General features: G+C 49.8%; 3 protein-coding genes across 11 annotated transcripts; 2 read left to right on the top strand and 1 right to left on the bottom strand.

Moving 5' to 3' along the window:
* The first annotated feature begins 38,668 nt into the window (after positions 1 to 38,668).
* Positions 38,669 to 96,858, top strand: SYNPO (synaptopodin). Of its 6 annotated transcripts, XM_032250186.1 has the most exons (4): positions 38,669 to 38,758; positions 55,678 to 56,342; positions 85,632 to 87,991; positions 94,138 to 96,858. In XM_032250186.1, the coding sequence occupies exons 2-4, from the start codon at positions 55,943 to 55,945 to the stop codon at positions 94,813 to 94,815; spliced, it is 3,438 nt and encodes a 1,145-aa protein (XP_032106077.1). In that variant the 5' UTR covers positions 38,669 to 38,758; positions 55,678 to 55,942; the 3' UTR covers positions 94,816 to 96,858. The 6 variants fall into 6 exon arrangements, with proteins under 6 accessions (XP_032106077.1, XP_032106079.1, XP_032106082.1 ...); XM_032250188.1 differs by lacking the exons at positions 38,669 to 38,758; positions 55,678 to 56,342 and adding an exon at positions 62,300 to 62,499; XM_032250191.1 differs by lacking the exons at positions 38,669 to 38,758; positions 55,678 to 56,342 and adding an exon at positions 66,908 to 69,631.
* Positions 92,092 to 119,465, top strand: MYOZ3 (myozenin 3). Of its 4 annotated transcripts, none has more exons than XM_032250194.1 (8): positions 92,092 to 92,102; positions 98,726 to 98,787; positions 100,660 to 100,721; positions 108,927 to 109,081; positions 110,419 to 110,472; positions 110,577 to 110,730; positions 111,152 to 111,314; positions 114,922 to 117,745. In XM_032250194.1, the coding sequence occupies exons 3-8, from the start codon at positions 100,661 to 100,663 to the stop codon at positions 115,088 to 115,090; spliced, it is 756 nt and encodes a 251-aa protein (XP_032106085.1). In that variant the 5' UTR covers positions 92,092 to 92,102; positions 98,726 to 98,787; position 100,660; the 3' UTR covers positions 115,091 to 117,745. The 4 variants fall into 4 exon arrangements, with proteins under 4 accessions (XP_032106085.1, XP_032106084.1, XP_032106087.1 ...); XM_032250196.1 differs by lacking the exons at positions 92,092 to 92,102; positions 114,922 to 117,745 and adding exons at positions 98,923 to 99,133; positions 118,833 to 119,465 and having other exon boundaries at positions 98,611 to 98,787; XM_032250192.1 differs by lacking the exon at positions 92,092 to 92,102 and adding an exon at positions 98,923 to 99,133 and having other exon boundaries at positions 98,611 to 98,787.
* Positions 119,466 to 128,698: 9,233 nt separating this feature from the next.
* Positions 128,699 to 139,313, bottom strand: RBM22 (RNA binding motif protein 22). The gene is made up of 11 exons (XM_032250184.1): positions 139,131 to 139,313; positions 138,644 to 138,697; positions 137,129 to 137,158; positions 136,365 to 136,497; positions 134,664 to 134,764; positions 134,406 to 134,578; positions 133,380 to 133,580; positions 131,954 to 132,118; positions 131,111 to 131,199; positions 130,787 to 130,918; positions 128,699 to 129,780 (listed from the first exon to the last, which is right to left on the bottom strand). The coding sequence occupies exons 1-11, from the start codon at positions 139,182 to 139,184 to the stop codon at positions 129,650 to 129,652; spliced, it is 1,263 nt and encodes a 420-aa protein (XP_032106075.1). The 5' UTR covers positions 139,185 to 139,313; the 3' UTR covers positions 128,699 to 129,649.
* Positions 139,314 to 141,616: the final 2,303 nt, after the last annotated feature.

Raw genomic sequence — 141,616 nt, 5'->3', positions numbered from 1 at the left:
TAGAGACACCTGGCAGAATGTCAAGGTGAACCGTGTGTATTTGATAATACTATTTGATCGATGTTCAATTTTCTGATTTTGATTTTACTGTTATGTAAGAGTTTCTAATTGTTCTCCAGAAGTACATGTGAGATATTAGTTTTTTGAAATTACTTTTGCACCAACCTAATATTTAGGAGTAAAAAGGAAGAAATGGAACTGAATTTTGATTCCTGTTCTTTCTCTGGTGGTACTAGATGGTAGGCACTCATCAGATGCAGTCCAAAAGGTATCCACCAGGGGGCACTGTCACCCCAGCGTCTCACAGTGTAGTCAGTGTGAATGCCTCCCTGGAAGACTGGGAGGGTGGTTAATGGTAGTGGGGGCAATAATATTATAATATTAATATCAACGAATTAAATAATATAAATAATAAAAAGTATTTCTCATTCTGTGTCAGGCAGGCCCTCTGCTTATCAAGAGCTATCTTTAAAGTTTTTAATTTATTTTTGAGACAGCTCTGTCACCCACGCTGGAGTGCAGTGGGGTGATCTTGGCCCACTGCAGCCTCAAGCTCCTGGGCTCAAGCCGTCTGCCCACGTCAGCCTTCTGAGTAGCTGGGATTACAGCATACGCCACGATGCCTGGCTAATTTTTGTATTTTTTGTAAAAATGGGGTTTTGCCATGTGGCCCAGGCTGGTCTTGAACTCCTGGCCTCAAGTGATCCTCCTGCCTCAGCCTCCTGAACTGCAGGGATTACAGGCATGAGCCACCTCACCTGGCCTCTTAATCCTCATAACAGTCCTCTGAGGTAGGTGTTATCACTCCCATTGTATATTTGAGGAATTTGAGTTCAGAGAGGTTTAGTAACTGCCAGGATCACAGAGCTGGTAGTCATTGGTCCATGAGACTCCACAGCCTGGAGTCCACTAGGCTGGCCTGCCTCCTGGGCCTGAGGCTGGGAATGTGTCCTGGCACGGAGAAGTGCCATGACCGTGAGGCAGAGTGGGACAACTCACCTGCCTGGCCCTGCCCTTTTCAGGGCTGGGGACTGAGTGGTCCTGGGCAGCCGTTAAAGGTGCTGAAAATATGTGTACCTACAAATCTAAAAGAAAAGTACAAACAGGGAATGCTGTCACATGCGTCTCCTTCCACTCTCTTTCTTTTGTCCTCAACTCCCTTCAGAGGAAACCACCATTAGCAGTTTCTGTGGCTCTTTCTAGAAACTGTTTTACATATAAAAAGAGTTGAGTGCACATGCATGCCCTGCTGGTGTGTACCCTCATGCTCTTCTGCACTGTACTTCATGGGCACCTCTGGGCAGTGGGTGGAGGGTATTTACTGCTCTGCATGGCAGCAGAGGGCTCCTCTGCATGGGTACTTGGATGGAGGGTATCTGTTGCTTTGCATGGCAGCAGATGGAGGGCCCCTCTGCATGGGTACTTAGAGCTCTGCTCTATTACACATTCCAGGGAGTGGGGGTAGAAACTGGAGCTTGAATTCCTTGGCCTTTGCCCCATTCTGGGATGTTCCCCCTTGGGAAGGAATAGGCTGCACAGCACAGTAGTCAAAATATGCACAGCTGGGTAGATCTGGTTTCAAATTCAGACTCAGCATTGGCTGTGTGATCTTGGTCAAGTACTTCATGTCTCTGAACCTCACTCTCTGCTTTTGTGAAATGGGAATAATCACAGGACCAAGGTGGCAGGGATGTTGTGAGGAGTGAAGAGACAGTGTCTGGAAAGCCCTCAGCAGGAGCCTGCTACACAGTGAGTGCTCACTACAGTCTTCGTCCGTTCCTGGTATCACATACATGCAGACCCCATTTTGGAGCCTGAGCCTGGGGGTGGCACTGCCACGTTTGTCCTCAGGCTGATCAGGATGGGCTGATGAGTCAAGTGGCCCACCCAGTTCGGAAACTCATTACATTTGATTGTTCTTCCTGGGACCTTGAAGTGGAAGTGGTGGGTGATCTGGGGGCACCGAGAATGACACTTCAAAACACACACACACAACTACCAACTTCACAGGAAAACAAGCAACATGAGAGACTGCTATAAGCAGCTCCACGTTAACAAATCACATGCTCTAGATGCAATGGACACATTCCTAGAGGCACACACTTTACCAAAGCTGACTCAAGAGGAAATAGAAAATCTGCCTATAACAAGTCAGGAGATTGAATCAGTAATCAAAAACTCCCAACAAAGAAAAGCCTACCACCAGATGGCATCATCAGTGAATTCTACAAAACATTTAAAGGATAATTAACGTCAATTCTTAAACGCTTAGAAAAAATCTAGAGGAGAGAACGATTCCCAACTCATTCTATGAGGCCAAGCTTTACCTTGATACTGAAGCTAGACTAAGAGTCTACAAGAAAAGAAACTTGCAAACCAATATCCTTTATGAATGCAGAAGTCTTCAACAAAATACTAGAAAACCAAATTCAGCAGCATACTAAAAAAATTAGGCCAGTTGAGGTGGCCAACGCCTGTAATCTCAGCCCTTTGAAAAGCCGAGGCGGTTGGATCACCTGAGGTCAGGAGTTCAAGACTAGCCTGGCCAAAATGGCGAAACCTCGTCTCTACAAAAAATACAAAAATTATGCTGGGCGCAGTGGCTAACACCTAGAATCGCAGCACTTATGGGAGGCCGAGGTGGGTGGATCACGAGCCAAGAGATCGAGACCCTCCTGGCTAACACAGTGAAACCCCATCTCTACTAAAAATACAAAAAATTAGCTGGGTGTGGTGGCACGCGGCTGTAGTCTCAGCTACTGGGGAGGCTGAGGCAGGAGAATCTCTTGAACCTGGGAGGTGGAGGTTGCAGTGAGCCGAGATTTTGCCACTGCACTCCAGCCTGGCAACAGAGCGAGACTCCTTCTCAGAAAAACAAAAAACAAAAACAAAAAATACAAAAATTAGCTGGGCATGGCGGCATGCTCCTGTAATCCCAGCTGCTTGGGAGGCTGAAGCAGGAGAATCACTGAACCCAGGAGGCAGAGATTGCAGTGAGCCAAGACTGAGACAATGCACTCCAGCCTGGGTGATAGAGCAAGACTCCATCTCTCTCTTTCTCTTTTTTTTTAATTAAAACAATTAATTCAACACTCCATCTCAAACAAACAAAACAAAACAACAACAACAAAAAACAAATGAAAAAATTATATGCCATGATAGTGAGTTTTATCGCAGGAATGCAAGGGTGGTTCTATATGTGAAAATCAATCACACACCATATGCAAAGACTAAGTGAAAATGGATAAGAGACTTAAATTTAAGAGCTAAACTTAGAACTATTAGAAACATAGGTGCAAATATCTATGACTTTGAATTTGGTAATGATTTCTTAAATACGACATGAAAAGCACAGGCAACAAAGAAAAAAAGACACATTTGTCTTCATTAAAATGTATAAAAACTTTTGTGTATCATATGGCACCATTAAAGCCGGGCACCATGGCCCACACCTGTAATCCTGGCACTTCGGGAGACCTAGGCACATCACTTGAGCCCAGGAGTTCAAGACCAGCCTGGGCATCATGGTGAGACCCCATCTCTACAAAAAGTACAAAAATTAGCTGGGTGTGGTGGCGAGCCTATGGTCCCAGCTACTCGGGAGGCTGAGGTGGGATGATCCCTTCAGCTTGGAAGGCAGAGGTTGCAGTGAACCAGGATTGCATCCTTGCACTTCAGCCTGGGTGACAGAGTGAGACCTTGTCTCAAAAAAGAAAGAAAAAAAGGACACTATGAAGGGAGTTAAGAGACAATCCACAGAATGGGAGATAATATTTCCAGATTATATGTCTCATAAGGGCCTAATATCTAAAAAATATAGTTCCTTTATATTAAGGAACACCTCAAGAACAAAAAGACAAACGACCCAATTAAAAATGGGAAAAGGACTTGAATGGACGTTTCTCCCAAGAAGACACGCAATGGCCTACACACGAATGCTCAACACATTAGTCTTTATGGAAATGCAAATCAAAACCACTTCTCACCCATCAGGATGGCTGTAATTGTTTTTATTTGTTTTTCCTTTTTTGAGACAGAGTGTCGCTCTGTTGCCCAGGCTGGAGTTCAGTGGCATGATCTTGGCTCACTGCAACCTCCACCTTCTGGGTTCAAGCAGTTCTCTTGCCTCAGGCTCCAGAGCAGCTGAGATTACTGGCATGCACCACCATCAGGCCTGGCTAATTTTTGTAATTTTAGTAGAGATGGATTTCACCATGTTGGCCAGGCTGGTCTGGAACCCCTGACCTCAGGTGATCTGCCTGACTGGGCCTCCCAAAGTGCTGGTGTGAGCCACCGTACCTGGCCAGGTATTTTATGTGTGTGTGTGTGTGTGCGTGTGTGTGTGTGTGTGTGTGTGTGTATACATATAAACACACACACACACACACATATATATATACATATATATACATACACACACACACACATATATATATATACGCATATATATATATAAAAGGAAAATACGTTTTGATGAGGATGTGGAGAAATTGGAACCCTTCTACATTGCTGGTGGGAATGTGAAATGGTACAGCTACTGTGGAAAATAGTTTAATGTTTCATCAAAAAGTTAAACACTATTCACAACGACCAAAAGCTGAAAAGAACACAGGTGTCCATCAATAGATGAATGAGCAAATAAAATGTGGTACATAATACAACGCAATATTGTTCCACCACAAAGAGGAAGAAATTCTGATACATGGCACAACATAAATTAGCTTTGAAAACATTATGCTAAATGAAATAAGCCGGGCATACCAAAAGACAAATATTATCTGGCTTCCTTTATACTGAATATCTAGAATAGGCAAATTCATAGAGATAGGAAGTAGATTAGAGGTTACCATGGCTGAGGGGAGAGGGAGGATGGGAGTTATTACCTAAGGGGCACAGATTTTCTCCTTGGGTGATGGAGAATGTTGAAAATAGTTAGTAGTGAGGTTTGTGTAACATTGTGAATGTATTAATGCTGCTGAATTGTGCACTTTAAAATGGTGAAAACGGCAAATTTTATGTTAGATGTACTTCACCACAATAAAAATACACATACAGCACTCCAGGCAGCTGTTTTTTTTAAATTGAAATATAATTTACATACACAAAATAATGCTTTAAAGTGTATAATTCAGTGGTTTTTAGCAAGTTGTGCAACCATCACCACTATCTAATTCCAGAACATATCATCACTCCAAGAAGAAACCTAATACCAGTAAGCGGTCATCCCTCATTCTTCCCTCAGGCCCTGGCAGACACTGAACCATTTTCTGTTTCAGTGAATTGCATATTCCAAACATTTCCCATAAATGGAATCCTTCTTCCATATGTGGTCTTTTGTGCCTGGTTTCTTTCACTCAGTGTGCTTTCAAGGTTAATCCGTGTTGTGGCTTGTATTAATACTTCGTTTTTAATGGCTGGCTACGATTCCATTATTGGTATGTTTGTTTATCCATTCATTAGTTGATGGACATTTGGGTTGTTTCCCCTTTTTGGCTGTGGTGAATAGTGCTGCAGTGAACACTCATGTACAAGCATCTGTTCGAAATTCCTTTAGGCATACACGTAGGAGGGAAATGCTGGGTCATAAGGTAATTCTACATTTAACTTTTTCAGGAACCACCAAACTTTTTCCTCAGCTGTTGAATCATTTTGCATCTCCACCAGCAATATACAGGGTTCCAGTTTCTCCACATCCTCACCAAAACTTGTTTTTTTCCCCATTTTATTTTATTTAGTTTTGAGACAGAGTCTCGTTCTGTTGCCCAGGCGAGAGTGCAGTGGCAGGATCATGGCTCACTGCAACCTCCTCCTCCCAGGCTGAAGGGATCCTCCCACCTCAGCCTGCTGACTAGCTGGGACTACTTTTGTATTTTTTGTAGACACTGTGTTTCACCATATTGCCCAGGCTGGTCTCAAACTCCTGGGCTCAAGATCTGCCCACTTCAGCCTCCCAAAGTGCTGGCGTTACAGGCATGAGCCAACATGACTGGCCTTATTATTTTTTTAAGAGATAGTGTTTTGCTCTGTTGCCCAGTCTGGAGTGCGGTGGTGTGATCATTGCTCACTGCAGCCTCTAACTCCTGGGGTCAAGTGATCCTCCCTGTCAACCTCCCAAGTAGCTGGGATTACAGGCATGAGCCACTAGTTTCCTTTCTTTTGAGACAAAGTCAGGTCGCCCAGGCTGGAATGCAGTGGCTGATCTCAGCTCACTGAAACTTCCACCCCTCAGGTTCAAGTGATTCTCCAGCCTCAGCCTCCTGAGCAGCTGGGATTACAGATATGTGCCACCTTGCCCGGCTAATTTTTGCACTTTTAGTAAAGACGGGTTTTCACCATGTTGGCCAGGCTGGTCTGGAACTCCTGACCTCAGGTGATCCACCTGCCTCAGCCTCTGAAAGTGCTGGGATTACAGGCGTGAGCCACCGCGCCCGGCCCAACTCTACTATTTTTATAATCACATAGAAAATGTTTAGAGTGTGAAGAAGGGATATGGGTAGAGATGGCAACTGTGACTGAGTTGGCTTGGAAAGATGTGACCTGGATTAGGGTTGATTTGGCCCTCAGGGGCCCCTCTGGAAAAGGGGGTTCTGATCTTAGGGTCAGAGTTGGAATTTGCCACTCTTCCCTGTCCATGCCTGCCCCATGTGATCTCAGATGAGGGAACTGAGAAAGTCACATGGCTAGGCCTGGTGGAGAGGGAGAGTCTCCCCCAGGTAGGTGGGGGGAGTCCCAGGCTTGGGCTTTTCCTGTGGGACCTTGGGCCAGCTGCCTATGACATGGGAGGTGTGCTTCCTGGTCCCCTCGCGTGGCTGTGTAGCACACTGCCTTTTCACAGTGCCCAACAGGGAGAGAGAGCCTGATAAACCACATGGCCAGAAAATGGTCCCCACATATTTTTTCCCTCAGCTGCATCTGCACTTTTCACTTTTGCTTCCATCATCCCCTCCACCTAGCCTGTTTGTTCCTTTCCTGTTCCATCACCTACATCCTCTGCATCCTCCCCATCCTTCAGGGTATCTTCTCTAGAAAGCCTCCTGTGGTCCCCTTATAGTCCTGTTTTCAGGGGTTTGCTTTCTTTCCTCTGGGCTGCTCCAGCATCCACCCTTTGGGCTGTGCCACCTGAGAAGATTCCAACCTCCAGCACTGAGCTCAGATGGCTGATGTGGGGGTCTGGACCCCTCACTAGGTGATGAGCTTCTCAAGAGTCCCCAGTTCCATCAGGCCCCAAGCATAGGGTGGAACCAGCTGCCTGGCAATGACTATGCCCTGTGTGTGCTGATCAGACACAGGACAGGAAGTGAAAATCATGGGTGACCCTCCTACCCTACATCCAATCCACAGACACGGGGAACTCTGGGCCAGAGGTTCCCTGATGCCCACCTGTACCAGACTTCTAGCCTCAGAATCCACCAGGCAATTATTAAAAATTCAAATATTCAGACACTACTGTCCTAGATTCTGATTCAGGAGCCCTGGGAAGGCCCCCGGAGTGTGTGTTTTACTAAGTTCCCCAGTAGTCCTGTTACGTAACCAGGTTTGGGAGCTTCTGGGGCTGGGAAATCTTAGTCACTTCAGCCCAGTGTGCTTTCTCCCTGACCTCTCCCATGCCAGAAGGTTTGTTTCTAGGGTGGAAGATGGGCATGGATCCCTTCCCTGAATGACCCGCAACAGCCCTATAAATCCTCTCACACTCAAATCCCTCCCTTCTCCTCCCTTATAACCTTTTTGGAGGCTCATTCCTCTTCCCTGTTGAATTCGTAGCCTTTAAGTCTCACTTCCCCCAAGAGGTCTTCCTGGCTCGCCTCCACATACTCTCTGATCACAGACATCAGAGAATGGTCATTAAACATTTAGCAACATAATATTAAAGAGGCTGATATAAAATATATAATATGCAGCCGGGTGCGGTGGCTCACGCCTGTAATCTCAGCACTTTGGGAGGCTGAGGCAGGCAGATCATGAGGTCAGGAGTTTGAAACCAGCTTGGCCAACATGGGGAAACCCCATCTCTACTAAAAATACAAAAAATTAGCCAGGCAGTGTGTCACATACCTGTAATCCCAGCTCTTTGGGAGACTGAGGCAGGAGAATTGCTGGAACCCGGGAGGCGGAGGTTGCAGTGAGCTGAGATAGCACCATTGCACTCCAGCCTGGGCGACAAAGGTGGAACTCCATCTTAAAAAAAAAAAAACTATATATATATATATATATATTACATGGGTTATATTTATAGTGCAGATGATTTAATTACATTTGTTTATATTATCACGTAATATATATTTTTATTGTATTACAGATAGATACATTACAGGCATTTAGGCCTAGTGCATAGATTTATGGGTGGGTCATGATACAGTAAAGCTAAGAAAGCCCATCTAGTCTGTTACTTCTTTTCTTCTCCATTTTCAGATAGGTAAACTGAGGCCCAGGTACACAGGTAATGGGGCTCAGGTACCTGAGAATCCTTGGCCCCCAGACCTCTGCTCATTTGCATGTAAGCTCACTCAGGTTTGTGCAGACCCTCCACCCTCCAGTTCTCTAGCTAGTGGTGCCCACCGGGCTCCTGGTAGCTCGTGGCCTAAGGAGGAGAGGCAGAGGGCAGTTCCTCCGTGGCCAGCCCAGCCCCCATCAGGCCTCCAGTGTGGCCAGGGCCCATCTTCACAGCTGGAGTTGGTTACCCAGCTGTTTATGGGTCTCTGCCTCTGGTGTTTATAGTTCTGCCTTTGGGTCTGCTTTGCATCCCCACTAATGAGAACAATGCCCCAGGAGGTGGCGGGGGGCGGCTGGGGGACCACTGGACGGGGAGCGGTGGGCTGGGGCTGTGTCCTGGCTTCTGCCTTGCCTGGTTCTAACAAGGATTTTAGGCCCTTTACAAGGACACAGGAAGGACAGCAAGGTAGCCCATATGAAAGCGAGTGGGACACAGACACACCTGGGTGAGGAGCGAGGAGGCTAGAAGGCTAAAAATGAGTCTGCAGTGACTTAGACACTCAGGGCAGTCAAAAGCTGGGGCCAGCTCTTTCCTTTTAAGAAAATGCGTTTTTTTTCTTTCATCACAAGAGTTGTAAATGTCCACTGTGGAAACTTTAGAACATACAGACAAGTAAGAAGACAGTTTCTTTCTTTTTTTTTTTTTTTTTGAGACGGAGTTTCACTCATGTTACCCAGGCTGGAGTGCAATGGCGCGATCTCGGCTCACCGCAACCTCCGCCTCCTGGGTTCAGGCAATTCTCCTGCCTCAGCCTCCTGAGTGGCTGGGATTACAGGCACGCGCCACCATGCCCAGCTAATTTTTTGTATTTTTAGTAGAGACGGGGTTTCACCATGTTGACCAGGATGGTCTCGATCTCTTGACCTCGTGATCCACCCGCCTCGGCCTCCCAAAGTGCTGGGATTACAGGCTTGAGCCACCGCGCCCGGCCTAAGAAGACAGTTTCAATGTCTGTATCCTACCACCCTGGATAACCATGGTTCATATTTTAGGACATTTCCTTTCTGTATGGTATAGAAAGTTATTTTTGCAGAAAGGACAATATGCATAATACTATATTTTACAAACCCCCTTTATTTTTATTTTTGTTTTTTGAGATAGTCATGCTCTGTTACACAGGCTGGAGGGCAGCATTGCCATCCTGGCTCACTGCAACCTCTGCCTCCTGGGTTCAAGTGATTCAATTCTCATGCCCCATCTTCCCTTGTAGCTGGGACTATAGGTGTGTGCTTCCATGCTTGGATAATTTTTGTATTTTCAGTAAAGAGGGGGTTTCACGGCCAGGTGCCGTGACTCACTCCAGTAGTCCCAGCACTTTGGGAGGCCAAGGTGGGTGGATCATGAGGTCAGGAATTTTAGACCAGCCAGGCCAACATAGTGAAACTCCGTCTCTAATAAAAATACAAAACACTAGCCGAGCATGGTGACAGTCACCTGTAATCTTAGCTACTCAGGAGGCTGAGGCAGGAGAATCGCTTGAACCCAGGAGGCGGAGGTTGCAGTGAATCGAGATCACGTCATTGCACTCCAGCCTGGGCGACAGTGCAAGACTCTATCTCAAAAAAAAAAAAAAAAAAAAAAGAGGCGGTTTCACCATATTGACCAGGCTGATCTCAAACTCCTGGCCTCAAGTGATCTACCCATCTTAGCTTCCCAAAATGCTGGGGTTACAGGCATGAGCCACTGCGCCTGGCCTACAAACCTCTTTTAAATCATAATAAATTGTCAACATCTTTATGTGTTATTAAATATTTTTCTACTACATCAAAATGTGTTGTTTCTGTTTTGACTATAATACAAGATTACTGTGAATGAATTGCAATCATTACTGAAATACACAAAATTTAAAGCACAAGCGTCCCCCTCTTTCCTGTCTGTCACCCAGTAATACTTCTAACCCTTTGGTGGAAATCTCTCAGACATTTCTCCTGTGTACATTACAAACCGATGTACATGGTAGAGCTGTGTCATAGTTTTCTTAAATGATCCTGTCACACTGGGCATTGAGGTTAGGTGCACAGCTGCTTGAAGCTCACAGGTAGCCAGTGTAGCCGAGGAAGCCTCCTGGTTCCAAGAGCAGATCATAGTTTCTCCCAGAAAATCTTACTGGGGCAGCAATAATAAGCAATGTTCTCAACAACGTGCTGGCCATAAAAAACGGAATAACTCCCACTGGGCTGCTTCCTGGTATGGGCATGTTTGCTTTTCCTTTTTTAACTTAATTTAAATTTTTTTTTTTTTTTTTTTGAGACGGAGTTTTGCTCTTGTTACCCAGGCTGGAGTGCAATGGGGCGATCTCGGCTCACCGCAACCTCCGCCTCCCGGGTTCAGGCAATTCTCCTGCCTCAGCCTCCTGAGTCGCTGGGATTACAGGCACGAGCCACCATGCCCAGCTGATTTTTTGTAGTTTTAGTAGAGACGGGGTTTCACCATGTTGACCAGGATGGTCTCGATCTCTTGACCTCGTGATCCACCGGCCTTGGCCTCCCAAAGTGCTGGGATTACAGGCGTGAGCCACCGTACCCGGCCAAAAATTATTTATTTATTTATTTTTTTGAGATGGAGTCTCGCTTTGTCGCCCAGGCTGGAGTGCAGTGGTGCGCTCTCGGCTCACAGCAACCTACACCTCCCGGGTTCAAGCCATTCTCCTGCCTCAACCTCCCAAGTAGTTGGGATTACAGGTGTGCGCCACCACACCCGGTGAATTTTTGCATTTTTAAGTAGAGACGGGGTTTCACCATGTTGGTCAGGCTGGTCTGGAACCCCGACCCTGTGATCTGCCCACCTCAGCCTCCCAAAGTGCTGGGATTACAGGTGTGAACCACTGCTCCCGGCTTGCTTTTACTTTTCAGGTTAATACAAGTAATAACATTCATTGCAGAAAAATTTAAAAATACAAATAGGCATATGTAAGAAAATGAAAAACGCCCATAATATGGAAATAAGGCCATGCGTGATGTTTATAATGTCTGTTGCACACTTCGTTGGTCACGTCTGTTGCAGGCTGCGCACGGTGAGCCAAGTGGCTGGTATGTCTGTAGCTACAGTATTACCCCAGGTGTACAGATGGCCACCTCCGGCTTTCTAGGTTTGGTGAAAAGCCCAGTCTTTTGGCTGCAAGATGGCAGAGGCCGCTGGAGGACCCCAGCCTCCAGCTCCCGAGTCTGTACCCCAAAGCACCCCTCGTTATAGAATAGAGCCCCTTGGTTTCGTTCACAGAACTGCCTGGAGGTTTTTCTCTTCCAACATAAGATGTTATAATCTGCTTTTTTTCACTTACAGATAAATTGTGACCATCTCTCAGTGTTGTTAAATAACCCCCTTTATGGAATAAAACCCGTTTTATGAATGTATCACACTTTATTTAATTGTTGACTATGTGGGTTATTCTAGATTTTTTTTTTAGTATCATAAACAAAGCTATGCTGAACATTTTTGTGGCTTAACCCTTGAGCATGTTTATATATTTCCACAGGGCTATTTCCCTAATGACCCTCGCTGTCCCATCATACCAAAGGGCAGAGGGGTCCGTGAGACTCTGGGTGGGGAGAGCACCCAATAAGCTGTGCCCACCCGGTTCTTAGCTGGGCCAAGTCAGCTTGAGGGAGACATCCTCATCTATGTGAAAGACAGCAGGATGCCTTGTTCTTTAAACAGTCCCCTAGAAATGGCCTCAGCTGAGTTCAGAGAACCACTGAAAGGCTGGGAGCTTAGCTTGGCAAGTGACATCCATGTGGGCATGTGAGGGCAGCCCCCACAGCTCTGCAGATCGTTGAGTTTGAAGAGGAACAAGAGAAAACCAGCCTGCAAAGGTGACATCCCCGTCTCCAACAGAGGAAAGGGGATGCGGCTCCTTCCTCTGCAGAGATGATTTCTGAAATTGGAACAACTCCCAGAGGGCCCAGAGCTCTGCTCCCAGAAGGACTCCAGGGGCTGTTCTTGGAGGGTGGGTGAGGCACGGAGGGGCTTCACACAGTCATTCTAGTGCATGGGGCTTGGCGGAGTCTCGGGCCACGAGTTAGCCAGGGTGGAAAAGGAGAGGGTCCTAGGCAGCGAATAGATGAGCACAGCCTGGAGATGAGAGGCAGGGCCAGTGCTGCGGACGACCTGAAAGCTTTCGTCTGTAGAGTGGAGGTCAGGGGCAGGGCTGCGGCAGGGGTGACAGGAATCGGCACTTTATTGCACATGACAGGACTGCCACGATGGTTCAGTGAGGAGAGGTGTGGCCAGGCTTGGGCCTCGCCCTCGTTTTCTTCCTCCCTCCCATAATTTCTCAGACACCCAGGAGCCAGGCTGGGTAGGTGCTGGGAGACAGGCAGGGAGGAGGACACCAGTCCTGGGCCCTTGGGCTGGGGCCTTCGGAGGCTGTGCGGGAGGGAAGGGAGGCTGAGCAGGGTTGCCAGTGAGGGAGGCAGCTCCGTCCACTGGAGGTCCAAGGAGAAGGCACTTTCCGCTCATCCAGGCAGCCTGCCCGGTGCCGGCCACCCCTGTGGGAAATGGTGCTCCCTCAACAGGACACAGGGTGGGTGGAGTTGATACAAGAGCAGAAGCAGGGCTCTGCGGCGTCACATCTCAGCCCTGCCTCTCCCCGACTGTGTCGCCGTGGCCCGGTTGCCCATGTAGAAGACTTTTTCTGAGTCATAGTTTTGTTATACATAAATGAAAACAACCCTAAAAGGAGGATTAAATGAGATGATGCATGAAATGCCCGGGCGCAGCACCTAGTAAGTGCTCAATAAACATTAATTATTACTGTCTGAAGCTTTGTCTGCCATGGAGAGAGGCAAGGTGGCCCTTCGTGGAGCTGAGGTCTGCCCCTCCAGCTCTCTTTGTGAGGCCCTTTGAAAGGTGGAGGGGGCAGCAGAGGCCCAGGCCCTGGAGCTGAGGAAATCAGAGTCAGTCGTAGTCCCCTGCTTCACAGATACCACTCCTAGACTCTTTGGAAGCCCCCCACCTTGCTCCAAGGTGAGTTCGCTCCAGTTCCCCATTGAATCTAATTGTGAGTCCCCTGCCCCTGGCCCTTGGGCTGACCTCAAGGTACAAAGTGCATACTATGTGTCAGGCCCACGCTATGCACCAAGCACCCTCAAATGAAATCCTCACAGCCCCCTGTAAGGGGCTACATTTATAATCAGGGTAGAGTCCAGGCTCAGAGAGGCTCTGTGAGTTTCCCGGGCACAGACTGTGGGTGGTAGAGCCGGGCCCCTGCTCTCTGTCTGACCACAGACCCTGGCTCATGACTGCTGTGCTGTGCTGCCCCCACGCCATGCCCCCCGCCCCTAGCCTGACCCCCACATGGGGTCCCTTCACACTCCTCCGTCCCCGAGGCTGCCCCACCTGGCCCGTCCGGCCTGCGGTGCTCTCACAAGGCGCCATTCATCCAGGCAGGCTGCTGATTAAAACCATGTGTGGTGTGGCCAGCCAAGGTGGCGGCAGCTCCGGAAGCCAGGCCTGGCCCGGGGCTTGTGGGCCTTAGAGGGTTGGGGGAGGGGTCTGGCTGACCCACAGGCCTGCCAGGCTGGGGGTGCTCTGGGGCGAGACTGACCTCCCCAAGACATGTACATACACCAAGGGGACTGTAAGCTGTGATTCTGACTCCTGGGCCCAGGCTGGGGATGCGGGAGGCAGAGAAGCCCTCTCCAGGTGAAGGTGGGGACCGGGCTTGGAATGTCTCAGACTCTGGGAAGGGCAGGCCCCATCTACAGGGTTTGGTTACCAAGGAAGGCGAGTGTGTGTGTGTGTGTGTGTGTGTGTGTGTGCGCGCGCGCGCGCGCGCGCATGCGTGCATGTGGGCGTATGCGTGCATGGGTATGTGCTGAAATCCATGCCAGGTACCCTGAACTCTTGCACTCATGATCACTTCAGGGTTTCCTAAAGGCAGTTTTGTGCAGTGGTTAAGACCGTGGGCTCTGGGGGCATAAGACCTGGGTTTGAGTTCCACTTCTGCTGCTCCTGAGCTATGTGACCAGAGGCAAGCTGCTCAGCCTCTCTGAGCCCCTTTCCTCATTCACCAAATGATGAAAGAGGCCTGATTCGCCAATGTGGTTGAGAAAAGGTGGGGCTACATTGGCTGGGTAGGCTTTTTGCTCATGGTGGCCTTGAGGATGTGCCACCCCCCAGCCCCAGGACCCCTAAGTCATTTGGCTGTCACTTCTGACCTCTGAGTTGTGGCTTGTTGGGGAGCTGGGAGGTTGCTAAGCCTGGAGCATCTGGGTTTCCTCTGAGGCCAGTTGGTGGGGGTAGGCAGGGGATAGGAGGGGTGAGTGGGGGAGAGCAGGGGAGAGCAGGGGAGTGTGGAATCCTCAGCCCGGTGTGAGGTGTGGCTGAATTAGCTGCCCCTGCTCAGGCCAAGAACAGAGTGAGGCATTGTTCAGGGGGCTGCCTTCCCTGGCACCAAGGCCTTCACAGGAAAGGGCAGGCGGGCAGATGGGCCGGGCCATGGCCGGGACTGACCACAGGCTTGGCTATGCTGGGACCCTTCGGGGGCCTGTCTCTCAGGAGGCACCCTGGATTCCCGAGGAACACACGTTCTACTGGGCAGTGCATGCCCTCTGGGAGAGAGGCATTTGAGAGCATTTGGTCCTAACTGAGTAGACCCCATGAGATACCCTCAGCACCTTCTCCAAAGTGTGAGACTAGTCCCAAAATAGGAGCTCCCTGGAGCCAGGGGTCCTGAGATTCTACCAAGGCCAGAGCCGCCGACCTCAAACCTAGAAGATCCCTGCCCCTCCTTACACTAGGCGATGCTCAAGCCCGGAGGGAGGGGCGCTTGTATCACCAGAGAGCTCCTGGGCAGAAGCTCAGCCTTGCCCTTTGGGGTGGACTGCTTAGGGAGGAAGCGGGCTGTCATGAGGAGGGGCATAGAGCTGATGTGGAACAGCCTCCACCTCCGAGCCACGTGACTGTGGCAACCACCTACCCTCTCAGAGCCTCCGTGTCCTCCAAAAGCAGAGAAGAGAGTCCCACCACAGAGGCCTCTAGGGAGGCTGAGAAGGTGGGTTAGGGGTTCAGAGCCTCAGAGTGGCTCAGGCTGTGCTCTGGAGGCAACCTGGCTTCTAACCCCAGTGTTCCCCCTGGCCAGCTGTGTTTCCTCTAGAAACAAGAAGTTTAAAAACATCTTCCTCATGGGAATTTTTTTTTTTTTTGACGGAGTTTCACTCTTGTTGCCTAGGCTGCAGTGTAGTGGCGCGATCTTGGCTCACCGCAACCTCTGCCTCCCAGGTTCAAGCAATTCTGCCTCAGCCTCCCGAGTAGCTGGGATTACAGGCATGCACCACCATGCCTGGGTAATTTTTTGTATTTTTAGTAGAGACGGGGTTTCTCCATGTTGGTCAGGCTGGTCTTGAGCTCCTGACCTCAAGTGATCTCTCCGCCTGGGCCCCCCAAAGTGCTGGGATTACAGGCATGAGCCGCCGCGTCCGGCCTTCCTCATGGGATTTTTCGGGAAACGACTCAGCTGCTATGCAGTCATGGGGTCGCCATCACACTTGGCAGGCTCTGCAATCATCAGTGGCCAGGCTATGGTCACCAGATATTCAGTCAGACACTGATCTAGGTGTTCTGTGAAGGTATCTCATATATGTGATTAAAGTTCGTGATCAGTTGACTCTTACGTAAGGGAGACTATCTGAGATGATTTGGATGGGTCTGATTTAACTGGTGTGAGGCCTTAAAAGCAGAGCTGAAGTTTCCCTGAAGAAGAGAAGCTGTGGACGCCAGCTTCAGTGCGTGCTGTGCCTGAGGGCTCCAGCCTGCCTTTTTGGACAACCTGCCCTGCTGTGTTCTCCTGAGAAACAGACCCAATAGAAGGTATGTGCATATGTGTGTGTGTGCATATGTGTGTGTATGTGCATGTGTGGGGGTGCGTGTGCATATGTACTTGTGCATTTGTGTGTGCATGCTTGTGTATGTGCATATGTGCATGTGCGTGCATGCGTGTGTATCTGTGTGTATGCACACATGTATTTATATAGATAGATTTGTTATAAGGAATTGGCTTTCCTTATTTTGGAGCCTGACCCATCGCAAGAACAGCAGTTGGCAAGCCGGAACCCCAGGAGAACTGAGGATGTAATTCTTGTCTGAGTCTGAAGGCCTGAGAAGCAAGAGAGCTATTTCAGTTCAAACCCGAAGGTAGAAAAAGCTAATGTCTCAGTTCCAAGGCCAGCAGGCAAAAATAATTCTCCCTTACTGGAGGGAGGATCAGCCTTTTTGTTCTCTTCAACTGACAAGATGAGGCCCACCCACATTATCAAGGGCCATCTGCTGTGCCTCAGTTCAGTGATTCCCTGTCAATCTCACCCAGAAATATCCTCATAGGAACATCCAGAATGTTTGACCAAATATCTGGGCACCGCATGGCCTAGTCAAGTTGACACATAAAATTCACCATCACACTTATGCATTTCAGACTCACCTAGCCAGACCCTACAATCATGTAAACCAAGTCTTTGCAATAAATCTCTTACTATACGTCTCTTACTAGTTGTGTGTCTCCGCCTGAACCCTGCCTGACACGCATAGTAAGCTGTGATAAAAATAACAATCATAGGCCAGGCGCGGTGGCTCACACCTGTAATCCCAGCACTTTGGGAGGCCGAGGCGGGTGGATCACGAGGTCAAGAGATCGAGACCATCCTGGTCAACATGGTGAAACCCCGTCTCTACTAAAAAAAGTACAAAAAATTAGCTGGGCATGGTGGCACGTGCCTGTAATCCCAGCTACTCAGGAGGCTGAGGCAGGAGAATTGCCTGAACCCAGGAGGTGGAGGTTGCGGTGAGCCGAGATCACGCCATTGCACTCCAGCCTGGGTAACAAGAGCGAAACTCCATCTCAAAAAAAAAAAAGAATAACAATCATAATTATTGCCTTGTCTGAGCAGCAGTAGGTCTGTATGCTGTAGGTCCTTGGCAAGTGCCAAGAAGTCCCATTTTTTTAAGGGGAACAGAAGTCATGGTAGTTTCTTCGTGACTCCCAAGGGCTCTAGGTGGCAAGGACAAGTCCCGTCCAAAGCCCCCAGCACAAACAGCCTCATGGCCCCACCTACGCTCCACAGCACAACAAGACTGGCTTCTCTGGGTGCCATGCATGCCAAAGAGGGGCCATTCACATAGCTCCATTGCATGCCAGGCCCTTTGCCACAAACTTCACCTGTTAACCAGTCATCTAATCCTCACGATAGCACTCCGAGGTGGTTACTGATGGCGGCAGCGGCCAGTCTGGGGCAGCCACGGCAGGGACATCAGCTGTAGCGGGGGAGGCACTGCCAGGACTGCGTGTTCTGCAGAGCCAGAGGGTGCCAAGAAGGGGCAGGAGACATGCCCCATACCAAGTTGGCAGGGTAGGAGCCCCATGTTGCCAGGCACAGCCACAGCTCTGGACCAGGGCATCCCTGTGTGCTCAGGGGCCTGGGAAGCCCCCAGCCCCAACAAGTTCCTGTGTGTCTGCTCCCACTCTCTGGCCTCTTCCTGCTCCAGTTTTAGAGCAAAGTTGTGGCTGAGCCCAGGTGCTATCACAACCCAGCCAGGTGTGACAGCCACACTCGAGGTGGCACAGACACAGCAGCACCCCCACTACCTTGACCGTCTCTGGACTCTGGGCACTGATGAGTGTGGGAGGAAGGTCAGGGAGGGCTAAGGGCAGCTTGGCAGTGGCCTGCAGGCAGTCCTTGGCATGAACAGCCTGGACGCCGTGGACAGCGTGTTGATGGCAGGAGGCAGACAGGTCCCTGGGCGGAAAGGGGCAGGTCCCTGGTGAAACCCCACCTTCGAGCCTGGGATGGCCTGAAGCCTGGGGATGGGGCTGCCAGTTCTGGGTGAAGTCCACAGCCCAGCCCAGAAGAAGAACTTGTGCTTTTCTCGGGCCCGCCTATGGCTGCCCATGGACCATTCAGCACGCACTTTCTCTCTTCTGAGCCCATAAAAACCCAGACTCAGCCAGACTCACACATATGTCTGGACTACCAGCTGCGGGGAGGAGCTACCCATTGTGGGTCTCCTCTCCGTTGAGACCTAAACACTTGTCAGGATGACCTGCCTGCAAGAAGGAGCTGCCCACTGCGGGTCTCCTCTTTGCTGAAAGGCGGACATATCGGGACAACCTGACTGCAGGAAGGAGCCACCCACTCCGGGTCTCTTGAAAGTTGTCCTGTCACGCAGTGAAGCTCCTCTTTGCTTTGTCAATCCTACGGTTGTCCACATGCCTCATGCTTCCTGGACACAGGACGAGAACTCCAGACGTACTGAATGGCAGGACTGAAGGAGCTGTAACACAAACAGGCCGAAACATTGCCATGTTGCAGGTGATGAGGAGAGAAGAGCTGTGGGCCTTCAGGGAGCCCAGACCTACGGGCTCCCTGAGCCGGGGCTGTGACACCCTCTTTAGGACCCTGGTTTCTGGTGTCTCCAAGCTTCCAGGCACCACCATGTTTCCCGGTACCTGCAGTGGAAGCTGCTTGTGGCATGTCTGGTTCAACTGCAGCCACGCACGGAGCCGGCGCCTATGCCGGTGCCTGGAGCTGCGCACCCTGCCACAGCTGGCACAGCTGGCTGTGTGCAGTGACTAGACCCCGTGCTCACTCTCACACCCCTCACTGCTCTGCGCCTGGCTCACCCTTGGCAGGTATGGGATCTGGGCTGGTAGTGTGAGCTGAGTGCGGCCTGCTAGGCAAAGTGCGTGGAACAAGCCCAGTGGGCCCAAGCAAAACTCGGGCAAAGGCGCCACTGGCCACAGAGGTTTCCAGCTGTAAAAGCGACACACTAAAAATCCTGTGACACTACTATAATTCTTTCTATTTCAGCCAGGCACTGTGACTCACACCTGTAATCCCGGCACTTTGGGAGGCCAAGGCAAGTGGATCACCTGAAGTCAGAAGTTTGAGATCAGCCTGACCAACACGGTGAAACCCCATCTCTACTAAAAATACAAAATTACCCAGGTGTGGTGGTGCACACTTGTAATTCCAGCTTCTTGGGAGGTTGAGACAGGAGAATCGCTTGAACCTGGGAGATGGAGGTTGAGCCACTGCACTCCAGCCTGGGCAACAAGAGTGAAACTCAGCCTCAAAAAAAAAAAAAAGAAAAAAAAAATTCTTCCCATTTCACAGAAGGGGAAACCAAGACTCAGGGAAACTTATTATGTACCAAGATGCTATAGTTAGGAGGTGGAGGATCAAGGGCCCAGCCTGAATCAGACACCCCCTGCCACCCTCCTGACAGCTCTGGGCCTGCCACTTCTAGACACTGGAAGAGGGCTAGGAGCAACAGTGAAGGATTTCTTTTATGTTTCCCTCCTTTCCAAGATGGTAGTGTGGGTCTACTTTGATCCTAGTTGAATTTCAGCTTTCAACCTGGAATTTCTGATTCATCTTTGGCAGAGGAGCATGGTGGGAATCTGCTAGTGACTGTTAGGGTCGCTCCTTCCAGGTCCCCCCAGGAACCCCCTTCCCCAGGAACAGGCAGGGTTGGTGGGGCTTGAGTGTGCAGACGGGACTTGGCGGGGTTCTGTGGGTTGGTAATAAATGAACAGGAAAGGAGATTCCATTATGCAGGAATGTCTGGGGAGGGGGTAGGGAAGGAGCCGGCTCCTCTCCCAGCACCAGCCAGCCATGCGGTCTTGATTGATGTGCCTTGCACTGCGGCAGCGGCGGGCCTGGTGGAAAGAGGCCCCTTCACTCACCCCTCCTGGAGCTAGGCCAGCAGCCAGATGTTCCTGGCCTTTGGGGAGCTGGGGTGGGGGCAGGGGAGGCCAGCCGCGGGCCAGAGGGCAGCTGCCCAGACGGCGAGCCTGTCTACCTCCTTCTAAGCAGCTGGGCTCAGGTGGCGTTGACTGTACTGCTGACCTTTGGCCAGTGGCCGTGTCTCCCAGGCTTTGGCTCCGTTCAGAATTGGGGGTGGGGTTCTCACCGACCCTGTCCTGCTGGGTGAGGCACACAGCTGCCCTGGAAAGGGCTTTCAGCCCCAAGAAGGAAAACGTCCCACCTGCCCAAGGTTCTTGTGTTACCCTGGCCAGAGACACAGGGAGAGGTGTGACTGGTGCCTGAACCATCCATGGAGGAGGAAAATCCAGGTGAGGCCCCTGGACTGTGGTTTGGGGAGAGGGTCTGAAAGCAGATTCTGGACTTCTCAGAGAAGGTCCCTCCAGCAGGTGCTCACATGAACCCGAGGCACACTCCCTTGTGGGCTCCCCTCAAGTGCTGTGATTGCAGCAGAGAGAGGCAGGGCACCACCTCCAGCCCTTTCAGTGGTTTTTATTACTATCGTTGAGACAGGGTCTCAAACTCCTGGTCTCAAGAAATCCTCCTGCCTCAACCTCCCAAAGCACTGGGATTCCAGGTATGAGCCACGGCCCCAGATTCACCATGTAAAATGACTAATTGCTAATATGCTGGTGTCATTTCTTCTGAGGTTTTCTTTGTGTTTATTTTTTTTTCTTTTTTGAGATGGAGTCTCACTCTGTCGCCCAGGCTGGAGTGCAGTGGCGCAATCTCGGCTCACTGCAACCTCCGCCTACTAGATTCAAGCGATTCTCCTGCCTCAGATTCTCGAATAGCTGGGACTACAGGCGCCTGCCACCGCAGCTTGCTAACTCTTGTATTTTTAGTAGATACGGGGTTTCACCGTATTGGTCAGGCCGGTCTCAAACTCCTGACCTCAGGTTATCGACCCGCCTCTGCCTCCCAAAGTGCTGGGATTGTAGGTGTGAGCCACTGTGCCCAGCCCGTTTCTCCTATGATTTATATCCTGGGTCTGTGCAGTATTTATGTACGTTTACTTTTCAGAAAAGTGGACTTATCATACCCATCCAGCTCTGTGACGTTCCTTCTTCTACTCAGCACCAGCGGTGCACACCTGGCCATATTAGGAAATCCAGATCCACACTGACATTTTAGGGCCCTGCTATCATATAGCTGCCTGATATTGTTGGGCTTTTAGGGGATTTTCAAAATTTCCCTTGTATGGACAATGCAACATTGAATCTCTTTGTACCTGCGCCTTCGTGCACATTTCTTTGGGATAAATGACAAGAAGTAAAACTGCTGAAAGGGTAAGTCTAGGAACCAGCTGAGCTTGCACATGCAGGCCCTCATTCTTCCCCTCTGCTTATGTCCTTCCCTCAGAGCTGCCCGTGATGTCCTCTGTGCCCTGACCCCACCTTGGAAGGTGGTTAGTGGCACTGCAAGGCCCTTCACCTGTGGCTGGGGTGGCACTCTGGCCAGACAGGGTTGGCCGGTGAGACCAGAAATGTCTCGCTCCATTGTTCTCTCTCTAGAGGACATCGCATGGTGGGGAAGGCCTGGACTGGAATGAGGAGGACCTTGGCTGGGTCCTGTCTGGTCCACACTTTACCCATTGGGAGTGATGGGGCGGCCAGTACCACATTGTCCCTCAGTTTATAGTCTGTGAATGACAGCACGTCCTTTACAATCTGCCCACGGCAAGGACTTCTGCGACTCACATGGGGACTGCGAGAGCACAAGGGCAGGATGTTCATGTCATGGGCACTGCTCCAGGCAGCCCGGCTTCCCACCAGCAGACGCGAGGAAACCCTGGCCAGGGTGACAGCAGCTAAGCCCTGCTGTGAGCGGCTAAGGAAGACTCAGCTGCTTCTCTTTGAGGACAGGGATATGTGACAAAGCAGCATGAGCTGTGACTGCTCAGAGAAGGCTGGAGGAGTAGAAGGGACTTGGAGATGACCTCTCAAGCCTTCCTGGAACTCAAGAATCCCAACTGCACGGAACTGAAATCTTTCTTGACATTCTTATGCAGACGCTCATTTACCTTTGCCCGTAAAGTCAACTACTGCCAGCAGCATTCTCCACACACACACACACACACACACACACACACACACACTATAACTAAAGACAGACCTTCATTACCGCACACGTGCAGATCACACTCAGACACACAATAATAATAATGTAGTAATAACTCCTTTTTTTGAGACGGAGTTTCACCCTTGTTGCCCAGGCTAGAGTGCAATGGTGCAATCTTGGCTCACTGCAACCTCCGCCTTCCAGGTCCAAGTGATTCTCGTGCGTCAGCCTTCCAAGTAGCTGAGATTACAGGCATGCACCACCACACCCAGCTAATTTTTAAAATATTTTTAGTAGTGATGGCTTTTCTCCATGTTGGTCAGGATGGTCTTGAACTCCTGACCTCAGGTGATCCACCCGCTTTGGACTCCCAAAGTGATGGGATTACAGGTGTGAGCTACCAGACCCGGCCTATAGTGTAGTAATTATTCTAATAACACCTACTGAGCCTTTACTATGTGCCAGGCCCTTCCCAGGCATTGCCTAATTCTCCTATTGTTAGCTTCATTGCAAGGCTGTGGGAAAGTCACTTGCCTAAGGTCACAGAGATGTTGAGCAGAGGAGCCCAGCCCTGGGCACGCACTGTCCTCCCACCACTCGGACACACCCTGGCCCCCCAGCTCCCTGCACGCTGCCTTCCTGCCCCGGCTGCGGTAGCCAAGTGCTTACCACATGAACCCCCCATGCCTCACTCAGCCCTTGGTACACAGTGGAACAGTCCTGGCTTGTTCAGATTCAGGCAGCTGGAGACACAGTAAGTATAATAAACACAGGCTGTGAACTGCCTTCTTGGCTAGCTGTAGAGACACAGAGTTTTCCCCAGACCTGTGCTTCTGGACTGGATTGGGGGCAGCCTCTGGTCCCTGTCTCTGAATCCTTGTTCTGTCCCTCCCTTTCCCTGTCTGCCTCTCCCCACTCTCTCCTCCTTTGCCACTTGAGGACCTACCTACTGTGTGCCTGGCACTGAGGTGGCCACGGAGGCTGTGGTGGGGTGGGTAGACCAGGTTCCAATTCTTTGGGAAACTGAGAGCTCATCCCATCAGGTGAGGCTTAGAAGGAGGGGGCTTGCTCAGGTCACGTGAGGAGGGAGCGCAGATCCAGGCCTCATAGCCGAGGCTCCCTGTGCCTAGGCCAGGGCTTTTATGTGGGGAGACAGCACAGGCCACCGGGAGCACTAGTGATCCAAATACATTGCTCAGACATGGAATCCTAAGGGAGTTCAGAGAGGCTTTAACATAGGCTGTGTCTCCTATGTGCTGGCTGCTTGTGTGCACCAGGCCCATTTGCATACATTCTCTTATTTAGTCTTCCTGATAACAAGTAGTTACTATGATTATCATCTTTCCCCCATTCTACAGACAAGGAAACCAAGGCTCACAGTCATTAAGACTCAAACCTAGGTTTGTTTTCTCCAAAACCTCAGCTCTCCCAGCAGGCTGCCGTGCCTTGGATGAGGAAGGCACTGGGACACGCAATAGATAAAGGCTTTGGCAAGGAGTTGGGGTTTCAACAGACCTTGAAAAGGATGGGAGGAAAGAGGGGGACATCCTGGGAACTGGGCACTGTTTGAGCCAAGGTATGGAAGCCAAACATACCCAGTGAGCCCTGGGACCAGCAAGGTGGCAGCACGATCAGAGGGGAGGCTTTTGGCTGAGGGAGCCATTTGAGTTCTTGGCATCCTACAGTTTCTACCTTGGAGGAAGGGCTGACAGGTGAGCCTGGCCCAGGTACCCAAGTCTGGGAAGCTCTTAAACGCTCTGCCAAGTTGGCCCCAGAGGAGGTTGGGAGGCCCTGAGCTGGGCAAAGTTCTCCTTGGCGTCATAAACCAGGCCCCATGGAAGGAGGAGCCAAGAGGCCCCTAGTGGCTGTGCCACCCCCAGCGAAGGATGCTGCCAGGGGCCGGCACAGGTACCAGGCTCTGAAGGTCCTCAGGATGCATGGGCATCATGTTTTCTGCTGTCTGGGGCAGCCACAGGCCTGCATGCAGGACTGGCAGAGGTGAGTGCCAGGCAGAGGCTGCCCTCTGCCTTGGCAGATCTGGTGGGGCTGGAAAATCGGGAAGGGAGAAGGGAAAGCCCATGCTTGACAGCTGTCTCTCTAGGGTGAGGCAGCTGAGCCCACTACTGTGATAGGCTCTGAAACCACAAATAGCAGAGGTCAGAATCAATCACGCTGCAGCGGAACTTCTCAGAGCATAGCCCATGGGCTCACCGGCCACTTCAGTCTCCCTCCCCTTGTTAAACGCCTCCTCATCTTTCGGGTCTCAGCTCCAGGTACTCTTCCTCAGGGAAACCCACCCTGATATCTAACCCCTACCCCCCACCCCAAGCTGGAGATATGGTCAAACTCCAGAATAGCACTTTTAAAACTGAGGCTTTTCCTGTCATAGTTGTTATTATATATTCATTTGTGGAATTATTTGATTGATATTGTGCACCTCCTAATTGCAGGTTCTGAAACGATAGTAGTTGTGTCTTTCATGTTCACCAGACTATCCTCAGGCCCTGGAATATAGTAAAAACCTGAGAAATATTAGTTGAACAAATGGATGCTTGAGTGGGTGTGGATGGGTAGATGTACACATGGATGCATGGATGTATATGTGGTTACATGGATGGATATGTGGATGCATGGATGAATATACAGATACAGGGATGAATATATGGGTGCATGGATGGATATATGAATGCATGGATGGATATGTGGATGCATATATGTGGATTCATGGATGTATATATGGATACAAGGTTGTATATATGGATGCATGGATGAATATGTGGATGTATGGATGGATATATGGGTTCATAGGTGGATATACAGATGGATATGTGGATGGATGGATGAATGGATGGATGGATGGATGGATATGTATATACATGGATGGATAAGGGATGCCAGGATGGGATGTGTATGTGAATGCTGCATGTAGGTATATGTGGATACATGGGTGAATATGTGGATGTATGGATAGATATGTGGATTCATGGATGGATACGTGGATACATGGAAGGATGGGTTAGTGGCAGGATACATGAGTGGAAGAATGTATAGAAGAATGGATGCAGGGCAAGTAGGTGGATAAATAGGTGGATGGATACATGGATGGGTAGATGGAAGGATGGATGGGTGAATGTCTGGGTGGACCTTTAGAATGTTAGACTGTTAGAATGTTCATAATCATGAAACTCTAAAATACTAAAGACAGGTACTTTTTATTTGTTATATTGTTAAAATAAAACATAGCTTAGCATTGTTATTAGAAAGGACAATTACAGAGCTCAGTTCCCTCTTATAAGAGATGAGCAGACAGGCTCTGAGAAGTGAAATCGATGTGTCCAAGGTCACACAGCAAATAAGGTGTCCACAAATTGGTTTTCTTACCACTGTGTGAAACAGCCTCTGGGAAAGGGTCAGAAGGCTTCGTTCCAGTCCTGTCTCTTTTGAGGTTTCTGTGTGACTTGGGACAAGTTATTGGGACTTCATTTTCTCTCTAGAAGAAAAGACTGGGTCTTTCCCAGGGGCAAAATCTAGCTTTTCCCTTGCATTTTTGGGAAGGCAAGCCTTGCTGAGATGTGTCTGATATCCCTCCCCCCACCTTTCTCAAAGCCCAATGGAGGTGTCAGGGTGGACGCCGGGCCCCTGGGGGTAAAGTGAAGTGATTTTACAGTGCGTGAGTGTGCAGTATGAATTTTTTTTAGCATGAAAAAAGTGTGCAAACATGGTTTCACATTCTGTAGAGGATGAAGTCCAAAGGCCTCAGCCTGACTCTATGGCCCTGGGAGCTTCTGGGACCTCCTACCCAGGACTGGTTTGGGAGGCCCAGCCTCCAACTCTCTCTTGTGCCAGCCTGGCCACCAGCTGTAGCTCCACGCATGACTTTCCACTCTCTGGTGTGCCCCGGGGGTTGGGGGAACCTGCATGTCATAAAGGGGCCCTTAGTGAGTTTCTGGCACCACACAACCTGCCTGGAATTTTCTCACTACCCTGGACTTCTGCAATCCCAGCCTCTGTAGCTGGGGGTGTGTCTGCCAGGGAGAACTTCCCCTTCCCCAGAATGAGCCCCAGACTGCCTATCCCCACCTCGAGGAAAAGGGGCTCCACATGTTGGGAAGGGAAGGACCTCTGTAGCAGCCATAGAAGAAGGTTGGTCTTGAGCATCTTGAAGCCCCAGTCACAGGATTGTGGGAGTTAGAGAGAAGGAGATCTCAGTCTGCCTGGGAGAGGTGGGGAGAAAAACTACGCCTTACAGCAGAGGTTAAGGGTGGGGTGCAGGAATTGGGGGCGGGGGCAGAGTGGGGAGAGAAGAGGAGGCTGGGGCGGAGCTCCCAGGGGCCATAAAGTCAGGCTAATGAGGCGTTTGGACTTTATCCTCTGTGGAACATGAAACCACTTTTTAAAAAAGGCGTTCACACTTTTTGACATTAAAAATTCATACTGCACACTCACTTAATTTTATTTTATTTTTTGAGATGGAGTCTTGCTGTGTCATCCAGGCTGAAGTGCAGTGGCACAATCTCAGCTCACGGCAACCTCCACCTCCCGGGTTCAAGCGATTCTCCTGCCTCAGCCTCCTGAGTAGCTGGGATTATAGGCATGCCCCACCATGCCTGGCTGATTTTTGTATTTTTAGTAGAGACAGGGTTTCATCATGTTGGTCAGGCTGGTCTCGAACTCCCTACATTGTGATCCGCCTGCCTCGGCCTCACAAAGTGCTGGGATTACAGATGTGTGCCACCGCTCCTGGCCGCAAACTCACTTATTTAACAACAACAAAAACGACAGCAAAGATACAATTGAACATTTAGTAAAAAGTAAATTTTCCTTCCTCTTCTCCCAATTCCTTCTGGAGAAGCAATCCTTGTTAACAGGTCTTGTATATCTTTGGAGAGACTGAGGCTTTATCGATTCAGTGTATTCCATTGCTTCCTTTTTGTAAGTGGTAACGTACCATACACACCATTCTCTTTTCCAGTATATGCTTTATATATGTATATGTATATGTATATATATATATATATATATTTTTTTTTTTTTTTTTTTTTGAGATGGAGTCTCCCTCTGTCGCCCACTACTGCTAGAGTGCAGTAGTGCTTTCTCGGCTCACTGCAACCTCCACCTCCATGGTTCAAGTGATTCTCCTGCCTCAGCCTCTGAGTAGCTGGGACTACAGGCATGTGCCATCGCACCCAGCTAATTTTATTGTATTTTTAGTAGAGATGGGATTTGGCCATGTTGGTCAGGCTGGTGTTGAACTCCAGACGTCAAATGATCCATCCACAATGGCCTCCCAAACTGCTGGGATTACAGTTGTGAGCCACTGCACCCAGCCTTATAGATAATTCTGAGCAGCACATGTAGGTCTAAAACATCTCATTGGTTTTACTCCCACTTGCTGTCCTGCTGTATGCTCTGCACTTCATTACCCATTCCTACCAATGGACATTGACTTCGTTTCTAGCAATTTGCTTCCACAGAAGATCCTGCGATGAACATATCCTCACGCATCCAGCTTTGAGCGTGTGGGCTGGTACGCAAGTTGGATAACTTCTTAGAAGTGATATTGCTGGTCAAAGGATACATGCATTTAATTCAGTACATGTCACCACATTGTCCCCTAGAAGGCTTTGAGCAGGGGAATGACAGGCCTCCACGGTCTGACCAGTTGCTGCTAATGCATTTGGCAAAAGGGGGTAGAAAGAGTAAATAATTGGATTATAAGCCACCCAGTCTCCAGGTCTGAGATGGGCTAAAGTATCTTCAAATGAGCGTTTATTCAGAGTCCCTGGGAGCCCTTTCAAAGCCCTCAGCTCTGTGCACTCTGTAGTGCTCTCTGGAGCCTGGGAGAAAGGGATTCCAGTAGACAAGTTTCTTTGCTGTGGGGAGAGGTCCCCAGTTCACCAGTCATGCAAGGACCCAAATCCCCTCATTGGGGGATGGCTGCAAACAACCTAGTGGGGAGAGGACAGGATGCCGACAGCTGCAAGGAGCGAAGTTCAGCCAAAGCCCGCACAGAGAGCTGCCAAGAGTTTCTTCTTTTCATTTTTCCAAGCCTTGCGCTTTGGGCTGGGGCACAGTGTCATCCTCATGTTTCCTATTATTTTACAAGGCTCCCATCAAAGCACCAGCCGCGCAGGCTCTTTGATGTCTGAGCTGGAGCTTGCCTCCGCCTTGGGGAGAAGCATCTTTGCTGAGGATCAAGAGGAGAGTGAGGCCTGAGATGGCCCACGCCTCTCTCCTACGTGCTCCCCTGGCTCCTCTCCTGGCTGGGACCCCAGGCCCCTGGAGTGGGGCGGAGGGACCATCACAGCCAGCCAAGCTCAGAAGGGGCTGCAGAGGCCCAGAGCGGGCCAAGGGGCTACTCCAGGCCACACAGCAAACTGGGAGAGCACTTCAGCTCTGGTGGTGATCAGACACTGGGTGAGACGGCAGAGGGGATTCCTAGCAGGGCCAAACCAGGCCTGGCAGGCAGCCTTTGCCTCTTGGTTTCTCAGTTTCCCCACCTTACTTCCTAGAAGTCTTTTGGGACTGATACCGTGCAGCTCGTATGGTGCTTGTATGGATGTCTGCAGCCCCCCTGCCTAGGTTCAAATCCTGGGCTCTGTCCCTTTTAGCTATGTGACCCTGAGCAAGTTACTTAGCACAACTGAGCCTCAGCTTTTTCCTCTCTAAAATAGGATAATAGCAATTCTCACCTTAGAGGGTCCCTGTGTGGGTGCAATGAGAGAATTCACAGAAAGTACTTAGCACAGTGCCTGACAGGTGAAGAGCCTTGAAAAGGAAGCGCTCTTATCGTTGTTGCTGAGGATGACAGTGAAGAAGTGGGAAGGGGGATTCTAGGGAGAAGGGGCTCCTGCAGCACAGACTTGCTGCTACACCTCCCCGTCCCCACCCCAGTCCTGGTCTAAGGATGGACTGGGGCCTTCTCTGCAATCCAGGGAATTAGCTCCTTCTCTGCCCCACCTCCCAGCCCCTATTTCTAATTCCAAGGCTCTCTTCTGAGCCTCAGGGTTAGAGGGGGTGGGGAACAGATGAGACAAAGATGCCAGGCCTGGGACGGGGCACTAATGGTGTCTGGGCCGGAAGGTCTGGTAGGTGGGGGAGGGGTGTCTGGAGGATGTGGCCTGCAGCCCTGCCTCCTGGGGGCAGCCAGAGTGGAAGGGGGGGTGGGTCTTGGCAAAGCTGAAAAGGCTGGGATTTGACTTGGAAACACATTGAGAAGTCCCTGGCGGCTGCCTCCTCAGAAACAGCCCCTCTGAAGTGGAGCCCGGGACGGGGAGACTGTTTTGTATAAAGGGGCTCTGGGGACCTCGGTGATGGAGAATGAACTGAAACCTCTCCCCCAAAATTGCAGCATGTGGCCCACAGCACTTCCTGCAGGCCTGACCCAGGGGCTGCAGAATTCCAGCCATCAAGCCTGTGTGGGACAAGAGGCAGGACAGGGGAGGAAGGGACCCTGGAGTGCACAGATAGGAAAGGGCAGAAACACCTTCTCGGATAGCCCCAAGCCCCGCCTGCCTGTTTTTTGTCTCATCTGCATTGAGCCTGTGATGTTACTTACATAACATTTTTCCTTAAATTGATTCACTTAAAAAAAACTTGAATACATTTATTTCAAAGGCAATTTGATATTGCTACTGTAAATGGAAGACAGCAACACTCCCGGTACCTGGTAACCATGTAGATACAATACAATAAAAACAAAACAATGTTGTTAAATTTTACCTAGAGCCTAAGACTTGTCCTCTCTCTCTCTCTCTCTGATAAAAAGGGAGATTAACAAGCGTCAGAGCTATGTTAAAGACAGGCTAGCACCCAACAAAGACTTTTTTCTTGATTAGATGTGCCAGATAAAATACAAGATGCCCATTAGGTTTGAATTTCAGATAAACAATGAATAATTTTTTAGTATATGTCCTAAATATTGCGGAGTCCCTGCTTACCCTGAAAAAAGTTATTTGTTGTTTATCTGAAATTCAAATTAACTGGGTCTCCTGTATTTTTACTTGCTGAATTGGCAACCCTACCCTTGATGAATGAAAGAGAGTTTTTAAAGGAATAGTGTTCTCACTGCTAAGTGATATTGGATATTTCCATGTCCCTATGCCACCAAGAAAAACAAAATCTTGAGAAACACTGTTCTGATTCACGGTGGAATTAAACCAACAAAACACACGAGTGTGGGAATCTGCAGGTAGGTAAGAACATTCCAAATGGGGGAAATTCTGAAGGCTCCATGCAGGAGAAGGAGGCACTGGGGCTGGACCCATAGGCCAGCTAGACCAAGACAGCAATCTTGGAACCCGAACACCCTTTCCCCCATTGTGCCATGCATGGCCTGAAGGACAGAGAACACTCCTCAGGGATTAAGGCTTGACCCTTCTTTCAGAAGACAGGGGAGCTTGTGTTTGAGTGACTGTGGTTTGTGAGCTTGAACAACTGCGTGTGTTTGCCCAAATCACACCCTCTCAAGATGGAAAAGAGGCTTTAAGGGTATCTCCTCTAATACTACCTACTAGCTCTGCCCACCCCATGTGGGCATCTGAACCTTGTGTCCAATGATGGGGTGCTCACTACCTACCAAGGTATCTTTCCATCACTGGGCAGCTTAGGAAGCTCTTCCTTAGGCTGAACAGAAACCTGCCTTCCTGTAATGCCTCTGTAGAGTTACTGCTGCCTTCTGAATAAAGAGCTCCCCTCTGCCCTGGGACAGTCCTTCAGAGCTGTATTGGTAGCTGTATCAGACTGGAGTCTGAATAGAGCCATTTCTTTGAATTCTACCTCTTATAGCCTGGTCTCTGACTTTTTTGCAGAGCGATGGCCCTAGGCCCCTGGACCAGGGGCCTGCCTGGCAGCCCTAACTTGAGTTCTGTCTTCAGGCAGGGAGTAAGGACGAGGTTGGTCCTGGGAGCCAGGGCCAGGGCAGAGGCAGGACAGGAGGGAAGCTCCTTTCTGAGCTTTCAGATGCTGAGTCTGCAGAGTTGCAGGTGGAGCCCTGGAGACCTGGGTTCTGTTCCCTACTCAGTCCTTTATGTGTTGCATAGCTTCAGGCAACACCGCTTTCCTTTCTGAGCCTTTGCTCTATTTTACATATATACTGGGAGTGGCTTGGCCTATTTCTTTTTATTTTTTTGAGACAGGGTCTCACTCTGTCTTCCAGGCTGGAGTGCAGTGGTATGATCTTGGATCACTGCAACCTCTGCCTCCCAGGCTCAAACCATCCTCCCACCTCAGCCTCCCAAGTAGCTGAGACTACAGGTGTTCACCACCAAACTGGCTAATTTTTGTATTTTTGTAGAGATGGGGTTTTGCCACACTGCCCAGGCTGGTCTCGAACCCTTGGGCTCCAGTAGTCCCCCCACCTGGGCCTCCCAAAGTTCTGGGATTACAGGCATGAGCCACCACACCCAGGGCTTGGCCGGTTTCTAACAAAAACATTGTGTCTGTTCTGGTTGGCGAGTGCTGGCTGGAATTCTGTGATAAGAAGGATCAGAGGTGACATCTGGATTTGATGGGTAAATGGGCAGTGTGTGGTCAGTGGAATGGCGGTTTGAGAGCTATGTAGGTACCAGTCATGGAAGACTTAGGGCGCTCCCAGCTCTGGCAGTGCTTGACTTTGGAATAATAAAGCCCCACAAAGTGAGTTGATAATGAAGTCAGATTTGGGGTAGGGGTTATCCCTGCTGGGTGGAGGGGGTTACCCTGCATGGCCATGCTGACCGTGCTGCTGTCCTGCTTCAGCCTGCCGACGTGTGTCAGTTCCCGCACTGCCACCCAGATGGCCAGCGGACAGAGGTGCTCTGTGGAACCTTGTGTGCAGGCCAGGACTTGCGGCTTGAGGGTGGCGGGGAAGGCGGCAGGGGAGCCTGGCCAAGTGGGGCTGGAGCAGTGCAGATGGGGCTTCTCTGCCAGGGGGAAGATCTTTAGGGAACAAAAGCTTGGGTCAGAGCTGGGGCTTGGCTGGTACACAAACAGGCTTTCTACCCATCCCCGCCTTGCAGGGCCAGGAGGCTGGCAGAGGGGAAAACCCAGACTCTGAGTAGCTCAGAGGGGTCACAGCGAATCCTCAAGCCAGGCTGGATCCCTAAAAATCAACCAGTCTTCCCCCCAACCTACCGACAGGCTTTCCTGACAGATGGCCACGGAAATGGGTCCCACCATCTGCCTCTGGATTTGCTGCCATCTCACTGTGTGGCTTTTGCCAAGTTCCTTCCCCTCTTTCTGGACCTCAGTTTCCCCAGCTGTAAGAAGAAGGATTTGCACAGATAGTGACTAAAAGCTCTCCCAGGCCTCACATTTGCAGACTACAAGTTCCATCATCCTCCTCATCATCATCATCATCATCAAGTCTTTCAGTTCACAGAGCACTTTCCTATTTACCACTTAGTTTATCCCTCAACAGCCAGGGAAGGTGGTGAGCACTAGCCCCGGTTTTTTTCAAGATGATAAAACTCAGGCACAGAGATGGGGAAAGGCACTTCCAAGTTTGCACAGCAAGGCAATGGTTGACCAGGACTCTTGCTGCTATGCCCAGACTTCCATCCACTGCCCCAGAAGTTTGCAAGGGGCTGTGGAGGGAGGTCAGGGGCCTGAGGGGAACAGATGTGGAGGATGAGGGGGCTGGAATGAAGCAGGCATGATTGCTTCACTTGCCTGTTTTTTATATGGATTTCCATGTAGGAAGTATTTTGAGGAAAAAATATTTATGCCTAAAAAATTGAAAGACCCCATGCTATAACAAGACTTCTCAGCTGGAAGCTGAGATGGACCCTCTTCTGAGCGGCACCCACTCTGGGTTGAGTAGCTTTACCTGGGGATTAAGCAAGAACTTCATGTGTCTAATGGAAATGAAGGGTATTTGCACATTTTAGATCATAGACATTTAGCATGCGATGGCATTTGGGTAGAGGTTACAAAACTTCAAAACACATAGAATCACCAAGTATGAAAATGTCAGCACTATGAGATGCTAATGCTGGAAGGATCCTCAGAAACATCTTGTTCCTCCTCCCCTCCCTGTTCTTCACTGAAGGGAAACAGAGGCCCAGCAAGGAAAAGAACTTGGCTGAGGTTTCACAGCATCAGGAGCGATGGGACCGGAACTTGGGTCTCCTAAATTCTCTGACAGTTTCAGCATAGGCCATTTTCTGGGTAGGCATGAGGAGTCAGGGGACAGGGGAAAGAGAAAAAAGGAGGAATCCGGGGGCCTGGGGACAGGCAGACAAGAGATATGTAAGGCCCAGCCAGTCACTGATAAGAGACCCACAATGCCATTCCAAAGGGCTATTTTATCAAGATGTAATTTTCTCCGCTGCAGACACTATTTTCTTTCTCGTGCAGACTGTGCTGGCCTTCGAGATAAGGCGCCTAGACATGTTCACACTAAGGCAGCCAAAACATGAGGCAGGAGGAAAAAAATTCCCTTCTTAATCTCCCCCCACTACACCCCCCCCCCCCCCCCTTTCCCCTCCCCCTCTCTTCACTCCCCCCCCCCCCCCCCCCCGCCTAGCTGGCTGGCCCCTTCCTGCCTTCCCGTAAGTCAGCCCAAAGGAGCCAGGAAGGTATGTGGCCCAGAGGCTCTTCTCAAAGGAGAGAAGTGTGACGGGGCCTCCCCTGGGAAGAGGCCCAGGCCACAGGCTCTCCCATGACCCTGCAAGGGCAGGTGGATTGGGGGAACGTCTTGTTTATAGGCTTGCCCCAGACTCTTCTCTCCTCCGTCCCCACAATCTCTGCAAATAAAACACAGCTCTCTACGGTTTGGGGGTTTAAGCTGGAGGTGATTAGAGCCTTCCCTAACCAGAGATGCTCTGCTTTTTGACCCTACTCCTGACCTCCAAATCCAGGGCTTGATGGAGATTCCCAGAGGAGGGTGCCACCCTGCCTACTTTCTCCTAAACACCCCCAGACTGAAGAGATCTGGCCAGACAGGAGATCTGGAATTCTGACCCCACAAATCCAGCAGTCGCTGTGGGACTAGTCCCTTTTGCTCGCTCGGTTCTCTAGACCTCAGTTTCCCTATCTGCTCACTAAGGAGGCTGGACTCAGATATCCTGGCCTTGAAATTCTACATCTGGCTTTTTCAGAAGACAATGTTCTATCCCAGGCCTCCTAGGTACTTGGTGAGTTGACAGACTGCCGCCATGTATCAGGGCCCCGCCCTGGCTCTGCTCAGGAAGTCCACCCCACCCTCCACATCTGGATGGAATTTACCCCCCAAGGCAACTCAATTACCAGTGATCTGATCGGGATGGCTCACGTGTCAGAGGGGGCCCTGGTGAAGGTTGCTGTGTCAGAGATGAAGGTTCCTGGGCCAGTGATCCACCCCTCCCACAGCCAAGGGTACCTTCCTGAGGTCCCTGGGTCCCAGATAGGGTCTGCTGAGCAGCGTCTACTGCTGAGCAAGGGTAGGGGACCTAGAAGAGGCTGCCACCTCCTGCATGGGCTCAGACCCCCCATGCAAAGACCCAAGTCAGGGCAAGGATGCTGGAAGGTAAGGGAAGATAGTATATGCATTTCACACCCCTGGGCTTCATCATGTGCCCAGCCATTGGAGTCCGCAAGGGCTGGAAAGCCTCATGACTTCTGTCCACATTCTGGACTCTAGAAGGGGAACCTGGAAGGTAAGGCTGGCACCTGCTTGCAGGGCTGTGATGGTGAGGGTTCAGGACCTAGTGCTGTGTCTCAATCACCTTCCTTGGGTAATCAAGGCAATCCTGCTGCCTTCCTTTGGCTTCTGCTAAGTTGGCTAGCGGAGGACAGTGGCCTTCGGAGCTTCCTGTTTCTTCAAGTGTCCACTCGATACCTCTTACTCTGAGCCCATTGCTCAAGGACTGCCTTCTCAGGCATCGCATCTTTCTGCTGTCTCCCACCCCTCAGCATCAACAGACACAGGAGGCTCACTGAGCCCAGGAGTTCTAGGACATAGTGTGCTGACTGAGTGTCCACACTAAATTTGTTTGTTTGCTTGTTTTTTGAGACAGAGTCTAGCTCTGTCACCCAGGCTGGAGTGCAGTGGCACAATCTTGGCTTACTGTAACCTCCACTTCCCTGGTTCAAGCTATTCTCCTGCCTCAGCTTCCTGAGTATCTGGGACTATAGGTGCCTGCCACCATGCCCAGCTAATTTTTGTATTTTTAGTAGAGACAGGGTTTCAGCATGTTGCCCAGGCTGGTGTTGAACTCCTGACCTCAAGTGATCCACCCACCTTGGCCTCTCAAAACGCTGGGATCACTGGCTTGAGCCACCGCGCCTGGGCCACACTAAATTTGGCATGAATATAGTGACTTCCTGGGGGTGGGAGACCACCAGTTTACCTAAGGAGGGGCAAACGTCCCTGGATCAGAAACAGAGTGGGTCAAAACCCTCATGCTCCTCAGTAGTGGGATCTTGCCTGTGAATACCCACTGCCCTCGAAACACACCATGTTTCACGTAGGTTGGGCAGGGCTGGCCAGGCTGAGGAAGCAGTGCCCCCCGCCCACACAGAGAAACACTTACCACCTCCTTCCATCTGAGAGTCTAACCAGGACCTCTCTGGCATTCAGCTCAGCAAATGTTCACGAATGCCCATTGAGAACAAGCACGGAGCTCAGCCCTGCTGCAGGAGAAAGAAAAGACTGAGGCTGAATCTCCCTCCCCTCGGGGCTCATCCTGTCATCAGGGACAGAAAATGCTGCCCCCGGAGCCGGTCTGTGCTGCAGAGAAGCGCATAGGCTGGAGGTAGCAGGTCATATTCATAGGCCACACTTAGATACTCGCCCTGCCAAAGACAGGCTCGGGTCTTTGAGCAAACACTTCGGCCTCCCTAGCAGCTTTCTGGGGTTGTCAGGAATGCATGTACGATGATGTGAAACTCTTAGCACGGTGCCCGGCACAGAGGAAGTGCTCCATGAATGGAAGTTTTCTAGTTATTTTATGAAATAATTAGTATCCAGATAATAACCTCCCAACTACCTGGAAAACTTCCTAATGCAGAGCCCAGCCCAGAACTCCCATGGAACCCCCCTTTCTAAAGAGGCCTCTGACCTGTTACCAACAGAGAGTTCTGTGTGCAGACACCACAGCTCATGGACTTCCCACATCAGCAAGCTGATGGCAGCAGTGGAAGGCGGGGGCCGCTGATGGTACTGGGGAGGGAGGGGTTCCCGGAGGCCTGAAGGTACAGGCTGACATGGTGGGGGATCTGGGTTGGGAAGGAGGGGGAAGTTAAGGTGGGGGCCATGCCTTGAATAAATGCCCTCTAACCCTTCATATGGCCCGGGGACCTGCTGTCTGTTTATTGCAGGGGTGTCCACACGGAAGAGCTTCTTCAGGAAGCTGATTCCGGGGCCGGATGCAGGTTACGACGAGGGCCACCCATTGGCCAGGAGGCCTGCCAGGGCCTGTTGGAACCCAGACAGGATTTAATGCCAGGATCCATTCTCAACACAAAATTCCAGACAGGGAAATCACCACGTACCGGGCGAAGCCCCCTCACATCCTTTAATATCATGTGATCCTCGTTGTTCAGTGAAACAGCTAGCTCTTAGTTCAGGGAAATGGCTAGCTCTACTTGACAGGTGAGGAACTATGTCCTTAGATAAGGGACCCCACACACTTGCTAGTGGCACGGCCAGGCCAAGAACCCAGGGCTCGAGCTTCTGCATCAGTGCCTCGTTCATGGATGGTTTGTGGGTGCTCTTCCTGGCAGGGGCAGTAGAGACACTCAGCGGTATGTGGTACTGGGCAGTCTTGGGAGCAACGCTGGGGCCAAGTGCTGAGTGAGCTCCAGGAGGTGACAGGCACCGGCTCTAGAGTTAGGGATTCCTGGTTGGGGGCCCAGTCCCCTCCCCACCAGTGTGGCCTGGGGAGACAGCTAAACCTCTCTGAGCCTCAGTTGCCCTAAAATGAGGATGACTGTGGTACCTACTGCAAAGCGAATCAGAGAAGAGATCCTGAGAAGACATCAGCAAAGACGGAGGCTCTTTCTGTTCTATGAGCGTGGGAGTGGGGGCTGGGCTTGTCTTACAGTAATTACTGCAGCACCAGTGCTGGGCACAGGCTTGGTTGTATCAGGGATTCAATCAATATCCATAATAAAGTTTGCATTTATCATGGGCACTTACTAAGTGTAAAGCACGGTGCTAACTGTTTAAATGCATGGTTAGACAGTTGATGAGAAGAGATTGAATTCTAACAGGAGAGGGGAGCTGAGGCCACCTCCGGAGAATGAATAGACACAAGTGGGGAAACCGTGCAGACCTGGAGCAAGGGGCCCTGCCTGGAGGGAGCTGGGAACAGCAAAGCCTTGCCGGCAAACACAGGCTCAGAAAAGCTAGAGTCGATTTTCTTTCCTGCCATTATTTTGCTGTGTGATTTTAGCCAAGCCTCAGACCTCTCTGGGCCTCTGCTTTTGTTCCTAGAGAACAGATGGAGGGCACGAGGGGACTTGGGAGCTGAACTATCAAGGAGGGAGGCTCCTGTACCTGAGGCCTCCAGGCCTGTTGGGATCTGCCGGCCTGAAGGGGATTTCCTGGGGCCAGCCTCATTCCCAGCCCTGCTGATGTCACCCCTGGATGGGTGCCCAGAATTGGAGGGGATGCCCAGAGCAGCACTCCAGTGGGAAAAGCAGGCGGGCCCTCTCCCAGCTCACACACTGGCCCTTCCTCTGGGGCTCTAGAGTCTCCCCAGCCCCATCCCCTAGGTGGGGAAGTGGGGATCCCTCCTGTTGAAAGAAGAAGGCACAGCCCCTTGGCACAAATCTGGATTTGCTGTGTGACCTCAGGCAAGTCTCTGCCCCTTTCTGGGCCTTGGTTCTCCATCTCTGCAATGAGGAGGGCAGAGCTTCCAAGCTCTTCTGGAACCCTTAACACTCAGGGATCCAGCTGGGGGTTAGGGGATCTGGGAAAGGGAATTGGTGCAGGGGGCTGGATTCCAGGGCCTTGCTTCCCACAATAGCACAGAAGGTGTAGGGGGTGGTGGGAAGAGCCGTGGGATAAAAGGAGCCCCAAGTCCTCCAAGTGGCTCCAGGAAGGGGCAAAGCCAGCCTGAGGTTTTGGAAACATATTTATTTTAAAGTGTCCTGTGTTGCTGAGGGCTTTTTCTTCGGGGTTTGAAATGCTACAGAAGTCAGTACTCTGATGTGTGTGTTTGTCAAGCAGAATATGGGCTGTATTTATTCATCCTTTAGCCCAAGCCCTTAAAAATATAGACGGCTAATGTCTTCAGTATGTATGAAATATCCCATATGCTCGGAAACAAAAGGGGCTCTGTTATTAAAGTTTCATTTCCACACGCCCCCTCCCCTCCCTCCCGCCCGCCCCCCGACACCCTGCCCTCCTCCCATCCCGCTCAGCCTGCTCGAGACAGAGTGCGAGTGAGGAGCAGGCGGGCAGGCGGCGGGCAGCCGGGCAGCCGTGGACAGAGGCCCGGGCACAGCCAGCCGCTGCGCCAGAGGGTGTGGCACCCGGCTACAGGTGAGGGGGCGACCACAGGGAAGGAGAACAGGGTCTTCCAAGGGAGAAAGGGCCCTGGAGTCCCTGGGATGGCCAGTGGCAGAGTGGGGGTGGAGGTGGCCCTTCTTGAGGGCGCCTGTCGGGCCGGGGCCCTGGCAGGGCCTGGCTGTCTGGGACGGAAATGCCCGCTCTGCTGCTAACTGAAACCACATGTGTCTCCCAGGCAGCGGGGCAGAGACGCCGCCAAGCCTGGGGCTTGGGGCTGGGAGAGGAAAGATGCAGGCTGGCCCCACTGTGTGCCCCAGGGTGGGTGAGGGGCTGTGCAGGAGGGCTCGGGGTCATTTGCATCTGTACAAGTGACAGTGTGTCAGAGTGTGAGTGAATCAGTTCTGTGCGTGAGCATGTTGCATGAATGAGTGTGTGTGTACACGCCGGAGCCTGTCTGCAGGTCGGTGGGGCGTCCCTGCTTGCAGGGCTGAAGTGGCCTCCTATGGCCTGAGTCCCGGGCACACTCCTACCTGTCACCCAGAGCTTGGGAGCCTACTGGCTGCTTCCTGGGAGGGCCCTCTGGGGTGACGGGACACTCACCTGAGTGGGTGGTGGTCCTCACCCGTGCAGAGACTCCCTTGTGACCACCATCCTCCTTCGTTCCTTTTCTTTCAGCCCAGCTCAGTCTTCCGGCACGTGCACAACCTCTACCCATTTCCCTGGGGGAAAAGCTGAGAAGTAGAGCAAGGAGGTAATAACAATCTCTGCTGCCACGTCTGTTTTCATCTTTTTCAGAGTAGTCACCTCCAGGAACTCTGCATAGCCTGAGTTACATAGTCATTGTAGCCCTGGCAGGTGAGAAACGTAGCCTGAGTGAGGGACAGCTTGCTCATGGCCATCGGGGAGACAGCGGTGGGCCATCCAGGCCCATCTGGGGGCACAGAGGACACCGGAATGTGGGCTCAGCCTTGGTGCAAGGCTGGAGGCTGCACTCTCAGGCTCTGTGGGAAATGGGGTCCCCCGAGGGCCTAGGTGACCTGAGTCCTGGATCGTCTCTCCTTAAGAAATGAGCCCTACTGGGGCCAGGCTCTGGGTTCTGGTGGTGGCCCTGCCACTGCCTTGCTACGGATGTTGGACAGGTCTCCTCCTGTCTCCGGGCCTGTTTCCCTATCCCCACAATGGCAGAGTTGGGCCAGTGTAGTGTTTTCCAAAGTCTGGTGTGTGTACCTCTGGCAGCCCGTGAGAGGCTGCCACATGGACTGCCAATTTCCATTGTAACAAGGAGTGTGTGTTGTTTTTACCTACATTAGGGAAGGGTGTCTAAGTAGCATATCAAGCCAGCGGGTAGATAGAAATAAAGGAATAATTGACCCAAAGGAGTAAAAGCCAGCGATCAGGAGAAGGTCCTTGTGTTCTGTCTCTTCTGGCAGGCAATGGGCTCTCGTTATGCTTCCAACATTTTATTTTTTTAGAGATGAGTCTCGCTCTGTCACCCAGGCTGGAGTGCAGTAGCACGATCATAACTCTTCCAGCTGTTTTTTATTTTATTTTTTGTAGAGACAGGCTCTCGCTATGTTGCTCAGGCTGGTCTCAAACTTCTGGCCACAAACGATGCTTCCCTCTCAGCCTCCCAAAGCGCTGGGATTACAGGCATGAGCCACCAGGCGTAGCCGCTTTCATCATTTTAAATGCTCCTAAGAGCATTGGTTTTGACTGTCTAGGGCCTGAAGGTGTGATCTGCTATGTAGGCCATCTTTTGGCCCCCACAAACTAGCAACCGCCCTGTAATTCTGTGATTACAGAGTGGAAAGCCCAGCTGCCACCTTAGGATGTGTGTGTGTGTGTGTGCGTGTGTGTGTGTGTGTGTGTGCGCGCGGTGTACACTGTGAGTGCCATGTGGGAAGGGGCAGGGGATGGAAGGAGCAGAGCTGGGGAAAAGATCAGCCCATCCTGAGTAAAACCTGGATGCCTAAGGTCACAGGCAAGGAGCTTGGGAAAGAGATTGTCCCCTGACTGACATTTTCGAGTGCTTTGTCCGGCCTCAGCCTTGCTTTGAATCACCAGGATGGGTGGGTAGGTGAGAGATCACGCTGGCCTTGGCCTTTCCTGCCATTCAGCTCTGCCTCCCAGGCCACTTGGCTGCGTTTTATCTGCCAGCCCAGGACTGGCCAGGGAGGGGTGAGCTGGGAGGATGCAAGGGTTTTGGGGGGGCCCTTTGGCAGAGCTCCCCAGTCACTTCTCCAGGCGAAGCTGGTCAGAGCTGCCATCCTTCGGGACGTACTCCCTTACCCTCCTCTTCTGCTAGGTTTGCTGTTGCTGTTACTTGTGACCACAGTTGCTTTTTTGTGGATATTCACTGGTGATTTGTCTCATTACCAGCAATTTAGGGAAGTCTGACCCTGCTCTGCTGCAGGAAGTGCAACTTCAGGACCATTCTTTCTTGTCTTGTCCTGCAACAGGCAAAAGGAACCAAACTTTGGCCGCAGGATGTGGGCAGCATCCTTGGGTTTGGATGAATTCACAGTCCCTTCTTGGTGAGGCAGCAGATGCAGAAGGAGCACAGAGCTGGGTCCATCTGATCCCTGACACTAACACGCCGTGTGGCCCTAGGCAAGCTCCGTGCCCTCTCTGGCCTGCCTCTCCTCTGGCCCCAGGAGGCATTGTCCTTGATGAGGCTAAGGTGATTCTCTAGTGCTGCCCTAGGATGAAACAAAATCCTATTTCTAGGGGACTCTTGTGCCTTTCCTAGTGGGAAGAACCTTGTAAGTTTTGGAGTTGAGCTTCCTGGAGATGGCCATTTGGAGTCATCCACAGTCCTTGGGCGCCAATTCCCTTGAATTCTGTTTCAAACCCTGGGGAAGCAGCTGGCTGTGGTCAGGGGCATCGCCTCTGCCTCCAGAATGTGTCACATTCTAACTGGCTTTCAGTGGCCTTGTAGGTCCTGTGAACCACTAGCAGCTACACCCAAGGCCAAGGGCAAACAGAGATCTGCTTCATGCTGCCCTGGCATGGGCATCGTGATAGAGAGATCTGCCTGACCAGGGAGTGGGAGGCGGCACTGCCAGGTGGAGAGGATGGGCACTTACAGAGCGACTCCTTCCCAAAGAAAGATTCTCATGTAAAAACATCCGTGGTCTGCTTTGATAAGTCACCCCTGTGGGCTGAGCAATGGGGTGCAGGTGAAGGCTGAAGATTCTAGAACTTAGCTTACCCACCGACAGTGATGCCCTGGGCTCTTGAATTCCTTAGATTTTACTTTGATTTCTTTTTCCTGGGTTTGGTAGGGGCAGTGTGGAGAAGTGGTGACAAAGTAGTTTATCTATAGAGTCACATCCAGGCCTATTGGTGGCAATATTAACTTTAGCCAAGGGAAAACTGAAGTTAGCTGCTGGGTGAGGCAAAAAGAAAAAGAAGAGAGGCCAGGTGACCCCATGCTCTGCTCCCACCGCAGCCATGAGAGCTCGCCAGGCGACTGCATCTCAGTTCCACTTTCCTGACCTGTAAAATGGGTTGTGATGAAGATTCACGAGGTGGTGGCACAGAAGCCCTGGCACATACTGCGGCTGGCACTGAACAAATTGTAGCTCAAAGGTATCAGGCCTGCTGATAGCTCTGCTGGCTACAGGATGGGATATGATTGTCATTTCACAGAGTGGAGAATGCAGCAGCAAGTGACATGCCTAAGATGAGGGGGGCCTGGGTTCCAGTCCCATCCCCACCCCCACTGGCTCTGCAACTTCCAGCAGGTTACCTAACCCTGCCAAGTCTCAGTTTCCTTGGTTGTAAGGTGGGCAGGAAAAGCACCTACCTCACAAGGCAGCTATGCGGATTAAATGAGCCAACTCTAAGCTCCTGGCACATAGTAGGTGCTCAATGAACACTCCTCTAGCTAAATGGAAACGTGGAGGCCTTTGCTCCTCCAATTGCTCCCCTCTGATAGTCCCTGTAGTCCCCAGTTGGGGACTTTGTGATAAGTGAGTTCAGGCGGCCAGAGGCCCCAAGCCCCAGCTGGGGCTCTCCCCCAGGGTCTGGTCTCAAATCTTGACGTAAACATTACCAAAAACACTTCTTGGAATGTTCTACTTGAGTCTCCCAGGTTGATGGGTGGTCAGTGCTATTTCTTGTCACTGACAGCAGAGATAGTGTGATGGTTCATACCTGAAGGATAGAGAGATGAGGAAATTCAGGAAACTGAGGCTCGGACAGGGAAGGGGCCTTTGTGGGATCAATGTGGCAATGAGGCAGGGGTGGAGGAGTGGAGGCAAGAAGGTGGAAAACCTTATGGGGAGAGGGAAAGGAGAGGTCCTTGGTACCTACCTGGACAGGCCTCCTTTCCAGCTCCACTGGAGCAGGAACGGGTTAAAGGGGACCGGAAAGGAGAGGAAGAAAGCAAACAGGCAGGAGAAAAGCCTGGAGCTGCAAGCTCGCTGGGGTTGTTTGGTCTGGCTGAACCACCTCCTGGGCCACTCCCAGCAGTTCTGCAGACAGACTCCAGCACCCCACCACATGCACGCATGCACACACACACACACACACACACACACAGATACACACACACTAACAGATATGCACAGACAGAGACACACACAGATACACAAATTGATGGATACACTGATACATAGAGACACACATAAATACAGGCACACACGGCTACATAGACACACAAATACACACAGGCAGGTATACATAGAGACATACACACACAGATGCATACATACATACCCAGAAACACATATACATCACACTTACACGCAGTTATATGGATACACACAAAGAAGCACAATTACACAGATTACACACAGACACATACATACAGAGTGTCACACAGAAATACATACAGACATACAGACACAGATACAAGCCCAGACATGCACACAAACACACACACACGCAGATATCATGCAGATATTGACACATACACAAGATTCACCTACAAACATACGCAATGTATACATATACATACAGACAGACATAGACACACACACATGCACAGACTCAGCAGAGAAGCTCCAAGCTGCAGGACAGAGGCTGGGATGGTTTATTTCCGTAGCTACTTCTAGTTCAACCTGCTGCCCTCTGCCCCAACAACTTACACAGGCTCAACCCCCTCACTGCAATAATAACACCTACTGTATACTGGACACTTGCCACATGTCAGGCTCTGTTCTAAGCGCCTATGTTAACTTGTTTAATCCTCACAACCACCCTGTGAGATGGGCACTGTGATTAGCCTTGATTTGATTTGTACATGGAGAAACTGGGGCTCAGAGAGGGGAAGTCACTTGCTCAAAGGCCACACAGTTTGCTTATGGCTTCTCCAAGGCAGGCGGCCAGTGTGCAGAGCCGGCTGGCGGACCACGCCTCCCCGCACCCCCACCCCCGCCCCCCGCACTGTTTCAGGGCGCAGGGCTCTCGCTCTGTGCCGGCACAGGGACCAGCTCTCTCGCCTTCAGCATTGCTGTTCCCTGTGGAACAGCAACATGATTTTGCCTTTTCTCAGGTCCAGGGAGGGATTGGAAGGAGCAGGGCTAAATGTCTGAGTGTGCGCTGAGCCAAGGCTTCAGGGAGGAGGTGAGGCAGGTGACAGGGCCGGCCAACCGATCCAGTCTGCAGTTAGGCTCAGCGCCCTTCAGCCTCCTCTTTTGGTGTCTTCCTTTCCTTGACCTGCTCCCAGCCCCTGAGCCCGAACCTCTATCCTCCAGCTCCTCCCTGTCCAGTATCTGATGCCCTCACACTGTTCTTCGTCCAGCCTCAACGTGTGTCCTGAATAGTAGCTTAGGATAAATGTTGACAAAACATATTTCCCTTCTGTTATTTTATTCCATCCTACGTGGGAGGTAGGGGGAGGAGGTTATTATCTTTTGATAGACTTGAGTCTGGGCTCCAGTCCTTACTGAGAGTTCTTGCCAGCAGGACGCAAGCTAACTTAAATATGTATCCGGTCCTCCATTGGGCTCAAAATGCCAACTGCCCAGGTACAGGATGTGGGAGATATGGCATAAAAGTGGCAGCTGTTTAGTGACGTCTTTGTGGACCACAAGCACAATAGGGACATAGCTGTTGAAAGAAAAAAAAAAAAAGCTAATCTGATGTTAGGCTGCATTAATAAAGGTAGAGTGTCCAGAGTGAAGCAGGTTATGGTCTTACCATGCTCTGTGCTGGTCTGGTTTTCCTGTAATATTGGGGTCAGTTCATTTCTTTTTTTTTTTTTTTTTTTTTTTTTGGGTCAGTTCATTTCTACTGAGGAGTTTCTCATTCTCTGCTTGTTTACCACCAGTGATAGGGAGCTCAGTACCTACTGAGTCATATAATAACCCAAGGAATCCCTTAGCCCAATGCCAAGGGGTGCCAGCATAGCTGACCTTTACTGAGGACTGTCTTTGCCAGGCACATTTAAATGAGAGGTAGGTACTATTATTATTCTGGTTTTACAGATGAGGAACCCGAGGAACAGAGAATGATATAACTTGTCCAAGGTCTCACAGCTGGTATGTGGCGGCATGCAGCACCGGACCGTGGCAGTAGAGAGCAGCCCTCCTGATTACAATTCCAGTGCTGTCCCCTGAAACGTAACACGAGCACACATGTCATATTACATTTTCTATCAGCTACACTAAAAAAGTTTTTTTTAAAAACGAAAAGGTAGAAAAAAGAAACCCGTGAAATCAATTTTAATAATGCATTTATTTAAACTCCAAATAGCGCCATTTTAACATGTAATAAATGTAAAAAAAAAACTTGTTAATGAGACATTTTACATTCTTTTTTTGGTCTAAGTCTTGGAAATCTGGTGTGTATTCTTTATTTACAGCACATCTCAGTGTGGGCTAGCCACATTTCAAATGCTCAGTAGCACATATGGCTAGTGGCCGCCATGTGGGACAGCACAGCGCTATACTATATTGCCTCTTGAGGCGCTCACTGTAGCATAGCCTAGCGTATAGGAAGAATCCATAAATGTCAGTCACTAGTATGATTATTTTTATCACTGGTGGTTGTTGGTGGTGGTCCAGGGAGAAGCTGCACTGAGCCTCAAGCCCTTGGCATAAACTGTGCACTGATGTCACTCTTCTTAATCCAAGTCCTTCAAGCCAGGAGCTCAATGTCTCGCAGGCAGAGCCAATTTCAGGAACCTTCGGCCCAAAAGGGCCAGTGTGACTCTCTAAAAGGGGAGGAGAGACCAGCTTGAAGCCCCTCCATCTCCCTGGCTGGCCAGCTGTGTACCACATGAAGTGAAGCTTCCTCCGGGCCTTTAAGCCTGTGGCCCATCTGCTCTGGAGTGTGGGGCAGCCAGGCCCACATCTGCAAAGGAGAGGATAGGAGCCTCTCTTCTTGTGGCTCCTTTCAGCTGGTTAAGTCTTTAAATGGAAAAAAACCAAATGAATAAACCCCACTATTCTTAATACAGTTTTTTACCTGAAATCCCAGGAGTTAAACAATGGAGCAGGGACGAGGGCTCTGCACGTTCCCCATACCTGTATGGTCTCCAGGCAGCTATACAGTGCTTGCAAAGAGTGATGGTTCCCAAACCTACCTGCACATAGGAACCACCTGGGAAGCTTCAAAATACCCTGGTCCAATCCCAAGAGGTTGCAGTTTAATTTGTCTGGGGTGTGGCCAGAGCTTTGGAATGTGTAAAAGACCCTCAGGTGATTCTGATGAGTTGGACAAGTTTGAGAACTGCGTGCTAGCCCTTAGGGGCATAAGCTCAGGTCGCCCTCACAGTCGCTATGAGGCAGGCGTGGTTAGGGCTCCCACTGCACAGATGAAAGATTGGAGGCTCACGGGAGTAAGGCAACTGGCGCCACTTCAGCCAGCCAGGAAATGGGTACGGTAGGGATTCACTAGCCATGGTTTAACCAGCAGTGTGTGGATAAACGTCTAACAACTTGCTCTCTGGAGAAGAAAAAAGCCTTGATTTGTAGCACCTGCCTGTTTCCGTGGTGTAGCTACTCCCACCAGGGCCCGTTTTAAGCCATTGACAATGTCCCTGAATGCAGAGCTGGGAAAGGGTGTGTGCATTGGCTGTTGAGACAGTGTGGCTGGCTTCAGCACACAGCTGGGCCACTTGGCATGGAGAAGAAGGGATCCCATTTGGTAGATATAGTTAAACATTTTCTATTTTTATTTTTTTTTATTTCTTAAATTTTTTGAGATGGAGTTTCACTTTCGTCACCCAGGCTGGAGTGCAATGGTGTGATCTCAACTCACTGCAACCTCTGCCTGCTGGGTTCAAGCAATGCTCCTGCCTCAGCCTCCTGAGTAGCTGGGATTACAGGCATGAACCACCACACCCAGCTAATTTTTGTATTTTTAGTAGAAACGGGGTTTCACCTTGTTGGCCAGGCTGGTCTCAAACTCCTTACCTCCGGTGATCCGCCTGCCTTGGCCTCCTAAAGTGTTGGGATTACAGGCATGAGCCACCATGCCAGGCTGGTTAGGCATTTTGTGAATTTTTAGTCCTTGAACCCTTTCTGCAATGCACTATTTGGGAGCCCCAATATATGCAACAGATAAAAAGCAGTGTGTTAGCAGCATAAGTTTATTATAGAAACTGAAATCATAGTATCAGTCTCAGTCTCTTGTTTAAACTGGGGGACAGGGTGAGGGGGCACTGTGAATGTGGCCGGGAGGGACCGTAAGCAGCAGCCTCAGAGCCAGGGCCCTGTGCACCAGCCCTCTCCCCTCCACTGACTGTGTGGCCTTGGGCAAGTCTCTTCCCATCTGAGCCCCCATTTTCTGGTGTGGCCAAGGGAGACTGAACTGTGTGCAGAGTGGCCTCTGCCCTGTCACACCCCTGCCTGACCCCAGCAAGTCCCAGCCCCGTATTTATAGCCATGACTTCAGTCTCCCCAGTTCCTCTGAAGCTGGTTCCCTGGCCCATGTATTTATAAACCCAGCAGGGCAGAAATAGATGTGACGTGCAGGGGACTTGGCTGGTTCTGTGAGCAGGCTGGCTTCAGTGAGTCCATTTGGAACAGGCTTGAGTCCCCCAGCATCTCGGGTGCTGGATTCCACAGGAGTCTAAAGCTGGAAGCGCACTTTGAGACCCCAAGCCCAGCCCTGTGACTGTGTAGTGGGGGTCACCAAAGCCCAAGTGTGGAGGCATGTGGCCACGGTCACAGCAGGCATGGCAAAGCCAGGGCCAGAACAAAGGACTCCGTGCCGTGTGAAATGGCCTCTCCCCAGACCCTCAGAAAACCTCCAGTGACCACGCCAGGCCCCAGATGCCTATCAGGTTCCAGCTTGGTCATTTTCCTGCCCTAGGATCATGGGTGGAGACTCACCCTCCATGAGCCTCCGCTTCCTCAATCTGTTAACTGGGGGATAACAGTAGGTGCCGGCCTCGTTATGTTATTGTGAGGAAGAAACAAGAAACAAGACTGATACAGTGCCCAGCACATGCTCAACATTCAGTAAATGGTAGCTCTTGTAATGCCCTCAGTTGCCACTTCACAAAAACAGTAATCGTAATAACAACAGCTGTTTCTATTGAGCATGTACACAGGTTACCTTATTTAATCCTTACAAAAATACAATATCATTATCACTGTCCTCAGACTCATTGCATATCATGTGTTTCACAGACAGGAGATGCTCTACCACTAATGAACTTGGAAAAGAGTGTTCTAAAAAAGAATGCTAATATACAAAATCTTATTTTTTTATATACAGGATCACAAAACATACTCATTTCTAAATAGTAGACATATTCAGAATGGAATAGGAAAGTTCTAAAATGGTGAGCAATTGAATAGTCAGAATATTAGCATAAGAAATATGTCTCCCAGGAGTTTGCAGGGCTTATGTTTCTAAGTTTGCCACCTAATGTTGGTTTTATGTTTTTTTTATAATTGCATATGAGAATTTAACATCATAGTGAACTTGAAATGCATATGCTATTCAAAACACGGAATGGCATCTGTTAAGGTTTGTTATGTTCATACCACAGTTTCTTTATCTTAATGAAACACAGGACTCCCAGGCTGCCTTTCTGGCTTATTTTTCCATTGTATTTAACATCATCTGACATACTTTCTTATTTATCTGTCCACCCCAGCTAACATGTGAGCTTCACGTGGGCAGGGTTTTTTTCTCTTTTGTTCACTGTGTACTTCCAGCACTTAAAATAGTGATGGCACTTAGCAGGCATTCTGTGAATATGTGTTGAGTGAACAGGTGAGTCAATGAATGACTGAGTCTCCATTCTACCAAGAGGCACCTGAAATTCAGTAAAATGCAGGGACTTGTCTGAAGTTGCCCACTATTCTGAGGCTGAACTGAAACCCTACCTCTCCTAAGACCACCCAGTGTGCCCAGCTGGAAGTTCTTCCCAACCTCTTTGTGCCAAGGGCTGATTTCCGGTGGCTCCTGGGGCTCTCCCCAGCTGCACTTCATGCCCATCCAACACTGGTCCCTTCTGCCCCAGGAGGTGGGGCGAAATGGAGGACAGGAGAGGACTAGGGAGGAGGGAGAAGAGGTCACAGCAGGCTGGACATCCAGCATGGTTGATGCTGACGGCTGCTGAGTCAGGGAGGAAGGATGCCAAGATTGGTCAGTTTGCCCTGAAGGACTAGAGGAAGGGGTCGGCACCATGGGATCACGGTGGACATGCCTCTGGGACTGACTCCCCCAACTGGAAAGCACTGGAACTGGGCAAGGCCAAGAAGAATTCAGGTGTAGCAGCAACCTTGCTGCTACCGCCCTCACTAACCACTTTGCCCAAGGCCTTTCTCAGCTGGAGAAACTGGGGCCCAGTGAAAGAAAGTGATTCTTCCTAGACTACATAGCAAGGTAATGGAAAATGCTGGGCTTTCTCATGCTTACTAGCTCTGGAGGTTGGAAGGGCTTGGGATTCCCCACCTTTGGAGCCATGGGGAAGGAACCCTCCACCTTGGCTCTCATCCCCTCCTTGGGAGAGAAACACTAAGGCAGGAACATAGGTCAGATTTGCAAGGACAATAGAAGCTTTCTTCCCATTGTCAGGGAGAACTCAGCTCTGGACAAGCCAGGCAGTTCCCCCCACCCCAGTCTGCTGCCAAGGGTGCTGCCAGAGAGGGGTCTGGTGGGCAGGTGCACCCGAACCATCTGATCCCATTCTGAGTCACCTTTTTCTCCAGGGTGCCTCCATTTTGCCCCTCGGGTATACCCATAGCTAATTTATTGGTCACTCCACATGTATTGTTTCACTTGATAAATACGCATCTACAATGTGCCCAGCAATGTACCACACATTGGAGAGAAGCTCCTTTCTCCCTCCCATCCTTCCATTTCCCATCCCTCTCTTTCATTCATTCATCTTTTCATCCTTTAATTCAGCAACTACTTATACCATTGAGATAGTACAGCCTTATGGATAAGAGTGACATTGGGAGCTAGACCATCAGGACATGAACCCTGACTCACTCACTAGCTGTGTGAGCTTGGCAAGTCATGCAAGCTCCATTTCCTTATCTGCACAATGGGGGTAATAATAGCACCTTCCTTATATGGTGTGATGAGTATCAAATGAGCTGCTGCAAATAAAGTGTCTGAATAGCACCTGACACAGTAAACACTTCATAAACATCACCTAGTATCATTGTTAAGGTTTTTTGTTTTCCTTCCTTCCCTCCCTCCCTCCCTCCCTTCCCTCCTTCCTTCCTTCCTTCCATCCTTCCTTCCTTCCTTCCTTCCTCTCTCTCTCATTCTTTCTTTCCTTCTTTCTTTTCTTTTCCTTTCTCTCTGGGTCTCACTCTGTCACCCACGCTGGAGTGCAGTGGCACAATCACGGCTCACTGCAGCCTTGACCTTCTGGACTCAAGCACTCCTCCTGCTCAGCCTTCCAAGTGGCTGGGACAACAGGCGTGTGCCACCATGCCTGGCTAATATTTAATTTTTTGTAGAGACAAGAGTCTCACAAAATGTTGCTCAGGCTGGTCTCGAACCCCTGGGCTCAGGTGACCATGCCACCTTGGCCTCCCAAAGTGCTGAGATTTTAGACGTGAACCACTGGTCTGGGCCTGTTGTTTTATGTGCCTGGCCTTGTGCCAGCCACTGAAGAAATTGCTCCAAAATTCTCCTCTTGTTGGAACCGCTGTCTGCCAGCCCTCTTTTCAGTCCCCTGCCTTCTGCTCTGGCCATGTTACCTCCAACGCAAACCCACAGAGCTGGGCCTTGCAGTGGTTTTCCCCAACCCTGTAGGGCTGCCCCCCACAGCTAGCAGGAGAGAGCCTAGGCAGCCAAAGCCTGTCACAAGCTGGCCACCTTCTCGGCCCTTCCGTACATGTCCTAAACTCAGCTATCCAAGCCCGCCTGGTTCTTCAGAGTCATCCCCGATTGTTCTGCCTTCTTGCCTTCACTTGGACTTGATGGTTGATCTTTACCCCAGGAAGCCCTTTCTCATTCCCCTCAGCCAAGAATCATAAGATGTGCCTTTGAGTCTGCATTTGCAGTGATGCTTTATCTGTGAGCAACAGGGAGCCATGGAAAGCTCTCAGGTGAGCAGCACATTCAGAGCTGCACTCTAGGGCAATGGATCAGACTTCGTATAGGATGGAAACAGGAAGGGACAGCGGGTGGGGAGGTCAGGTAGGGAGCCTTGGGCAGTAGGGCCTTTGGAGGAAGGAGGGTCTAGTCTTCCTGGGCTGCTTCTCCCTCCACCCTATAGTCTTACACCGATAAAATTAGATATTGTGATTTCCCCAGCATGACTCAGTGAGTCAATGGAAGAGTAGGAACAAGAACCTCACACCCTAACTTCTGCAATGTACCTACTTAAGCCCTGATGCTCAGCACCCCTCGCTTCCTTTTCCTTCTTCTGCAGCACAAGGGAGGCTCTTTTGACCCGTGGGGACTCTGCAGATGACGGGGAATCAGGAGGAGCCTGGATTGTGCCTTATAATCACTGCAGTCTGTGCACACCAAGCACTTGGGGCCCCGAATGCCAGGCTTACCAAACGTCCGTAGAGCCCAGCAGGTGAGCAGCACACAGCAGTGTGAAGGAATAAGCCTATATTTTCTCATTAATCCCTACAACAATCCTGGAAAGTAGATTCTGTTTCAAGCCTTGTTTTGCAGGCAGGAAAAGTGAAGCTTAGAAAGATAAGAGACATGTCCAGTGTCAGGCAGCCACTGGGTGAGAATTCCAACCCAAACCTGATGCCAAAGCCTGTGCCCTTTCCCCACCACACACACAGCAGCAGAAGGGATGTGAGGGTCCCAAGGCCATTGCAGAAGCCAACAGGAGGAGCCCTCGGGTGTCTTGGCTGGCCCTCAGACTGTGGAGCACCTGATGCTCAGCCGGTCCTCTGGTCCTGCTGGCCTCCGCTTGGACTCATGCAGAAGTGAAAGGGAAGGAGAAGTGGAGGCTGACCCCTCAGAGGGAGCAGGGCTTCTGTGAGGAGCCAGAGTTGGAAGGTCTGGGCACCTGGGTTCCAGTGCCATGCCTGCCTCTGGCATGCCACACAATTGCAGGTGAATCCTTCCCCTCTGGGTTCAGAGTTCTCTCTGAGATGACGACAGTGGTTTCCATGGACTCTATCGGCCCTTTCTGCCAAGGCTCAGGTATTTTACAGCCTGTATCCAGATGAGGGTCAGGAATCTGGGGGAAATGGAGTTAGAGGTTCGTAGGACTCCCTCTCATGTCTGTGGAGGCTATGGCAGGTCCTTGCCTACCCACAGAGGAGACCCGTCTTCATGGATGGATTGGCCATCTGAGCTGTGGCGGAGCCCAGCAACCCCAGGGACTGTGGGGGGTCCCTGGAGTCTGCGGCTGCTGAGAGCAGTGGTTACAAGCACAGACCTCAACTGCCCCCATTCACATCCTGCTTTGCCATGCCCCACCCGTGTGACTCGGGACACAGTGCTTACCTCTCCGTGCCTCAGTTTCCTCCTCTGTAGACTGCACTCACACAGCAGGAGTGTCAGGTAAAGGGCTGGGTTCAGACCTAACAGGTGCTCAGTTAGTGGCAGCTGCCATTATTGTTGTGGGTGGCGATAGCCCCCTGCACAGAGGTGGGTGCTGCAGGGCTCAGGCCTGCACAGGACCTGCCCAAGCTCCCCGACTGGGTTGGGAGTCCTCCTTCCTCCTTGGGAGGGGACCTTGAATTGGAGTGCTCCTGCCAACTCCTCCCTCCTGGCTTGGCAGCATGAAGACAACGCCGGCCAAAAATATTTGTGTGGGCGGAAAGTTAACTTTTCCGCCTCTCTCTTCTTTCCTGGAAACCGTGGCCACCGTCAAATACATCAAAACAGAAGCAGGGATAGAGTGAGGCGAGGCCCCTGTGGGGAGTCAGAGGAGCCCTGCCCCCTCCCCACACCCACTCCTTCTGCCTCCGGCCATCTGGCTCTACCCTGGGGGGATGACGGAGAGGGGTATCCAGGTGCTTAGAATCAGGGGATCCTGCAATGCCAGAGTTGGACGGATCCTCCAGCATCATCTGGCTCCGTCTCTCCCCGGTGCCCTCAGGGAAACTAACTCCAGAGTGTGGAAGGCACCTGCCCTTGTTCATACAGCCAGTCCTGTCTCTGCTGCGTGCTGTTGGCCTTTGTGAAATTCTAAGATTCTTTGAAACTCAAATGGCAGAAATCTGGCAGCAGAAAGCGCCTGGAGATGAATGAGGGCCTAGAGGCTCTCCTCCATGTCTCTGAATCCACCATCCTGGTCAAGGTGTCAGAGCTAGGTTAGAATCCCAACCTGGCCACTTACTAGCTGTGTGCCTGAGGCAAGAAGTCACTTCACCTATCTCAGCCTCAAGTTCCTCACCTCTGAAATGGGATAATAATAAGGTAATTATCTCTTAGGGTTGATGTGAGAAATTACAACAATAACCTAAGTGAATAACCCAAGATGGAACAGGTGCTTCTGTTCTTCTCCCGGGGGCGGAAAGTGGGCTTCTTTCTCCTGATTACCGTGTCACTGAGGCTGCTATAATATAGCAGGTGCCTGGTTATCTTTCTGATTCGGACGGTTGTTTGCCTTTCCCCTGGTTGGCTGTGATTTGCCCTGGGGCTTGGTAATGCGCTTATCTCTCTGCTTGCTTGCCAGACTCTCCTGGCACAGCCCCAGCCAGAAACCAAGACCTTGACCCAGCCTGCTGTGGTGGGAGGTGCCTGATCCTTGCTTGGGGGCGGAGGCGTGGCCACAGCAGCTGAGGTCAGTCCAGCTCCTCGGGTCACCCATGTCCACAGACTTTCACAATTTTCAGGATTCTCGCTGCTCTTCATTTTGCAATAGGATAAGTGAGAGTAAGAGAGTTCACACTTGCCTGATTTCACACAGCTAAGCAGCAGCGGAATCCAGCCTTTAAGCAAGATCCCTTGATTCCAGGGTTTCCTCCCAAGTGTAACTGGCCATCTGCTCTGTCTTACACACTACCTGCCCATCCTGGGGCATCTCACCCACTTCCACCTCCACAAACGATTTCTAGATATTTGTTCCCAACCTGGAATTCTCCCCTGTTCTCCAGACCCCTCTGTGGAGCCGCCCGCTGCTCATCTCCCCTAGAAATCCAAAACCTAACTCATCTCCCTGCTCTGCTAAACAGCTGCTCCTTCTCATTTATTCCCGATGTCTATTAACAAAAGCGCTGTCACCAGAGCTGGGAACCTGGGCTGCATCCTAGGCTCCTCCCTCTTCTCCACACCCACTCTCCATCTGCCTCCAACCCCAGCCAGTTCTTCCACCCAAGTATCTCTCCCAACCCTCCCCTCCTTGCCACCCCTTACAGAAAGCCTCCATCCCCTCTAGCCTGGATTGTCATCATTCCTAACATGTATATACATAATCATACAATTATTATTTTTTCTCTTGCTATCATTCACAGCTCTCCCCACCACATTTTAAGGCTTCTTTATCCCTCCGCTATATCCCCAGTACTTTTTTTGATGTCTGAAATATAATAGGATTGTTAAGAAATTTTTGTGAAATGAACAAACAGCCAACATGTATTAAATTATGGCTTAGAAACTGTGCCAAGTCCTCTGCATGCATTTTCTCATGGAATCCTCAGTGCTACTGGAAGTTAAAAATATTACAATACCCACTTTACAGATGGGCAAGTGGAGGTTCAGAGAGGTCCTGTGGCTGGCTTGTACTGATTGTCATACAAATGGCAGAGCTAGGATTCTAACTGAAAGCCTGGACACTGAAAGCACACCACTGCATTTTTTTTTTTTTTTTTTTTGAGACAGAATTTTTGTCCCATTGCCCAGGCTGGAGCGCAATGGGGCAATCTTAGCTCATTGCAACCTCCACCTTCTGGGTTCAAGCAATTCCCCTGCCTCAGCCTCCCAAGTAGCTGGGATTACAGGTGCCTACCACCACACCCAGCTAATTTTTGTATTTTTAGTAGAGACGGGGTTTCACCGTGTTGGCCAGGCTGGTCTTGAACTCTTGACCTCAGGTGATCCACCCGCCTCAGCCTCCCAAAATGCTAGGGTTACAGGCATGAGCCACCGCCCCCGGCCTGCACCATCTTTCTTGTTGTACAACCTCCTCAGAGGGCTCCTATCCCCAGTTTGCAGCTTAGGTCACATCATTCCTGTGATTCCTGTGGTGTAGGTACCTTTGGTGGGACATGAGAGAATTATTCCTAGGTGGTGTCTAGATACGCGTTGTTAAATAACTAGATATTTATTTAATGTGCGTTGGGGGAAAATGACTGAGCACAATATACTTGTGGTTTCTCTGCAAATATTGCTTAAGATAATTCTAAAGTAATAGAAGTGATTTCAAGTTGATTAAGGGAAAAATATTAAATAAAGTTTCAGGTAGCATGAGGATGTGGTGAAAATCTGGGATGTTAAATGACTGGAGCTTTTGAAACACTTCCCTACAGAATTGTGGAACCTGAACCCCAAATGCCAGCCAGTTCTCAGGGTCACCTGGAGATGAACAGGTCTCAGAAATTCAGCCTGGAACACACAGTGTGCTGTCTCATGTGCTGTATCTTTCCTCCCTGTGCAGATAGATTGCCCTGAAGGGGCCTCACACCAGAGACGGGTTAAGAAGAGGGATTGGAGGTCCACCACTCCACCCAGCCCAAGAAGGACTTATCTTTCACCTCAGCCAGACCTCACCCCAATTCTGTGAATCAGCGGACAGAGGCAAAACTGCAGAGAGTCAGAGAAGGCTCCGTGAGGAGCAGTGACGGGGCTCACGCAGGTGGCCCCAGCCCAGTCCCTGGCCCAGGCCCGGGAGCCTGCTTCCTTGCATCGCTGAGGAGGAGCAGTACCATGCTGGGGCCTCACCTCCCACCTCCTCCCCTTGCTCCCAGTGAAGGGAGGCTGACCCCCTGCGCCTTCCAGATCCCCGATGGAAGCTACAGGTGTCTGGCTCTGGAAGCCGAAGAGAGCAGCGGTGAGGAGGGCCTGCAGGGAGAGGCAGGGCCTGCTGACCTGGGAGAGGATGACGGGGTCAGCAGGAGTGAGGACAGCTCCGCCTGCAGAGTCACGCAAGGGACACCACAGCTGCCCACAGCCCTGGGCATCCAACCATCCAGCTGCTCCAGAGAGGAACAAACGGCGTCCCAGCACGACGGCAGGGCCAACCAGGACTGGGATGTAGTGAAGGCCCGGCAGGTGATGACAGTCAGCCCCAACCCTGGCCCTGGGCCCAGAGCGGCCCAGAAACCAGGTAAGCTTGTGTTCCTTTTCCCTTGGACTACCCGAGTCACTGGAGACCCCTCAGGTTCTTAGTGCAAGGGCTCCTGACTGTATTTTTCCGTGATTCACAGTAATTCATCACAGCCCCATGGGCATGCCCAGATTAACAGCTGGGGAGAGACAGGAGCGGCTGTGAGCTACGTGCGGTTCCGGCCGCACCACCTCTAACCCCACGCCTTTCTCTGCCAAAGAGGGCGCGTGAGAAGGCAGTGAGAGAAACCCACATTATCTTGCTTGGTCAAAAAAAAAAAGCCCATCTCCCACTCTCTTCTGCCCTTTAATCATCAGTGGCAACAAATCACTGTGGTGTCCCAAGCAACCAATGGGGCAGGACCCTCTCATTAAATGTATGGAGTGCTGGCTACATGGGGCTGCTGGGAACGCAGCACTGGACAAAACAGATGTGGTTGCTGACCTCATGGAACTTGGGGGGTTGAGACTGAAGCCTCTGATAGAATTTGACCTCCTGATTTTACAGGTGGGGAAATTGAGACTCACAGTGAGGAAAAAACAGCTAGAGGTCATTCAGCATGTTAGTGGCTGAGCTAGGCCCACGTTCTTCACCTAGGCCTCGGTTTTCCATTTGTTAGAGATGACAGGGCAGATGGTACACCACCTAGGCTGCAGTGAGATCCCACGGCAGCGTATGGGGAGACCACAGTATGCACGGCACGGAAGGAAGGAAGGGCAGGAATGATGATAATTTTCCTGCAGCGGCTGCCATCTACAGAGCAGGGAGGGATAGGGAAGCCCACGCTGAATCACCTCCACCGTTGGCCCATGGAAACGCTGAAGTGGGTCCAGATGGGGAGGATGTGAGTAGGGCCATGCTCAGCTCAGGCAGGAGCCGCAGCCAGCAGATCCCGGGGGTGCAGGCGTGCGGGGGACACAGTCCTGGGAGGGCTTGTGCGTCAGGAAATTGAAGGAACACTTCATTTCTCTGCAGGCGTCGTTGACGCCCGGCTGGCATCTCACCAGTCTTCCCGCCCACTCTTCTCTCTGAAATAATTCTCTCCAGGCTCTGATCAAGCATGGCCACCATTCCCCACCAGGCTGGGGTCACACGGGGGACTGGGCAGGAGCAAGAAAGGACCTTTCTCCCCCTTTAGGGCAGGAAGAAGGAGGACCCCAGGGAGGCACTGCAGTCTTGAACTTGGGGGTAGGCCCTCACGCCAGAGTCAGTCCAAATTCAGTCTCCTAGAGCCTGACGTTCCTGGGACCTGCTCCCATCCCTCTCACAGGCCCAGGTCAGGAGGCACAGATGCTCTTCTAGACCGGATGTTGCCAACTAGCCAAGCCCTAGCAAATCCCTTCCCCTTGGTGAGCTCTAGCTTCCTCATCTGTGAAAATAAAATAAAAATATGAGTCCTAGCTACCTCAAAGAGCTGTTGGGAGATTGCAATGATCTTCCTTGTGGCAGTGTTTTGGAAATTTTACAGTAATCTAGATAGGTATGTGAGAAATGTTTATAATTAATTGAAATGGTCATCATCAGCTCAACAATAGGACTGCTATTATTTGTTAGAAGCCTTTATGTGCTAAGCCCACTGTACCAAGGGCTTTATCTTTTTCATTTCATTTAACCTCACATTGATCCCCATGAGAGACATACTGTTATTATCTTCATTATACAGATGAGAAGATAGAGGCTCAGGAAATACATGTGACTTATCCAAGATGCATGGCTAGCAAGCTGCTAAGCCATGATCCAGGCATCGTTTTCTGAATACAGGGCTTGTGCTCTTGGCCACCGCTCTCTTCTGGAATTATAAGAGTAAAGCGTTGTCTGCGGACATCCTGGAATGGAAGAGACCATGGTTGGAGAGGACAAAAGAAGGCACTACCTTTAATGAACTCTGTTGGCAACTCACACCGAGCCAGTTCATTTGATAGCATCTCATTCTTGTTATTGTACTATAGCCTCTCAAGGCAGGCAGGTATTATTCTCCCCGTTTTACAGGTGAGGCAACTGAGGCTCAGAGATTTAAGTCCACTATCCAAGGTCACACAGCTAGTGCCAGAGCTGAGACTATGTTTGTGTTCTTGCCTGGAACAGTGTGGTTCATTCCCTCCCTCCCTCCCTCCCTCCTTCCCTCCCTTCCTTCCTCCCTCCCTCTCTCTCTCTGTCTTTCTCTCTTTCTCTCTTTCTTTCTTTCTTTCTTTGATGGAGTCTTGCTCTGTCGCCCAGGATGAAGTGCAGTGGCATGATCTCATCTCATTTCAACCTCTGCCTCCCGGGTTCAAGCAATTGTCCTGACTTAGCCTCCCAAGTAGCTGGGATTACAGGTGCCCACCACCATACCCAGCTAATTTTTGTGTTTATAGCAGAGATGGGGTTTTACCATGTTGGCCAGGCTGGTCTCGAACTCCTGACCTCAGGTGGTCTGCCTGCCTTGGCCTCCCAAAGTGTTGGGATTACAGGCGTGAACCACTGCAACGGCCTCATTCCTTTCTTTAACGTCCAGCCAGTCGAACATTCAGCTCTGGCCTAGTGTATTTCTAGGGACAGAGGGGGCAGGAAAGACTTCAGAAGAATGGAATGGGTAGGGAAGACTTCTCAGAGATGGAGGCAGGAAGAAAGCTGGGTCTTGCAGAAGAGTCAAAATCTGGGTGGTCTTGGATCAGAGCCCACACTTGGCTTTCTGCTCCCTTGGGATGGGGAGTGGCTGGAGTCCCTTCTCTCTGCCAGGAGATCAGGAGGGAAGAAGGCTGTGGAGCTGCCAGGTTGTTAGTGGATTAGGGCTTCCTTTTAAAGCTTCCTCCCATTACCGCCAAAGGATTATAAGCATCTTCAGACAATTACGTCCATCTTTCCGCAATTATACCTGCCTCTCTAGAGGGCTCCGGGGCAGGTTTAAGTGCGAGCCATAACATCTTCTGCTTTGGGCACTGCAGATACCTTTATTTGGGGTCAGTAGGTACCAGTGCCATTTCTCCAAGGCCTCAGTACCAGCTGAGCAGGGCAACACAGGGCCCTTGGCAGGCTAGAGGGATAGAGGGTACAGAGAGATGCCATCAGCTGCTGCCAATTTGGGAAAGTAGATTTGGGGAGGAAAGGGTAGTACAGAGCTCAGGATCAGGCCTCAGCCGTCACTAGAGCCCCCAGCTCACCAAGGCAGGCCCATGCGATAGCTGCCCTCTCCAAAGTCTCAGCTGGTCATAACTGACAGGGTTTCTCGAGATTGTAGTGCAGATGGACACTCAAAAGGCCAGAGATGGCAAGTGACTTATCCAAAGTCACATCGTAAGTTGGTGGCAAAGCTAGGGCAGGAAACGAGGGTTTATGCCTTCCAGTTCAGCTGCCTGGCACTGTGCTAAATGCGTCATATGGAGTATTTAAGCCTCTAAGCAATCCTGTGAAGTTCATACTTTTCTTACCTCTGTTTTACAGATGAGGAAACTAAGGCATAAGGAGTTTAAGTGAATTGTCAAAGTCTCACAGCCTGTGGGTGGAGGAGCTAAGATTTGAACCCCAGGAGGTCCGGGCCCATGCTTTTAACCACCCTCTCTGCTGCCTGTCTCCATGGTGATGAGGCAGCAGGCTGTGTTCTTCCACCCACCTGGGGCTGGGAAAAGGTTGTTCAGGCTCTGGGAGTTGTTGGAAGATTCTGCCAAGCCACATTCCCTCCCACTCGGATGCTCTGGGGGAAACCTGGATACCCACCGCTGATCCCTCCCTGCCTTTGCCGGTGGCCACTTGTTAGTGGAGCCTGGAGGTGTGTAGTGGATTTGGAGCCATTTCCAACTCTAGTGGACACTTTTCTGAGTCTGTGAGGTGGGGAGGAATGTGGGTCTGTATTGTCAGATGAGTCCTGCCACTGGGCATGTCTGTCTTGTTCAGGCAGAGGAAACTGTGCCCGTGTTAACAGCTGACAGTGGTCACTGCAGCCGCAACAAGGCTCCTGCTCCTCAGGCTGTGACAGAGAGGGCAAACAGCAGGAGCCTGGGCAGGAAGCTGTCCACTCCCCCTCCACTCCCCCTCCACTCCCCCTCCACTCTCCCTCCACTCCCCCTCCACTCCCCTGCTCCTCAGTGACTGTAAGGGGATGGTGATGGTGAGGAGCACATATACCTCACCATGCACTCACACATACATGCTTTCATATCCATCCATAAACACATGAATTCACACATGATGTATAGATGCCATGTTCTCATGCAAACCATCACACATTTGCACTCACACATCTGCACACACAGAGGCCCTCAGACATACATCCATGCAGGGTACACACACCTTCCTGAAGGCCCCTGACCCATGCACAGCTGCCACATGCGAACATGTCTCAGATTTGCTTACAGAGCTGCAGTCCCATCTGAAAACATAATCAGACATGTGCACACCTTCTCACACAAGCATACATATTCCCTCCCATAAATACAGGTGAAAAGCATGTTCTTTTCTTCGTTTTCTTTTGCTACACACCTACACTTTGAAATCTTTCACACATTCTCTCCTACAGACCCAGCCACTCTTGCACACCCACCGTCACACACCTACGAGCAGACCAAACCACTTTCTCTCCTTTCTTTTCCACGTCTCTTTCTCTTTCATACCACCCACACAGCAATCCTGGCCTCTCTCTCTTTCCCTCTCACCCACACACAGCTTCCTGGTTTCCTGAAGGCTGCGCTGCAGCTACTTCCCTAGAACAGCCACTGTCAGGATTAGTGATACCTCACCTGGTGGGGGTCCCAGGATCCCACCCCACCCCTCACTCTCCAACCCAGCCCCCACCCCGGGTACAAGAGGATGAGAACAGAGCAGCTATATGATCAGAGGAATTCTCTGAAGCCCATGAGGCCAGGAGGAGAAATAGGAACTGCCAGGAAGGGTTTGCCCCTTGTCACCTGGCTTTCTGTATTCTGAGTGAAAAGGGGACATCCCAAACCGGGGCCACCTGCAGGTGTGTGTTTGTTTCACAGGCCGTTGGGTGGGGTGGACTCACACTAGCACATTCCTAACTTCCTTCGGCAGCAATCTAGACACAGAACTCTTGATGCAGAAGATACATGAAACTGGAACCACCCTGGGCAAAGGGGTGGGGAACCCAGGGAAACTTCGGTGAAAACCTAGACCAGCATTTTTCCAATTGCGGTTCTGCTTGTAAATTGCGGGGGCTGTGGAGGCTGCTTGTCATCAGTCCTGTGCCAAGCCCACTGGCCCGTGCCCTCAATGGGAGGGGTGCTGGAATGTGGGTATCTGGACTTTTAACAGCATCCCCACGTGACTCGAATGTACATGGCCACTGCCATGGGGCTTCCCATGGTCAATATGAATGGCATTTTGCTCAGTGAAAGGCGGGGAGCTGAGCCCCAGAGCTGCCATACAGCACCCCCACCTTGTTGCTGACCCACTGGTTAAGTCAAGGGGTGGCAGCAGGCAGGTGGGGACGTGGTCACCCTTCTCAGTGCCCGTTTGCCTAAGTACTACTAAGGGAGACAGTTATTCTAGTTACCGGGGCTGAGACTTAGCGAGCAAGATGGGCCTGAGCACCCAGGTCTGAAAGGAAAGCCAGGAAGAGGTGGGGTGTGGGGTGGTACCAGTTAGGGGGACAGAATCACAAACGCAGATTTCGAAGTGGGTAGTGGGTGGCTTAGAGGAAAGAGAAGGACACACAAAGAAACTGTGTCCCTCCCATACGAAGGAGATAGGATTTTAGGACAGAGCAACGGACCTAGAGAGACAGAAAATGAGAAGGAAACGGAGAGACAGACAACCAGGCAGCCAAGAGTGAGCCACAGCGAAAGGAAAGAGAGAGGGGGACGCGCCTGGAGACTGGAGGCTGAGCGGGTGGAGGAGGGAGTCGCACCCCCAGGGCTGGGCTGGGCGGGGCGGGGCGGGGGGAGGGGCGGCGCTAGGGCCCCGGGGAGCAGGCGGCAGGAGTGCAGCTCTCCCGCCCTCCCGCCCGCCAGCCCAGCGCTCCCGGCTCCCAGCCCGGGGTCCCGGAGCAGCCCGCTAGGCGGAGGCGGAGGCGGCGGCGAGGAGGGGGCGTCGGGTGCGGAGCCTGGGCCTGGCGCGGGGCGGGGGTGGCGGGGACTTTGGGGCGGGGCGCGCTGACGGACGCGGCCAGGTGTGCCGAGGCGGCGGCGCCCGGGAGCTCGGGGACCGTGCGCAGCGGCTGGAGGTGAGTGAGGGGCGCTGGCCTGGCAGGGGTGCGGGCACCGCGCGAGCCTCGCCCCTTCCCACCTGCGCTATTCCCTGCGCCGCCCCGGAGGAGGTGGCACATCTGGGCTCCAGTCCTTGCACGCGGGGTGACCTTGGCCAAGTCCCTTCTATACTCTGGGCCTCAGTTTCCCCATCTGTAGGTGGGGGGCTGGAGGGATCTCACGGCTTTTGAGCAGCTCAGGAGCGGGAGGACGCCCTGACGCCGGGAAGCTGCAGTCCCCGGCTGCGTGGGGGCTCCAGCCCTCGCGCTCCTCCCCGCAGGCGGTTCGGGGTGAGGCAGCCCCAGGCTCACAGGTGGGCAACAGTCTGGAGTCTGTGTCCCCAAACCCGTTTTGGGAAAGATCGGACCGACTTGACCCAGGACAACGGCGGGTTGGGCCCTGCCCAGGGTTGACCAACACGGGCGCCGCGGGGGCAGCAGGAACGGCCAGTGCTGGGCCTCCTCACTCCTCCCGGCCAGCGGGGCGCCGGACCGGGTTCTGGGGTCTGGCTGTGCGGGTGGGGCACACAGGATGCCAGAGCAATCACACGGTGGGGACCACCCAGCCCAAGCCCTACCTGGGGAAATCGAGGCCTTTCCCCAGCGCCTTCAGGGAGAGGGGAAACTGTCCCGCGCTGCCCGCCTGACAACACCCCTGATATTGCCCTCCTTGCCAAGGTGAGAGAGAGGCCTCAGAGGTGAAGTGAGTGAAGGGCCTGGCTTCTTTCTAACGCTGCGCTGTGGAATCAGGGACTCCATCCAGAGCCCTGGCAAGACCTCTTTGAGGACCGGTGGGGGGGGTCTCCTTTCCTCCCCCATCACCCCAAGTTATGGGCCTATTCCAGAAGGGGACAGGGAACTCCATCCGGGGGGTCCAGGTTGTGTGAAAGGGACAAGAGCTGAGTAAGAGGCAGCATGTGCCCCATCCCCTACCCCCACCCTGTCCTGAATGGCAGGTGGCACTGGAATAAACCAACTTGTTATGTGATCTTGGAGCAAGACCCTTGCTCTCTCGGCCTCCAGTGAGAGGGGTGGTAGGGTGGCCCCTGAGGGGAGAAATTGCATTGTGGAAGCAGTGGTGGTGGTGGCTGTAGGGCTAGTCAGAGGGTGCCCTACCACCTGTCCAGTGGCAAGTGGAAGTGAAGCTGGATGCTGATGGGGGTCTAGGGTACACTGGGACAAGGGGTTGGAAGGCTTGCTGGTGCCAGCCTGCCTTGTCACCAACCCCAGGCCTGGCCCATTCCATGTTGGGGGGGCGAAGCCACAAATGAAACTGATGATGAGCTCCCCAGCTACTTGCCATATTGCCTCAGGCAGTCAGATGAGATCCCTCAGGGGAATTGAAAACCCCTCTGGGGGGGTTGAAAAACCCTGTTTGCAGGGTGTGGCATCCCCTTCCTCTGTTTCCTTAGGAGATCTTGCGCTGGTTCCTCCCCTTCTCTGGTCCTCAGTTTTTCCATCAGTACGAGGGGGGTGGACTAGGATCTCTCTAGCTTGGTATTCAAACTTCCCCCAGGAATGTTGTTTACAACTCTGGCTTGCAGCCTTGCAAGCCATGGGCCAGCTCCCCTCAACCCCACAACTGACACCTAAGTGAAGCTGTGGTTGGAACCAGCATTTACATGGTTACATAGGGCCTTTAACTCCTTTCCTCCCTAGTCAGCTGTTGCCTTTATCTACTTTCCATCCTTTAAGGCAGGAAAATACCCAACCCAACCAAACCTGTGGCATTCACGCGCCTGGTTCCTGGTGCATTCCTAGGTCCTTCCATTGGCATGTAATCTAGTCTCCAATTTTAAACTGGGGAGACTAGGGCCAAGGAGGGGAAGAGGTTTGCACAGAGTGATTCTGTGGGTAGAAGGCAACAGAGCTCTCTCTCCTTGGGAAAGAGCATTTCCTTGATAAGTGGGTAGGGACATGAGTGTCCATGGAGCACCTGGAGAGAGGGGAGATGCATGGGAGGAGGTTTCTTCAATCTCCGCTCCACCCTTAGTCACAGCCCATTTCCAGGGTTGACATGTGTCTCCCTGAGCCCATGTCACAGCTCTGGGAGGTGGGCAGGGCAGGGGCCAGCACACTCCTTCCACCTGCCACAAGGCGGAGCACACCTCCAGAACCCCCGCCTGGCCTGGGAGGCACCTTTTCCTTCAGGGCAGCTCCCAGGCTTCCAGACATGAGCTCATCAGAGCTGCTGGTGCCAGGAAGGGAGGGACAGAGGGGAAGCAGGCAGGGCTGCCCAGATCAGGGCACCATGGGCCCGGGGAAGTAGAGGGGGATGCTGTTGGTGAGGCCCTGCAGGCTCTGGTCCCCATCGTAGAGAAGAGGCAGCAGCAGTATAGATTCGCTTGAAGGGTCAACTGGGGCGGAGTAGAGACAGGCCAAGTGTCCTGGCCTACAGCTCGAGGCCAGCCTCTGCCACCCACTCACTTGCTGTGTGACCTTGGGTGAATTCCTTTCTCTCTATGGGCCTCCCCGGCTAGCAATGGGGTGGCATGGGTGCTTAGACCCTGAGGTTGCAGTAGTGAATAAGACAGACAGGCCTCTGCCCTCAAGGCATTTGCATTTTAATTGGGGAAATAGAAAAGAAAAAAGGAAGCAAATAAATCATCAAGATAATTTCAGATAGGTAAAAGTGGCATAAAAAAATAAGTCATGCTGTTAAGACGGAGAGCAGTTAGGGAGCCACCGTGGGGTTGGTGGTTAGGAAAGGCCTCTCAGAGGTGACTTCAGAGCAGACCTGAACCTTATTTGAAGCAATGCTCAAGGCATCCTGGAGGGGGCGTATCTGGAACTGGAGTCTGGAAGGACGGGGCAGCGGGGTTGGGGTGGAGATTTGGTTGGCAGGAAAGGTTTCCCAGAAGAAGATGGTCATGGTCTAAACTAGGGGCTAGGGGCTGGGACTGGAGGGTGGGTGTTGGTTGCATCCCCAGGGACTTCAGACTGCAGATCCAAAGGAGCTCTGCCTGAGATCTGGTCAGAGGGGCGGCTGGGCCTGCCGGCAAAGACCGAGTTAGGTCTCTGTGTGCCTGTGTGTGTGTGTGTGTGTGTGTATTTGCTGAATTAGACCCCTGTGTGTGTGTGTGTGTGTGTGTGTGTGTGTGTGTCTGCTGTCTGCTGAATTAGGCGTGTGTGTGTGTGTGTGTGTGTGTGTATCTGCTGAGTTAGGCCCGTGTGTGTGTGTGTGTGTGTGTGTGTCTGCTGAGTTAGGCCTGTGTGTGTGTGTGTGTGTGTGGTCAGAGTCTTTTGTAAACTGTCCATGCACATTGGGGCTCAATTGCTACCCAGTGTGGCTAGAGGAGGAGTCAACATGGAAGCAGCCTCCAGGCCCTGTCATTCCAGAGGCTTACACAAGCCCTCTGTCTGGAATGAAGTCTACCAACTGGCTGCTGCTGCCTGAAATTCCACCAGCCTAGCTTCAGCTTTTCCATTAGGTGAAGCAGGATCGTACAGTGCTGTGCAGACCCTGCCCTACCCTACCCTGCCCAGCCTCCCAGGGTTGCTGCGGGTAGGGCAAAATTCAGTCTACTCCTGAATTCTTGCAGGAATGCCTCTTGTGTGGCTAATCCACAGATTCTGTGATTAGACCTCTGGGCTCCCTTCCTGGCTAGCTGGGAGATCTTAACTATATTATGTGACCTGTCTGGGCTTTTGTTTCCCCATCTATAAAATAGAAACAATAATAGACCCTATTGTATACTGTTCTGAAAATTAAATGAGATGATAAGAAATGCCAAAAAAAAAATAGCTACCACTTAAGTATTGCCATGTTTTGTTCTCTGTTAAAATAGCAGTCAGGTGTGGTGGCTCACGCCTATAATCTGAGCACTTTGGGAGGCCAAGGCAGGTGCATCACCTGAGGTCAGAAGTTTGAGACCAGCCTGGCCAACGTGGTGAAAACCTATTTCTACTAAAATTACAAAATTAACCAGGCTTGGTGGCACACACCTGTAATCTCAGCTCCTCGGGAGGCTGAGGCGGGAGAATCACCTGAACCCAGGAGGCGGAGTTTGCAGTGAGCCGAGATTGCGCCATTACACTCCAGCCTGGGAGACAGAGCGAGACTCCATCTCAAAAAAATAAAAATAGGTTCTTAAGGAGATGGGCTCTTGCTCAAGACTAGTTGTATCTCAGTTTAAGTTACTTTTTGATGTTTGGCCAGGAACAGGATTTTTTTGTTTGGTTGGTTGGGTTTTTTTTGTTTCTTTGTTTGAGACAGTCTTGCTCTGCTGCCCAGGCTGGGGTGTGGTGGCAGGATTATGGCTCACTGCAGCCTCGACCTCCTGGGCTCAAGTGATCCTCCCACCTCCTAAGTAGTTGAGACTACAGGAATGTGCCACCATGCCTGGCTAATTTTTGTATTTTTAGTAGAGACAGGGTCCCACTATGTCGCCCAGGCTGATCTTAAACTCCTGGGTTCAAGTGATCCACCTGCCTAAGCCTTACAGGCGTGAGTCACCATGACTGACCTAGAAACAGGCTTTGATGTTGGGAGAATCAGCACAAGTGGAAAATGCCTGGACTGAGCTTCAGGAATGGATACTTGAACCTGACTGGCTGGTGGTCTTGGGCAAATCATTTGCTTCCTCTGGGCCTCAGGCTTCACTTCTGACTGCTGAGATATGGGCTAGTAAGGATCTGAGGGGATCATGGGTGTGACAAAGCTCCTTATTGGCTTGTCACCAAAAACATGGGGCTAGCAGGAGGGGCTGACACCATGGTGTCAAGGGTCAAGGAAGGGGCAGGTTGGGTGAGCCCCTGGGACAGGAGAGTGGGCTAACCTGAGAACCCTTGCATGTAATCCTCCAGAATAAAATCTCCTGGAGTCTAAGAGTGCTTGAGAGATAAAAGCCACAGTTCTTAAAAATGGTTATTCACTGTTATTTACTGTGTGCCATGGGCGCTTTAAGTTCTTTGCACATCAACAACTCCATGAGGTAAGTACTGTTATTATTAGCATTTTGCAGGTGGGAAACTGAGGCCCAGAGAGATTGGTTAAGTGAAACTCCAAGGTCACACACCTGATAAGTGGCTAGATTCAAACCCAGGCAGTCTGGCCCCAAAAACTGTGTGCTTAACTCCTGCACAACATGGTCTCTCCCACATAAGATGGAGTGCCAGGGGCTCAGAAAAAGCAAGCCACCTGTCCCAGAACAGACAGCATTCATCTTTGATCCTCATCATCCCTGAAGCTTAGGTCCTGGAAGGAGGAGCCTCACTGGGTCTAGGGTCCAGGGCTCTGAGACTGGCCCTTGAACCAGCTCAACCTCTCCATTCCCCTGGGAGTAGGTCAGAGAGGATCAAGGGTGCCCTGCAGTCACTGTGGGCACGGAAGGCTCTGCCAGGGCCTGATGAGTGGGCATTGTTAGTGCCTTGGAGCTTAAGTGGCTTCTAAGTGCTTGAGATGTAATAAACTCCCACCCAATCTGGCACACCGCCACCATTGTACAGGTAGGGGAAACTGAGGTTACAGTGTGCAGGAACCAGCCCAAGGTCACACAGGCAGAGGACACACTTCATCCCTGAGCCTCCTGCTCTGCCTTCTGGGCCACTTAGTTCTTATGGGCTCCCTAAAAAGATGAGATGTTGGGGACCCTCCCACAGATCCCTAGGGTGGCCCTGGCCTCAGTCAGGACATTATTCCCAATATGGGGTCCTTTGGGAGGGCACATGGAGTTGGGGGATGGGGAGAGTACTGATTAAAAAATGGAATGTCACACGCATGGAGAACAAGCATGCCACCACCCAGCCTGAGCCAGTTGGCTCCCCCGTGCCGGCTGCCAGGCCTCACTCAGGTCTCCTGCTGGGGGCCCCGCCCACCACACCCTGGCTCTGGGCCTGAGGCTGAATGCTCCCATCCACCCTCTCCTCTCCTTCCTCCATCCCTGCCCAGCCTCCAGGCAGATGGTGCTCTCACTGAGCTTGGGTGGGCCTGAAGCTCAGCTGTGGACTTTAAGCTGTGCCAGGGGCGGCTGGCATCCCCACACACTGGCTGTGTGGCCTTGAATGAGCCCTTTCCCTTTCTGGGCCTCAACCATTGACAGAGTAATGCTGTCAATCAAAGTTTTTCCCAGATTTTTTCTCTCATTTAGACCTGACAGACAGTGCAGAAGACCACACTCAGAGAGGCTGATGTGACCTGCAGAGGCCACTTATGCTAAAAAAAAAAAAAAAAAAAAAAAGAGCTACCACTTAAGTATTGCCATGTTTTGATCTCTGTTAAAATAGCAGTCAGGCCAGAGCAGAGCAGAGGCCTGTACCCTGATAATCGTGCAAATCCCAGTCCTGTACAAGTCTGGGTGAGTGAGGTCACGTGGAAGCATGGAGGCAGGAGGCTTTGCAGTTGTGATGTGAGCAGTATTTCAGGCATTTGTTCTTTTATAGCAAATGTTTACTGAGCCCCAGCTGTGGCCGAGGCACAGGGGCATGGACATAGCCAAGGTCCCTGCCCTGTGGGGATAGGCAGACTGACATGAAAACAAATTCTGATGGAATTACAAAGCTGATGAGAGTTTAGGGGAGAGGCAGAGGGTGTTGTGGCAGGAGAATGTGACCTCTGAGGGGCCTTGGGACCTGTGAACAGACCTGAAAGATGAGAGGTATGGTCAGAAAGGTGCAGCCGAAGGGGCAAGGGAAGAAAGGGCTCTAGGAAAAGGAGCAGCCAGTGCAGAGGCCTAGAGGGGAGGAAGTGCTGGGCTGACTGGCTGAGCACTGGGAAGAAGCCCAGCCTGGCTGAAGCCTGGGAGGTAAAGCATCACCTTGGGAGCTGCAGTGCAGGGGTCACAGCAGTGGGGCTGGTGGTACAGAGCCTGGAGCCTGTGAAGGGGCTTGAGGTGGATCATAGGATGAGGAGCATGCTGGTCTTGATCTGGGAGGCAGGTCTTTCCTCCTTTCCTTTCCTCTTTCCCTTGGTTGTACACCCTGATAGTGCTATCAACAGATCCCATTCATTCCCCCCCAGCCACTTCATGAGGTGGCTGAATGTAGAGTCTGGGGCCATCCCTCCCTTCTCCAAGGAAGGTTATGGAGGCCCAGCAGGCGTCAGATGCAAGCTGGTGAGAGTGCATTCCTGGGCAGGAGGCTGTGGTCACTCAAGCCGAGCGCCCCTGTTCAGGTGAGTTCGTACTTCCTTTTATTCCCTGTGGGAGTCTGTGGACAAAGGAGGGTCAGCTTGTGTCTGAATGAATGCACCCCTGGACCTACTCCCACTGCCTGTAACAGCTGCCTGTCCCTTGTTCCACTCTAGGCACCAACCCCCTCCCCCGCCGCCAACCCCGAAGCCAGAGCCCTGGGATGGCAGTCGGGAGGCTTTCGTTCTGCGCCCAGCTCTGCCGTATGCTCTAGGGCACACCCCTTTTCCTCCCTGGGTGTCAGTTTCCTTAACTCTGTTATAGGAAAATACTCTAATTTTTCTACCCTCAATGTATGGCCCATGCATGCAGTATCAGTGTCACCTGGAAGCTTTTTAGAACTGCAGAATCCCAGGCCCCATCCCAGACTTCCTGAATTATCGTCTGCATTTTGACAACATTCCTGAGTAATTCCCATGTACTTTAAATTATGAGAAGCACTGTTCTAGGTCAGTTATTTTTAAACTTAAAATTACATGAAAATCTATAGCATCTTTTTCCCTCTCGAAAGCTTTACATATAAACACCTAAGAGGGCACTCACCCACTCTATATTTATTCATCCCATGAACAAGGAGGGGGAGGAGTGTGGAGGGGTAAGTTAGAAGCACAGGCTTTATTAGGATGGGCGTCAGAAAGGAGGAGGAAAACATAAAACAGGCTGGTAGAGGGGCGGGTGCCATCTGCTCGCCCCTTGAGAACTCCTGACAGTTGGCCTCTAAGGGCCCTTTTGGCTCTGCCCTCCAGGATCCTGTTTTATGGGTTTGGAGAGGTGGGTGCTTGATGGTCCCTAGCCCGGTGACGTCTTTCCCTGCTTGTCCCTATCTTGCTGTCCTGCCCTCTTCCCCTTGGAATCCCTGAAAGAATAGCTGATGCTATTCTTAGTGTGACAGGGTGGTGAGGAGAGAACATACTAGTGCATTATTTATGTCTGAGTCAACAGGATTACATTCAGGACTCCCAGAACACAGCTCTCCCAGTGTGGCCTTCGCCACAGCCATGTCAGGCGGTCCACAATGTGCAGATGGGAGGGCAGCTTCCCAGGACCCAGAAACCATCCCTTCTGGCCCTGATCATCCCTGCTTAGAGTCCCTACCCCTCGACCTGGGAAATGGCTCATGAAACACCACGGTCAGTTAGGACTAGGAAAGAGTTGCTTTGGCCATATCATTTCCTTTCATCATGCATTCAGCATGTATTTATTGAGCACATATTACATGAAGTGGTGCATGAGTGGATGAAACAGGGTTCCTGCCTTCCAGGAGCTCACACTTTAGCCAGAGAGTTAATGTGCAGTAGCGTAAGTTTCAGGCCTTTGCCTGTGAGAGAGCTGATCCGAGCAAATGACACAGCAGAGTAGGACTTAAGACTCTTTTAGAGGGAACTGAGGCTTAGCACATATAAGGCTTGCTAAAGGTCACCATAGCTAGTGATCAGGTTGGACTCAGATTAGTTAAAATAAAACAACCATTTTAGATCAGATGGCAGCATGTAGAGTTAGGGCTCTGGGTACTCCCTGTGCTGCTGGTGAGAGGCATTTTGTGGCTGGAAAGAAATTAACTGGTTGAGGTCCTGTTCTCCAGAGTCACGGAGAAGTCATGTGTGCTCAGAGCTTTCATAAACCTGGAGTGGAAGGACAGTTACATTGGGGGCTGGGAGTCAAAACCGTATGGGATGAGAGGATAAGGCCTGAGGGGGGGCATCTCATGGGGCTGTGCCAATGGTCCTGGCTGGGAGCCAATGACATGTGTGCAGAGATCTTGGGCAGGTCCCTTGTCCTTTCTCTGCCTCAGTTTTCTAGTCTGTAAAATGGTATAACAGTCCTTGTTCTGGCTGTATCTCTGATGCATGAAAACTGCTAGGAGTGTATTACCATATATAATTATTATAGGCTGTGCGTGGCGGCTCATGCCTGTAATCCCAGCACTTTAGGAGGCCCAGGTAGGAGGCTTGCCTGAGCTCAGGAGTTCAAGAACAGTCTGGGAAATATAGTGAAAACTCACCTCTATTAAAATAAAATTTTTAAAAATAAAGACAATTATAGAAATATATTTTATTACATGTATTTTTTATTAACATGATGGAGTCTTACTGTGTGCAAGTCTGTGTTCCAGACATTTTCTTGTGGTAACTAACTTATGCACTTATTTATAAGATCATGGGTTCTAAAGCCCAGTAGGTCCCCAATGTGGCTGTGCACAGACCCCTCACGGGAGCCTGCAAAGGTGCATATTCTGTGGTCTCACAGGTCTAGGGTAGGGCCCAGGAATCTGCATCTTGACCACGTTCCCTGAGGGATTCTGAAGCACCTGCAAGTTTTTGATCTGGACCAGAGAGGGGAAGGGACTTGCCAGAGGCCTCACATTGAATTGGAGACCAGGTCGAGGCTAAAACCCAGATCTCCAGCTCCTGGCCTGGTCCTTTCTCTCTGCTTTTCAGCTGCCCCCAAGTACCCTAGAGGAATGAAGGTGGAGAGGACTTTGGTACGAGTGAGGATGCTGGTGGTGGTGCTAAGGCGTACAGTGCTGTGCTAGGCACTTCTCATGGCTTACCCCGTTTAATTGCAATCAGGATAGAAAAGGGGACATTTGGCTGGGCACAGTGGCTTATGCTATAATCCCAACACTTTGGGAGACCAAGGCGGGAGGATCGCTTGAGCCCAGGAGTTTGAGAACAGTCTGGGCAACAAAGTGAAACCTCGTCTCTACAGAAAACTTTTTAAAAATTAGCCAAGTGTGGTGGTGCATGCCTGTAGTTCCAGCTACTTAGGAGGCTGAGGCAGAAGAATAGCTTGACCCTGAAAGGTTGCTGCCATGAGCTGTAATCGTGCCACCGTATTCCAGCCTGCCAGCCTGAGTGACAAAGTGAGACCCTGTATTAAAACACACACACGCACGCATGCACACACACACACACACACACACAAAAGGGACACTCTCCACAGCCACATGATCTCCTCACGCATTTGAGCATCACGTGGCAGATTTTAATGTACCCCTGGAAAAGCGAGACTATGACTGAGGTGCCAAGATACTGGAGAATGCATTTGAAACCAGACCATCGGTGCACTTTCCATCCTCCAGTAGCATGTGCCCTCAAGGCAAGAGTCATCTGCTAATCCGGTTACCTGAAGACAGGGCAGGCTGGCAGGAAGGAGACGCATATGTCCCACAAGGTGTGTGTACCTGATGCATGTCCATCCATGCCAGACTTCCACATGAGTCCCGTGTACCTGTAGGTGCTCAGTGTGCACATATTCGTGTGTATGTCCTGCCCCCTCTGTGGGTGTGCATGCATGCCTGGGCACGCTCTGCTGTGTGTAGTACAGGCTTGAAGCAAGCAGCACCTCTGTGTGTGGGCATCCGTGCAGAGGAGGATGTGCTGCTGCCGGCTGGAGGCTCTCCAGCATTAAGAGGCTACTGAGAATGCGTGTATGTTGCAGGTGTGTGTGTGCATGTATAGAAATGGTCACAATGCAGGGGGATCCCTGAGGTCCCGAAGCTCAGAAGGAGAAGGGCCATTAAAGAAAACAACTGTTTTTGTTTTGTTTTGTTTTGTTTTGTTTTTTTTGAGGTGGGAGTCTCGCTCTGTCGCCCAGGCTGGAGTGCAGTGGTGCAATCTTGGCTCACTGAGACCTCTGCCTCCTGGTTGAAGTGATTCTCCTGCCTCAGACTCCCGAGTAGCTGGGATTACATGCATGCGCCACCCTGCCTGACTAATATTTTTAGTACACACGGGGTTTCCCCATGTTGGTCAGGCTGGTCTCGAACTCCTGACCTCAAGTGATCTGCCCACCTTGGCTTCCCAAAGTGCTGGGTGGGCATGAGCCACCACGCCTGGCCTCTACTTTGCTTATTCGTGCCCTACCTCCATATCATATGTATCATCCTTAGACCTCCCAGGTATGAGCCTGCCTCAGGACCTTAGCACTTGCTATTCCTCTGCCTGCACTATTTATTGCCCTAGACAAGCATATGCTTCACTCTGTCACCTTCTTCCGTTCTTTGCTCAGATGTGCCTTCTCAGTGAGGATGGCTTTGGTTAGCATGTCTACCTTTGCAAATCACTCCTCACCCCTTAAAGTCCATACACCTCCAAGTCCTGCTTAATTTTTTCCCACAGCATTGACCATCTGACTTACTCGTGTATTTATTATCTTGTTCCCTTACTTGAAAGCAAGCAGAAATTTTAATCTGTTTCCCTTCATGGCTGTGAACGGTGCCTGGACCTTAGTTGTTGTACAATAAATACTGGTTAAATGAATGAATCCATGCACCACTTATACATATTTTCTTTAAATTTTGTTAGTGAAGGCTGGGTGCGGTGGCAGGATTACACCTGTAATCCCAGCACTTTGGGAGGCCGAGGTGGGTGGATCACCTGAGGTCAGGAATTTGAGACCAGCCTGACAAACATGGAGAAACCCCGTCTGTACTAAAATACAAAATTAGCCAGGCATGGTGGCGCATGCATCTAATCCCAGCTACTCGGGAGGCTGAGGCAGGAGAATCACTTGAAGCTGGGAGGCGGAGGTTGCAGTGAGCCGAGATTGTGCCATTGCACTCCAGCCTGGATGACAAGCGCAAAACTCTGTCTCAAAAAAAAAAAAAAAATTTTTTTTTTTGTTAGTGAAATGTCCACTTTAGCCTCCCATTAAGCAGTAATATACCTGAGATTACAAGTTTGGGTGTGTTCATTATACTTCTTTTTCAATTCACATTTGAAATTTACATAACTGTTAAGATTTTAAATATCAGGGCACCACGTAAAATCCTTTTTGCTTCCATTAGTGATGGGGGCACCACACTGTAGGAACCACCAGACAGTCCAGTCCCCGCTTTGGACAAATTGGATACACTGAGGCCTCAAGAGAATCAGGGATCAGCTCAGTGTCTCACCCAAATTGTGATAGGACAGACCTTGGAACCATATCTCCTGGCTTCCATTCTTTTTTTCTTTTGCAGTTTGAGGGAAACATGGAGGGCAGGACTGCATGATTCAGCCTCTCCCTGGCAGGAGACTCCTGCTGGAGCGGGGCCAGCCCTGCTTGGTAATTGGTGAATGGCAGTGGAGGAGAGGGGCATGGCAGGGTCAGCAGCCGCCAGCACCCCAGAGCCATGTGCCCTCCTCCGAGGGGGCCTGAGATTCAGAACTGGTTCTCACTCCTACAGTACACTGGCTAGAAGTGACACAGGGATCCCCTGTGCAGAGAGGATGCTGGGGGATGTTGGGAAGGGATTAGGGTTGAGTCCTGCCTGATTGTGAGCAGAGGAGTGAGACCAGACCCCAAGAGGGGTGGTAAAAACAGGGAGAGAGACAGATACAGCCCCAGCCTGGTGGAGTTATGCAGAGGTGAGTGTGTGCAAAAGCCTACAGTTAACTGCCCCCCAAAGGTGTGCCTACTGCTTTATATTTTAGGAATCATTGCTGCATCTCATTTACTCAGCAGCTACTCTACAAAGCAGATATTTGTTTTATTGATGATAAAGTTGAGACTCAGAGAGGTGAAGTGATTCACTGAAGGTAGCCCAGCATACCTTGCTGAGCCTTAGATGGGAGAAGAACTGGCTGCACCTCTCTGTCTGTGGGAGGAGTAGGCAGGCTGAATGGATAGGGGAGTGAGAGACGGGCTGGAAAACCACAGTCCATTCACTCGCCAAATAACCTTGACAAATCACAAAATCATTCTTTTTGAGACTCAGTTTCCTCATCTGTAAAATGGGAATAATAGGCCAGGTGCAGTGCCTCATCCCTGTAATCCCAGCACTTTGGGAGACCAAGGCAGGCAGATCACAAGGTCAGTGATCCAGTTCCATCCAGCCTGGCTAACATGGTGAAACCCTGTCTCTACTAAAGAAAAATACAAAAATTAGCTGGGCATGGTGGTGTGCACCTGTAATCCAGCTACTTGGGAGGCTGTGGCAGGAGAACTGCTCAAACCCAGGAGGCGGAGTTTGTAGCGAGCTGAGATGGCATCATTGCACTCCAGCCTGGGCAACAGAGCAAGACTCCGTCTCAGAAAAAAAAAAGGGTGGGGAATAATGGTACTCCCCAACTCACAGCTTGTGAGGATAAAATAAAACATGATGAAAAATGATAAAACTGAAACCGCACACCTTGCACATTAGAAGTGCTCAGTAATTAATGTGAGTGCACCCGGCCCCTGATGAGTTTGCCCACGGTGGCCACCTGCCATGACTAAGGGATTCCCAGCGCCTTCTTTGGCAGCTGTGAGTGGGCCTGAGACCCTGTCTGGGGGACCTGCACGGGTTGCGGGCAGGTTTGTCTGTCCCAGAGCCCTGGGCTGGGGATGACACCGCCGGGGGATAAACCTCATCGCTCTGCTGTTTACCCCGTGTGTGGTGACTTTGTCATTATCATTCCTTCTGCGTTTTTCCTCCCAAGTTATTTATTTTTCTGTGAGGAAGGAATGTGGGGAATTTACCACAGGGCTCTCGCCTTCACTTTCGGCTGGGCTGCACGGCTTCCTCTCCTATAAGAAGGAAGCTACTGAGACAGATGGCTAGAGAGGCGGACACGGAGGGTCCCAGCTGGCCTAGTGGCCCAAGGAATGGGGGCGTTTATGTAACCCACCCAGAGGCCCAGGTTCTGGTCTCTGGGCATGAGCCTGGTAATGTACATGGCTCCTATGGAACTGTGTCTGGCTCTCCCCATTCACCCCTGGCCTCTGGGCAAACCCAGTAAGTGTGTTACTCTATCAAAGCTTCCTTTCTATTCAGCTGGTCTTGATTTGGGGTATCGGGGTGGGTAAGGGAGTGGGGTGGGGGTTACCTTGAACTTCCTAGCCTCTACTGAGCTATCCTCATTGCTTGGAATGCCTCCTTCTCTCCATCTTTCAAGATCTGGGGCATATGTCATCTCCTCCAGGAAGCCTTCCTGGATTGCTTCATCCTAATTCATCTTACTCTTAGGCTCTATGTTTCCCCCTCACTTCATCAAACATTATTCCTCTTGGGACTAACACAGTCATTTGAGATTTAATCTCCTTCTTCTCTCACAAACATGTTGCTGTCTCCTTCCTTCTCCTACCACTCCCAGGAACCACCCCCTAGATCTCTGATCTAGAATCTAGATGACTCTTGGATTTAGACACATCTAAAAGTCGTCTCCAAGGATGAATGGTGGAGCAAAATGTGAAGGGGGAGGCTTTAGATTGTGGAAGTGCTTGTCCTTCAGTAGTTTAGTCAACACGGTGATGTCTTCAACCCCTCCTGGGTGATGGCTTCTGCTGAGTCTGGGGACATTGAGAGAGGACAGAGACCAGTCCTGGCCCTAGACTAGCACAGGGCTAAGGGGAAGGACCACATCTTTGTGGTGGGCCAGGCCCTGGGAAGAGTGGAGGGGACCCACAGATGACCTAGGCCCCGCCCTGACCCTGGCAGAGGCACGGTCTGGGGAAAACCACCTCTTTCCCCTGCCCTGGCTTGCCACCTTTTTGTCTTTTAGATGATATGTTTTCTCTGGGAAGGCAGGGTGTGACAGTCCTTTCTGTACTCCCAAGGCTTCCAGGGAGTGGGGAGGTGGGGAGGGTGAAACGGCGGGAGGGGGCTTGGTGAACACAGGCCTGGCTCACCAGGGCTGGCCTGGAGAGGATGGAGCCTGGGCTGTGACCCCGTGATCCTCTCTGTGAGCCCTCCCTTTCCAGTTTGCTGTATACCTGGGGCTCAGCCTGCCTCTCTCTGACTTACCATTCCAAAGTTTCTAAAAACTTACTGGTTATAGATTAGTGATTACCCCAGTAAAGTGGGCAAGAGAGAGGCTGAGGCTCCTGGCCTTTGGCAGGGTCGTGGTCAGCCAGTAGGGAGCAGGGCTTGTGGTCTGCTAGGATAGAAGTCGGGTCAGGCCTGCGCTGACTGAGGAGCCCTCATCTGGCTTCCCCCTGCCCCTCCATCTCTGCCCTCCCTGATCTCAACCCACTGCCAACAGAGAGAAACCAGAAGTTTGGCCAGGCCCAGCCTCCTTCCCCTGGGTTTCTGAGTTTTTTCAACCTGCTGTTTCCTCTGAGCCCTGTTCCTGATCTGAGCCCTGTTCCTGATCTGAGCCCTCTGGGCCAGATTGAACAGGGGAGGAGCAGTGATCTAGGAGTCTGAATGGATTGATGAGGGCTTCCTAGAAGAAGTGGCCATTGGGCTGGGCCTGGGTGGGTGAGTAGGGAAGGTGAGTGTGCTTGTGGGGACCTCTTCAGAAGGAAGGCGCCCAGGCTTGAGATCAGTCAGACCGCGGGGCCGCTTGCTAAGCTGTGAAACCTGGGACGAGTTAGCTGCTTCTGTGTGCCTCATCTCCTCATCTACGAAATGGGGCTAAGGGAAACTCCTTGTGAGTTGCTGTGAGGATTAAATGAGAAAAGACATGTGAAACCCTTGGCTTGGCAGTATCTGATGCCCCCAAAATGTTGGCTCTTGTCATCCTCATAGATTTCCTGTTTATTCTGCAAGTGTCAGTAGAAGATGTGCTGGGGACAAGGCAGGAATACAGACGTGAAGCAGCGGAGGCCTCTGCCCTCAAGGCCACTGCAATCTCTGGGGAAAAATAGGGCCCAGACCCTGACTGCTACAAAGCAAAACACTGGGAGGAGGCAGCATGGCCCACGTGACCAGCCCTGGACTGGGCATTGGGCACCCCGGGCTTGCATCCCTGCTCTTGCTCTGGCTGGCCGTGCAAACTTGAGCAAGTCACTGCACCCCTCTGAGCCAGTGTCTTCTCTAACGAGGAGAGGAGGATAGTGCTGTGGAAGTAAGTGAAGTAAGGCACTGTCCTGGTACCTGGCATGTGGTGAGCACACCCTGAAAAAGCACTTTTGCTAGAATGATTGTTACACTGCAGTTATTAAGTTGTGCAGATAGAAGATCGGTGGATCAGGGAAGGCTTTTTGGAGGGGTTGGTGGCATTCTAGGTAGGCCGGAAATCTGTGGGATTAGGGCATGTAGAAAGGATGTGAGACAGAGGAGGGTTCCCGGGAGCGGGGTCTGTGCAAACGCTGCTCGCTGCTCGGCAGGCAGGAATTCACTGTGCAGCTGTGGGAGCTGCAAGCCCCTGAACTCCCTCCACTGCTGCTGAGGGCACAGAGAGAAGGTGAGTGAGCTCTGGGGCAGGCCTGGATGGCAGGGGCTTTGAATGCCGGGATGAGGACTCTCCTCTTGATCCTCCGTGTCCTGGGGAGGCAGCAGAGGGCTTTGAGCAGGAGAGAGGCATGAGTGGAGCCCAGAGGGAGGAAGATGAATCTGGCAGCGTGGGGCGGGTAGATTGGCGGGGGAGAGACTGGGGGTGGAGAGGCCATTTAAAAGGCTGTTGCAAAATCGGTTTTCCTGATAAAGGGCTGGGCTGAGTCATCTGTGGAGGAGAAAAGTCATATCCAGCTCCTTCGTGTTGCTGTTGATGTGGGATTTTCCTGGCTTAGTTAGCCAGGCGATTGGCTGCCTTTGCCGGAGGCTTTGAGAACCAAGGCCCAAAGGCCGGCAGGAGCATCCAGGAGGAAGCTTGGCTTCAGGGAGGACCCAGCAGAGTGAGTAACGGGAGCACCCGGAGGTGCCTTTGTGGCTTGGGGGATATGGCTTAGGGCATGTGGCATCCCCCCTCTGATCTTAGTCTCTCCTCTGGGCATCAAGGGAGAGGTATATGGTGATTTCTGCCAGCCTGTGAGTGGTGAGGCAGAGGCTGGGCCTGGGGCTCCCACCCCATTTATGTGTCTTTTCCCATGCCCGGCAGTCCTTTTCACTGAAGCCTAGATTATTCTCCTCCCGAGAGGAGGTCTGGCAGTCTGCCGGCCCCAGTCAGGTTGCACTCACCACGACTCTGGGGATGGAGAGCTCCCCAAGGCACGGAGCCTGTGTCATTTCCTCCTTTCAGTGGGAGGAATGGGGAAGGGGCTGCCAAGGTAGCCAGGCCATTACTCAGGCCTCTCTATTTTCCTGCCCCCCAGCTGAGCCAAAGGTTGTGCAGTGGCCAGTCATTAGCTCCTTCCTGACCTCCCCGGGGGGGGGGTGGTTTACCCAGCCTGTTTACCCTTCCTGTTGCCAAGACCCCCAGACAGCCACAATGGGCTGCCTTGAGCCAATCTCTATTCCTACCCCCCACTTGGTCTCACCCCACCCACCTGACCCTGGCTGGACACTCCCATTGACGGCATCGTGTGAAGAAGCATTTCCTAGAATTCTCCCTGTCCTGACCTTCTGCTCTGGCCTCCCTTCCCCGGCCCCACCTCCCTCCTGTGGATCCTCCGTCCACACGGGCCCCACTGGTGGGCAGAACAGGCCGCTGCCCATAGAGGGTGGTAGGGGCGGGGAAAGGCTTTGTCCCTGTCTGCGCCAAATGAGAACTGAGTTCTCCTGCTCACAACATTGTGACCTCCCCACTCTACTAATCTTTCATGCCCTATCAGTCATTTCTACCCTAGTAAGAATGAGTTTATAGACTCTTCTCCTGAGAGGGAGAAGTGGGAGAAAGGCAGCTGGGTTTTCAGGGGAGAAGGCGCTGCTGAGGGCATTGAGCACAAGATAAGGAAGCAGAGGGCTCCGCAGACCATCCTCCAAGAGCACCAGAGCCTCTCTTGCTTTTCCTCTTTCCAGAGTTCTAGTCTGGAAGGAGAGCAGTTAAGAGATTAGACTCAGAGCCAGACTTTCTGAGTTTCGAGTCCAGCTCTGCCACTCATAAGTTGTGCGACCCTGGGCAGGTCTCTCTGAGCCCCAGTTTCACCTGCAGAATGGGAAGAATCACAGGACTTATCTCTTGGAGCTTTTGTGAGAACTGAACAAGGCAGCGAGCGTCAGGTGCCCGGCACTGTGCCCGGGCTGCAGGGCGCTCCATCGTGACAGCGGGCAGTACAAAGCCCCTTCTAATGGCTGTGCTGGGGCTTCTCACCTACCCCCGCTTCAGGGTTTACCCGGTTGGACCCAAGTCTCCTGACCCCAGGCAGCTTTTCATTGTGCCTGCCCTCCACCCCTTCCTCTCTTGAAGGGCTGTCTTCAGGGCTCCTGATCCAATGTCCAGGGTGGGTGTTTAAAGGGTTAGCACCCCAACCTGGCCCTGTAGAAGTTTAGGTGGGGAGGCAGTAGGAGCATCATGACCTGCACAAAAACAGGCCACAGCCAGGTTGATTGAGGGTCCAGTGAGGTACCCGTCTCCTATAGCATTTGGCTACCTCCCACCCCTTTGACACCAGGAGCGCTATCTTGGAGCAGCTGCCTGGGATATTGCCAGAGGGGGCAGCTCCCTAGTCTGAGGAATTTTAGATGGAGTTGTCCCATGGTGCTCTGCTACAAGGGACTCTGGGGTGCCCTCATCAGCTTTGTTTGTGAAGGGTGGCAAAAGTCATCTGGATGGCTGGCTGGATCTATTCCAAACCTCCTGCTGAATTCCTTTTCCGTGGAGTCACTGTGGGCTGGAGTGCGGGCTGCAGGAGTTCGCCTTGGAGGGCAGGGCTCACTTACCTCCCGACCTTTTTCGTCATTCCTCTTGTTACAGAACAGTAGCTAGGGGGCAGTTCTAAGCTCAGAGAAGTGGTGGTGATGGGATCTTAGCAGCAGCCTTGGCTGTGAATGGAGCCTCAGTGGGAGTCAGCTGACATGGTCCTGGGCTCACATCCTCCTCTCTTGGCCCCTTCCCTCACTGGGCCTCCCAGGCCAGCTTATCTCTAAAGGCCCTTTTCACTCTGACATTTGAAGATTTTCTAAACCCATGGCCTTCTAGAGCCAGTAAGGAAAAAATCAGAAAAATGCAGGGGTGTTGAGAGGTCTGGATTAATCAAACACTGAAGTGCTTTCTATGAGCCTCGCACGGTGGGAACCGGCCAGCCAGGAGCCTGGTGCTCTCTGCAGTCATGTAGAGACAGGTGCGAACACAGCTCCACTTCTTTCTGGTCCTGTGATCTTGGGCAGCTCACTTTACCTCTCTGAGCCTTAATTTTCTCATCAACAAGTGTTCATAATAATAGTTTGTGCCATTTAGGGTTGTTTGGGAAATTAAATGAGCAAAGTGCATGTATAGATATATAGTCAGTGACCAACCAATGTTAGCTACTATTGCTGCAACTGTGTCATAAGAAGCACTGGCCAGACTGGAGATGTTTATCCTGACTCTGTCCCAAGGGGATGTGATGTATCTGTAAATCTCTGCAGAGCTGTCAGGCTGGAATGAATGAGAAAACTTTTTATCTGTGCAGCCCCAGGGAGGCAGAACCACATCAAGAAATTGGATGAGGACTGGGCGAGATGGTTCACTCTTGTAATCCCAGCACTTTGGGAGGCGGAGGCGGGGAGATCACAAGGTCAGGCAGAGACCATCCTGGCCAACCTGGTGAAACACCATCTCTACTAAAACACAGAAAAATTAGCCAGGCGTGGTGGTGAGTGCCTGTAGTCCCAGCTACTTGGGAGGCTGGGGCAGGGGAATTGCTTGAACCCAGGAGGCGGAGATTACAGTGAGCCGAGATCACGCCACTGCAATCCAGCCTTGTGACAGAGCAAGACTCCATCTCAAAAAAAAAGAAAAGAAAAGAAAAAGAAAGTGGATGAAGGCTGGACGTGGTGGCTCACGCCTGTAATCCCAGCACTTTGGGAGGCTGAGGTGAGTGGATCACTTGAGCTCATGAGTTCAAGATCAGCCTGGCCAACATAGTGAAATCCTGTCTCTACAAAAAATACAAAAATTAGTCAGGCATGGTGGTGCATGTATGTAGTCCTAGTTACTCAGGAGGCTGAGGTGGGAGGATCGCTTGATCCTGGGAGGTTGAGGCTGCAGTGAACCATGATGGCGCCACTGCACTCCAGCCTAAGCAACAGAGTAAGACCCTGTATCAGAAAAAAAAAAAAAAAAACTTATCCTCCTAAATTTGTGGATGTAAGTTAAAGTAAGTAGGAACTTTCTAGCTGAGGAATGTTAATTAGTGGAAGGCACCTCCTGGGGTAGTGAGCTCATGTCACCTGAGTATGTAAGCAGAGACTTGTACGCTCAAGGGTGTGGTTTTGAAGATGTAAGAATTGTGTGGGGATTGGACTTGGTGACAGCCACCTCTGAGATTCTGAGGTTCTGTGTTTTGGGGCAGTAAGCTCTGCATCCCTGTCACTCTGGAATCCCTTGCTATTCGATCTTCAGTGAATCTCCTGTGCTGGAAGAGTACCTGACCTTTTCCAGGGACTGGAATGGGGTGACCAACTGCCAGCTTTACCACGATAGCATGAGCCCTGTCTGTCCGCCTGGGCTTCGTGGCAGTCAGGCCTTGCATTCATGATCTCACTGTGGCCTCCCAACTCTCATGTCAGGTTAAGGAGACTGTGGCTCTGAGAGGTACAGTAACTTGCCATGGTCACATGGCTAGCAAATGGCAGAGCTTGGCTTCAGGCCAGGAGGCCTGGCTTCTAAGCAGAGCCCTCCTGTGTGGCTGGCACCCCTTTGCTTAGGCTCCCCCCAGGGGAGCAGCCTGGCTAATAGATGGCTAATAGACATCTTTAATAAGTGGGGCGATCCAGGCGGGAGAGGAGTCCTACCGGGGGCAGCAGTATCATGGGTGGGTGGGATAGAAAGAAATCCTGGGAGGATATAGAAGAAACTGACAACAGTGGTTACCTGATGTGCTCTCACTGTTTCTAATAGGTGAGGGGAAAGCCAGGTTTGATGGAGGAGGGAAGAAGGAGGTCGGAGCCAGAAAGCCTGTGGCTGCTTGGCCACAGGCCCCAGTGAAGCTGCTGTGACGCTGCTGGTCGCAGCTTCTCTGCTCTCTGTGGGCCTCCCTGTGGCTCCCGTGTGGGGGTCAGCAGGCTCTACACTGGGCTACTCTCTGGACTTCTGTTTCCCACCTATAAAACAGGGTGGTGATGACATACCTCCTCTGTAAGAGCGCTTCCAGCTCTGAGAGTCCATGAATTCAGAGCCTTGCTGGCAAGATGCCTAGAAAGACCGTCCCTGGAGACGGACTCAGCATGCCGTAGCCAGTGCTAATGAGGGCAAGGGAGAGGAGGGCAGGGTCAGATTCCTCAAGAACTAATTAGCTTCCCACAGTCGGGAGGAGAGGGCTGATGGAGAGAGGAATTTTCTCAGCCGCGGATGCTGCTTCTGACCCTGGTCTCAGGCTGATCCATCCACCTGTCTGCCAATGCATTTGTTCATGCATCATTTGTTCAACTATTATTCAACAACTATAAATTGAGCACCAACTGTGTGCCAGCTGGGCACTGGGGATAGAAAGAGAAATGGTTGCCTACAGTGATCTTATAGTTTAATAGGGGACTGATGTTAGCCTGATCTCAGGACCTCAAGTCCCAGACGGAACCCTGACTCTTGATGACCTTGTTCCTGTCCCCTGTGTCCCAAAGAGACCTTTTGGAATGAGCAGACAGCTTGAGCATGGGCTGGAGACCTGAGAGAGAACATTTCTGACTCCGGCTTTGTCACCCTTGGCTTCGCAATCTGGGGCAGTTACTTAGATATCTCTGAACCTCCGTTTCTTCTTCTGTAAAACACAGGCAAGCAATGCTTGTCTCATTTGGTCTTGTGCAGATAAAACAAAAGAATGCGATGTTCTAGTGCAGTCATTGGTGAAATTAGCTCAATTGGTTACTTTTCTAGTGTTAAAAGATGTGAATTTTAAAATGATTATTTAAGTAAAAGTGGGAAGAAATCCTGGGAGGATACAGAAGAAACTGACAACAGTGATTACCTGATTGTGATGTGGAGTCATCGGGGATGGGGCTACACTTTTTACTGTATACTTTTTTATGTTTTAATTTTTAGGGCCAGGTATGGTGGCTTATGCCTGTAATCTCAGCATTTTAGGAAGCCAAGACCAGAGGATCACTTAGGCCCAGGAGTTTGAGACCAGCCTGGGCAACATAGTGAGACCCCTTCTCTACAAAAAATACAAAAAAAAAAAAAATGGCTAAGAATGGTGGCGCACACCAATACTCCCAGCTACTTGGGAGGCTGAGGTGGGAGGATGGCTTGAGCCCAGGAGGTTGAGGCTGCAGTAAGCTATGATAGTACCACTGCACTCCAGCCTGGGCAACAGAGCAAGACCCTGTCTCAGAAAAGTAAAAATAAAATAAAAATGAATGAATAAATAAATTTTTAGAGCATGTTAATGCATTACCTACTCTAAAAAGGGGAAGCATTAGCGGTCCTTGATTTGGATTCCCCCTGACTGTTGCTGATATGGCATTTTACCAAACTGAGTGTGAACCCCCTTGGAGCTAAGCTCTGGATGAGGAGACAGATAATAGACAAGGCAACATAAAGATCATTTCAACTTGGTGAATGCTATGGAGAAAATAAAACAGATGGCATCGGAGAAGGAAAGGCGCCTCCAGAGAGAGGACATTCCAGCTGAGATTTGAGCAGCAAGAAGGAACCAGCAGGGACTGCTACCTAGGAAAAGATGATTCCAGGCAGAGGGAGCAGCAAGTCCAAAGGCCCTGGGGCGGGAACATCCTTGGCATTTTCATGGAAGAGAAAGCAAGCCAGGGTGGCAGGGCCTAGTGAGAGAAGAGAAGGCTGGTGGGAGTGTAGCCAGGGACACAGTGGGACTTCTAGAGTGAGGTATTCACTCTCAGCCTGGTAAATGCCTTATCAGCAACTGTCAGGGGGCATCCAAATCCAGGACCAGTTAATCCTGAGGGGATAATCAGGGCGGTGTAGAGCTGGTGGCATTTGAGTTGGGCCATGAAAGGTAGATCAGGGCTGATGATGAAGTGAGCTAATTCTAAGAAACAGTGAGTGAGTGAGGATCAAATTCCAGAGGAAGAGATCCTGTGTAGGAAGGGCTGAGGCAACCACCTCTGTACGCCTGTCTGTCTCAGCCTGGAATGCTGTCAGCCCTGAGGCTCTCGGCTCGGAAGGCTGCTGGCCCCCGATAGTCCCTCTTTGCACTCTGTCTTTGTATCTGCTTCTTAATTCCTTCAGCGCCACCTGGGTTGGGGTCTTACCCCTGTGTCACTGCACGCCTGTTTGCTAACTGGGCTTCTGTTCCTTCCCGCAGGGTTGGGCCGGAGCACTAGCCTCACGGAGAAGGATCTGAAAGAGGCCAAGGTGCGGAGCCAGCAGATCGCAGCCCAGCTGACCACCCCTCCCAGCCCCAATTCCCGCGGGGTCCAGCTCTTCAACAGGCGCCGGCAGAGGGTGAACGAGTTCACCTTGGAGAGCCACGGCCAGAGGGGACAGAAGCCCAGCCAGGAGTCCCTCAGGGTGCTCCCTGCAAGCTCCCCAGGTCATGCCCCAGGGCTCAGCCTGAGTTCCACCTCGCTGCCGGAGCCAGGCCCTCCACAGAACCCCAGTCCCCAGAGCCCCTACAGAGGGGTCCCTGGCCACAGCATGGAGGGGTACTCAGAGGAGGCCAGCTTGCTCCGGCACCTGGAGAAGGTGGCCAGTGAGGAGGAAGAGGTGCCACTGGTGGTTTATCTAAAGGAGAATGCGGCACTGCTGACGGCCAATGGGCTCCACCTGTCCCAAAACCGAGAGGCCCAGCAGTCCTCACCGGCTCCACCTCCAGCGGAGGTCCACAGCCCGGCTGCAGATGTCAACCAAAACCTTGCCTCGCCCAGTGCCACGCTCACCACAGCAGCTTCTAACAGCAGCCACAACCCGCCAGCCACCGATGTCAATCAGAACCCCCCGGCAACTGCCGTCCCACAGAGCCTGCCACTTTCTAGCAACCAACAGAATTCCTCAGAGGCCCAACTCCCATCCAATGGCACAGTGCCTGCTTCCAAACCCAGCACCCTGTGTGCTGACGGGCAACCCCAGGCACCAGCTGAGGAAGTGAGATGCAGCACGCTCCTAATTGACAAGGTGTCGACTCCAGCTCCCGCCACCAGCACCTTCTCCAGAGAAGCTACGCTCATCCCCAGCTCCAGGCCCCCAGCCTCAGATTTCATGTCCAGCTCTCTGCTCATCGACATCCAGCCCAACACCTTAGTGGTGTCAGCAGATCAAGAGATGTCTGGGCGAGCAGCTGCCACCACGCCCACCAAGGTATACAGTGAGGTCCACTTCACACTGGCCAAGCCCCCATCAGTGGTCAACAGGACAGCCAGGCCTTTTGGGATCCAGGCGCCAGGGGGCACCAGCCAGATGGAGAGGAGCCCCATGCTAGAGAGACGACATTTCGGGGAGAAGGCCCCGGCTCCCCAGCCCCCAAGTATGCCAGACAGGAGCCCCCGGCCACAGAGACACATAATGTCCTGCAGCCCCATGGTGGAAAGGAGGCTGATGGGGCAGCGAAGCCCGGCCTCAGAGAGACGCCCCTTGGGGAACTTCACTCCACCCCCTACCTACGCTGAGACCTTGTCCACAGCCCCTCTGGCTTCCTGGGTGAGGTCTCCTCCCTCTTATTCTGCTCTGTACCCCAGCTCTGACCCCAAGTCTTCTCACCTGAAGGGCCAGGCGGTTCCCGCCAGCAAGACGGGCATCCTGGAAGAGTCGATGGCCCGCCGGGGCAGCCGCAAATCCATGTTTACCTTTGTGGAGAAGCCCAAGGTGACCCCGAATCCAGACCTGCTGGATCTGGTACAGACAGCAGATGAGAAGCGGCGGCAGAGGGACCAAGGGGAGGTGGGCGTGGAGGAGGAGCCCTTTGCCCTGGGGGCTGAGGCCTCCAACTTCCAGCAGGAGCCAGCACCTCGAGACAGAGCCAGCCCTGCGGTGGCGGAGGAGGCACTACCAGAGTGGGCCTCCTGCCTCAAGTCACCCCGCATCCAGGCCAAGCCGAAGCCCAAACCCAACCAGAACCTCTCCGAGGCCTCTGGGAAGGGGGCTGAGCTCTACGCACGCCGCCAGTCACGGATGGAGAAATATGTCATCGAGTCTTCAAGCCACACCCCGGAGCTGGCCCGCTGCCCGTCACCCACCATGTCCCTGCCTTCCTCCTGGAAATACCCCACTAACGCCCCCGGGGCCTTCCGAGTGGCATCCCGAAGCCCAGCCCGGACCCCACCTGCCTCCCTCTACCATGGCTATCTACCTGAGAACGGGGTCCTGCGCCCGGAGCCCACCAAGCAGCCGCCGTACCAGCTGCGGCCCTCGCTCTTTGTCCTCTCACCTATCAAGGAGCCTGCCAAGGTCTCCCCAAGAGCTGCCTCGCCCGTCAAGCCCACCTCCTTGGACCTGGTGCCCAACCTGCCCAAGGGGTGTCTTCCTCCGTCTCCTGCACTGCCTCGGGCCTCCCGCTCCTCGCCGGGCCTCTACACCTCCCCCGGCCAGGACAGCCTGCAGCCCACTGCCGTGAGCCCTCCCTACGGCGGTGACATCTCCCCTGTGTCTCCCTCCAGGGCGTGGTCTCCCCGAGCCAAGCAGGCCCCCAGGCCCTCCTTCTCCACCCGGAACGCCGGGATAGAGGCTCAGGTGTGGAAGCCTTCCTTCTGCTTCAAGTAACGGACCCCATGGGGGTTCCACTGCCGATCAAGTCCCCTCCTTGAGGGCCAGATGGAGAGCAGATGTGGCAGGAAATGGCACAGAGCTGAGTGAGGAGAATGGGGAGTCCATGGTTCAAGGTCAGATGCGGCCACCAGCTGGCTTTGTGACCTTGGGCGAGTCGCCTCCCCTCTCTGAGCTGCAGCTGCCCTCCCCTACTACAGTTGGGGTCAGACTCCATGTCTGAGTGGCGAGGAGGGTCATGGAGAGAGAACTGTCGTGGCAGCCCTGATGCGGCAGAGGGGCGTCCTCTGGCCCTTGTGAGCTGTAGGGATGCAGTCTGATGCCAGCGTCTTGCTGGGGGAGTGGCCTAGAAGGGGATCCTAACGGGGACTTCTGGAGCAGACAGAGCCTGCCGGTGCCTGTGGAGTCAGCCAGCCAAGGGTCTGCCTCCTCAGCTGCCCAGGAGGCCTCCCTCATGAGGCCCAAGCTCCTGGCATCTTCCTTCCTGTCGCTGGATTCTCACCTCCACGGGCCTGTCTCTTCCACCTCTGCCTTCTGGACACCGTTTCCTCTCCACTGCTTCAGAGAGCTTTGCCTCACCTCCGCCTGCGCTCCTCTCCGGGGTCCTTCTGCTGACTGCGGACTCAGCCCACCGCTGCTGTCTGACGCTTTTCTTCCCGCCCTCTCTGAGACCTGGCTCTGTTTTAGGGAGACCAGTGGACCCAGGCCTCAGCCCCAGTTCTACCTTTGCTCTCACTGCTTTAGGGGTGGAGGATGTCCCAGAGGATCCCCAAGAGAAGGAGAGCTCTGTAGGAGGCTGTGCAGATGTGGGTGTGCCACAGGGAGGGTGGCCCCTAGCCATGTATCCATTGGCTGTTTTGGCTTCAAATTCAACCAAGATCTGCCTGACTAAAAGAAGCCACCTCAGTGCAGTGGAACGGGGCCCAGAGGGAGGCAGAAGAGAAGAGCAGCAGTCCCATATCAGCCTCCCATTTGCTGTGTGAGTTTGGCCCACTCACATTCTCCCTGGGCCTCAGTTTTATTTATACAAGGAGGGCCCTTCTAGCTCTGACAGTCTGTGTGGAGTGAGAACATAGGCTGGTGCTTTGGAGAAAGGCTTGTAAGTGACAAGACAGTCCCCTGGGAAGAAAGAGAAAGGAAATGGGCTGTTGTCATAGGACAGGTAGAGTTAGATGGCTGTGAGGGCGACCTGGTGAGGGAATGGTTGGAATGAGCCCCTGCAGGAAGCCGAGGATGAGAAGCCTGGGCTGGGCTGGGCTGGCTCGGGCTCAGGATTGCCTGAGGACAGTGAGAGCATGGCAGGAGCCTGGGCAGGTGCATAGCAGTGCAGGGGGAGGGGACAGAGGAGATCGTAGAGTTTCGAGGAAAATCTGGGATCTGGATTCTAACAGACCAACTGCATGTGTGTCTTTAAGTCTCAGTTTCCCCATTGCTACAGTGAAGGTGTTGAGTCAGGTAGCTGGAGACTCCCCGCCACCTCTGACACTTTTAGAGGTGATATGATACAGCCCCCCACCAAACCAGGCTTTGTGGGGGGTGAGAGGATACAGACTCAAGTGGCAGGATTCAGATGGAAGCTTCGCAAGGCTGGGGGCCGAGGACCACCCACTTCTCTTTCTCGGCCCTATTTCTGGGCTCCCCAGTGGGGCAAGGGGTGGTGGAGGCGGTGCCCATGCTGGGCTGAGCCTGCAGTTTTTGTGAGCTCTGGGCTTGTCTCCATGGGAACAAGGGTGCCTTCTTAGTGAGCTCATTTCACATAGATCGAGGGGGTATGTGTGGGGGAGTTGTGAGTGAGCTCAGCTCCTTCAGGCCTGGGCTCTCCCAGAACAGAGTGAAGCCCCTGCCCTGGACCCCTGCTCCCTTCCACCCTTGAGGGCCAGCAATGGAAGAGCCCACCCTTCCTTCTGCAGCTCCTGCGGCCAGGCTGAGCTCTGCCCCCAACTTCGTTTTCTCTCCTGTTCTCAATACACTCTGCCTCAAATCCGTCTTGCTTCTTTCTTTCTTCCATGCTGCTAGGGGTCAGGGCTGCCTTCCTCCTCCCTGAGTCCAGCCTGGGAAGTGGAGTGGGCCTGCTCAGTTACTGAGTGTGAAAGTGTGGCTGTGTCCTGCGTGCTGCCTGCATCTGCCGTGTGTCTGGTTCGGCACGGGGACAGACGTATGCTGGCTTGGAAGCAAGGGCTTCCTCTCCACAGCACTCAGGGAGCCAGAACCCTGTGCAAATCGCAGCCTTTTGTGCTTTCCTTCCCTCAGAGTTTGGCCAAAAATACTGTAGAGGATTTTGGGAAGAAATGCACTACCTCTTCTGGTTCAGGTTTGTTTGGGATCTTTACAAAGTGGAATAGAAATACCCCTAGCGGCATTCGCTCTCCAGTTCTCTCAGGTCCCCTCCTTGCTCCCGATTATCTAAATCTGGCCATTTCTCACATTGGCCATCATTTTCACTGTCTGGCTCCTGAAAGCATGGAGCTTCTGGTGGAGAGGAAATAACTGGCATCAAGGGTCAGGAGAGCTGGGTTCTAGCCCCAGGTTTGAATCTGATTCCTGTGTGACCTCAGACAACCTCTTCCAATCTCTGGGCCTCAGTTTCCCCTTCTGTGCAGTGAAAGGATTGCAGAAGGTGGTGTGGGAACTCTGTTTGGTTTCTGACAGTCCAGGGTTGACTGTGTTCTATTCATGCCTTCACCCCACACACGTGCCCTGCTTTGGGTCTGGGGCTAGGTTGAGTGGCTGCTACTTTTTGAATTTTCACCCCCTGCGTTCCCAGAGAGCTCTGGTGTGCAGGGTGCATTGAGCTCTCTGTCAGAAAGTGAATAGTTCTGAGTTCCTGAAGCCTTTTCATATTGTGCACACCCCCCATTCCAAACGTACATACAGAGTCAGTGCCTAGGCATGGCTGTTAGGATGAGGTCAGGCTCTGGCCCATCTCCAGATGATGAGGAGCTGCTTACCACTGCCCTCAACATTCAATACCTGTTTGAGCCATTCTGTTTTATAGTCTTGGCTGAATTATTATTCCTACCACTTGTTGGCCCCAGCATTCCCCCTGTGGCCACCAAAGGCAGAAACAATGCTTTAGAGATTTTTAGGTAGCTATCATGGCTCTCCTGTGCAGCCTACTCTCCTGGCTGAAGACCCCAATTTCCTCTGCGTCAGTGGTTGTTGACTGGCTTGGATCATGAACTCTAGGCCCCACCTCCCTACTTAGGGTGGCACTGTGGTCAGGTGCTGGGTTATGCCAGAGCCCACCCTGATTTGGCATTTGGCTCTGGTCCTTCTCATCTGGCCGTGGAGCCGGGACCTCCCTCCCAGCTCCTCTCCCTAAATTATGGGGTCTGCCTTCCCGGGCCAGCCTGACTGGGATGTGCCACAGACACAGAGAAGCTCCCAGTGTCTCTGGCTCTTGTATACACAATTCTGACTCCAATTCTGACCCTGGGAGGAAAAGAGTGGGATTCCAGGCTGAGCCTTAACTTTCCACTTGATGACTGGGAACTTGGATGTCCCTAGGGAGTTTCTAAGGGTCACTCCGGCATTAGCATCCCATGAAAAATGTCCCATTCAGGCTGTTGTATAACAGTCCTCTTTAGGTTAAAGGGTGCCAGTTCTGAGTCTGGGCTTATCTAGCAGCTGCTACATTCTGTTTGGATAAAGCACACAATTGGTGTCTGTTTCCTTCAGATTGGGAGGAATTAGAAGACTCTCAGTTGGATGAGAGGATGACTGGCTTGGTTATGGCTGATCACTGATTGGATGAAAGAATGCATCTTTGGATGGTACTAGATTTTGATTGGGTAGGAAGCACGGAATGGACTGGCTTGCTCTGAACTGTGCTGGATGACTCCTAGTGGATTGGATTGAATAGCAAGGCGGACTGGTTATTGCTGGAATCTGATTGGGTGAACAGTTGGAAGAAGGTTCAGGAGATACATGTTAGGCAGGGATTCCCAGGCCTTCCACTTTCAAACCAGTTCAAACTGCTTACTCATGTAGCCTTTGAGCAGCGTGCATGTGCGCGCAAACATACACACACAGACACACACACACACATACACACACACACAAACACACACCGTTCCTGGTGGGGCAGGACACACTAGATTGTTATTTACACCCCGAGCTTCATTTTCATCATTTGTTAAATGGGTGTGGTAATGCCAGCTACCTCACTAATCTGTTGCGAAAACCTAATGAGATGAAGGATGGGAAGGATATTTGTAGACTGAAAAGTCCTTAAGTAGATAAGAAACAGATACAGCCGTGCATCTCAGAGCAGTGCTTCATAGCCTCAAAGCTGTTCACCATCTTGGCCTCTCTAAAACCACACTCCCCTCCCTATGCTGTGAGACAGCTCAGTGAGGGGCACGTGCTGCCTAGGGAGGAATGACCCAACTTCCTTTTGTATTTCCATCTGTCAGGGGGGTCTTCCTCCCTGCTCAGGCAGCCAAGGAAAGAGGAGATGACATGGCAACATGGCAAGGGGTTTGGGGCTGAGAGGTCTTTCCATAAGTCCAACTTTAATAATAATCGTCAATATTTTTACATTTTAATTTTGAATAGATAATACATCCATATGGTTCAGAAATCTAAATTTATATGAAGTAACATATTAAAACGCCTTAGTCCCATCTCCCTGCTCCAGCCTACTCTCCTGGCTGAGGAGCCGGCTTCCCCTGCCTCAGTGGTTGTTGTTGACTGGCTTGGGTCATGAGCTCTAGCCCCTACTGTCCTGATCAGGGTGGCACTGTGGTCAGATGGGAGGGAGGACATCCAGAGCCCACCCTGACTTGGCATTTGGCCCTGAGACGCTAGCCTCAGCCTCTATCTAGTTCTTCCCATGCGGCCCTTGGTCCAGGACCTCCCTCCCAGCTCCTCTCCCTAAGTCATGGGGAAACTGAAGCCTTCCTCAGCTAGCCTGACTGAAAGCTTCCCAGGATGTGCCACAGACAAAGCAGCTCCCAGTGCCTCAGGCTGCACTCACCCTGTTCCTATTCTCACCCCTTTTCCTAACAGGTGACCACTTTGGTTACTCTCATGTGTATCCTTCTAGTCCTTTCTTTTCTTTCTTTCTTGCTTGCTTTCTTTGACGGAGTCTTGCTGTTGCGCAGGCTGGAGTGCAGTGGCACAATCTCAGCTCACTGCAACCTCTGCCTCTCATGTTTGAGCCATCCTCCTGCCTCAGCCTCCACCCCTCTCCAGTAGCTGAGATTACAGGCATGCACCACCATGCCCAGCTAATATTTGTATTTGTAGTAGAGACGGGGTTTTGCCATGTTGGCCAGGCTGGTCTCAAACTCCTGACCTCAGGTGATCCACCCACCTCGGCCTCCCAAAGTGCTGGGATTACAGGCGTGAGCCACCGCAACCAGTCCTTCTAGTATCTTTTTTTTTTTTTGAGACGGAGTTTCGCTCTTGTTACCCAGGCTGGAGTGCAGTGGGGCGGTCTCGGCTCACCGCAACCTCCGCCTCCCGGGTTCAGGCAATTCTCCTGCCTCAGCCTCCTGAGTAGCTGCGATTACAGGCACGTGCCACCATGCCCAGCTAATTTTTTGTATTTTTAGTAGAGACGGGGTTTCACCATGTTGACCAGGATGGTCTCGATCTCTTGACCTCGTGATCCACCCGCCTCGGCCTCCCAAAGTGCTGGGATTACAGGCTTGAGCCACCGCGCCCGGCCATCTAGTATTTATGGTAATCAACATCTATTGAGTACTTAGGAATGTGCCGATATATGTAATGTTCTTTTCCATCAGTTATCTCATTTAACCCTCGCAACAAGACTATAAGGTAAGTACTGTTATCACACCCCATTTACAGAAGCAGAAACTGAAGCCCAGAGGGGTGAAATAACTTGTCCAAGCTCAGTCAGTAAGTTAAGGCGCTTGTCTCCAAAGCGAGCCTTCTTAACACGGGGGCAGACACAAGACAGCGGGGACTCATCAAGAGTTCTGGGCTGAGGGTTTGGGCACCTGCGTTTTACTGCAGGCACTGCCTGACTTTGGTCGGTGGCTTCCCTTCTCGGTGTAATGGACAAATCGGACTCGGTCCCTTCCTAAAGCCCGACGTGGAGGACCCCAGCACTAATGCCTGCCCCGCCCCCTCTGCTCTCTCCCCAGGACCGCCGGGAGAGCCTGCCCACCTCCCCTCCCTGGACGCCGGGCGCGTCCCGGCCCCCCAGCAGCCTGGACGGCTGGGTGAGCCCGGGGCCGTGGGAGCCAGGCCGCGGCAGCAGCATGAGCAGCCCCCCGCCGCTGCCACCGCCCATGTCTCCCTCGTGGAGTGAGCGCTCGGTGTCCCCGCTGCGACCCGAGACCGAGGCGCGGCCCCCCAGCCGCCAGCTGCAGGCGCTTCTGGCGCGAAACATCATCAACGCGGCCCGGCGCAAGAGCGCCTCCCCGCGGCCGGCGGGAGCCGAGAGCCTGCGGCCCTTCTCCCCGCCGAGGGCGCCGCCGCCGCCGCCGCCGCCGCCGCCGCCGCCGCCGCGCATGCGCTCGCCGCAGCCCGCTCGCCCCGGCCAGGCCACTGTGCCGGGGGCAGCGTTCGCGCCCATCCTGCGGAGCCCGCTGCCCCCCGGGCCTTCCTCCTGCACCAGTCCCCGGAGCCCGCTGCCCGCGCCTCCCAGGCCCTTCCTCTACCGCCGCTCGCCCACAGACTCCGACGTGTCCCTCGACTCCGAGGACTCCGGGGCTAAGTCTCCCGGCATCCTCGGCTACAATATCTGCCCCCGCGGGTGGAACGGCAGCCTGCGGCTCAAGCGTGGCAGCCTCCCCGCCGAGGCCTCCTGCACCACCTAGAACCCCACCCCCCGACCCCACCCCAGGAGGGCAGAGCCAGAAGAAGGCTCATCAGACCTGGGGAATCCAAATGGTCTGGCCTCTGGGCAGCCCCAGAGATGAGGGATCAGCAGAGGAGAGCTCTGGGCTTGGGGATGGGTTGGGGACGCAAGCTTGAGTTCTAGCACCTGCTCTCATTCACTCGTTGTGTGACCCCGGGTAAGACCCTTCCTGGTTTGACCTTCAGCTGTCCCATGTGTTTAATGGTGGCTTTGGCCAAGGCAGTCCACAAATGTCAAAATTCCCCTTCCCATCAATACACACGCACGCGCACACGCACACTCTCTTACACACTAGTTAGTGCCTTGAATGAGGCAGGGCAGTGTGTATATTGACCCCTGGACTTGCCACCTTCAGAGTTCCATACTCCTCCTTCCCCTTCTGGCTCTGCTCTCTGGAGTCTGGCAAGTGGGGTGTGTTCAGAAGATCCTAGGCCTGTGTCCCATGTCCAGGCACTGGCCTGACCATCCGGCTCCCTGGCACCAAGTCCCAGGCGGGAGCAGCTGTTTTCCATCCCTTCCCAGACAAGCTCTATTTTTATCACAATGACCTTTAGAGAGGTCTCCCAGGCCAGCTCAAGGTGTCCCACTGTCCCCTCTGGAGAGAAGAGGCAGGAAAATTCTCTCCGGGTCCCTGTCACGCTACTTTCTTCACTTCAGTTCAGCCTGCCCAGGACATCTTATCTGCAGCCATATGAGAACTCTAAGGCAGTGATTTTCCTTAGGCCCAGGACTTAGGCCTACAGCTCATCTGTTCCTTCTGAGCCCATTCACGGCAGATTCTGGGCTCAAAGCTGAGCTGGGGAGAGAAGAGATACAGAGCTACCACGTCGCTTTACCTGACTGCCCTCAGTTTGGGGTTGCTTATTTGGAAAGAGAGAGATATAGAGTTACTTGTTATGGGAAATATGAAAGTCATGGCCAGGATGCATAGCAGGAGATTCTAGCAGGGGACGAGATTGGCTCAGATGACCTCTGAGGGCTCTTCCAGTCTTGAAATGCATTCCATGGTATTAGGAAGTCAGGGGTATTAGGATGTGGTGGTGGGCTAGGTGGGCTTGAATTCAGGGGCCAATGAGCTTGGATAGGTGAAAGGGATGTTAGGTTAGGGTCTGCCTGTTATTTCTGTCCCCTTGGGAAATGTCCCCTTCTTCAGTGTCAGACCTCAACTCCAGTGTCCAGAAAAGTAGCCACTGTCCTGCCCCATCCCTTCCCCAGTGCACTCTGATCTAGCTATTGCCTAGTGCCCAGTGACCTTGGGGAGCCTGGCTGCAGGCCCTCACTAGTTCCTTAAACCTTGGTGGCTCTGATTCCAGTCCCCAGGAGGGAGTCAGGGAGGAATATGGCTGAGTTCTGTAGTTTCCAGAGTTGGCTGGTAGAGCCTTCTAGAGGTTCAGAATATTAGCTTCAGGATCAACTGTGGGGCAGGAATTGGCTGAGGATCAAAAGCATGTAGGTGAAAGGATACTAGGATGTTGCGTAAGGTGTGGGACAGTGTGGTTTTGGGACTTACCCACCCACCAGGGTGATGTTAGATCTAGAACCCCCAAGTGAGGCTGGAGAGAGTTAGGGTCAATATGGAAGATCGGGTGGGGATGGGGTGCTTTAGAATAAAGGAGAGATCTTAGAGGGCTCCTTGGGCCTCAGGAATGAGGACACCGCTCCCGCTGGTGTGAAGATGAGAAGGTGCTCTTACTCAGTTAATGATGAGTGACTATATTTCCCTAAGCCCCCACCTGCTGCAGGGTCCCTCGCAGCACAGGAGACTGGGACTAAGAGCCCCTCCCAGAGAAGTGACACCATCAGGCCTCTGGCTGAGGCAGCAGCATAGAGGATCCACCTCTACCTGTGTTTCCCAAAGGGCTGGCAGGAGGCAGCCCCTGGCTGTTCCCCCGTTGTCACCGCTTTCTCCCCATCCTCTCCTCTAACCCGCTAGAGCTTGCCTATGTCCTGCCTCTTGTAGAATTCAGCTCTGGCCCTCAATAAATGCTTCCTGCATTCTTCTGCCTCCTGTGTCATTTTCAGTTGTGTTTGATGCCCTTCTCCCCAAGTCCATGGGACTCTGGGTGGCAGGGAATATTTGAGACACATGGGATGGAAGTGTGGGAAGATCTCTCAAGCATCCATGAGAGACAGGAACAATGGACAACTTGAGGCCGTAGAAGTCCCTGGCTAGGTGACCCTGAGTGAGCCAACTCTTCCAGGCCTCAGCTTTTCCATCCATGTGATGGGGAGAGTTGGTCTAGATAATGTCTCAGGGTGGTATTGTCAGGGCCCTGACTACAGAGTACTGTTACCAGAATGGGCAGGGCCAAGCTGGGTCAGGGGTCTGTGCTCTGGGGCTGTTTCCTCAAGGCAGGCAGGGGTGCCAGGGCAGGAAAGGAGTCACTGTGAGAGGTCTTGTCTGAGCCAGGCAACTCCAGTGAGGCGAGGACTCAGACCAGGCAACCCCAGGAGGTGAGGACATCAGGCATCCTCTCCTGATGTGGCGTCCTTTGGCCAGAGAAGGGGATTGTGGTCCTGCTCCCAGGTGAAGCTTAGCTTGCCCTGGGAATACACCTCACTCTTTCTCTCTAGAAGCTTGGGCCCACTGAGGGCCAGGAAGCTAAGCTCAGGGCAGTGGACACCAGAATCCAGGTTTCTGTCCTGAGAAGGTGTCAGAAATCCACGCCAGCCACAGCCTGCCAGCACACACACAGTGCTCCCCAGCCTGCACCCAGCCATCCTCGATAGGCCCACCCTTCCCCAGTAGTGGTGTGTGTGCCCTGGTCCCAATCTTTATCTTCGGCTGGGGCCTGGCCACAGCACAGTGTCCCACTGCCTACTGGTGATCTCATCCCAGTACCCCAGAACCTCAAGCCAAGTTCATCCCAAACTGACCTCGGTGTCTGCCCCCACTCCACCTACTCCTCCCTCTTCAGTCACCCAAGCATGAAACAGGGGAGTGGGACTCCCTTTCCTCACCTCCCATGTCCAGTTCCTCACCAAGACCCCGGGGTTCTTCAAAATACCCGTTAACTCCCTCTCCTCTCCGTCCCCTTGTCACTGCCCTGATCCAGCCACCGAATCTCTCACCTGGTGACAGTTGGTCCTCCTGCCTCCAGTCTGGCCCCCTCCAACCCATTTCCACATGGCAGCAAAGATGTCTTTGGAAAATGTCAATCCGATCACTCAGTTTCACTAGTTTAATCTCATCAGCAACCAACCCATTTCCACATGGCAGCAAAGATGTCTTTGGAAAATGTCAATCCGATCACTCAATTTCACTAGTTTAATCTCATCAGCAACCCTTTATCAACACAGTTTCCTTTAGAAAGCCTGCTAGGATCTGGCCCCTACCCCCACTGTCTGAGCTGATCTCTTAGAACTGCCTCCAGCTCTGGCTCTACTTGCCAACCCCCTACCATCTTCATAGGTGACATGTCCACTGCCTGCCATGCCCCTTCTCTGCCCAGTGAACTCCCACTCCTCCTTCAAGGCTCAACTCCAGTATGTCCTCCTCTGGGAAGCCTTCTCACCCCCCACCCCAGGCTGAGCTGGTAACTCCCTCCCCTGGGCTCTCCCAGAGCCTTTCCCAAAGCTTGTTTACCCGTCTGAATCTGACCTGGCTGAGCTCCTTGAAGACAGAGCCCTGCCTTATTTATTTTCAGTCCTTAAAGAGAGGCTCAGGAAATGTGAGAAGGTAGAGGGAGGGAGGGAAAGAGAGAAGGAGGAAGGGAGAAAAGAGGCAGGCAGGAAGGAGACAGAAGAAGAAAGGCAGGAGAGAAGAAAGGAAGGAAGAAAAGAATAAGTCAAACAAAGATATTGGGGAACAATTCATCCATCCATCCATCGATTCATTCATTTGACAAATATCTACTGAGCTCTATCAGGCACTAAGGATATAACAGTTAACAAGAGGAAGCTACCAGCAGCTGACCCTCAGCATTTCCAGGTGACTTTGGTGTGTGCATATGTGAGCGTGCATGTACATGTGGGTGCAAGCCCTCTGTCTGCAAAGGCCTGTTGCCAGGGCACCTGTCTTCCCTGGGGTCTGATGTTTTTAGCATCTGACCTGCTCCTATTGCAGCCCGAAATAAGGCAGTGACCCACGGCAAGGCAGGAATGATTCTCAGCAGCTAAAGCCAGAGCTGGCTACGGGGCACACCCTGCTCGCTGACTACTGACTGCTGACCGCTGACTGCCTACAGGGACACCACACAACTCTCAGCTTCCCAACAGAGGTGTTAATCTTGAGGGTCTAAGATTCCCTCCTGCCCACTGTGGTCCCATCCTTTCAGGTACCAGCATCCTAGGGGAGCTTGGGGAACTCGGGGTAGTGGGCAGAGGAGATGTGGCAATCCCTAGAGGTCCATCACCAGGAGAGGAAGGGCCCTGCAGTGGATCTGGTGACCGTGGGGCCCCCTGGAAGCCTAGATCCTGGTTTAGAAGGAGAGGAGCTCTAAGCTCTAGTTAACTCTGCATTAAATGGGGAGGATGCAGCTAGGATTAAAGGTGGGGAATAGATAACAGCTTTGCTCAAGACTTTGGGATTTTTAGGCAGTAGAGGGAAGCAGCTTCTCTGTCTGTAAAATGAGAGACTCTTCCCAGTGTCCGTGAACTTCTATAAAGGGAGTGTTTATCAAGAAACAGATCTGTGGACTGTGGAATCCTAAACAGTCATGATCGGGGCATTCTCAATCATCCCATAACCCTCGCTCCAAATGCATGTAGACACACTCATGTTTGCATGCTGTTTTAGCAGGCTTATGAATGCCCTAAAGCCTATCCATGGATCTCCATGATTTAGCCCAGCTCCCTCATGTTACAGACCGGGGAACTGAGGTGCAGAGCTGGAGAGCTACTTGTTCACAGTTACAGAGGAAGTCAGGGACACCCACTAGACTCCAGTTGCACAGCACAGTGCCCTCTGGCCCAGGGCCCCGTGTGGGTGTTGAGGGTACAGGTGAAGGCAGATTGTTTTCTAAAGGAAGGAGTATAGAAAAACCTGGAGGCAAAGGAGAAGGGTACCAGGGTACGTGGTCAGCCAAGGAGGTCAAAGGCTCTGCCTCTTCTCCAGAGGGCAAGTTAAGGAACCTGGGCAGGTTAAGGGCTCTGGACCTCATTTTGTTTGTAAATCTCTTCCAAGATTTCTGGAAAGTGCCATGAGATTCAAATGGGAGGATGGAGGAGGAGGAGGAAGAGAAGGGATGAGGGAGAAGAGAACACCATGGAAGTTAGCCCAGTAATGGGGAGATGGGGAGGATGGGGAATGGTTCTCTCTGCTTGGTTGGACCAGACTGCTGACTGCCTACAGGGACATCATGCAACTCTCAGCTTCCCAACAAGTGCCAGGGATGAGAGGGGCAACCAGCCTTGCAGACCCCAGTGTAACCCCAGCCTAGCCCATGCTCCCCCTCCACTAACTTAAGCCACCAACCTCTTTCAGCCTTGAAATAGGGCTCTCAAGTCTCAACATATGATAGTGTGCCTGAGACCCTTGCCTGCCCCACCCAGATGCCCCAGGCACCTACACTCCCTCTGATCAGGATGCCAGAGCTGGGAAAAGGCCCTAGAAGAGACAGTGCTTCCTTAGCAACATGAAAATAGATTTGTGCAAACTTGGGCACCTCCCTCTTCCTCCCGTGGGCCTCAGTCTCCTCTGCACAATGACCTTGAGGGCGCTTCCAGTTCAGACATCCCTTGCTTGTGATTTTAGGGTGGGTTGAAGCTGTTCAAGACTGGGGCAGGGTGAGCCAGGGACTTGAAGGAGGTCTGGGGAGAAATGGAGGCAGCCTGGTCCATTGATGGGGTCTCTCCTCCACAGGATGATCCCCAAGGAGCAGAAGGGGCCAGTGATGGCTGCCATGGGGGACCTCACTGAACCAGGTAAGGTGGGTCTAGCCTCATGCTTTCCTCAGGCTCCATCTTTTCCTCGCTCCCAGGCTGCACTCACTCTGGCTTGCTGGCCCCAGGCCTGGGCAGACAGGTGTGAGCTCCAGACCAGCCTGAAGGAGTGCCTGTGGAACCTGTCGCCTAGGCTGGGAAGCTTTGTGAGGTACCAGGAGGGGTCTTGTCCCTCTGTCCACAGACCCAGGAGCTGAGGCTAAAATGACCCTGGTTTCATCTAAGGCCCCATCTCAGCCCCAAATTAAGCTCTGGAGATTCCGGTCCCAGTTTCAGCCCTACCTGTGGCTGCAAGCTCTGCACACACTTGCCCTTGCCTATTGCTCCTGTGGGTCTCACTGAGGCCTCTGGATGGCCCAGGACAGCTGGGCCCCATGGCCAACAGGGGAGCGGAGAGAGTAGAGCAGGGTGGGAAGAGCAGGCCGCCCATTTGGATACAAAACTTTTTACTTAAAAGATAACTCATCAAATGAACAAATCATTTTTATCATTTCATTTAAAAAGTTTAAATTCATTTTTATCAATTTTATAAGACCTATTCCGGAACTCTTGATATAACTTTGGAATCTGTTTATTTGGTCCACTTTACAGCATTTCAGGTATTTAATGTATTTATTTATTTTATTATTATTATTTTTTGAGACAGTCTCACTCTGTTACCCAAGCTAGAGTGCAATGGCGGTCTCGGCTCACTGCAACCTCCCCTTCCTGGGTTCAAGCGATTCTCCTGCCTCAGCCTCCCAAGTAGCTGGGACTATGGGCGTGTGCCACCACACTCAGCTAATTTTTGTATTTTTAGTAGCAACGGGATTTCACTGTGTTGGCCAGGCTGGTCTTGAACTCCTGACCTCGTGATCCACCCACTTTGGACTCCCAAAGTGCTGGATTACAGGTGTGAGCCACTGCACCTGGCCACATTTCAGGAATTTTAAAGATTAATTCAGGGGCTGGTTACAGTGGCTGACATCTGTAATCCCAGCATTTTGGGAGGCTGAGGTGGAAGGATTGCTTGAGCCCAGGAGTTTGAGACCAGCCTGGGCAACATGGTGAGACTCTATCTCTACCAAAAAAAAAAAAAAATTAGCCAGGCATTGTGGCACATGCCTGTGGTCCCAGCTACTCAGGAGGCTGAAGCAGGAGGATCGTTTGAGGCTAGGATTTGGAGGCTTATAATGAGCTATGGTTGTGCCACTGCACTCCAGCCTGGGCCAGTTTCAACTAAGCCAGAGCTCTCAAGCCTTAGTGTGAATCATAGTGACTTGACATTTGTTAAGCATACAGACTCCCAGCATCTACTCCCAGGGATTCCATTTCAGGGGACCTGAAGTCGGGTTGGTACATTTGCCTTCAGTGTTCTAAGGAGTCAGTCATATTTTCTGACTTTATGCGTGGCATCCTTTTCAACTATTTTGTGTGTTCTTGCCTCCTTTTGTTGATGTCCAATTTCTTCCCCCGCCCTGATTTTGTAGCTAAAATATGCACATTCTATGAGTATTGACACTCTAACTAGAAGGGTCAGGCAATGCATCCTCTTTTCTCTTGGGGATTTAATTAATTACAGGCCCCCAAATATGGATTCATGCAAGACTTGACATATATAACTTGTTGATTATTGGAAAGGTCCTAACTAAAGACGATTTTGAAACAAAAGTAGGAAGAAAAAATAAATCTCTTAATCTTACCACCTAAAGACACTGTAAAGTAAAAACCATAAAAATGTTTACCATCATTGCATGCTTACTGTGTGGCAGATACTTTGCTAAAAGTATCCTTTATGCTTTGTGTCACTTCACCTCCACAACAACTCTGTAAGTTTGGTATTATCCTCATTTTGGAAATGAAAATATTGAGGGTCAGAGGAGCCGGTGGTCACATCTGGTAGGTGGCAGAGCTGCAGTGTGACTCCAGGTGTCTTTGTCTCCAGAGCTCTTTCTTTAATATTATTATTATTGTTTCTGTTGTTGTTATTATTTTGAGACAGAGTCTCATTCTGTTGCCCAGGCTGGAGTGGCCCACTCTTGATTCACTGCAACCTCCGCCTCCTGGGTTCAAGCGATTCTCTTGCCTCAGCCTCCTGAGTAGCTGGAATTATAGGCGCCCACCACCACGCCCAGCTAATTTTTGCATTTTTAGTAGAGACGGGGTTTCATCATGTTGGCCAGGCTGGTCTTGAACACCTGACCTCGTGATCCAACCGCCTCAGCCTCCCAAAGTGCTGGGATTACAGGCGTGAGCTACCGTGCCTGGCCCCTGTTTCTTTATTATATGGTTACATGGTAATATAATGCATAACACATCACTTTTAAAAAAAAATTAAGTTGTCATTGACTTGGCGTACATTAAAAAATTTTTTTCTTAATCAGACAAAACAGACATGAACGGCTTTGAAAGTGAAAGTTGGTCGTAATGGAACTATCTGGAGATAACCACTGTTAACATATTTATGTAAATTCTTCTTCTGTTCATATATGAATGTCTTTATATAAACATACATACACATGGGCTAAATACTATATGCTGTGTTCTTTGGCTTTTTTTTTTTTTTCATGTAGCAGCATTTCATCCTAGTATGATTTATCTCACACCTTCATTCCCCGTGCTTGCCAGCATTCTGCTGTTTGGACACGTTACGTGTATTTTATCAATGCCTAACGGTGGTCATGAGGCTTGTCTCAGGTGAGATCCTGCAGGGCAGACCAGAGGAGCCTTGTGCAAGTGACCTATTGAGAGAGCACTCTCAGAAGGAAAGGAGGAATGCAGCCTAGGGTGGGGTATTGCCAAGCAAGGATGTGGGCTCAGTGACTGTCCACATTCAGTGTGATCCTGTGGGGAGCTCTCGAGCATGAATTGCTCCACAGAATTCATCCCACCTGAGGCAAGGGCGCTGTGGCAGCGTCCATTCCACTGGCAGTTCTCTGTAGAAGGTGGTGGTGTGTCACCGGGCGCAGTGGCTCACGCCTGTAATCCCAGCACTTTGGGAGGCTGAGGCGGGTGGATCACGAGGTCAAGAGATCGAGACTATCCTGGTCAACATAGTGAAACCCCGTCTCTACTAAAAATACAAAAAAATTAGCTGGGCATGGTGGTGCGTGCCTGTAATCCCAGCTACTCAGGAGGCTGAGGCAGGAGAATTGCCTGAACCCAGGAGGCGGAGGTTGCGGTGAGCCGAGATTGCGTCATTGCACTCCTGCCTGGGTAACAAGAGCGAAAACTCCGTCTCAAAAAAAAAAAAAAAAAAAAAAAGAAGAAGGTGGTGGTGTGGACTACTGCCCACTAATAAGGGGCATCTGGGGCCGGGAGCGGTGGCTCAAGCCTGTAATCCCAGCACTTTGGGAGGCTGAGGCGGGTGGATCACGAGGTCGAGAGATCGAGACCATCCTGGTCAACATGGTGAAACCCCGTCTCTACTAAAAAAAGTACAAAAAATTAGCTGGGCATGGTGGCACGTGCCTGTAATCCCAGCTACTCAGGAGGCTGAGGCAGGAGAATTGCCTGAACCCAGGAGGCGGCGGTTGCGGTGAGCCGAGATCGCGCCATTGCACTCCATCCTGGGTAACAAGACCGAAACTCCGTCTCAAAAAAAAAAAAAAAAAAAAAAAAATAAGGGGCATCTGGGCATCATCCACCACAAGACTGGGTCCCAGTTTTCACAATTGTAAACCCCACTGCAATAAACATTCTTGTACATATATCTTTAGACATATTTATTCAACTTTTTCCCTGAGAATAAATTCCTAGAAATAGAATTACTTGGTCAAATAGGTTTTATCTTTTTTTATTTTTTTAATAGAGACAGCATCTTGCTATATTGTCTAGGCTGGTCTAGAACTCCTCCACCCGAGCAATCCACCCACCTTGGCCTCCACAAGTGCTGGGATTATAGTTGTGAGTCATATGCCTGCCCATTTTTATTTTTATTTTAATATTGAGCTCGGCTGGCACCGTGGCTCACACCTGTAATCCCAGCACTTTGGGAGGCCAAGGTGGGCAGATCACCTGAGGTCGGGAGTTCGAGACCAGCCTGGCCAACATGGTGAAACCCCGTCTCTGCTAAAAATACAAAAATTAGCTGGGCATGGTGGTGTGTGCCTGTAGTCCCAGCTACTCGGGAGGCTGAGGCAGGAGAATCACTTGAACCCTGGAGGCAGAGGTTGCAGTGAGCCAAGATGGTGCCATTGCACTCCAGCCTGGGCAATAAGAAAGAAACTCAATCTCAAAAATAAATAAATAAATAAATAAATATATATATATATATATAAAATAGTTATAACTAAACATAAGGAGAATCACTTGAACGCAGGAGGCAGAGGTTGCAGTGAACCAAGATCACACACTGCACTCCAGCCTGGGCAACAGAGCAAGACTCTGTATCATCTCTTTTTCTCTCCATATATATATATAAAATATATATCATACATATATATCTTATATAATATATATAAGTATAATGTAAATGAAATTTTAGAATATGTATTCTTCTGAATCTTACTTTCCCCTCCAATTAATTTATGCTGGATTTTTTTTTCTTCTTTTTCTTTTTTCTTTTTGAGACAGAGTCTCTGTCACCCATGCTGGAGTGCTGTGGCACCATCTCAGCTCACTGCAAACTCCACCTCTGGCTTCAAGTGATTCTTGTGCCTCAGCCTCCCAAGTAGTTGAATTACAGGCATGCGCCACTATGCTCAGTTAATTTTTGTATTTTTAGTAGAGACAGGGTTTCGCCACGTTGGCCAGGTTGGTCTTGAACTCCTGACCACAAGCGATCTGCCCACCTCTGCCTCCCAAAGTGCTGAATTACAGGTATGAGCCACTGCACCTGGCCTATAGTCGATTTCTTTCTGTTCTTAGCACATAAAAAGTGCGCTTTATGTATTTGTTGAAAGAATGAAAAAAATCAGTGTCCATTGACTGGCATGAATCACAGCACCCATGTGACCCCCAATGTTGCCCAGTGGCCATGTCTATCTCCCTAGTTCATTCACTCTCCCATACTACTCTCTTAATGACTTTGGCAACCCCTCTCCTCAAACCTCCAATACCTCCTTGCACAACTTCATTCTCAGCTAAAGACCTTGCTTCTTATTCTACTGAGAAACAAAGTAACCAGGAGAGAACATCTACAAGCATCCTCTGCCACGGCTGACTTGCTTGCATCTGTGTCTGTGTTTGTGGTGGTGGATGGACTCACCTCACACCTGCCTGGTGCCAGCTCCTCTGGTTGGGCTCTGGACACCCAGCTCTCCTATCACTCCTGCTCAAGGACATTCCTTCAGCAATTCTCAACTCTCTCTATTGCATTGTCAAATGTTCCCATCAGTTAACGCACATGCTGTAATTTCTCCATCTTTACAAACAAACAAACTCCTCTTGATCCCATAGCTGTCTGTAGCCAGAATCCTTTAGAGCTCAACTCCTCCAAGCAGTTGTCTATATTTTTCTTACCAATCCTCTCTTTCTCTCTGACATTTTATTAGTCAATTTCCAAACACACACACACACACACACACAAATAGAGAGTACATGGTCCCTCCTTCATTCCTAAATTTCAAAGCTAATACCAAAAAGTACGTCATTTTTCCCCGCAAATTCTTCAGAATGCATGAAAATGATAAAAGGGCATTTCCTTACATGCCACAAAGATATTAGCACACAGAACAAAATTAGCACTAATGATTTAATACCAATTAATAAGCAGTCCGTACTCAACCTTCTTGAGTTTCCTAGTTTGTTTTCATCGGAATCCAAACAAGGGCCACCGTTTTTATTTGGTTGCTATGGCTCCTAAATCTCCTTTAATCTAAAACAACCCCTTTGCCCTTTTTTTTTCCATGTCACTCACTTGTTCAAAAAACCAGGCCAGTTGTCCTGTAGAATATCCGGTGTCCTGGGTTTGGCTTATTGCTTCCTTGTGGTGTGGTTAAACTTGTTCCTCTGTCCATTTTCTCTTGAACCCTCTCCCGTCAGGCTTTTACACCCAAACACTCCGTAGAAACTGCTTTAACGAAGATTACCAATGACCTTGTGTTACTAAATATAGTAGTCAATTTTCAGCCCTCATCTTTCTTGACATATCAGCAGCATGTGACTCTGTTAGTCTCTCTGTGGTACCTGAAATGCTTTCATCATTTGTTTCCAGGACGCCATCCTCTTTGGTTTCCTCCGACGTTGTGGGCTGCTCCTGCCCAGGCTCCTGGCTTGGTTCCTCTTCACTGCCTCATTGTCAATGTTGGAGGCCCCAGGCTCCATCTCTGGTCCTCTTTATCTATTCTCATTTCTTTGTGATCTCATTCAGCCTCCCAGCTGAACACCATTTATGGAGCTGGAATATGAACGTATGTGTATCCGATTTTAGAGATGGACCAGGCAGGCCGAGCTGCCCACACAGGGCTCTTGCCTGCCAAGGTCCTCACCATTCTGTCCCCCCTGTCGTGCAAAAGGCTTCCTTTGTTGGTCAAACATGAAAGTTTGGATTTTGCTGGTTGGAAAAGCACAAAGGATAGGGATGGGTCCCAAACTAGTAAGAATAGTCATCACCCTGCAAATCCTCTAAATGCTATAAAGACTAGTTCGCATGATGAGAAAAGAAATAAATGTAATGTTCTTCATTGAAAAATAACAATAACAAATACCAGTAAAAGTTCATGATGCCCACATTTTCACCTCCAGGTCGGTTTTCTCCCATGAACCAGATTCCCACATCTATCTCCCTCCTCAGCACCGCCACTTAGATGCCTGCAAGTCTCCTCAAACTTCATGTGCCCAGTTTTGGAGATAATTAGCACAGTTTGCATAGGGACTAGATATTAGGTACTTGTAAAGGTGGAGATCTTTAAGTGATAAAAACAAGTTACAAAATGTATGCTATGATTTTATTTTGGTTAAAACCTCATATGAATATAGTCATTGAAAAAGACATGAAAGAGCATACACTAAGATGTTAAGAGTGACAATCTCTGGGTAACAGATAATGGTATTTTTCTCTTTTTTGTCTGATATGTGTATTTTCTAACTTTCTTCAGTGCTTCTATATGATTTTTTCTTTTTTTTTTTTTTTTTTGAGACAGAGTCTTACTTTGTTGCCTAGGCTGGAGTGTAGCAGTGCAATCTCAGCTCACTGCAACCTCCGCCTCCTGGGTTCAAGTGATTCTTCTGCCTCAGCCTCTGGAGTGGCTGGGATTACAGGCATGCACCACCACACCCAGCTAATTTTTCTATTTTTAGTTGAGATGGGGTTTGGCCATGTTGACCAGGCTGGTCTTGTACCTCTGACCTCAGGTGATCGCCTGCCTTGGCCTCCCAAAGTGCTAGGATTACAGGCATGAGCCACCATGCCCGGCCCATATATGCTTTTTTATAATAATAAAAGACTATTTTAAAGTTAAAAGGACACGTCTAAAACTGAACCTTCTCCTCCCTTTGCCTTCCCCATCTCAGTGAGCCGCTGCTCCATCCTTCCCCAGGCTGAGGCCAGAAACCTCATGGTCTCGTCCTCAACTCCTCTGTCTCTCATTGCCCATACCCATGGCTTACCTTTAAAAAATATCGATTTTTAGAATCTGGCCCAGGTGTGGTGGCTCACGCCTATAACCCCAGCACTTTGGGAGGCCAAGGCGGGCGGATCATGAGGTCAAGAGATTGAGACCATTCTGGCCAACATGGCGAAAACCCGTCTCTACTAAAAATACAAAAATTAGCTGGGTGTGATGGCATGTACCTGTAGTCCCAGCTACTCAGGAGGCTGAGGCAGGAGAATTGCTTGAAGCCAGGAGGCGGAGGTTGCAGTGAGCCGAGATCGCACCACTGCCCCTCCAGCCTGGGTAACAGACCGAGACGCTGTCTCAGAAAAAATCTAGAATCTGACCATTTCTCACTACCTCCACTTTTATGGGCAAAGACCTGCACAGGGAGTTCGTGCAATAAATACAAATGGCCAAAGAACTTCTGAAACAGTGCTAAACTCCACTGATCAACAAACACATGAAAATTAAACTCTGAGGTGTCATTTTTGCCCATCAGGTGAGCAAAGATTCCAAAGAATCATGACACCTGGTGCGGGTGTCGGCAAGCTTGGGGAGAAACAGGCATTCTTACACACAGCATGCCATGCTGAGGAGGTGCCTCGGGAGGCTAGGCCTGGAGCACATGGGGGATGGGGTGGTGAGAGCCCACTCTGGCCTTTCCTGGCAGTCCCTACACTGGACCTGGGCAAGAAGCTGAGCGTGCCCCAGGACCTGATGATGGAGGAGCTGTCACTACGCAACAACAGAGGGTCCCTCCTCTTCCAGAGGAGGCAGCGCCGTGTGCAGAAGTTCACTTTTGAGTTAGCAGAAAGTCAGCGGGCGGTGAGTAAGCCACCATTGTGCTCTCAGGGAAACTGAGGCCCATAGAGAGCCAGCGGTTAGCCTAAAGCCAAATGGTAAGCCAGGCTGAAGACTGTGATGTACCCATCAGATTAAGTCCCTGCCTTTCTGTGTGATCCTTGAAAAGTGTTACCTTTTTTTGTTTTTTTTTGAGACAGAGTTTCGCTCTTGTCTAGGCTAGAGTGCAATGGTGCCATCTTGGCTCACCACAACTTCTGCCTCCCCGGTTCAGCCGATTCTCCTGCCTCAGCTTCCCGAGTAGCTGGGATTACAGGCATGCACCACCACGCCCGGCTAATTTTGTACCTTTAGTAGAGACAGGGTTTCACTGTGTTGATTAGGCTGGCCCCTAACTCCTGACCTCAGATGATCCACCCGCCTCGGCCTCCCAGAGTACTGGGACTGCAGGCAGGAGCCACCGCGCCTGGCTGAAAAGTGTTATGTTTTTAGGCATGTCTCCCTGGATACAAAACAAAGTGGATTGGGGGGATGAGGATAAGAGTTGGAGTGAAAGAACTCTGGCTTCTACCAAAAAAAAAAAAAAAAAAAAAAAAAAAGCGAAGACAGGCATGCTGGCCCCTACCACAACAACAACAACAAACGCTAAGACAGGCATGCGCTCGCGGCTGAATCTGCAGCAGGCAGGATCTAGTTCAGGCTTGGGCCTCATCCGAGATGGAAAATGTAGAATACCCTTTTTTCTTCTTCCCACTGGAGGAAGGAGAAAGGTCATGGAATAATCTGCTGGCGGAGAAGAAAGGCAAGAATGGATCTTCCCTCTGCTTTAGAAAGGCAGCAGGCAGTTCCAGAATACTTCTAAGGAAGCCAGGGCTATTCCATCCACCCTTCACTTAACTTCTGGCCTAGACAGGAGGCAACTGAGAGGGATGTGGCAGAAAAATGAAGACAGCAAAACACCCGCCTTTGTACGTGCCTAAGAAGGTGCTAGCTAAGCACTCTGCAGGTTCTCATTTAATGCTCATAGACCCCTCTGAGGTAGATCTTCATCACCATCATCCTAATTCTATAGAGATGGACATTGAGGCTCAGGGAAACTAAGTTTCTTGCTCGGACTCAGCATTACAATAGCAATTAACATATATGGAGTATTTCTTTTAACATATATGGAGTATTTTTCGGTCCCAGGCACTGGGCTTAGCGCTGTAAACTAGTAACTCATCCTTGTTCCCTGATGATGGGCGTTAGGATTCTTGCCTCCCCCCCGCCCCGCCTTTTGTTTTTTTGGTGGAGGGAGAACCCTCCCTGGTCCCCTGCCCCGCTGAGCCTCTCCGCGGTTTATTCCACCCCCTCGCTCTCAGATGCTGGCCGGAAGCGCCAAGAGGAAGGTGACTGGAACAGCGGAGCCGGGGACGGTGAGCATGGAGGGGAACTCCCTGGAAGGGAAGCTGAGGGAAGGGGCGGGTGGCTGGGGGCGGGAGGCCGTCGGTGGCCTCTGAGAGCACGCCTCTGTGCCCAGGTTGCCAATGCCAATGGTCCCGAGGGGCAAAACTACCGCTCGGAGCTCCACATCTTCCCGGCCTCACCCGGGGCCTCACTCGCGGGTCCCGAAGACGCCCACTCTGCAGCCGCCCCTCCGGGGTGGGTCCCCAGCCCCAGCGCCCTGGCGCCAGGTGAGTGTCCTCCTCGGGTCCCGGGACCAGGGCTGGGACGCCTGGAGCGTGGGTGTGCTCCCCACGGGGCAGGAAGAGCACTCAGAAAGCTAATCCGCCCCCTTCCCCAACACACACGCACACGCGCGCACTCCACTCGCCGGACCACGCGCCGGAGGGGCGCCGTGCAGAGCCCCAGGTCGGTCACGCAGCGACTCAGCCAAGGCCAAGACTGCAGCCCGCGCCGCGAACTCGCGGCTTCCTCACTGAGGTCCAGCGTGTTTCCTGGGATGGGGAAGGGTCTCCGGTGATGGAGCAACTGTGTCATCCCATCCCACCGCTCCCCACCCCAAGTCCGATCGTCCCTCCCCCGGCCGCGTCCGCGGGATGGAGGTGCGGACTGAGGTGGAAGAACCAAGACGCCCCATCCCCTCGCCCCTAGGCTATGCGGAGCCGCTGAAGGGCGTCCCGCCGGAGAAGTTCAACCACACCGCCATCCCCAAGGGCTACCGCTGCCCCTGGCAGGAGTTCGTCAGCTACCGGGACTACCAGAGCGACGGCCGAAGTCACACCCCTAGCCCCAACGACTACCGAAATTTCAACAAGTAAGGCGGGGCGGGCAGCCCCGGGACAAACGGGGAGGGGCGGGGAGCCTGCGCTTCCTGAGCACTTTCTGCGGGCCAGGCTCTGTTCCCAGCGCTTTCTAATTCACTGACTGAGCTCTGGCTGGAACAGCGCCTCCGCAGCTAGTGGGTGCTCGGTACACGTGGGAGGAATGCAGAGTGAAGGTGCCGCACGTTTTGTTGGGTCTTCTCCAGGACACGGTGGACAGGTGCTATGAGTTTTCCTGCTCTGCAGATGAAGAGGCTGCGGCTCGGGAATAGGAACAACCCAGCCAAAGCCACAAAACAAGGGAGCCCCGGCAGGACTGGGGTTCGGGACTGGGTTTGTCTGACTTCAGAGCCCAGCGTCTTGTTCTCCATGACTGCTGTGTGCCACTTCTTTGCTGAACATCTAGGTTTGTGTCCTTCCCTGAGGGGTCCCCAGACTTCAGCAGTTTGAGGCCAGCCCAGCTTTTCCTTTCACTAATGTCCTAGAAGAGACCAACAAGGTGGCTCTGAAGCTGGCCCAAAGTGGAGAGTGGCACTGAAACAAGCCAGAGGGAGGGCCACACAACAGGGGCCCATCTTGGTTTAGAGCATGGGGCCTCCACGTGGACTTAAATGCAGACCCCAGGCCTGCCAGTGAGACCTTAGGCAAGTGACCTAACCTCTCTGAGCCTCCATTTCCCCGTCTGTAAAATGAGGGGTTTGCAGCACCTACTTCATAGTGTTGCTATGAGGATGACATGAGAAGCCATAGGTGAAGTTTCTGGCAAGTAAGAAACTTAGAACAAACAGTAGCTATTATGATTATTATTTACAGCTGAGATGAGGTTTGGACAGGGGAGAGCTTGGAAGAGATATATTAAGCATTATGCATTGGGGGCCTGAAAACAAACCATAGGAATCAAGACAGGAGCTTGGCACTGGAGGAAGCCTTGAGCCGAGGGTGCATTTCAGCTGCATTGGCCTCCTTGCTCTGATGCTATTTCTGAATATGCTCCTCTGGTTTGGGCTGCATTCAGTGAGGAAAAGGGGAGTCCACAGAGAGGACACCACGGTCCAGCTCTTCTGGCATTTGCTCAGACCACACATGGAGACTGTGTCTGTCTAAGACAGATGGGTGGGCGCGGGAGCCTGGCTAGGCCTGGAAAACCAGACCTTGTGAGGAAGGGCTGAAGAAACTGGGGGTGATCCGCCTTGAGAAAAGACAGCTCCAGAGGGATTTGACTGCCCTCAAATATCTGAATAGCCAGAGAGGGTCCTGATGGGAAGAACTGGGCCTAGCAGGCGCTGTGTGAGTCACGAGCAGACACTCTGGGGCTCCCCGCCAGGCAGGACTGCCCACAGTGCCTGCTAGGCCCAATTCTCCTCCTGGGCCCTCAGACCCTGCCTGCCCAGCCGTTTGAAAACTTCGGCAGACATTCAGTCCTGGCAGGCAGCTTCCAGGCTGGGCCACTCAGGTTGCATCTCCCCCTGATCTCATGCCTCAAGTATGACAGCAAGGCACATTCCCAGCAGCAGAAACAGGGTCTTAGGGAGCCCTGCACCCAGGTCTCTTCTGAGGGAGAAAGGGCAACTGAGGCATGGAGAAGAGAAACAGCAGTTTGGGTGGCCAAGACTGGCTCAGCATCCAGGGCCCTGGGATCCTGGTCAAGGGCCTGACTGTAAGGCTTCCATGGTTTGGACACCACCCAGCCTGTTCCTCCGAGGCCTGGCTGTTGCCACCAAAACTGGGGTGGTCCAGGCAGAAATGCCTTCCTGGCTGAGACCCAGGCCCTGGCCCGAGATTTGTCTTTCCACCCCAGAGGCAAGCACTCTCCTCTTCCCACTGGTCCCAGACTGCTGGAAAACAATACGAGCAATGATTTTTATTTTTCTTAAAATTAACTAACAGTATTAAGGCCAGATGCAGTGGCTCACGCCTGTTGGGAGGTTAAGGTGGGTGGATCGCTTGAGGTCAGGAGTTCAAGACCAGCCAGGCCAACATGGTAAAACCCCGTCTCTACTAAAAATACAAAAATTAGCAGAGCTTGTTGGCACACACTTGTAATCCCAGCTACTCAGGAGGCTGAGGTGGGAGAATCGTTTGAACCCAGGCGGCAGAGGTTGCAGTGAGCCGAGATTATTCCACTACACTCTACCCTGGGTGACAGAGCGAGACTGTGTCTCAAAACAAAACAAAACAAAAACATTATTATTAAAATCACATACATAAAGTCTCTTTTAAAACACGTTAGGCAAATAAGTGTAGAGCCCCTGTGCTCACTGTCCTCCAAACACAGTTGCCTTCCCAAAGGTGACACAGTTGTCAGGCTGGCCTGTATGGGCTCAGAACATTTTGTGTGGCCCCCTATTCCTGTAGGGGGAATGGCATTTGTGTGTGTGTGTGTGTGTGTGTGTGTGTGTGTGTGTGTGTGTGTGTGTTTTAATACTTTGCATTTCACTCTGTTAACTTGCATTTTTTACTCAATAGTATGCTTTCAAAATCTACCATACTAATATGTAGAGCTCTAGGTCCTTCCTTTTAAGCTGCTATATAGTGTTCTCTGTCCCTCCCTCCCTCCCGCCCTCCCTCCCTTCCTCCCTCCCTTCCTTCGTTTCTTCCTGGCACAGTTTCGCTCTTGTTGCCCAGGATGGAGTGCAGTGGTGTAATCTCGGCTTACTACAACCTCAGCCTCTTAGGTTCAAGCGATTCTCCCACATCAGCCTCCCAAGTAGCTTGGATTACAGGTGCCTGCCACCACACCCAGCTAATTTTTGTATTTTTAGTAGAGACAGGGTTTCGCCATGTTGGTCAGGCTAATCTCAAACTCCTGACCTCAGCTGGTCTGCCTGCCTCAGCCTCCCAAAATATTGGGATTACAGGCATGAGCCACTGTGCCCAGGCTGCTGTATAGTTTTCTATCATGGGAACATGCTGTACCTGTCTTACCCATTTCCCTGCTAGTGGACATATGGGTTGTTTCTGGTTTGTCACTAATGTGCTGCTCAGGTCTGCATCCTAGTGCCTGCATGTCTGTGCTTCCCTAAGCCATATGCTTGGAGGTGGAGATGCGGGGTGACATCGTTCACACATTTCGAGTTAGAAAGGTCCTGCCAGATTGTCTTCTTCAGTAGCAGCACTGGCTTACCCTCTAACAAGCAGCACGTGTGAAACTTTGCCCCCGTCACCTCACCAGCTTTGCTCCATTATCAAATTATTTCACTGTGCCAGTCTCCTGGAGGAGAAATGGCATGTCTGTTGTAATTTGCATTTCCCCCCTGATTTTCAGTGCTCTTTCTAATGCTCTTTTCTCTCTCTACTTTTGGATCTTTTGTCCTAAGCGAAGCTATACTGAAGGGGAGGTTAGTCTTGCCTAGGACAAATCAATTCTCACCCCATCAGCTTCATTTCTATTGCTAAGCAACGAGCCACCCAAGTAGGCGCAAACTTGGAAATGGGCGAAGTTGGAAAAACCACTCAAGATGTACAGAATCTTGCTGTATAGAAGGGAGAACTGAGGCTCAGAGCGAGGCAGGGAAGGGCCCATAGGTGGTGACCCACATGTCAGTGTCCTGCTGTCTCTGTCCCACACAGCCCACCTCTTCTGCTGCTCTCTTTCTCCAGGACCCCGGTGCCATTTGGAGGACCCCTCTTGGGGGGCACTTTTCCCAGGTCAGGCACCCCCTTCATCCCGGAGCCCCTCAGTGGCTTGGAACTCCTCCGCCTCAGACCCAGCTTCAACAGAGTGGCCCAGGGCTGGGTCCGTAACCTCCCCGAGTCCGAGGAGCTGTAGCCCCAGCCTGAATCATCAGTTCTCCAGTCTTGGGGGCCTGGTAACATCTGGAGTCAAGACTTGTGGACAGCATTTTATAATTTAAGAAGGGCCTTCACACACAAAACCTTGCTGCAAATGGCCTCAGAGGTCACAAAGTTCAGTAATCCCCAAACATGGGTGTGCTTCAAAATTGCCTGGGGATGTTCCAAATACAGATGGCTGGACTGTCACAGACTTGCAGCATCAGAGTCTCCTGAATCGAAAAATCTGTATTATTAATAGCAACCAGGGCCAGGCACAGTGGCTCATACCTGTCATCCCAGCACTTTGGGAGGCTAAGGCACAAAGATCACAAGGTCAGAAGTTTGAGACCAGCTTGGCCAACATGGTGGAAACCTGTCTCTACTAAAAATACATGAATTAGCTGGGCATGGTGGTGCATGCCTGTAATCCCAGCTACTGGGGAGGCTGAGACAGGAGAATTGCTTGAACACAGGAGGCAGAGGTTGCAGTGAGCCGAGATCACGCCACTGCACTCCAGCCTGGGCAACAGAGCAAGACTCCATCTCAAAAAAGAAAAAATAGCAACCAGTACTCCAGATGATTCCAGCATACCTTATCAATGGTTTGTGTCATTTGGAATTCACACCCACACCTCTGCTCTTCCTTGCTCCCACAGTGTACACTCTCCCGGTGACAGGGTACTCACTGGAGCCCATCTTCCTGTGAATAACTCAAATAATTGGAAAATGTTCCTTTTACAGAGATGCAATTGGTCTTCATCTATTCATGCTCTAAACACTTCCTAAGCACTGACTGTGCTAGACACTGTGCCAGGCCCAGTCCTCGAGGAGGAAAAGACAGTAGCGCAGACAGATTTATAGAGCACGAAATCATCTTAATTTCCTCTAAAGCATGCTTATTGACAATTGAGGAATGAAGTGTTGGGCAGAGGAAGGAGTCCCTAACCCTGCGTGTGGGGTGGGATTCCAGAAGCTTCCCGGAGGATATGAGGATATGAGTGGGACCTTGGAGGAGAAGAGAAGTGGTGTGAGGGGGAGGGTATTCCTGGAAAGTGGACTAGCATGTCCAAAAATGTGGAACTGAGCATGGGCGCAGGGTGTTCTGCAGAAGGAAGAAGGCTGTGCTAGAGGAGCGGGTGAGGTCAGCGTGGGGCAGGCTTTACTAAGGAAATGGGGAAGGTTTTGGTGATGGGTCTTTCTGGGTGCTGTGTGGGGCGCAGATTGGAGAAGTGTAATGCCAGAAGCCTGCAAGGGATGAGGCCCCAGGAATGGAGAGAAAGGGCCGCCATAGGCTCTGTACCTGTCTTATTTCTAATTCTCAGCACAACCCTGAGAGAAAGAAAGATATTGTTGTCCCTTTTTACAGATGTGGATATTTAGGCTCAAATGGAGGAAGTGACTTACCCAGGGGCAGAGACCAAATGGGAATCTGTCTGATTCCAGTGGATGTCTCTTTTCACTGCACTGGGTGGTCAGTGCCCACTCGCTCTGAAGTCATCTGACTGTGGTGCCCTGCCTAGTTTAGAGGCTGAGTGCAGGCTTGGGAGTCAGACTGGATGGGATGGGTTCTAACTGTCACGGCTAGCCAAGTGAACTGGAGCAAGTCATTTCACATCTCCGATCCTCCGTTTCTCCATCTGTAAGATGAGGACAAGTATAAAAGCTCCTTTGTGGGTTTATTGTGAACACAGCGCATTTATAATAAGGGCACAGTCAATGGTAGGTTTCATGCAACTGCTGTTCTAGGCTGGAAAAGTTGTTCTTGCGCTGGAGGCGGCATGAGAAGCTAGCTGCTCAAGATGTCACTGGGGGGTCAGTAAAGCTGAAGCCAGAAGGAGAGCCTCTCGCTGCTGTAGGGATCTCCCCGTCTCTCCCTCTAGGGGCGATGGGCAAGGTCAGGAGTCCAGCCCATTCCCAGGGTGTGTGGGACAGTGATTACATTTTCCTTTTGCTCTGGAATTTCACTCCCCACTGGGTCCCAAGGGCCCAATGGCCTGACTTTTAGAATTGTTTGTAATTGGTGTTTTCTCTTGAATTTGGGGGCTGCCATTAAAAGCCAGGTTTTCATGAGGTGATAGCCAACCATTCAAGGGTCTGAAAAGTAGAAAGAAGGACTCCGATTGCCGTGGGTTGGTTCCGCTGTGCTCTGGAAGGTAACTGCAGCCACCAGGTATGAAAAGGAGCCTGGTGGGGAGACCTCTGTACCCAAAGAAAATCCTTTCGTCTTCTGAGAATTTGACTTTTGCTGGTGTTGTAAAACAGAAAAAAAGAATGCTTATTGTAAAAATAAAAATAATAATAAGCAAGGAGTGAAATGTGAAAGTGTCTGCCCACATAGCCCTCCCATGCACATATGCACACCTTCCTACCCTCCTGCCTCTGCCATTCCTACACACCAGAGGTAACCACTAGTGACAATTTGGTCCTTCTGGAATTGTAGAATTATTTGAATGGAGTGTGTGCATGTGTATATAGATGCATACCCACATAGGTATGTCTTTGTTTTAATGAAATCATACTATATGGATTGTTCTGTATCACACTGCTTTATTTAAGAAGTAAAATGTGGATCCTGAAAAAGCAAGTCATTCACCTTTCATGTAATTTGAGGTTACATGAAATAAACTATAAGAAATCCTTCATGCCAGGTGCGGTGGCTTATGCCTGTAATCCTAGCACTTTGGGAGGCTGAGGTGGGTGGATTGCCTGAGGTCAAGAGTTCAAGACCAGCCTGGGCAACACGGTGAAATCCTGTCTCTACTAAAAATACAAAATATTAGCCAGGCATGACAGGGTGCACCTGTAATCCCAGCTACTTGGGAGGCTGAGACAGGAGAATCACAACCCAGGAGGTAGAGGTTGCAGTGAGCCGAGATAGTGCCATTGCACTCCAGTCTAGGTGAGAGAGTGAGACTCCATCTCAAAAAAAAAAAAAAAAAAAAAAAAAACCTTCATATAGGCGGGGCACAGTGGCTCATGCCTGTAATCCCAGCACTGTGAGGCTGAGGCGGGCAGATCACTTGAGGTCAGGAGTTCGAGACCAGCCTAGCCAACTTGGTGACACTCCATCTCTACTAAAAATACAAAAATTAGCCAGGTGTGACGGCACACGCCTGTAGTCCCAGCTACTGGGGAGGCTGAGGCATGTTAATTGCTTCAACCGGGGAGGTGGAGATTGCAGTGAGCTGAGATGGCACCACTGCACTCTAGCCTGGGTGACAGAGCAGGACTCCATCTCAAAAAAAAGAAAAAGAAAAAAAAGAAGAGAAATCCTTCATATAAAATTCTATATTTTTACCTGTTTTTGTTCTTTCTATAAATTAAATCGTACAGTGATATGAAAAGGACTAAGAATAGCCAAAACGCAGAGAAATGTGGCATTAGACATAGCAACAATGAACTGTAGTTTCATGCGATGATGTGGATGCATCTCAGAAATATAATGGTAAGCAAAGGAAAGCAAACAAATACATACATGTTTCCTGATGGAAGAAAATTTAATGCAAAATCAGAATCGTGGTAACTTTGGGAGGGGCAGGGGTTTTTGTGAATGTGAAGGGGCCCATCAAACGCTTCTAGGGTAGCTGGAAAAATTCTGTTTCTAGAGCTGGGTGATGGTTACACAGATGTTCACATTACAATATTTAAGTTAGTTGTACATCTGTGTGTTTTGCACTTCTTTGTATATGTACATATTTTATCAAAATAATCCCTCCTTTTAAAATGGGATTGAACAGGTTAAGAGGACATGAGCCATACCTGAAGAGAGAATTCGTGAACTAAAAGTGCCCATAATGCATCTTAGAGTGGTAAAGAGATGGGAAATAGAGAGAGAGAAGTTAGAAGATGTGGGGAATAAAATGACAGCGCCCAGCACTACTAATATCAACACTTTCCAGCAAGAATGGGGAAATGTCTTCAAGGAGTGACAGCACGAAACACTGATTTTCAGACAAATACGTATTAAGAGAGTTTTCTACTGACCCCTGAAAACACGACCAAAGAATATACTTCAGGACGGACCCAGAAAGAAAATACAGAAGCAGCGCTAATTAGCAGAGAAATGGTAAACATGTGACTCAGTCCTAAAGAATGATCAATCCAATAGACGACAGGAAGGATGAAAAAGAAACACAAGCACATAAAATAAAGCAGTCTTATTACTTTCGAATATATCAGTTATCATCATAACTGTAATATTTACATTTAGATAAGATTCACCGGTTTAAAGACAGAAACTTATGGATTGGACAAAAGAAAATGCAGTTCTGTGTTGTTCACAAGCAATGCCCCTAAAATATATGGCACAGAAATAAAACAAAGAAGTTGTCTGGAACAGTGGCTCGTGCCTGTAATCCCAGAGATGGGAGGATCACTTGAGGTCAGGAGTTTGAGGTTGCGGTGGGTTATGATCATGCCATTGCATTCCAGACTGGGCAATAGAGACCCTGTCTCAAAAAAGGAAGAGAGAGAGGGAGGGAGGGAGGAAGCGAGGGAGTGGGAGAGAGAAATGCTATCCAAAGGAAATGTGTTTTAACCACATTCACATAAAGTAGACTTTATGGCAAAAAGCATTATTGTGATAAAGCAGTCCTTCATGTAAGAATAAATCCATAGTCGCAGTGGAAGATTTAACACATTTCTTTCCATTATTGATGGGTTATCAGACAAATAATTAGTAAGGATATAAAAGATATAAACAATAAAATGAAAAAGTAGCATCCTATACCACCAAATGAGAGAATACTCATTCCAACCACATACAAACACTTTAAAAACCCGAATACACAAAACTAAAACCTTTTGTGCATCAAAGAACATTCTCAAGAGCGTGAAAAGAGAAACCATCAAATAGGAGATTATAACTCAATGAATAAATATCAATAAAACTGTGGGAATATACATTGATAATTTAATAAATAAAAAACAAGTGACTGAAGATGAAGGAACAAAACTTCCCTTTTCCTTGGAGAAAACTTCCAAATAATGCATGTAGATACTTGCCCCTATAAGAGGTGGAGCTTAATTCCCATTTTATTGATTGCAGACTGAACTTACCAACTTGCTTCCAAAGAATAGAGCATAGGAAGGGCGAAATTGTAACTTTACAAAGGAGAAACCTGGAGAACACCCCCTTAAACCAAGTAATCAAGGTTAACATCATCAGTGATATCTAGATTTCTGATATGAAGTGATGAGAAGGGCACTTCCTCTTGTGATAGTTTTCCTCAAATCCTTAACCCCAGTCTAATCATGTGATAACATCAGAAAAACCCAGTTGAGCAACATTCTGTGAAAACACCTGATGGATACTTTTAAAACCTACCACAGCATGAAAAACAAGAAAAGACCAAGAAATTCACAGATTGGAGGAGACTGGGAGACATTAGAACTAAGTGTCATGTGGAAACCTAGATTGAATTCTGGAACAGAAAAAAGGACATTAGTGGAAAAAAAAAAGGTGAAATCCAGATAAAGACTTAGTTAATAGTATGGTACCTATGTTAATTTCTTAGTTTTTGTTTTGTTTTGTTTTATTTTTTTGTTTTGAGACAGGGTCTCACTCTGTCACTCAGGCTAGAGTGAATGGCTCAACCTTGGTTCACTGCAACCTCCAACTCCCAGGCTTAAGTGATTCTCCCACCTCAGCCTCCCGAGTTGCTGGAACTACAGGCATATGGCACCACACCTGGCTAATTTTTGTATTTTTTGTAGAGCTGGGGCTTCACCATTTTGCCCAGGCTGGTCTCGAACTCCTGAGCTCAAGCAATCCATCTGCCTCAGCTTCCCCAAGTGCTGGGATTACAGGTGTGAGCCACCACACCTGGGCAATTTCTTAGTTTTGAAAAACATACTAGGCCAGTGGCTCACACCTGTAATCCCAGCACTTTGGGAGGCAGAGGCGGGCAGATCACCTGAGGTCAGGAGTTGCCTGGCCAACATGGTGAAACCCCGTCTCTACTAAAACAATACAAAAAATCGCCAGGCATGGTGGCATGCACCTATAATCCCAGCTACTTGGGAGGCTGAGGCAGGAGAATTGCTTGAACCTGGGAGGGAGAGGTTGCAGTGAGCCGAGATCGTGCCACTGCACTCCAGCCTGGGTGACACAGCAAGACTCCGTCTCAAAAAAAAAAAAAAAAATAGAAAAGTAAACCATACTGTGGCTATGTAAGGTGTTAACATGAGGGGAAACTGGGTGAAAAGTATAAAAGAGCCATCTTTGGAACTTTTCTGTCAATCTAAGTTTATTTCAAAATAACAAGCTTTGAAACTAAAGACAAATCCCACAGAGAAAACAGCAGGCCCTGATGGCTTCACCAGAGATTTGTATCAAACATTTAAGAAAAAGAAAAGAAAAGAAAGCATTGTTACACAAATTCTTTGAAAGTATAAAGGAACAGATAACATTTCCAAACAAATTTTATAATGCCAGAAGAAACCTGACAAAAACGTTACAGAAAAGAAAATTAAAGGCTGGTATTCCTCATGAATATAGACACAAAACCCAACATATGTATATGTGTTCGTATATGTACATACAAACACACATATTTATAAATATATCTGTATATATAATTTATAAATAAATATGTGTGATACGTCATTACTAAGTTAGGTTTATCCCAGGAATGCAATCTGGGGTTAACATTTGAAAATCAATCAATGTAATTCAGCTTAACATAGTAAATAAGAAAACTGTATGGTGGAGGAAAAGCATGATGAAATTCAACACCAATTTATGGTAAAAATTATTTAAATATTTAGAAGGCAACTCCCTCAGTCTGATAAAAGTTAGCTCCAAAAAATCTCCAGCTAATAGCATACCTAATGGAGAAAGACCGCATGCATTTCCCACAAGTCTGGGAATAAGACAAAGATGTCTTCTCTCACCACTTCTATTTAATGTAGTATTCATAGTCCTAGCCAGTTCAGTTAGGCAAGAAAAAGAAACAGTCATAAAGATGGGAAATAAATAAATGAAATGGTCTCTGTTCCAAGGTGAAATTATCGTTTACATAGATCATCACAGAAATCTACAAAATAATTACCAGAAATAACTGAGTGAATTTAGCAAGGTCGCAGGTTACAGGGTTGAAACACAAAACCCAACTGTATTTCTATATAAACTGCAACAATTGGAAAATTAGTTGTTTAAAAATAGCAACAAATTACACAATTCTTAGTAATAAATGTAACAAAGGTTGTGTAAGACTTGTACATCAAAACCTTAAAACTTTGCTGAAATTAAAGAAGATAGTTAATTGGATACATACATTGTGCTCATAGATTGGGAAACGCAATCTTTGTAAGATGTCAGTTTTTCTCACATTGACCTATTTTCAACACAATCCCAATCATAGGCTAATGATTTGTAGAAATTGACAGGTTGTTTTTAAAAATGTATATGGAAATTCAAGGGCCCTAGAAAAGGAAAATCTTTCCAACAAACAATAAATTTGATCATTAGGGTGGGCCCTAATCCAATATGACTGGTGTCCTTATAACTAGAGGAAATTTGGACACGGAGGCATGCACATTGGAAGAACACCAAGGAAAGACGAAGGCAGAGATGAGAGTGATGTGGCTACAAGTCAAGGAATGCTAAAGATTGCCATCAAACTGCTAGAACCTAGGAGAAAGACGTGGACCAGATTCTCTCACAGCCTCAGAAGGAATCAACCTGCTAAAACCTTGATCCTGAAAATCTAGTCTCCAGAACTGTAAGATAAGACAGTTGTTAAAGACAGTTTTTAGTACTTTGTTATGCAGTCCTAGCAAACTAATACAGATTTGGTATATTGGATATTAAGTTAGAGTTGATTAAAACAAAAAGCCTCTGCTTATCAAAAAAAAAAAAATTACTATTTCCTAGTAATTTTTGTTCCTAGTGAACAAAGCCAGGTGAGGTGGCTCACGCCTGTAATCCCAACACTTTGGGAAGCTGAGGTTAGGAGTTTAAGACCAGCCTGGTCAACATGGTGAGACCTGTCTCTACTAAAAATACAAAAAGTAGCCAGGCGTGGTGGCACATGCCTGTAGTCCCAGCTACTCAGGAGGCTGAGGCAGGAGAATCGCTTAACCCAGGAGGTGGAGGTTTCAGTGAGCCAAGATCACGTCACTGCACTTTAGCTTGGATGACAGAGCAAGACCCTGTTTCATAAAAGAAAGTGAATAGGCAAGCCCAAGCCACAGACTGGGAGAAAGTATTTGCAAATGTATCTCTGACAAAGGACTATAATACCTAAGATGTATACTGACTAGTTAATACAAAAAAGACACCCAACAGAAATGACCAAAATATTTGGACAGATATCTCACAAAAGAAGATATATAGCCTGGGCGCAGTGGCTCACACCTGTAATCCCAGCACTTTGGGAGGCTGAGGCAAAATGATCACTTGAGGCCAGGAGTTCGAGGCTGCAGTGAGCTATGATCACACCACTTCACTCCAGCCTAGGCAACAAAGTAATACTCCATCTCTAAAAATAAAAATAAAAATAGATTTTTCATCCTTTAGTTTCTTAATGTAAAAAAAAAAAAAAGAAGATATGTAAATGGCCATAGTAGTTGAAAATGTGTCCAGCATATTTGTCACAATGGAAATGTAAAATTAAACCACAATGAAATACCATTACACACCCCAGAATGGCTAAAATTCAGAAGACCATTTACACCAAATGGTGGCAACATTGTGGAGCAATTGGAACTCTCCTACACTGTGGTAGGAATGCAAAGGGAAAAGATCTGACAGTTCTTTTTAAAACCAGACATGGTTAGTAATTCTGCTCCTAAGTATTTATGTGGTTTTTATTTTTCAAATTTTTTTTTTTTTTTTTTTTTTGAGACAGAGTTTCGCTCTTGTTACCCAGGCTGGAGTGCAATGGCACGATCTCGGCTCACCGCAACCTCCGCCTCCCGGGTTCAGGCAGTTCTCCTGCCTCAGCCTCCTGAGTCGCTGGGATTACAGGCACGCGCCACCATGCCCAGCTAATTTTTTGTATTTTTAGTAGAGACGGGGTTTCACCATGTTGACCAGGCTGGTCTCGATCTCTTGACCTCGTGATCCACCCGCCTCGGCCTCCCACAGTGCTGGGATTACAGGCTTGAGCCACCGCACCCAGCCTTTTCAAATTTTTTTGAGATAGCGTTTCACTCTGTTGTCCAGGCTGGAGTGCAGTGGTGCCATCTTGGCTCACTGCAACCTCCGCCTCCCAGATTCAAGCAATTCTCAAGTAGCTGGAATTATAGGCACCCACTACCATGCTTGGCTAATTTTTGAATTTTTAGTAGAGATAGGGTTTCACCATGTTGCCCAGGTCTCAAACTCCTAGGCTCAAGCAATCCACCTGCCTCAGCCTCCCAAAGTGCTGGGATTACAGGTGTGAGCCACTGCGCCTGGCCCTAAGTATTTACTCAAGAGAAATGAAAACATATATTCACAAACACTTTGTACAAGAATATTCATAGTAGCTTTTATTTTTAGTAGCAAAGAAAAACACACCAAAAAAACAAACAAACTGGAAACAGCCTTGGTGTCCATCAACAGGAGGATGGATAAGTGATGGTAATGTCATACCATAGAATTCTATCTGCAATAAAAAAGAACTATATACAATATCATGGATGATTCTCAGAAACATGCTGCCAGAAGGAAGCCAAATATAAAAGAGTTCATACTGTGTGGTTCTGTTTATATCAAGTTCTAAAGCAAGCAAAACTAATCTATGGTAATAAAAATCAGAACAGTAGTTGCCTCTGGAGACTGGTGGGAATGGGTATTGGCTAAGAAGAGCAGGAGGAAATTTCCTGGAGTGATAATATCTTGACAGGGGTTTGAGTCACATGGATGTATACGTTTGTCAAAACTCTTGAATGACATATTCATGCATTTTAGTCTATGTAACTTTCACCTTAAAAATCCACAAATGGCTGGGTGTGGTGGCTCACGCCAGTAATCCCAACACTTTGGGAGGCCGAGGCTTGTGGATCACAAGGTCAGGAGTTTGAGACCAGCCTGACTAACGTGGTGAAACCCCGTCTCTACTAAAAATACAAAAATTAGCTGGGCATGGTGGTGCATGCCTCTAATCCCAGCTACTTGGGAGGCTGAGGCAGGAGAATCGCTTGAACCTGGGAGGCAGAGGTTGCAGTGAGCCAAGATGGCACCATTGCACTCCAGCCTGGGTGACAGAGTGAGACTCTGTCTCAAAAAAAAAAAAAAAAGACTGATGGATGCATAGATTAATGAATAGACATGTGATAAAGCCAGTATGGCAAAATGTCAATTGTAGAATCAGTTGGTGGGTATATGATGATTCACAGTAAAATTATTCTAACTTTCCTGTATGTTAGAAAATTTTTACAATAAAATGTTAGGGGCAAAAAACAAAAAAAAAGACAACAGAATCTCTGGGAAGCATAACATTTTTTAAATCTTAGAAGTGATCTCAGCTGGATGCGGTGGCTCACACCTGTAATCCCAGCACTTTGGAAGGCTGAGGCGGGTGGATCACGAGGTCAGGGGTTCGAGACCAGCCTGACCAACATGGTGAAACCCTGTCTCTACTTAAAAATACAAAAATTAGCCAGGCGTGGTGGCACACAACTGTAATCCCAGCTACTTGGGAGACTGAGGCATGAGAATTGCTTGAACCCAGGAGGTAGAGGTTGTGGTGAGCTGAGAGCGTGCCATTGCACTCCAGCCTGGGTGACAGAGCAAGACTCTGTCTCAAAAAAAAAAAAAAGAAGTGATCTCATCCTTTACTAATATTTCTCAAAGGGTGATCTTTGCCACATCAACATATAAAACATCCAAGAACTTAAGACTCACTGAAGTTTAAAAATTGCTCTACCTGCCTGCCTACCCTGGAGAATTCCATTCCACTTCCAGAGTTCCAACGGCCACCACTTCACTGCCCATCCAAATCTTAATCTCCCTTAAGCTCCATTCCCCTTGGGTTGGGAATTTCCATTGGCCTGTCTTACAGGTATCTTAAACTCACCAGATTCCACAGGGGACTCGGATTTTTCTACCCCTACTTCCCAATCTCACTTTCTTCCTCCAGCATTCTCTATTTCAGTAAAAGACATCCTTCTACCCAGTTGACCAGGCCAGAGACCTGAGGTGGCAGGTTGGGAGTTACCCTAGACTCCTCTCTTTTCACCTCCATTTATTTCAGGTCACAAGGGTCCATTGATGTGGCTTCCAGAACATCTGTTACATCTCTTTGCTCCTTGGGCTGTCACTGCCATAGTCCAGTTGTCATAATGCTTTACCTTCTGAGCCTTTACCATGGGAGAAAGCTTAAAATATTACAGGCAGCAAAAAGGGTTAAGAGATGAGGTATTATGACAACTAGACAGAGATTAAGTACATTCCAGGTTATACAACTGGGAGGAGCTGAAGTTGGGATTTGAAGAGTCGGGCTCCGGAGTCTGTTTAAAACACCATGACTTGCCTGGACATGGTGGCACATGCCTGCAATCCCAATAAAGAGAAGGCCAGGGTGGGAGAATCACTTGATCCCAGGAGTTTGAGACCAGCCTAGGCAATGTGGTGGAACCCCTATTTTTTTAAAAAAGAGGAAAACACCTCTACTCAGTATAAACCTACTATATAAACAAGTGTCTTTTTATTATTAGATTTGAGGACATCTTTTTTTTTTTTTTTTTTTTGAGGAGTCTCACTGTCACCAGGCTGGAGAGCAATGGCGCCATCTCAGCTCACTGCAACCTCTGCCTCCCAGGTTCAAGTGATTCTCTTGCCTCAGCCTCCTGAGTAGCTGGGATTACAGGCACATGCCATCACGCCCAGCTAATTTTTGTATTTTTAGTAGCGACGGGGTTTCATCATGTTGGCCAGGATTTTCTTAATCTTCTGACCTCGTGATCCGCCCACCTCGGCCTCCCAAAGTGCTGGGGTTACAGGCGTGAGCCACTGCGCCCGGCCAACATCTCTATTTTTATTAGCGTAACACTAGCTGCTATAACAGATAAATCCCCAAGTCTCAATGCCCTAACACAATTTATTTTTTTTACTTTTTATTTTTTAAAGGCAGGGTTTCACCATGTTGGTCAGGGTGGTCTTGAACTCCCAACCTCAGGTGATCCGCCTGCCTTGGCCTCCAAAGTGCTTGGATTGCAGTCATGAGGCACCTTGCCCAGCCACAAATTCCTCATATAGCAATACTGTCTTCTAAGTGGTGATGGAGGAACCCAGGCTCCACTGTGTAACTCTGCTGTCTTCTAGAGATCATTCTGTGCATTCAGCCAGCAGATGGAAAAAGCACATAGAGCTGGGTGAGGGTTTTCACAGGCCAGGCCTAGGAATGGCAAAAGTCGCTTTTCACCAAGTGTACCCCAGTTGCGTGCCCTAAGCAATGGACTTTGGCAAGCAAGAGTTTTTGCCAAGATCTAATTGCTTATAATTCTGATTCACTTGAGTATCTATTCAATACTTCACTTTATACTGTTTTAAAAAGATCCATAACCAGACTGCACAAAAATTAGAATCTCCTCCTACCCAAGAAAGCAGTTAGAATACACAGTTGCATAGGCATATATGTATGTATGTAGAGATATAAATCATTGAATCCAGCAGTTATTAAAATGCTATCCATAAGATTCACATTTCATTTACAAATTGGCTACAAATCCTTTACATGCTCAAAAGCAGACAAAAAATAACCAAAAGGGTGCAGAAATACTTGGAAGCATCCTACATTGCTTCACATTTGACATTACTAGCAATAAAATGAAATTTTCTAAGTATAGATTTTTAAATCTTAAAAAAGGCAATTTAAGTTCTCTAAAGAGAAACAAAAATTCTGCAGATCTAAAACAGGGTGCCATATGGGGCATGTCCTTCTTGGAAGTAAACATTTTATCCAAAAGTGGCACAAAATTGGCTTCAGGAAATGGCCAGGCACAGTGGCTCACGCCTGTAATCCCAGCTACTCAGGAGGCTGAGGCATGAGAATTGCCTGAACACAGGAGGCAGAGGTTGCAGTGAGAGGAGATCACGCCACTGTACTCCCACCTGGCAACAGAGTGAGATAACGTCTAAAAAAAAAAAAAAAAAATGGCTTCAGGAAACACGGATTGATAATAAATGCTTCCTTTTAAATAAGGATGACCTTTTAAATTTGTTTTTAGAGACAGGATCTCACCATGTTACCCAGGCTGGCCTTGACCTCCTGGCCTCATGCAATCCTCCATCAGCCTCTTAAAGAGCTCGCACCATAGACATGCAGCCAGCTGGGTGACTTCTTACCCTTTATCAAGCAACACGTACCAGGATCTGTGCTAAGTGTTTTCTGTGTGCTAACTTATTTCAACCTCACAATCAGCCTTTGAAGAAGTACTAAAAAGGTCTGGGCCTTTTAAATCATCATGGAATCTAACCCAAGAATAGGCTGAGGTAAAAAAAAAATAATAATAAAATAAATAAATCATCAAGGAATGGACATAGAGATATCAAAAGCCTAAAGCAAGATTTTAAAAATTCACAATATGTAACTCATTTCTATTAAATAACTTCCACTGACCTCAAGTTCAGCTACCAAAGGATAAAGAGGAATCTATAAATAAACTCATGACATTTGAAAAATTGACCCGTTTTAATTATTTAAAAACAAAAAACACATCAAATTTCCTTTACCATCTACAGTTCAGTTATATCCAAACACTCTAAGACCAAACAGAAGCAGGGATGACAATGAGACGCTGAAGACACACGAAGGTGAATGCTGAGGCCCGTCAGATTCCCAGCAGGAGGTCACAAGTCTTTCATTCAAACACTCCAATGCTTTTCATTTCAGTTTGTTAAAGTCCGTGTTTCATAGGAAGGTCTTTACAGTAACTTCATGCCAGGCACCAGGTTTCTTCAATGGTACACAGCTCCATGAAATTTTGTGTTTCCATCCAGTTGACAGGAATAAAAAGGAATTTTTATTTTTCTATTTTTGGGCCGTAGAGACATAAAATGGTCAGATTCCTTTAGGAATAAATGAGGAAAAGGAAAGAGAAAATCTGGACTGTGCTGGTGCTGGTTTCTACTCATCTTTCTGAGGGTGTGACTACAAAAGTGTCACACTTAGGCCGCTACAATGATTAGTACTAGTAATCTTTTTTTTCAGATGATAAAAAGGAAAACACCCAATGGACATAAAAATGGTCAAAGGTTTTTTTAACGCAGGTCAATTTTTCCCCCACCCAAAAAATATACAAAATGAACATATAATTGGGGTGGTAACTCCACTGGACATTCCAATTCACTCATCTGCTTGTCCCCAACACGGGTAAGGGGAACAGGCGTTAGGTTTTATTAGTCGTGTTATAGCAGTAACCAGATGTGTTAATGGCAGCTTATTTGCGGTACACTGATCCTCTGAACATGTGTCGGAAAGCATGGCTGTCAGTCTCTGCCCACATCTGAGCACATTCAGCTACCATGGAAATTACAAGGGAAGGAAAAATACATTTATTCCAAGATGTACTGGGATTTTTAAGTGCCCTTTCTTCCACAGAGCCCCAGAGTGGTGACAAGGTGCTAGGGACTGCTGTGTTTTCCAGCATGAGCTCCCATCCGCTGAGGGTCCTGAGAAGGATAGTGGATTGGTCCTGGAGCCCTCATGAAAGGAGGGGGTGGTCCCATTGGGTGGAACATGTGTGACCCAAAACCTGCAGATAGGAGAGAACAAATTTGTTAGGCTCGGCGTTCCCTTGATAACCTTTCAAACCTCTCCATCTAAGGTTAAAACCACCTAAACATAAATCAAAGTTGACATGGGGCTTACGCAAATGTTAGTTCACAAAACTTGCTTCCACCTGTTAATTCCTTGGTTTTAGAATCCTTTCCCCTGCAGTCCAAAAAAACTCCACAGCACTCAAGGTATCTCCTAGTGTGTCATCTGAGTCTCTGCTATGTGTCCAACATGCCAAATGCTACCAGACAGGATTCAGTCAGGATTTGAGAGATAAGGAAGGGCAAGACTGTGTCATCATTAACCGCAATGGTTGACACCAGAATGAAGGGTGTTGAGAAACTAGATTCTCTTCAGAGTATGGGCTCTCTGCCACAGGAGAATTGGCTACCTGTGATTTCCTTCCACGGTAACGCTGTCCCTGACACTGTCTAGAGCAGCACTATACAAAATGCCAGTCCTCTACCTATTTCTGGCCATTCAAGACAAACAGCTTAAGTCAAAATGTAAATTATACGACCAAGCACAGTTTAGTTCACCTCACAGTTTTTTTGGTAACAAGACTTTCTTAATAAAGGACATGATTCACTGATTTACATTTTGGCACAAGCTCCTGATCTTGTGGCAGACAGGTAATAAACACTTTGTAAAATGCACCCACTCAGAGCCCACACTAAGCAATAGTGCTCTAGGGCATCAGTTAGCATTTAGTTTAGAAAAGGGAACAAATTGGCGATAGATCTTTGTAATCTAATAATCTTACTCTAATGAAACATATACTCAGATCTTTAGAAAACCGGCCCCTCTTCTCCTTGGCAGACCAGGAGGGAAAAAAATAACAGAAATCCCAACAGATCAGCCTTACTTGGAGACTTCTACAGAGCAAACTCACAGAATTTAGATGTGTTGAATGTGATGGTGAGGTATATGAGACAGAACTTTCAAAAGGATTTCTCTGGGCTAAGAAGGAAGGTGGAAGTTACCTGGTGGTGGGGGTGGGGCGATACCAGGGGGTGGTGGCAGGGCAATGTTCACCACAGCTGGAGGACCACTTGGGGGCAAGTTGAAGTAGTTGGCAGAGGCTTCTTCTTCTGCCGCAGGAGGAGGAGGAAGAGCTGGAGGAGAGAAAATAGTCAACACACAGAGGGGAGAACAATTGTGCAACACTGTTCCTACCACCTTTGCATCCTCAGAGGTCCCGCTGGAAGAGTAGAGTGGCTACATGAACCAGACCTGGATCCCGTCTTCCAAAATGGGAACATCAGGGCACACGGAGCTTCTGAAGTTAGCAGGAAGTCTGCACTCACCTCCCGGCAATCCTGGAACCGGTTCCAGTTTGATCCCAGAGTCTGTGGTTCCATCTTTCTCTTTTTCTTTTCCTCTGGCTGCTTGGGATCTGGGAAACACACATGCATACAGTTGGCACTTGGGCCCATCTTATCTCACACCTCTGCTTCTTACATTCCCCAGTCTAATGGAGCTCCTTCACTCTTCACCTCCTCCTCAGCACACATTCTTTTCCCATAAATGCCACTGTGCACAGTGAACAAGAGCAAACACCAGAAAAGACCTGGATTCAAAGCCGGCTAGGACGATTACAAGGACTAGAAGAGGCAATACATACGTGTTTAACACAGTGCTTACCACACAGGGAGCTCTCCACAAAGGGAGATGCTGCTATTAGCCACCTCTTCCCTGGTTCCAAGTTGGAGACATGTTCTCCCTTTGAACTGGGCCTTTCACCTGCGTCTCTCTTATGCAATCATCACTTTTAAACTTAAAATAGCTATTCTTCCCTGTTTTATCTTCTCCACTGGACAATCAGCCTCTAAGGGCAGAATCTAGGTCTAATTCATTTATAAACCCTGAAATTCACCTTTTGTGCCCTGGCATTATACTTGGCCTATAATAATAGCTAGTCACAAAAACATGAACCTTCAAAGGAGCAGATTATTACACCAAACCCCTGAATACATTTCCAAAGCAGGGTTCTCCCAACATCCACAGGAATCAAGTATCAGATAGAAAGTGATATTTGAAAGATCCTGTTCATTGAAGCCTGTGAACCAAAAGCTTACTAGTCTCCAGACAATAAAATAGCTTCTTAAAAATCTGAGCAAAATGTCATTTAAAAATAGTTTAATTCTCACCTTCCCCATTTCACATTCAGTCTGCGGCCATTTACAATCAACTTATTAAAGGACTTCTCAGCAGCCACTTCTGCCGCCTGCCTCGTGGCAAACTGGATGAAAGCACACTGCTGTCTTTGCACAACAGTGATCGTCCGGATCTCTCCGAACTGGTAGAAATGATTTCTGAAGGGAGACAGGCAGAGAAAAATGAAAATGGGAGTTAACAAACATCTTCCCAGGAGACTGAAAATGGATTGTTAACTTTCACTGACACACCACTAGGCAGGTGGGCCCCAAGGTTATCTACCTAACTACCCGCAAGTCTTCCCCCCAATATCTTGTCTTACTGTGGGTGCTTATTGAGAAGCAAAGAAAAGTGAGTAAAGGTTCTCAAACATCTCAAGGTTTTTCCCATGGAGGAAAGGGGGTTCTAATAGGTTCCTTAAAGACCCTAAACCCTAGATAAGGGGTTGGCAAACTACAGCTCTCAAGGCCCATGAGCCAAGAAAGTTTAAAACAAGAATATGTGACAGAGACGGCATGTGGCCCACAATGCCTACAATATTCACTAACCAGGCTTTTATAAAGAGTCTGCCAACCCCCAGGAGTTGTCTAGCTCACTTAGACAGGGTTTAATGGAGACAGGCTACCAAGGGCAGGTTATAAACTTACAGGAGTTTCTTCTCCACTTTATCTCTTTGGAAGAGGTAATTTCCATTACTATCTGCCCAGATGTCTCATCTAGCCAAGCATAATACAAGCCAAAAATAACACACATTTATCAAATGCCAGTCTCTTTAAAAAGGCAACAATTTAAACCATAAGAGTTTTATCATCACAAAGCTCTCCCTCCCCTACATAATTAATCATACTTGGATGCGTGCCATCCTTTAAAACTTGGCTGTTAGGTCAAATAGAATCCCATGTCATTATTACCATATGCCAGGATGGATAAGCACTCTTTGTGTTTTGGTTTTGAGACAGGGTCTCACCCTGGCGCTTAGGCTGGAGTAAAGTGGAGCAATCACGGCTCACTGCGTCCTTGCATCTCTCAAACCTCTTGCAATCCTCCTGCCTCAGCCTCCCGAACAGCTGGGACCACAAGCACATGCCACCATACCCGGCTAATATTTTTAATTTCTTAGTAGAGATGGGGTCTCACTATGTTGCTCAGGCTGGTCTCAAACTCCTCGGCTCAAGAGATCCTCCCAAAGTGTTGAGACTACAGGCATGAGGCACTGTACCCAGCCAGATAAGTACATTACTACGGTGGCACCATAAAGGACAATTTTACAAAAATTCCAGTCAGCATACTAATAATAGAGAAACTGAAGAAAAACGTATTTTGTACAGAATGATCATGCTTGCAGTTTTTGGAAAAAAATTATTCCGGGGCAGTTAAAAGCAAAAATAACTCTTAACTCTTAAACTTAAACCCACAAACCTTAAATCTGTCTCAGTAATAGTGTCACCCAGACCACCAACATATAGTGTGGTGATAGTTTTATCCTCTGGTGGGTCCAGCCGAGGCATTGTTGAAGCCCGCTTTAGAAGCTTGTCAGCTACAGGATCGTTGATTCCGTAGTAGCGATCTTTAATATTCTGATCAGCAAGGGGGTCATCTGGATCTGTAGGCTTCTCATGTCTATGATTCAAGAAAAAAAAAATGCATAAAGGTGAAACAAAGGGAAAAAAATGGTATCTTCCAAGAACAGCTACAGATTAAAGTCATAGCTACATACTCTGAAGTGCCTTTTGAACTACAAACTATGGTTTCCACCAAAATATAATTACCAAAATAGACCTAATACCAAGAGATTTATTGTATCACAAAAGGAATCCCTAGCCTCCTAAGAGCCATTAGGCCATCTAGGATGCCAAACTTTCCTTATAAATAAATATTCTTGACATGATCCATCCCCTCCTGTGCCCCAAAAAGGGATACATGATTACCCCTCTCTAGATCAACAGTTCTTAACACATTTGGGCTGTTCTATTCCACTGAGAATCTGATTAAAGCTATGGACCCAGACCCAGAAAAAACACCTATATTATTTTTTAGGGGTCGGGGTCAACCAATCCCAAATTAAGAACTCCTAATCCAGATGCTTGGCAGTCTTAACCAAAACATAAACACCCTTTAGAAGCCGGCCTCACTTTGATTTCAACTATATATTGAGAGTCAAGTCATTTAAACCATGGCAGTGAGGACTTACTTCTCGGTTAGAAAAGTTTAGGGTCAACATCTATATTGCATGACATAGCAATTTAGTTTCCAAGGCACAATTCTAAGTAAAAACTACAATTTAATCAAGCTCTTCTAAATTTCATAGTTCTAAGACATGAGATATACCACATTAGTTGTATGACCTTTAGATTTTAAAGCAGAAACAGCTTAAGCTAGCACCTCCCATTTCTTAGATGAGAAATCATCTGAAAGCAAATACTGAAAATGAGGCTCAGCTCTTGCCTGTACGGACATTCCTCTCCTCTCTTACACTCTCCTTTCACCCAGAAGGAGCAAATGTGGGGTCGATTCCTTTTGTAGTAGGGTGTGGTCCGGGCCAGTTTGAGCAGCATGTCACTGGTAGATGTGGCTTTCCCCAGCATGCCAACTGGCCGTGTTCCATCAGAGTTAGAAATCTACATGGGGTTGACAAATTCAAAAGATAAATTATACAGACTGTGTCCATTCATTACAACTTTTATCCAAAAAGTGGCAGTATACCTCTCTCTCCATATTCTGTGTGTAGTACTCTTTGTTGACATCTGACTTTGGCATGTCATCTTTAAAAGACAATCCTGCATCACGAACCTGGATGGGCAGGCCTGGTACAAAAAAAAGGAGGAAAAATATCTCAGATGTATTTTAAAACATATCCATATTAACTATGCACACAGAACACATCATCGTTCCATTCTCCTCTTTCCTATTTAGTACCAGAGATTTTACCGTTTTTATTCAAACTCTTTAGCACCATCAGGTTACTACTGCTACACAGCAAGCTAACTGTCCAAATTCCTGAGCTGTCAGGAAAATGTTTTAGAAGATCTTTTAGGCTAGGTGTGGTGGCTCATGCCTGTAATCCAAGTGCTTTGGAAGGCTGGGGCCAACAGATAGACTGAGCCCAGGAGTTCAAGACCAGCCTGGGCAACACCATTTCTACAAAATGAAACCCCATTTCTACAAAAGATACAAAAATTGGCTGGGTATGGTGGTGTGTGCCTGCAGTCCCAGCTACTCAGGAGGCTGAGGTAGATCACCTGAGCTTAGAAAGGGTAAGGCTGCAGTGAGCCGTGATCATGCCACTGCACATCAACCTCGGAAACAGAGTGAGACCCTGTCTCAAAAACAAGCAAATAAAAAATTATAAAAGAAAATCTAGATGAACAAACTGCCCATAGTCATATTTAACCCGTAAATTAATAATGTACCTAGTTTTTAGTACAATAGGATTTGCTTAAAATAAATGTAAAAGTGGTTTCTTTCTAGGCTGGTCCTACAGATCCTCTGCAGAGTCACAGTAATGTAAGGGTCACTGTATTCCAGGAACAGACGCCTCCTTAACAAACATATAAATAATATTACACAAAATGTGGCTAGGACTCTGACTAAGAAGAGTAACTCTAATGAACTTAACATACATAAACTCATATATTTTTCCCTTTCCTTTAATTATAGAAACTCTTGTTGGAAAATTATTTTTCTGAAAAACAGTCACCTACAGTTAAAAAAAAAATTACCCCCAAAGGCAGTTACTCTGAAACGTAGCAATGTAACAGTTCTAACATCACAATTGAGAGAAAAGTCTAAAGCACAATTAGGCTGGCTATGGTGGCTCTGAGAGGCCAGGGTGGGAGGATTGCTTGAGGCCAGGAGTTCAAGACCAGCCTGGGCAAAATGGTGAGAGAGAGAGAGAGACACACACACACACACACACGCGTGCGCTGGGTGTGGTGGTGTGCAAGAGGATCCCTTGAGCCCAGAAGTTCAAAGTTGCAGTGAGCTGTGATTACACCACTGTACTCCAGCCTGGGTGACAGAGTGAGACCCCAACTCAAAAAATACAATAAAGCACAATTACGCGGTGAGCTTCTGGTTAGGATGGTGGCAAAAAAGCTCTGGATCAAGAAAGAAGCCCAAGGCAAATAAATTATCATAGGATCAATGCCGTTTACCTCACGTGGGCTACAGAGATGAAAGTGTAGGCCAGTTTTGATTAATTCCCAACTTTTCCTTAAGTTCTTACTATTGCTCAGGACACTAGAGTGGCCTCATTATGGTTCTCTTCCTGGGAAAAGCAGACCTCAACAGACATTCCAAAGTAAAATCAGAGCCAGAGATAGGGTGCAAAATGGGAGACAAAAGACTGGCTTATAGTTTTAGGCACCTGCACACTTTCAGGTCTATTGGACAGGTCAAGCTTACCATACTCTAGGTCTAAGAGGCAGGTCTGACAGACATTCTTCAATTTACTGCAGGTCTGGCACACTTCAGTCTTCTTGAAACGCATACGGACTCCAGGGCACCAGCGAAATACTGTGAATGGCCTGGCACAGATCTGGAACACAAAGCAAGAGTCATAGAATGTTAATGGTCCTGATCTGGGCAATCTGGAGATCTGATAACAATGAGGCATTCAAAAAAGGATCCCTGAATGTAGGGTTCAGAAGAGACCTTGGCAATCATCTAGTTGATTTGATGTTTCAATATAATTTTCAGCATCCTTCTTCACCAAAAATTCAGAGTACAGAAATGAAATAACCAAAAGGTCAAAGTTCTTCCGATCTTTTTTAAGGGGAGTGGGGAGTGTCCTATAGTTTTCTTTGTTTTTTTTTCTTTTACCCATCAGATCTCATGAGAGTGTCATATAATTTTCTGAGACCCTTCTGACATGGATGATCTTCCTCCTCTACTAAAATGCTTGTGTGCACAGTCACATACCACCTGGTATACAAACTCCTTCAATGGCCATTCTCTGACACCATGATTAAGAATCTCTACATTAGAGGTTTCATTTTCTTACCGCCCACATAAACAGTTACCAGCCAATGAACATATCAGTAATACATAAAAAGTTGTATAGCACTGATTTTTACTGGAAGACCTCAAAACTTAGTAAGCTGAAGGCTCATTTGGTAGAGAAAAGAAAAATGAAACCGAAATCATTACTCTTTAATAGACATACTTACTTTGCATTCCTTCCCATACTTTTCTTTGGTCTATAATAGAAAAGAATAGAAAAGAACCAGAGTTACAGAAAGAAAAAAGCCAGGTGTCTATTCTTTCCTTAAACATAACCCAAGAAATATGTCTGGAAATCCCTGGCATCCTAGAGAGAGAAAAAACAGCAACAAAATCCAAAACCCAACCTTTGTAGGGAGAGGGCAGGAAACATACTATAACGACAGATTGTGAGTTATAACATCTCAAGACTATGTGGATCTGGACTGTGTGTAGTGGCTTATGCCTGTAATCCCAACACTTTGAGAGGCCAACGTGGAAGGATCGCTTGAGCCCAGGAGTTCCAGACCAGTCTGGGCAACATAGCGGGATGCCATCTCTACAGGAAAAAAAAATGAGTATATGCATCTAATAGCAGGTAAGTGAGTGTCCTTCCACAGCCACAGCTCTTAGGTTCATTTCTGGCTCCCAAGTTCACTCCCAAGAACTAATATTCCTAATGGTTTCCACAAACCCTAAATCAGAGAGGATATAGCTATGGCCCGCCCACTTTACAAAGTTTAGTCAAAAGGTACCTACTGTAGACTTGCCCTGTGCCAATGCCCGGAATATATTAAATGTTCTGTTCAAACAGAACTATTCAAATATCTTGAATCATTCAAACATCTTGAACATACTGACTTATCAACACCTCTATGACTAATCACAATAATACAGCCCTAACCTAATTATTGTTAACTACTGCTAATTTTACCCTTGTTTATAAGGTGGGGGGGGGAGGGGCGGGGGATCCTTAGTTTAAAGAGATTAAGTACACTGGCCAAAAGGCATTTGACCAGGAGTCAGGAAACCTAGTTTCTAGTCCTGGTTCTCCTCTTCTCATACTGAGATTACCAGAGCCAGAATATCTGAACTTCAATCCCAGCTCCATTCCTTACTATTGTATGAAAAGACAAAAACTCTCTCTGCTTCTGGTCAACAGACCTATTTCCCAGGTAAATGCTCAACAAATATTAGTTATCATTACTACCCCTACATTACAGGAGTGTCACAGGATTCTTGTTTTTTTTTTTGAGACGGAGTTTCACTCTTGTTACCCAGGCTGGAGTGCAATGGCACAATCTCGGCTCACCGCACCCTCTGCGTCCTGGGTTCAGGCAATTCTCCTGCCTCAGCCTCCTGAGTAGCTGGGATTACAGGCATGCGCCACCATGCCCAGCTGATTTTTTGTATTTTTAGTAGAGACGGGGTTTCACCATGTTGACCAGGATGGTCTCGATCTCCTGACCTCGTGATCCACCCGCCTCGGCCTCCCAAAGTACTGGGATTACAGGCGTGAGCCACCGCGCCCGGCCAAGGATTCTTAAGAGAATAAGCATGACAGTTCTTTGCAAGTCGTCCAGCACTTTGGGTCAGTAAAAGAGCATAATTTTTTCTGCTTGTCTAAGAGAAATACTTCACAGTGTGCAAGTACCACAACACTAACAGGACATGAATAACTCGTTTCACACGCAATCACTCACCATTCGGATATATGGGTTTTCTCCAAGACATGTCTGGCACAGAATGGGGAAGTCCTGGTGAAAACGGGAAATCTAGTTGAGGACCACCCTCCGAAGACCCTGACACCTCAGTGACACTTGGGGCAGCGAGGGGGCGGGAAGCGAGGGTGGGGAACAAGGCACGGCAGGAACCCAAAGTCCATCATAGCCAGATCGCGGGAGGGGGCGCTGTCTGCACTTCCGGCAGGCGGCGGGAGAAAAGAAAACCGGCTCGAATACGCTGGAGGGGGCAGGGATGGAAAGGTCGCTGCTCCCGGGACCCTGATTAAGCCCCCACCCTCCAAGCCTGCAAGAGGATCGCCCTCCGGCCTCCTGCTCCGGTCGAGCTAGGCCGCCGCGCTGGCTCCTCCCCGGAATTCATTCGGCCGCGCCGCAGGCCCTGTCCTGCCAGCTCGCAAGATGCGCGGCTTCGTCGCCTCCTCTGTCTTCCTCCGGCAGTCACACTCACCGCATCTTCCCAGTTTTGCCTGTTGTAGGTGTTGGAACCCAGAGAGGTCGCCATCTTGAGAGCGTCCGGAGGCAGCAGTAGCTTCTGAGTTGGGAGAGAGGACCGCCACAATCCCGTCAAGCCCTGAGGCTGGCGCCGGGCCCGTCGGCGTCTAATTTACGCGTCTAGTGCCTCTTCCGGGGTGGGGCCTTTGCGTGGTGACGTCGCCCGCTCTTGGCGTTTCCAAGTTTAACAAATTGGAGCCCTGGTGTATTGCTCCTGGGTGCTTCCTTCGAGTTTGTGCCTGCCTGGAATGAAGGGTCACACGTACAGTTGATTTATTTGAAAATTGGGCGAAAGAATAAAGGAAGACATAATGAATGAGAGGCTGGGGTTAAAACAGCACTCGCTACCACTGAGCTCTTATTATGGCAAAGGCTGCGCGACCGTCTTGCGGTTCTTGCGTCTCATTTATTCTCATAACCTCTCTATAGGGCTGCCAGATCTCTCACACACAATTCTCATAACCTCTCTGTAGGGCTGCGGTTCCAGTGTCTCATTTTTTCAAATAACCTGTCTGTAGGGCTGCCAGATCTCTCTCTCTCTCTCTCTCTCTCTCTCCCCTCTCTCCCCCCTCTCTCTCTCTCTCTCTCCTCTCTCTCTCCCCCCTCTCTCTCTCTCTCTCTCTCTCACAGACACACACACACGAATTACAGAAGTCTAAAGCTGAATTTCAGATTAACCGCGAATCGTTTTTTTAATTATATTTGGTACATACTTATACTAAAGTAGGATTCTTGGTTGATCTGAAATTCACATCATTTAACCGATCGTCCTATTTTTTCTGGTAACTCGACCCTGTAGGCAAGTATGATGATCTTTCTTTTATAGAAAAGAAAACAGGTTTAGACAGATTAACCTGATATCTCCCGATTTAGCTCCTGGTTGTGGAGCTAAAAAGTGGTGAAGCCACAAATTCAAAGATATTAGTACTGTTTTATTTCCCGTTTCTGAAATGACAAGGGTCTTATGAATCAACAACATATGCATTATTTGATTTCTGGAATAACTCATAACCACTCCGCCAATATTTTACGAGTTTCAATGCATTCTGGTACCACTCTCATACTTAACATGTCATTAAACTAACACATTTACTTATATCACCTCACTTAAAAAAAATCAGGTTGATTTAAAGTATAATTTACATACGGTAAAGTTTTATCCTTTTTAGTTATACAGTTTTGAATTATTAATATACATGCATTACAGTCAAATATAGAATTGCTGATCATCCCCAAAGTTCCCTTGTTTCTATAGTTAATCCACTTATTTCCATACTTAAACCGTGGCAATCACTAATTTGTATTCTCCCTAGTTTTGCCTTTTCCAGAATGTTATATAAATGGAATCCTACATAGCCTTTTGGATCTGATTTCTTTCACTTAGTATTTTGTAGTTGAGATTCATCCATATTGTTACATATGTCAATAATTTCGTCCTTTATATTACTGAGAATTCCGTTGTATGGATATATCATACAATTCACTTGCCGGTTGCTGGACATTTGGGTTGTTCCCAGATTTTAGTGACTATAAATAAAACCATTATAAACATTCACATACAGATTGTTGTATGGACGTTGGTTTTCATTTTGCTTGTGTAAATACCTTAGAGTGAGATTATTTGATCATATGGTAAGTATATCTTTTCCTTTATAAGAAAGTCCTTGGGTGTATCTGAACTTCTTGGATCTGTGATTTGTTGTCTTTTATTATATTTTGTAAATTCCCAAGTATCTCTTCAGGTAGTCTTCTGCCTGGTTTCTTCTACATCTGTGACTCCAATTTCACTTGTCTTGTGAGTAGTGCAAGGTCAGAAATAACTGAGTTCACATACATTTGTGTTTTTCCACAATGTCAGACTTTTACTGATGCTATTTCTTTTTTTTTTTTTTTTTTTTTGAGACAGAGTTTCACTCATGTTACCCAGGCTGGAGTGCAATGGCGCGATCTCGGCTCACCGCAACCTCCGCCTCCTGGGTTCAGGCAATTCTCCTGCCTCAGCCTCCTGAGTAGCTGGGATTACAGGCATGCACCACCATGCCCAGCTAATTTTTTGTATTTTTAGTAGAGACGGGGTTTCACCATGTTGACCAGGATGGTCTCGATCTCTTGACCTCGTGATCCACCCACCTCGGCCTCCCAAAGTGCTGGGATTACAGGCTTGAGCCACCGCGCCCGGCCTACTGACGCTATTTCAATCACAAAAGCCACAAACTACATGGGGCTACCAAGAAAGCAGTTCTCCTTAGCACTTCCCACTCATTCTGTCCACTCACAGAGCCCTGGACACACAGGCTCAAGGCACTCCCCAGGTCAATCAATATTGCAAATCATACATAATAGTGTACTTAATCAACATATAAATATTATAAACATTCCGCAAACAAACAAAATAACATTTAACATTAAGAGGGATAGGAGCCCTTTCTCCTTTAAATTTGG

The sequence above is a fragment of the Sapajus apella genome, unplaced genomic scaffold (genome assembly GCF_009761245.1).
Source record: "Sapajus apella isolate SASKATOON/1434 unplaced genomic scaffold, GSC_monkey_1.0 scaffold71, whole genome shotgun sequence".
Taxonomy (NCBI): Eukaryota; Metazoa; Chordata; class Mammalia; order Primates; family Cebidae; genus Sapajus; species Sapajus apella.
Note: the sequence above shows the minus strand (reverse complement) of the source record. Positions and strands in the feature narration are given on the sequence as shown.

Bases quoted from the DNA above. Each gene is read 5' to 3' on its own strand.
- SYNPO (XM_032250186.1), top strand. From the start codon at position 55,943: ATGCTGGGGCCTCACCTCCCACCTCCTCCCCTTGCTCCCAGTGAAGGG. The intron at 56,343-85,631 runs GTAAGCTTGTGT...TCCTTCCCGCAG, and splicing joins CAGAGCGGCCCAGAAACCAG to GGTTGGGCCGGAGCACTAGC. The intron at 87,992-94,137 runs GTGTGGAAGCCT...CTCTCTCCCCAG, and splicing joins ACGCCGGGATAGAGGCTCAG to GACCGCCGGGAGAGCCTGCC.
- MYOZ3 (XM_032250194.1), top strand. From the start codon at position 100,661: ATGATCCCCAAGGAGCAGAAGGGGCCAGTGATGGCTGCCATGGGGGAC. The intron at 100,722-108,926 runs GTAAGGTGGGTC...CTTTCCTGGCAG, and splicing joins GGGGGACCTCACTGAACCAG to TCCCTACACTGGACCTGGGC. The intron at 111,315-114,921 runs GTAAGGCGGGGC...CTCTTTCTCCAG, and splicing joins GACTACCGAAATTTCAACAA to GACCCCGGTGCCATTTGGAG.
- RBM22 (XM_032250184.1), bottom strand. From the start codon at position 139,184: ATGGCGACCTCTCTGGGTTCCAACACCTACAACAGGCAAAACTGGGAA. The intron at 134,579-134,663 runs GTATACTGCCAC...AACCCCATGTAG, and splicing joins CACAGAATATGGAGAGAGAG to ATTTCTAACTCTGATGGAAC. The intron at 132,119-133,379 runs GTTTGTGGGTTT...GTCTCCCTTCAG, and splicing joins ATTACTGAGACAGATTTAAG to AAATCATTTCTACCAGTTCG.